The sequence below is a fragment of the Pistacia vera genome, unplaced genomic scaffold (assembly GCF_008641045.1).
Source record: "Pistacia vera cultivar Batoury unplaced genomic scaffold, PisVer_v2 Contig168, whole genome shotgun sequence".
Classification (NCBI taxonomy): domain Eukaryota; kingdom Viridiplantae; phylum Streptophyta; class Magnoliopsida; order Sapindales; family Anacardiaceae; genus Pistacia; species Pistacia vera.
Genome location: NW_022195769.1, coordinates 339 through 144,000, shown reverse-complemented (window position 1 = coordinate 144,000; position 143,662 = coordinate 339). Strand labels below are relative to the sequence as shown.

General features: G+C 35.0%; 14 protein-coding genes and 2 pseudogenes across 16 annotated transcripts; 9 read left to right on the top strand and 7 right to left on the bottom strand.

Moving 5' to 3' along the window:
* Window positions 1–24,795: 24,795 nt before the first annotated feature.
* Window positions 24,796–26,639, top strand: LOC116125557 (heavy metal-associated isoprenylated plant protein 22-like). Its single transcript, XM_031411258.1, has 3 exons — window positions 24,796–24,969; window positions 25,053–25,128; window positions 26,075–26,639. The coding sequence occupies exons 1-3, from the start codon at window positions 24,898–24,900 to the stop codon at window positions 26,365–26,367; spliced, it is 441 nt and encodes a 146-aa protein (XP_031267118.1). The 5' UTR covers window positions 24,796–24,897; the 3' UTR covers window positions 26,368–26,639.
* A 13,818-nt stretch (window positions 26,640–40,457) lies between these two features.
* On the top strand, window positions 40,458–42,898 carry LOC116125545 (heavy metal-associated isoprenylated plant protein 37). Of its 2 annotated transcripts, XM_031411247.1 has the most exons (4): window positions 40,458–40,744; window positions 40,858–40,923; window positions 41,086–41,161; window positions 41,628–42,898. In XM_031411247.1, exons 2-4 carry the CDS (start codon window positions 40,885–40,887, stop codon window positions 42,767–42,769), a joined length of 1,257 nt encoding a protein of 418 aa, XP_031267107.1. In that variant the 5' UTR covers window positions 40,458–40,744; window positions 40,858–40,884; the 3' UTR covers window positions 42,770–42,898. The 2 variants fall into 2 exon arrangements, with proteins under 2 accessions (XP_031267107.1, XP_031267108.1); XM_031411248.1 differs by lacking the exons at window positions 40,458–40,744; window positions 41,086–41,161 and having other exon boundaries at window positions 40,783–40,923.
* A 2,234-nt stretch (window positions 42,899–45,132) lies between these two features.
* Window positions 45,133–49,142, bottom strand: LOC116125543 (actin-interacting protein 1-1-like). Its single transcript, XM_031411246.1, has 8 exons — window positions 48,751–49,142; window positions 48,446–48,607; window positions 48,123–48,309; window positions 47,607–48,029; window positions 46,989–47,396; window positions 45,912–46,201; window positions 45,523–45,587; window positions 45,133–45,368 (listed from the first exon to the last, which is right to left on the bottom strand). The coding sequence occupies exons 1-6, from the start codon at window positions 49,140–49,142 to the stop codon at window positions 45,944–45,946; spliced, it is 1,830 nt and encodes a 609-aa protein (XP_031267106.1). The 3' UTR covers window positions 45,133–45,368; window positions 45,523–45,587; window positions 45,912–45,943.
* Window positions 49,143–50,112: 970 nt separating this feature from the next.
* LOC116125562 (multicopper oxidase LPR1-like) lies at window positions 50,113–52,638 on the top strand. Its single transcript, XM_031411264.1, has 4 exons — window positions 50,113–50,366; window positions 50,592–51,686; window positions 52,055–52,417; window positions 52,538–52,638. The coding sequence occupies exons 1-4, from the start codon at window positions 50,151–50,153 to the stop codon at window positions 52,619–52,621; spliced, it is 1,758 nt and encodes a 585-aa protein (XP_031267124.1). The 5' UTR covers window positions 50,113–50,150; the 3' UTR covers window positions 52,622–52,638.
* Window positions 52,639–53,088: 450 nt separating this feature from the next.
* LOC116125559 (transducin beta-like protein 3) lies at window positions 53,089–62,082 on the bottom strand. The gene is given in 13 exon segments (XM_031411261.1): window positions 53,089–53,598; window positions 54,121–54,426; window positions 55,384–55,503; window positions 56,463–56,539; window positions 56,620–56,866; window positions 57,112–57,268; window positions 58,700–58,818; window positions 59,034–59,168; window positions 59,562–59,847; window positions 60,012–60,229; window positions 60,383–60,532; window positions 60,964–61,146; window positions 61,414–62,082. Coding segments are annotated over 13 exon segments (2,649 nt in total). The 5' UTR covers window positions 61,711–62,082; the 3' UTR covers window positions 53,089–53,244.
* A 10,469-nt stretch (window positions 62,083–72,551) lies between these two features.
* On the top strand, window positions 72,552–75,688 carry LOC116125561 (multicopper oxidase LPR1-like). Its single transcript, XM_031411263.1, has 3 exons — window positions 72,552–72,872; window positions 73,838–75,295; window positions 75,471–75,688. The coding sequence occupies exons 1-3, from the start codon at window positions 72,651–72,653 to the stop codon at window positions 75,522–75,524; spliced, it is 1,734 nt and encodes a 577-aa protein (XP_031267123.1). The 5' UTR covers window positions 72,552–72,650; the 3' UTR covers window positions 75,525–75,688.
* A 2,224-nt stretch (window positions 75,689–77,912) lies between these two features.
* On the top strand, window positions 77,913–79,749 carry LOC116125564 (uncharacterized lipoprotein syc1174_c-like). Its single transcript, XM_031411266.1, has 5 exons — window positions 77,913–77,989; window positions 78,078–78,212; window positions 78,921–79,037; window positions 79,119–79,247; window positions 79,652–79,749. Exons 2-5 carry the CDS (start codon window positions 78,102–78,104, stop codon window positions 79,736–79,738), a joined length of 444 nt encoding a protein of 147 aa, XP_031267126.1. The 5' UTR covers window positions 77,913–77,989; window positions 78,078–78,101; the 3' UTR covers window positions 79,739–79,749.
* A 9,070-nt stretch (window positions 79,750–88,819) lies between these two features.
* Window positions 88,820–93,184, top strand: LOC116125548. Its single transcript, XM_031411251.1, has 5 exons — window positions 88,820–89,100; window positions 89,259–89,326; window positions 89,419–91,336; window positions 91,914–92,078; window positions 92,304–93,184. The coding sequence occupies exons 1-5, from the start codon at window positions 88,944–88,946 to the stop codon at window positions 93,026–93,028; spliced, it is 3,033 nt and encodes a 1,010-aa protein (XP_031267111.1). The 5' UTR covers window positions 88,820–88,943; the 3' UTR covers window positions 93,029–93,184.
* Window positions 93,185–93,576: 392 nt separating this feature from the next.
* Window positions 93,577–94,294, bottom strand: LOC116125566. The gene has a single exon (XM_031411269.1). The coding sequence runs from the start codon at window positions 94,277–94,279 to the stop codon at window positions 93,632–93,634; it is 648 nt and encodes a 215-aa protein (XP_031267129.1). The 5' UTR covers window positions 94,280–94,294; the 3' UTR covers window positions 93,577–93,631.
* Window positions 94,295–96,730: 2,436 nt separating this feature from the next.
* LOC116125547 lies at window positions 96,731–97,826 on the bottom strand (annotated as a pseudogene).
* Window positions 97,827–98,067: 241 nt separating this feature from the next.
* On the bottom strand, window positions 98,068–101,302 carry LOC116125558 (chloroplastic group IIB intron splicing facilitator CRS2-B, chloroplastic-like). Of its 2 annotated transcripts, XR_004127359.1 has the most exons (10): window positions 101,104–101,302; window positions 100,304–100,511; window positions 100,140–100,224; window positions 99,941–100,008; window positions 99,342–99,392; window positions 99,167–99,240; window positions 98,904–98,962; window positions 98,694–98,770; window positions 98,366–98,443; window positions 98,130–98,245 (listed from the first exon to the last, which is right to left on the bottom strand). XR_004127359.1 is itself a non-coding variant. In XM_031411259.1 (9 exons), the coding sequence occupies exons 2-9, from the start codon at window positions 100,505–100,507 to the stop codon at window positions 98,129–98,131; spliced, it is 735 nt and encodes a 244-aa protein (XP_031267119.1). In that variant the 5' UTR covers window positions 100,508–100,511; window positions 101,104–101,300; the 3' UTR covers window positions 98,068–98,128. The 2 variants fall into 2 exon arrangements, 1 of the variants encoding a protein (XP_031267119.1); XM_031411259.1 differs by lacking the exon at window positions 98,366–98,443 and having other exon boundaries at window positions 98,068–98,245; window positions 101,104–101,300.
* Window positions 101,303–102,513: 1,211 nt separating this feature from the next.
* LOC116125563 (zinc finger protein GIS3-like) lies at window positions 102,514–103,486 on the bottom strand. Its single transcript, XM_031411265.1, has one exon. It carries the CDS (start codon window positions 103,282–103,284, stop codon window positions 102,616–102,618), a length of 669 nt encoding a protein of 222 aa, XP_031267125.1. The 5' UTR covers window positions 103,285–103,486; the 3' UTR covers window positions 102,514–102,615.
* Window positions 103,487–106,791: 3,305 nt separating this feature from the next.
* Window positions 106,792–106,918, top strand: LOC116125567 (annotated as a pseudogene).
* Window positions 106,919–108,465: 1,547 nt separating this feature from the next.
* On the top strand, window positions 108,466–115,580 carry LOC116125560 (plastidic glucose transporter 4-like). The gene is made up of 14 exons (XM_031411262.1): window positions 108,466–108,482; window positions 108,602–108,887; window positions 109,665–109,779; window positions 110,030–110,097; window positions 110,360–110,492; window positions 110,587–110,686; window positions 110,774–110,886; window positions 112,093–112,186; window positions 112,291–112,444; window positions 113,050–113,196; window positions 113,295–113,368; window positions 114,333–114,421; window positions 114,580–114,694; window positions 115,104–115,580. Exons 2-14 carry the CDS (start codon window positions 108,608–108,610, stop codon window positions 115,284–115,286), a joined length of 1,665 nt encoding a protein of 554 aa, XP_031267122.1. The 5' UTR covers window positions 108,466–108,482; window positions 108,602–108,607; the 3' UTR covers window positions 115,287–115,580.
* Window positions 115,581–115,856: 276 nt separating this feature from the next.
* On the bottom strand, window positions 115,857–120,450 carry LOC116125542. Its single transcript, XM_031411245.1, has 4 exons — window positions 120,122–120,450; window positions 118,954–119,020; window positions 118,677–118,872; window positions 115,857–116,092 (listed from the first exon to the last, which is right to left on the bottom strand). The coding sequence occupies exons 1-4, from the start codon at window positions 120,260–120,262 to the stop codon at window positions 116,050–116,052; spliced, it is 447 nt and encodes a 148-aa protein (XP_031267105.1). The 5' UTR covers window positions 120,263–120,450; the 3' UTR covers window positions 115,857–116,049.
* A 2,115-nt stretch (window positions 120,451–122,565) lies between these two features.
* On the top strand, window positions 122,566–123,839 carry LOC116125565 (glycosyltransferase BC10-like). The gene is made up of 2 exons (XM_031411267.1): window positions 122,566–123,101; window positions 123,195–123,839. The coding sequence occupies exons 1-2, from the start codon at window positions 122,586–122,588 to the stop codon at window positions 123,837–123,839; spliced, it is 1,161 nt and encodes a 386-aa protein (XP_031267127.1). The 5' UTR covers window positions 122,566–122,585.
* The last annotated feature ends 19,823 nt before the right edge of the window (window positions 123,840–143,662 follow it).

Here is a 143,662-nt window from a genome sequence, read left to right as displayed (position 1 = left end):
CGGGGGGCCCCGGGGGGGGGGGGGGGTGTAATGGCTAGTTTAGATAAATTTCAGGAAGAATCTAGTATTGGCCAAGAAAAGTCTAAGTTGGATTCTTACTTAGAGGAGAAAATTATTTCTAGAACTCCAGACTTTGATTTATTGACTTGGTGGAGGACATTTGGATCTAAATATCCTATCCTACAAAGGATTGCTCGAGATATCATAGTTGTTTCGGTGTCCACCGTTGCTTCTGAGTCTGCATTTAGCATTGCTAGCAACATGGTGAGTCCACATCGTAATAGGCTTCATTCTGATACAATAGAGGCATTGATGTGTCTAAGGAATTGGAAATGGCTGACATCAAAGGTAAATAAAAAGAAATTTTTGTTTCTTCTATATTAAAAATTAAAAAAACCCTATTAACATATGCTAGTTGTTAATGTTTATTTTTACTGTTATGTTAGGCCCAGGGCTAGGATATGGTTCATCAATTTATGATGACAGTGATACAGACGATCAAGTATTATAGATTTGTATTTTGTAATATATTCTTTTTCTTTCCCCTTCTTTAATCATTTGTATGATAGTTAAAATTTGTGTACATGTTACTTAAATATCATCTAATTTATATTTTTCACTTGTTTAGGAGGAAATTGACGTGGAATAATTTTGATGATATGGATACTTTTGGTGAAAGTTTTGGATTTCATATGTGACAAGATTATTTCTCCATATTTTAATTGTATGCAATTTAATATGGTTTAGATTTTTTTTAGGTTTGTAATAATCTAAAATTTGTCTACAGGTTGTTTGTGGGCTGCACATGGAAATGGAATGTTAGGTGTTGTTTGTTGGTTGTTGAATCTTGATAGTTGATATTGTAATGTATTGAATCTACTGAAGTACTGATGTGGATTATGGGGTGGGTCTTTTTGGCAGCTCATGTTTTGAATCTTGATACTGTCATGTTTTGAATCTTTTGATTATAGATCTATCACATATTGTAATATATTATCAATTTAGTATGATAGTTTTTATATTTAATATGTACATTATAGATTTAATTTCTTTTTTGATGATATGGTCTTTATATTTAATATGTATATTATATATTAAAAATTTTTTTTTTTTGTTGGTATATATAATTTGGAGAAAAGGATAATAAAACTAATAAGGATACAAAAAGACAAAAAACCTCCAAACGGGGAATTTGGGGACCCGAATTCGCTGTTTGGGGAACAGGCTTTTTTCGGGGATTCCCCGAGTGGGCTTCGGGCTGGGATCGGGGAATCCCCTTGGGCTTTCGGGTCAGGGCCGGAGACAGGGGTCCCCGACCCGTGCCTATCCCTAGACTTGAACTAGCAGCAAAAAATGTAATAAATAATTTTTATATACATAAAAAGATATATATATATAAAAAAAAAATTATTGGTATATAAGCAGATAATTTTTCCGACATTTTAAATGGAAGCAAGAAGTAGAAAGAAATTACCTGTAGAAAAAAATTGATGACCATTTGCCAAGGAATCATTGTGATTAGTGGAAACTTATAATTCAGTTTGTTTAATTAATTAAGAGAATGGAAAGAAATGGAGAGTGTTGAGAATTGAATGTTGAGGAAAGGAAGGGAAGAGCCCAAAAAGGGGTTATATATGAAAAGAGGTCCATCATATAAACTAAGAAATAAATTAAGGCAGCTATTTATTTTTGGGAAAAGGTAGAGGTCAATAGGTCATTATGCATGTCAACTAACCCTTGTTTATCTTTCCACTTAGCGACCGTCTTACCCAATGTACGTGTAGAGTTAAAAATACATTTTAGCCCTTTCCATTTAAAAAAGTAAATTGTCCCCTCAGTTTTTAAAAAGTAACATTTCGATTCCAAGTTCTTGGAATAGTAATATTTTTCGTAAAAAATAAACTGACATTAAAACAGAGGTATTGAGTATTGACCTCTACTTTAATGGGCGAAAGGCAAAATGACAAATCACTTTCACTTGTTAAAATTGATGCATGATGTACCAAAACATCAGTTTCAAAATCTATTAAAATAAATAAATTCAAGAACCAGCATTTTCTTTCATTTTCTCATGAACCAAAGACAACCTTTCAAGATGAAACAACTTTCCTCAATCAAAATTTTGTCCATTAGGAACCAAAACACCTACCCATTAAACCACCAAAGCATAAGATTGGTAAGGAAGGATGTTGGAAAACATTTTCTGATCCTTTTACGTTGTTGGCTCATGGGTTTATTGATGACTTTTCTTTTTTGGGTATTTGCTTTGAGTTGGATTCATGTTAACTGAAATTGATGATGAGTGTCATGACCCGATTGTTTCCCTTCGGACTCGTGCGGCCTTAGGTGTCAATCTCCCAACAATTGCCCTAAGTCAATCTTGCTTGCTCACGCTTCTAACCCTACAAGTAAGAGAACACTCACACAAACTCACTTACAAGAGATGCTAGAAGAGAACTTTTTACTAATGAGAGAAACTTTACAATTCTTGGATGGTTTGGCCAAATGAAGGTGTCCCCCTTTTATAGTAGATGGAGCTTACAATAGACGGTCAGGATCTTCCACAATCAATAGTGGAGATTAGCTAACTCTAAACTACCACTTACCAACTACCATCTACCAACTACAGTATTAATTACAAGATTCTAGCATATACAAGAGTGTTCCAGAAGGTTCTAGAATGTCGGGTTGATGCACACCAAGTGTTTGATGAAATGCTTGAGAGGCGTCACATTCTCCCCCACCTAATATGGAGACATCCTCGTCGACTCTTCGTGGAATTCTTGGATCTTGTCTTTGAATTGCCACAATACATCTTCGGGTTCCCAACTAGCTTCACTCTTCGGTAGCCCCTTCCATTTGACAAAGTATTCCCGACTTGGAGGATGGCCCTTTCATCGAATGACACGATCGGCTAACACACATTCCACCTCTTTGTCATAGAACTTGGTGTTGCCAAATGGTGCCCGTTTTGATTCTCCTCTTCCCGGATTTTTTGCATCTTCATGGTACAGCTTCAAACAACTCACATGGAAGACCGGATGAAGTCTTAACCAAAAGGGCAATTCAAGCTTGTAGGACACATTACCGACCCTCTTGATTATGGGAAATGGCCCCTCATATCTTCGGACAAGGGCTTTGTGTAGTGGCCGGGTAGACTTGTGTTGTGATGGGAGGATTTGTACAAATACTAGATCTCCCACGTTGTACTCCACATGCCTCCGCTTCTTGTTCGCCCACTTCTTCATTTTCTTGGTTGCTTTGTCAAGATACGCCTATGTGATGTCCGCATGCTCATGCCATGACTTAGCAATGTTGAATATCACGGGGCTGCTCCCCTTATAACTTATACCGAAGGTGTGCGGTGTGAGTGTCTGTTAGCCCATCACCATCTGGAATTGGCTCTTGTTGGTGTCTTCACTCCTCTGCAAATTGTATGAGAATTAGGCTACATCAATCAACTTTGCCCAATCAAGTTGGTTGGCACTCACAAAGTGCCGTAAATATATCTCTAGCAAAGCATTCAATGTCTTGGTCTACCCATCAGTTTAAGGGTGAAAACTTGTAGAAAAGTGCAACGCCGACCCCATAAGTTTGAACAACTCGGTCCAAAATCTCCTTGTGAACTGACTATCCCGATCACTGATGATAGACTATGAAAGACCCCAATACTTCACCACATGCTTGAAGAAAAGCTTGGTCGTGTCTTTCGTTGTACACTCATTTGGTGCGGGGATGAAGGTAGCATACTTCAACAACCTATCCACCACAACAATAATAGTACTAAACCCCTCGGATTTTGGTAAGCACACTATGAAATCCATTGAGATGCTCTCCCATGGTCTACTTAGTATGTGGGCCTTTGGTGTTCCACCTTATCTTGTTGGCACACAAGATAAGTTCTTACAAATTGCTCCACATTGTCCCGCATTTGTGGCCAATAATAAGCTGCCTCTAATAGTGCTCAGGTGTGCCTTTGTCCAGGATGTCCGGCCCATTTGGTGTCATGACACTCCTTAATCAAGTTCCTCCGCAAATTTTCCCACTTCGGAACACACACCTTTCTCCCTTTGGTGTACAGGAGGTCATCTTCTACCCAAAAGCATTTGGTCTTGCCATCTTGAGCTAAGGAGATGAGTTGCTTGGCCAATTTGTCATGTTCAGGGCCCTCTTTTATGAGCTTGAGGAGGTCCCCCTGTATCTTGCTTATGGTTGCAAACTCGGTCTTCTAACTCAATGCATCCACCACTAAGTTGGCTTTCCCGGGCTTGTACTCCAACACATAGTCAAACTCGGCCAAGAAATCTTGCCATCTAGCTTGTTTGGGGCTGAGTTTCTTCTGATTTTGGAAGTTACTTGTTGCCACATTATCCGTCTTCACCAAGAACTTGGACCCTAGTAAAAAGTGTCGTCAAGTGCGTAGACAATGCACCATAGCTGTCATCTCTTTCTCTTACACCGTGTATCGCCGCTCCATATCATTGAGCTTTCAGCTTTCAAATGTTATGGGATGTTCATCCTACATTAACACACCTCCAATTGCAAAGTCAGATGCATCAGTATGTACCTCAAATAGTTGGGCATGGTTGGGCAATACTAACACTGGTTCGTCCATGATGGCCCTCTGGTGTGCTGTCGTAGGCAACCAAGATTAAAACCTAAAAACACATGTAGTAGTGTGAGTAAGGATCATTCCCACAGAGAGTGTCTAGCCGAGTTTTATGTTACGTGAACAAGGCTGCGGGGAGGGGGGGGGGGGGGGGGGGTGGTTGAGTAAAACAGAAACAATTTGAGGAAAAAACAATTCAAATTAAATTATCAATCAAAATAACAAACCTTGGTCTAAGTCAACATCCACCATCAGAATTTTACAACTGATCATCGATGCAAAAATAAATCAATTCATACTTTGAATATTCACCGTTGGAACTATTTCCCTATCTCTCCTTAGTTGTAGTTAATTAGGAAACAAGCGATCTAATTAATCTTACTACTAAACAACCCAAGACAAGCGCTAAAGGTTTAATCTAGTGGCAGCCTCAAGAACTAGAGAGATCGATGAAGCTGAACAACACAAACACAAGCGGTTGTATTTAATTCAATCGAATGTTCTCCTTAAGGTTTAACAATTCCTGATGCAGCAAATTCTTAACTCTTATTTACTCACAAATTAAAGGGATCAAACAATTACAGATTTGATATCTAATTAAGCAATAGATTGCAACAAATAATAAACTAGTAGGCCTCCTAGTAATTAAATGAAACAATCATGAAAACAGGCACAGAAAAACATCCAATACTCAAAACATATATTATTGAACACTAAAAACAGATTAGATCTCACAGTTTTATTGATTCCGAGGCCTCCGTTTCCTTCGACCAAGTTATAAAAGTTTTAGCCGCTCATGACCATAATCAAAACTCAAAAGAGAAATTGCAGAAGAGAAGAAGGAAAGGCGTGTGTAATCTCTCCTAATCTGATCTCTCTCCCCCTTTTAAGAATATCAAATTCAAGTCTTTGAATTCTACTCAATCTCCTAAAAATATTATAATATCCTAAAATAACATTTATCCTAATCTGATTAATTGAAAATAAAATAAAGTCCTAATATAAAATAAGAAAGTGCTATTTCCAGCTGGAACTTGCGTGCACCAGGTCTTCAAAACTTCCAATAATAAACTGCCTAATTGATTTACATGACAAGGCGGAATGTTCCAGAACGTTAGCAGTGCAGGTGTGTCAAATTCAAGCCCGATTACAACCTTGATGCAGTGAGTATCTCTCCAAACTCAAAACATGAAAGTTGTAGATCTCTTTCTTAGGGTTCCACATCATTTTGAATCATCTCAATCGGAGCTCAGATTAGAGAGTTATGCTCAGATTACAAACAATGTTGAAACTGTCCGAAATCACCTAATTAGTTCCGTTTTGCATTTAACGCCTCCATTTGCATCCTAAATCAAAATAGAATAATAATGAGTACATTTAGGCACCAAATATGTATAAAAGACTAGATATTAAGAGGGATAAATATGACATTTTGCATTCTCATCACCCTCTTCAAAGAGTCAAAAGCATGTTGGCGATCAACCATCCACTCCTACTTTGTGGCCTTCTTAAGCAAATCTGTGAGTGGTGCAGAAATGGTGGAATACCCTTTGATGAATCTTCGGTAATAATTGACGAGACCCAAGAAAGAGCGCAACTCTGTAACCTTTTTGGGGCTTCCCACTCCGCAATAGCCTTCACCTTGGCTTTATCCATGATGAGCTTCCTGTTTGTGATCTTGTGGCCAAGAAACTCTACCTCTGGCTTGGCAAATGAGCACTTCTCCCGCTTGACATACAGCTCGTTTTCTTGCAACACTCAAAAAACTGTCCACAAGTGTTTGGCATGCTCCTTAAGAGTATTGTTGTACACCACTATGTCATCGAGATAAACCACCACGAACCGACCAAGGTAAGGATGGAAGATGTGGTTCATGAGGGTGCAAAATGTGGCAGGGGCATTGGTGAGGCCAAACGGCATGACTTTGAACTCAAAGGCTCCATAACGTGTGCGATTTTTGGCTCGTCCCCTTCCGCAATCCGCACTTGCTAATACCCCAATCTCAAATCAAGCTTGGAGAAATACTTGGCCTATCCAAGTTGATCAAATAAATTGGCAATTAGTGGAATGAGATACTTGTTTTTTATGGTTACTTTGTTGAGTGTTCGATAGTTGATGCAAAGGCGAAACGACCCACTATGCTTCTTTTTAAAGAGAACCAGAACTCTGTATGGTGCTTTCGAAGGCTTGATAAATCTGACTTCTAAGAGTTCCTGAGTTGTTTTCGTAACTCGTTTAATTCCGGTGGCGACATCTGGTATGGAGCTTTGGCAGGTGGTTTAGCTCCCAACTCTAGCTCAATCTCGTGGTCCACCTCTCTCCTAGGTGGTAGGCATTTCGACAGCTTGGGTGGCATGACATCCTTGTACTCTTCAAGGACTTTGGATATTTCCTTCGGTACTGGCTCCATGGTATCCACACCTCCCTCATCTTCCAACTCATGCACCATGGCGAGAAATGTCTCTTTTTTCCGCTTAAGTCCCTTCTCAATTTGCATTGCAGAGAGTTGGTCGCTTGGTGCGGGCTTGCTTACTGTCAGAACCATGCATGGAACTCCCTCCAGGATGCACATAGAGTTGTATCGTGGTAGGGGCACCACATTGAATTGCATGAGAAACTTCATGCCAAGAACAAGGTTAAAATCATCTAAAGGTGCAACTGAGAATGTTACCTTGCCGCTCCATGTGCCAAAATGTAACTCAACATTCCGAGCCACGCCCCCAAGTGGTTTAGCTTCAGCATTCACCATCTTGAGCATCTGATTTCTCCACCTTGAGGCCTAACCGTCTTGCCTCGCTATCTTTGATGAAGTTATGGGAAGCACCCGTGTCTAACAAGGCTTGAACTTTCTTCCCATTGATGGTGGCTTCAACATGTATGAGGGACTTGTCCTGAACTTTGGGTTGTGCGGGTGTTACCTTCAAGGCATTGAGAAGTTGGAGGCACCCCATGTTGGCGGTCTCAGATGCAGATGTCTCAGGTTTCTTCTCTTCAAACATGGCATTGAAGGCCTTGTGCTTAGGGAAATCCCGGATCCAATGATCCACATCACAAAGATAACAATTCTCCTAGCACTTGTATTCCTTCTTGCCATCATTCTGCCATTCCTTCTTATGAGGCGGCTTGTCTCACTCTCCTTGGTGGCATGGTTTGTCTCCTTTTCCTCCCCCACCTTTGTCGTAATCGGGCTTGCCATCTTTCTTCGGCTTGGATGATTTTCCCTTGCGGAACTCAACAAAGGTATCGGCTTCGGTGAAAGCCGTGGAAATGTTGGCAACTTGACACCTTTGGAGCTCCCTTTGTGCCCAGGGTTGGAGCCCCTCCATAAAATTAAACAGCAAATCTTTCGAGTTCATATTATCAACTTGAAGCATCAGTTTAAAGAACTCATCCACATACCTAGAAATAGGACCTATATGCTTAAGCTCTCATATCTTCTTTCGTGCTTCATATGTCACGTTGCCCGGATAGAATTGTTTTTTGATCTCACACTTGAGTAAGTCCCAACTGTTAATGATGCACATACCTTGTACAATTTTGGCATGCTTCCGTTGCCACCACGCGATTGCATGATTCTCAAGATACCCGGCTGCAATGTTCACCCTCTCTTGCTCACTTTGGACACTAGTAGCTTCGAAGTACCTCTTTATGGACCATAGAAAGTTCTCCAGCTCTTGGGCATCCCGTTTTCCCCCATACTTCCGCAGTCTTGGAACTTCGACCCTTACGGGAGGTGCGACATTGGTGACGACCCCATTTGCCACCGCTTTCTTTCAAAACGTCCAATCGCCCTTGCTTTCCTCTAGACCCGATCGGAGCTCTTCCACTTGAGCTTGTAATACCCTGAGAGAGTCCAACACCACCGATTGGAACTCTGCAAAAGCTTGGTGCTTCTCGGTAACATCTTGGTGAAACTCTCCCATAGTTTCAACCATGCCTTCCACATTGTCCATCTTTTGATCAAGGACATTGAAGTGTTCCCTCACTTTGGCAACATTCACCCCGTTACGCATCACCCGTGCTTCCATCGAGGCCATCACATCCATGGATTTGTCCTTCCCTCCTCGAGAGTTCTTCTTGGAAGGATTGGGGTTAGGATTGGCCTCCCTCTCCCTTTGCTCTTCATGGCAAACTTCAAACGACATCTCGAACCAAGAATCTTCCTGCTCTGATACCAAATGTCACGACTCGATTGTTTCCCTTCGGACTCGTGCTGCCTTAGGTGCAAATCTCCCAACGATTGTCCTAAGTCAGCCTTGCTTGCTCACGCTTCTAGCCTTGCAAGTAAGAGAACACTCACACAAACTCACTCACAAGAGATGCTAGAAGAGAACTCTTTACTAATGAGAGAAACTTTACAATTCTTGGATGGTTTGGCCAAATGAAGGCCTCTCCCTTTTATAGTAGATGGAGCTTACAATGGACGGTTGGGATCATCCACAATCAACGGTGGAGATTAGCTAACTCCTAACTACCACCTACCAACTATCATCTACCAACTACCGTATTAATTACAAGATTCTAGCATATACAACAATATTCCAAAAGGTTCTAGAATGTTGGGGTGACGCACACCAAGTGTTTGATGAAATGCTTGAGAGGCGTCACATGAGGTATGATATAAAAGAATAGTTAAGGGAAGACAATGTCAGGTATTTATTTGAGATATGTTTTTTCCTAGTGTAACGATAAGAAGATTAAAAAAAAAAATTAGAGGCTATTTTATTCCTCTGACCTCATTTTGACAATTAACGATATTAGTGGTAAGATGTAACTGTCTCTATCTGAAAAATTTGGATCAAAATGTCACTTTTTAGAATCAGAGGATTAAATATTACCAAATTTTGAGGACTAAAATGTTATTGACTACAAGTCCACCCCGCGCAATGAAAGCGATATGACATTAACATGCAGTGTTCTGAAAACCGAACTGGACCGTCCTATGGGACCGATTAGACCGGGAGCCAACGGCATCTCTGGTTCGGTATCCTCTGAAAACCAGTATTTTCAATCAAACAGGATTGAGCTGCGGTTGGACTGCCGGAATAATGCCAAATCGTAGTCCAATCACAACTCAATCCCGTCGGATTCTGGCATCGTTCGAGGGAGAAAACACCACCATTAGACTTGATGGTATCTCCACGACAAAACTCAGCCATTTCAGTGGCCGTCGTCCAGCCTTCGTCGCTCATCGCCCACCTATAGTTCACATGACCATCGGACTTCCTTCTTGATTTCAGCAAGTTCCGGTGCCGATGGAACTCCCTAACACCACCATCAGATTCGCCGGCACCTATACATCAAAAGCCCCATATTCCAAACTTTGATTGGCCGTCGATCGTCGCTGCCGCCACCACTCACCAGTCACCAGTCTCTTCGCGTGATAGGGGTGTTTTAGACAGATTTCAAACCTTAAGGGAGTATTATAGGGGTGTTTTTGATGAATTTTAAACATTTAGTGACTAAAAATAATTTTACAGAATACGGTCCAACCGACCGATCCAACCGGTCAAACCGGAAACCAGACCCTTGAACAGGTCATAATCCGGTCTGGTTTTCAGAACATTGTTAACATGTAACACAAATTCTTCTTTAAAGATATTATTATATTAGAAAAAAGTATTTATTATCTTTTTAGAAAGTCTTGACCAAACAAACCAATTTCTTAATTGAACGATCAACAATTTTTAATCTTTAGCCCGTGTCAGACACAAATAATATTACCCGTAATTACTAAGAAATGGGTGAATCTGAAATAGTCGTAAATAGAATAAGTGAAACAGATAATAAACAATGTTTTAATTGAGGTTTCCCAATTCTATCATGGAAAATGTTTGATACTTGCCTTTTCCATTCAACTCTTACTCCATTTCATTGGCAGATTCACCATTGAAGGATAAACTTGAAAGTGAAAGCTACCTTGTCTTCAGCTGCCTTTCCTTTATACCATCCAAGGTATTTTTCCTCTTGGGGTATTTACGCTTTTGTCCTTGACATTTGATATATGTTTACCTTGCCCTGCTATTTTGGGATTCGAACTTACAGTCTTGTTAGATGACTAACGTCAGTGTTATTGGTCCATTTTCTTAACACCATAATCTCTTAAGATGTTAATAAAGTTAGCCAACAACACTAACATCAAGCATCTAACAAGACTAAAGTGTTTGTATCCCATAATGGCAGGGGCAAAGTGCAACAAACCAAACCTTAGGGATGAAAGGGTAAATATCCCTTTTCAACATACTAAACACTGATGCCTGAAAGTGGAGATCTAGATACTGCAATTGTTTGTACTCATAAACAATAGCAGCACGCACAATCAGACCAAACTGAGTTATTGATTGTGATTAGTGGAAACTTATTTTAATATGTTTAAAAAACTTATTCTAATATGTCTTAAATACATTAGAAGTTACTGAATATCACTTTTTTCCTATTGAAGGTACTGAACTATTTTTTTTTCTGTCAAAGGTACCAAACTATCAATTATTCTATTGAAGGTACCGAACTTAAGTTTTTCCTATTGAAGGTACTAAACTTTCATATTTTTTCCCTTGGCATTAAATATTGATAACATGGCCATTTTTCTATCAAAAATCGTTGACGTGGCAATTTTGGTGTGCTGATTGGACATTTTGACATGACAATTAAGGCTGACTTAGACATTTATAATCTTAAAAACCTCAAATTAACCCTTTTTTTTTTAATTATTACAATAAAAACCACGAAAACTACCAAGAATAAATAAAATCTACCCAGAATGAAAACTTATCCTAAATAAAACACATCTAAATTGCATAAACAAACAATCATCAATTAAAGATATTAGTGGTAAGAGGTAAATGCCACTAGTTTCATTCACTGAGGATCCAACATTTTTTTTTTAATTTTGTATTGTATTATATATTATATATGCATATAAATTTTTTTATAGACTTCTAGTTCAGTCTATAGGAAAATATAAATGTTAATATCATATAAATATTTAACAAACCATTTAGAGAAAAAAAAACTTAAATTTGATATGGGTAACTTATCTCAATATCATTTAGAAAATGCTATAATAATCTTTTTAATTTAAAAAGAATTAATTATTTTCCATTAAAAAAAATTGTATATCTTCTTTTGGACAAGTTCGATCCCTGTACTCTTTGAGTTTTGGGCTTTGGGCCTCAGGACTCTATAGCTTATATTGTCGACAACACTTAACACACAATTGGTCACACAAAAACCCAATAATTTAGATTGGCCCGGTAACATTATTGGGCCTGTACCTATGATGGGTCATTCTTAACATAATCCAATCGTTTAAATATTTGGACCAAACTCTCTGTCCCTATAATCAGAACAAAATGACTAGTCAATTGATTTGAAAGTTAGCATAATGATCAAAATCCTCTACAAATTTTAATTTTCTGGTTAATTAAGAAGCCATTGTTTTTTGACAGGTTTCCAGAGAAATGAGGATGATAAGCTTCGTAGTGTTTATATGTCCTCTTTTGCTTTCTTGCTGGCCAAGTATAAATAAATAATTTATATTAATCTTCAAAGGTTTTTCAATAATTCATGTTCATCCACATCGATTGCAATTTGGCCCATAATTACATAATCTTTTAAAGCTTTATGGTAGTTAATTAATTTAAAAAGTTAATTTACGAACCTAAAGCTCTTCTAGAGATGGCAATGGGCCCGATATTTCCGAGTACCCGGCCTGGCCCAGCCCGAAAAGGTCGAGCTTTATCCAATGTTCGCGGGCTTAGGCTTGGGCTTGATTTTAAGGCCCGACCTTGGGTATGGGCCGAGCCTGGGTATGTCAATATATTTAATTACAAGATTGTCCTACATATATGTACTCATTTTTCCCAAACCCTACATGGATGGATGGATGCACTTTGTGGAAAGTTATTTATATATTTGGTGAATATTCAAAAATAAATTAATATTTAAAAATTGTTTATAGAATTAAAAATATAAAAAAAATTGAAATTTATTAATATTTAAAAATTCACATTACAAAAATGGGCGAGCTTGGGCCGAGCCTGAGGTTACAAAAAGCCCGTCGGGCCGGGCTTAGGCTTTACTTGTGATACCCGTGACAGGCTCGGGCTAGGTTTGAGCCTTTGTTATGGGTCAGGCTTGGGCTTGGGCCAAGGGATACCTGGTCCCGGCCCGGCCCATTGCCATCACTAAGCTCTTCTGCAATTGACCATCTTGATGTCTAACTGCAGTTTTCGTGGTGTATAATCTTGTAATGGCCACATGGACAAGACACCTGGCCTTTCTTATAGTCATTTGCTTAATTTCTCTTGTGATTAATATGAACAATGAGAAAGAGGAGATTCGCTATGTCACAAAATACATATCTCTTCCTTCATTTGACTCCAATGGTAACATAACTTTTATGCATAGAGTAATTTGTTTCTATTGCAAAAGTTCGTATTTATTTAAAACACATATCTTATTAGATGATGTTATAAACATTTAACAGACTGAATACTATAAAATTTTGTTTTAAATGTTTATTACCATCATCTAACAAAATGATTGAGTTTCGATAAACCAATCAATTAAGTAACATTACAGATTTTAGAAGTGATTTGACTCCATCGGAGGAGAGATAATGTTCGACGTCATCAACAACATCAAGTAGCTTGAGGGCTCGAGTTGAGCTAAAGGAAAAAGTGGAGAATTTTATAGAAGGGATGCATATGGACTGGAAACGCGAGAGAATGGATGACAAACCTTGGGAATCACCTGTAACTACGGGCAGATCCAGCCCTTGTTGAGGGTGGGCCACCTCAATTTTTTTTTAAAATACTCATATGTACAATTTCTGGATTTTGGCCCACCCTAACAAAAATTTCTGGATCCGCTACATCCATCTATAAGGTCTCATATTCTTACCCTAGCTCATCAAAATTGTATTTAGTAATTAAGTTGTTGAGACTGAACAATAATGTGATTACGAAATGATGCAGGTTTCTAGACAATTTTAAGTGCTAAAATGACGAACTTTCTATTGTTGTATTTTTTCTGGTTATAATGTCTTTATCTCAATGAATAGATAAACATTAAATTAGCGTTTATTATAATGTATAAATACTATCTGTGAATGAAAATTTTCAAACCTTTATCATTGATACTTTATGAGAAAGTTGATTAATCAAGATTTTTTAGCAAAATTTTTTCTTGAAGGCAATTGAGATGTTTCAGAGCCCCGGATGGCGAGAGGGTTTTGTGGCTATAACGGTTGATCAACGATTGCGATGGCTAAATTATTTATAATGTGCTTAGGTTTTTATTTACCCATGTGCAATGTTGGATCATGAACACATGCAAGTTAAGAGATTATCATAAATAAATATTTATAATCAATCAAATTATGTATTTTAATGTTGCTTTAATTAGTCTATTTAATTATGTTGTAAAACTTAGACATGTTTCTGCAAATATGGAATATATTTTTATCAAAGAAGACCAAAAAAAGATGGAAGAAAAATATGATATATAAGGGTCCGTTTGGTTTGTTATTTTGGATAGGATTTTTGAAATAATATTGGGTAGTTGAATATGGTGATTATTACGAGGTAAAATTTAAAAATTAACAAAAAAAACCCCCTAGGTTTGCTAATTTAACTTAACACCCCAATATATAAAAATTTTATAAAATGACAAAAATACCCCCACCCACCCATAGTGCCAGATTCCAGCCACCACCGTCAGAATCTGGTCGAAATCTAGCGTTACGACGCAGACCGGTTGGATCTGGCCGGTCGTGCGTTGATCTGGCCTTTTCCGGCTAGATCCGTCAGATCAGCAACTTACAGGCCAGTTTTGGTCGTTTGTAGGCCGTTGTGATAGATTTCGGCTACCACCGACGGTGGTTGCCAGAATCTGGCAACTATGGGTGGGTAGGGGTATTTTTGTTAATTTTTAAACCTTTTTTTTCTGGGGGTGTTTAATTAAATTAATAAACTTAAAGGGTCTAAAAATATATAATAGTATTTCCTAAATAATTAAAAAATACAATTATTTTGATAATATGATTGAGAATAGGGTATGAAATAATAAACCAAACGGACCCTAAGAAGTCAGGAAACTTCTTATCCATTTTTATTAACCTCATGAAGTGTCTTAGCAATGCCCACACAGTGAAGTGTTTACATAGGTAAAAGCAATAGAAAGATTAGTTTAAGTTTAAGGTCTATGATATTTTAATTTAATCCATTGTTCAAAACATATTATCTCATTTAATTACAATAATTAAGTTAAATTATTTTCTCATTTTTACCATGTTAACCTGCGGAGGCTCAGAGTCGAACCTAACGTTAATTAATTACCATTACCAGCAACCTAGCTAGATCGGGACCATCATTTCTACTTTGTACTTTCGATCCTTTTTTACCTGGGTCCCAGCATTAGCGACTGTCTCGTGCCGTATATTTCTTGTCCATGTGGCATTTTCTAAAATCCTGAGCTGTCACGTAACCAGAGATGGTGACAACAAGCCTGTGGTCTCCACACAATCCCCTCTTCTCAACTCTTTTCTTTTCTTAAATTTTTCTTTAAAAAAAATATTTTCTCCATTAAAAAGACATGGGCAAAGCCCAGTCCCAGTCTGGCCTGGGACTGGGCCTAAAAGGACTGGTCCCACCAATCCCAAAATGGGACCGGTCCTTCAAGGACCATTTCTCATGGGTCATGGACCGGTCCCAAGCCCATGAGAAATATCAGGGCTCGGACTGATCCCTAGTACCGGTCGTAGGATTAGTTCAGTCCTAGGCCCATAGAACTAATCCTAGGACCAGTCCTATGGGTCTAGAAAATTACCGATACCCCTTTAATTTTTTATATATTTCGAGTAAATCGAAAATTATGTAAGGGGTTTATGTAATTTTTAGGGGATGATTTGTAAATTTTTTTAATTAATTAGTAAATAAATATAAATGAATGGTTATTGGTTATAAATTTAGGGTGTTTTTAATTTAAACTTTAAAGAGATAATTTAATTTTAACATAAATATAATATTCACACAATCACACTTCACAAATAAGCAATTAAATAAATTTCTTTTTTTTTAAATTAATTTACATCGTCCAAATCTGTGTTCCTAAAGAGGTCGAGTAGTTCGGGATCTTTAAGGTGCTGCTGTAATCTTCTGTCTGCATGAATCCAATCCCATAAATATGTTATGACTTCAACCATCTTGTTGGTTAAAGAGCATCTTCTGTCTTCAACAATGCGGCCACAAATTGAGAATATTGACTCGGATGCAATTGTCGAAACTGGTACAAATAAAATGTTACATGCCATTTGGGCTACAATGGGGAATCGACTTGCATTTTGGCTCCACCATTGAAGCAGATTCATCTCATGTTTCTCCTTCTTCGTCATGTAAGACATGTCCATTTGTAGGTACCGATGTAGCTCATTTGGTCAATGTATGTACGAGATGGAGCTGCTACTTCCACCATGTTCCATATATGTCCACATGCTCGATCCTTGTTGATATATGTCTTCATTAGGGTCTTGGTCGTCTCTATTGGCGTTGGGCATTCCATTGTACGTAGCTCATACAAAGAAAAAAGGTTTTTCAATTTTTCGTTAAAGTCTATCAAATAAGAACTATAGTCATAATCTAAATGTTGGCCTATCTCAATAACCATACATTTAAATATGTGTAATTTAAACTTAGGATCTACAATAAGACCTAATCCATATAAGAATGGAAAATCTAACCAATATTTCCGGTATTTTGTTTCCATTTTTAAAAACAATGTCGCTTAAATTTACATCATATCTATGTTTAGCAACAGTTTTAGAAATTTGAAGTAAAATATCTAATAGTACATTAGTAGTAGGATAATAAATACCACTAAATGTATTAGTGGATTCGTAAAAAAACTTTAAGAAATGAATGAAAAACATTGCAAACTGTCCAATCTGAATCGTTGATGACTTCGTCTGGATAGTTCTTCCTATTGACGAAATCTATAATTTGTCTTGCGGTTGACATGGCTCTTTGCAACATCAAGTATGTGGAGTTCCAATGGACAGACATGTCCGTACATAACTTCTTTGGTCGAATCGGTGACTCCTCTTGGCAACAATATTTTACGTACTCAATCCATCTTGTATAGCTACTGACGATGAACCCGATAGTCGCGCACACTCTTTCAATCCTCAAATATATTGCTTCTAAACCTGCTTTAACAATCAAATTGATGATGTGACAAGCACATCTTTAGTGAAAAAATTTGTCTTCACCATGCGGATCCAATCTCTTTTCAAATAAAGAAATTGTTGTGGTGTTGATAGCTGCATTATCAAACGTTAGCGCCACAACTCTTTTAGTTAATTTGTGCAATATTTAAATGCAACTAAAAATTAAAACAAATAATTATTCAATCAAATAAACCCTAGCCACCCTTTCTCTCTCTCTCTCTCCCCCCCAAACCGTGAGCCCTCATTGTTGTAGAAGAGAATTTTTCAAAGAGAAAAATTATGCATTCTTGTTCTTGAACTGATTGGTTTAGCTACCACATTAAACCTATTGGTGATCGTTCTCTTGTCTTCGCATGGATACCGCTCGTGCATTCCTTCCTTGGAGTGAAAGCGAACACAATCGAAATAAATTGAAGGAGCCTCCAAACGCTGGTATGAAATTATATTTGTATTTAATATAATTATATGCATGAACAATGTAAATCGGTATAAGGATCATTGGGTTCAAAGGTTTATGGATCAAATATTTTTTTATATTTCGTTATGTAAATCTAATCTGTAAACCTACAATAATAAGTTGGAATATGCTATGTTTACTGTAAGTTAACGGATCTATAAAACGCAACGGAAATTAAAAATTTTTAATTAGATCTGCAACCCTAACCAAGATCCTTATGCCAATTACGTTAATTTTATATATAAAATCAAATCAAAGGTAAAGTATCATACCAGCGTTGGAGGCTCCTTCGATTTGATTGGAATCACAAATCACTTCAACGTAGAAGTGCACTCCCGGTATCCACATGAAGACAGGACAATTGTCGTTGAGGGCTTTCTAGACTAGGAAGATCACTCAACTTTAAGATTAAGTTTCAGCAGAATTTTTCTTTGAGAAAAAAAATTCTTTTCTCACAAATGGAGGCCCACGGTTTTGAGAGAGAGAGAGAGAGAGAGGTGGCTAGGCTTTTCAATTTTTGCAACTAATGAATTCTATTATTCATTTAATTTTTAGTTGCACTTAAATAGTGCACACTAAAATCCTATTCCAACTTGGAATAGCCATCATTCCAATTTGGAATAGCTAACAACCTATTCCTAATTGGAATAGATTCCTATTATTACCAAACAAGGCATTTCAATTCAAATTTAAAATCTAATTTGAATTTCACATTATCAATATTAATATTAAATAATATGCACTATATATATTTTTTAATTGCACCATGAGATTACCAAAATGTCATTTTATTTTAAAAGATGAAAATAACCTTTCATCATAAAAGACGAAAATGCCCATCTCATGAATCTTATTCTTAATTTGTCTTCTATGTGTGCGATCCGAATGCTCCTCATCATATTGGTAGTGAATAGCATCACGATTTACAATCAATCAATCGTCCCACTAGACACAAACTAAGATTGGCCTCTAGCTAGGCATCATGGCAACCCAATAATTCGGATTCAGTGAAATCGCTACCCATCAACGATATGGTTACCGTGCAATTCAATCCTTTCATCATCTATTATCTCATCAAGGCCGATGCACATAAGTAGTGTCAACCTCGAATATCCTTGATATCTCAGTATTCGATTATTAGACCAACGACCGGAATAGATTGGATTAAGCTATAACTCAATCCCACTGTGGCCATAGATGTAATGTCTTGCCATCTACCAAATTACTTAGCGAGATTATTTCTGCCGTACCCGAGAGTGATGAATCCTTTGTCGATCCACCATAGTCTCGATAAACTTCTCGATGTAGTCAATCACTACCATTCTGATAGTTTTAAGTATAACTATGTTGGGTTGGTGTCAAACCACGCTAATTAGTGCACAAGGTGCTCCGATGATCTCAAGTCTAAGGATCACATGCACCACCATCCATTTGAGGATTTATTCCACAGACACTAGGGTTAGCATCTATGTGGAATCATCTAGTGGGTCCGTTCGGTGAACTCGCCCATGGTAAGCACCCACATGTTGCACTAGGTTGTCGGCAAACAACCTTGATAAATGAGATCAGTCACTGCCTTATGATAGGGTCATTTAACACTATGATAGTCTTACTGTATTATTTGTATCATTGGTCAGAATAATACTCGGGCTATGGACATTTCTAGAATAGCCACCATATGTGATCATAGGGTTCTCACTATCAAGATTTGAAACACTTGATACCCTCGTCACAGTTCTACCATCCTAGGGACATGTATCAATACATACAATTATGAATTACTCGATATAGAAGAACAAGCCTTTTATTGATAAACATTCTTACAAAGAGTCAATACTACAATAATTGATTGGCTCTAGGGCACCTATTCTAACATTTACTATCAAAATATTATGTGTTCTAATTTTAAATATAAATAAAAATAAAAGAAAAGTAAATTGATTTGAATATGTTAATTTTTATACCTTTAAGGTGTGTTTGGTTGGGGATAATCCCTTATTAGTAAGGTAATGTCATCTTATATTACTTTATTTCCACATTTGGTTGTCAAGTAAGATGAGATTCTGGTAATCTTCTAAAACTAATAATAATTACTGTTGGTTATATAGAAGGTAATCTGATTATCTCCATTTTCTTAGGCATTTTAAGATTACTTGGTAATTTTATATTTGTTATAATTTTACCATTACCTATTAAATTTTTGGACAATAATGCCCTTATTTTGAAAATATATTCATGGATTATTTCATCCTTATATACAAAATTTTTAGGACATAAATACCCCTTGACTTAAAAAAAAATTACCCAAGGGTCGTGGCCGGATTTGGCCACCATCGCCAGCCGCAGACTACCATCGTTGCCAGCACCGAAATGGCGCATGACTAGTTAGATCTGGTCGATCATGCTAATCTAACTGTTTCCGGCCAAATCTATGACTTTTGGCTATCATCAACGAACAACGGCCAAATCTATGACTTTTGGTTGTCATCAACGAACAAGGCCAAATAGATCTTGCCAAACAAAGGCTTTTTAATATAGATGAATTTAGAATATCGTAAGTAAGAAGGCAAAAGAAGACAATATTGTAAAAGGTTAGGTGCAAATTATATTCTTTGAAGCTTCAATCTTATATCACATATAGGGATATTAACATATTAATTGACTAGAACTTTTAATTTATATAAATAAAGTTGAATGTTTCATTTGTGGATAAACCCCATCAATTATTGAGGGACATCCCTCTCGATTTTACTCCTTTCTTAATGTTTTATAAATAAATTAATTTACTAGAAATTATACATATTTGTAGAGGAATAATGGTTATCTAATTGAGGATAATGTTACATCCAATTATTATTTTAAATAATCTTTGGTTAGAAAAACCTTAATCAGTTATCTTAGACCAAAATATAAAATTGAACATTGAAAGGTACGATTACCCATATTGCAGTGATTTAAATTAATCTTCCTATTTAATTACATAAAATTCACAAATTGTCTTTTGTTTTTTTTTTTGGGGGGGGGGGGGGGGGGGGGGGGGGGGGGGCCATGCGGGGCGCTGGTAGTAGTTGAAAGCATGATTATATCTTAATTAAGTGGGAAATTAACGTAAGAATCTTTATACTTTGATTACATTATCCAACTATGACAACAAATTAAAAATTTTAATTGATGCTATTATAAATTTGGACTACCATTATATCATTGAACGACCTTAGAACTGCACTTTTGTACTTTCAATTATACATTTTACATTACGAATCAAAGTTCACACATTGGAGTTCTCATCGGACCGTCAAACACGCCAATATTTGAGAAACAAAATATATAAACCTTTTAAAGTCTTTGATCAAATAGATTATGAGGGAACTCAAACCCTAAATTTTACGGCTAAAAAACCTCGTAGAAATAAACTATATATCTAATTGTTCAGCTACGAGCTAACCCTCCATGAAAATACTCCCTAAGTGATCTACTTAATTATAATAACATTACTACTGTTATATCAATTACAATATAAAAATTGGTGAGGAAACAAAGTTGACTCTTTCGAAATTTCGAGGAAATTAATCAAAATTAATTATGCATGTTTTTTGACCTTGTTGAAGCTTCTATTAATTTCAAGGAAAGTGTATTTATTTGTATCTTAAGAAATATCTATAAGTTTATAAATTAATATAAACATCAAATTTATTTTATGATAATATATATAATCATCTAGCTTATGGGACTATATGGGTTAAGAACATGTTTGTGTAGATCATTCAGTAGATATTATTGAAAAATGTAATATCACTTTGGATGGAAGGAATAAAAATGTGTTGTTAGAAAATTGGGTGGTGTATTTAGAAGCTTTACAAATTACGCCCAAATATAATTCAGTAGCCCAAGTATAGGCCCAATAGAATATTATTGGGCTAAATCTGAATAGCTGGGCTACTTTCCACTTCACTCAATCGGGCTCATTATTTCTCATGATTTTTTTCATCTTCTTTTTCTACCTTCAATTTTAGTTATTAAATTCATGCATGCAAAATGAAATTCTGTATTTACTTAAATAAAATCATTTTTGCATTATTATATAGATCTTTTTTTTCAAAAAAGGACTTTTATAGTACAAATTTTCACTTAGAAGTTTATATATTAAACTAAAGAATGATAATATTATGTTTTAATTTTTTTAATGCAATTTTTAACAATTCACTGATGATAAATAATTTTTTTATTAGATTTAGAAATATTTTTGTTAATTAATTAATTAAATCGATCTATTTGGGTATTGTTTGACTAAATCATGAACAATTGATACTTAATTAAACTTGTCGTGCACTTAATACAATGTTTGAATTACATAGTATCTTGTCATGCTAGTTATACTAATCATTAATTAATTAATTAATTTAATTATATCTTACGTGCTATGCACATTCTATAGTTAGACATGCAATTAAAAAGTAAAAAGAATTAAATAATTTTTAATTTAATCAATTTCTTGAAAGAATTAATGTTCGTGTTTCTTCTTAATTTTAATGCACGATATCGAGACTTAAACTATACATTTTATTGTAACGTTTTAAATATGCCTATGTATAAAAGTAGACACGTGTATGCAATTTAGATTAAATTAAAATCAATCATTGATAATTGAAAACTACTCAACATATATAGCATGATTAAAAGTTAAAACAACCAACAAGGTTTTATCTATTCAATCATATAGAACTTCAATATTGATACTCATCTCGAGATATATATCGAGGAATTTATTAAAATTAATAGATTGTTTTTTTAATACCTTGGAAAAAAGAAATTTATCCAATTGATAAACTTTTGGCATCGTCAAAAAAATTTTTTTATTTTTGAGAATTTGTGAGAAATGTATAAATATCGATAAGAGAATTAATGTTATTTATGACAATCAACCGTTGTTTTATATTTGAAATTTGTTTAACTATAAAAAAAAAAACAAAAAAAGGGCAAATAAAACCTCAAATTGTTTCAATTTTTTTGGCTCTTCAATTATGCCATATTGCCATGTTTATGGGTCCGTTTGATCACTTGAAATAATTTGGTCATGGGGTTGCCACGTTTATGAACAATATACACATTAGAATTTAGAAAAGAATATGATTGGCAATAGATCTATGTTTACATCTTGTGGCAATCATTAATTTGAAAATTTGACTTGTCACACCCCTAGATATTTAGCCCACAAGTATTAATTATAATATATAGTGTTATATTGACTTGACTTTAAATTAATACTATTTCATTAAATTTGGTAGCTAGAGATATTTTTTGAATAATTGTACATTACAAGATTAATTAGGTTATGAATTATTTGAGTGGTAGTGTGTACAGGGGCGTTTACCAGCGATTTCGGCGGTTTTGTTCTTTAAATTTCAAGCTGGAATCCTCTTGTCTTCAATCATTAACTCACGTCTGCTTAATCTGTATGCCCACTTAATTAATACATATTTTCCAATGGGGTTTGTGGCTGTAAAACACTTTCACACGTTAACTGGGTCAAATACAGGCCACCTACAGCAAGAAATTGTAAGTTTTCGAGCTTTATTTTCAGAGCTGTTTGATTGAGTTTTCAATCAGCGATTACGGCGGTTTTATTCAATAGTTTATTCGGTGTTTTTGTTTTACGAAAATATATGATTTTCTAAAAATATTATTTAAAAGGGAAACAGTAAAATTCCCTGCATTTATTATCATTTTTTTAATAAATAATTCGAAGGAATATAATAAAATAGCTAAAGAATGAAAACATGGAGTTTATTTTTCCATTTTTATGCATTTTTAATTATATATGTGATTAAAACATAGAGTTTATTTTTTTTCTTCATTTTTAGTTCAATTTGTTGCCAGAAATTTACAGCTAGAGTTAATAAATTATTAACTTGAAGAATTAATATTTTTAATTACTGTGTAATTTGTGGGTGGCAATAACCATGAATATGAATTCAAATATGGATGCATTGCATTATTATTATTCGAAAATGACATTCAAATTATTATGGAGGTGAGGCGATCGTAAAGAGGTTTGCTCATTACCATGAATTTTTTTCCCATACTTTCTTGTGGACACTGTTTGGAGAGCGAGAAAATTTAATTAAAAAGGGGCTTGACATTCCGTAGATTAATCATTTACGGAAACGTTGCGCATCTTCTAGGACTTGTGTTCACCTAAAATTCTTGAATTTTAGACCCCATCTTATTCATTATACAAGTTTTAGATATATATATATTTTTTTTTTCATTCTATAATTTAAGCCAATAATAATCACACCTTGAGGATATTTGATTGATGTGTATGTAATTAATTTAATTAGTTATCAGCCAAAAGAACTAAAGACATTGATATTTCTCTTCTTCATAGGAAACAGTAATTAATGAGAACGAAATATCATATTGTATGGTGTTAAACTTGCAACTTTGATTATAACTCCACGTTAATTAATGAATTAAGTTGATGTATTATACATTTAATTTCACTGTTGATAAATAAATATTTATAAAGAGCAAGCATCACTTTCAAATTTGCAATAATTCAGGTCAGATGGGCTCCAGATTATTTAATTTGAACTCTTTTTTCACATCTGTAAACTAACCATCTCCATCACTACAGCAAATGCAATAATATTTTTTTCAAAGAAACATCACCACAAGCTAAGAAAACAAGACCAAAACTTATGGATTGTGATTCAAATTTTTTTTATTATTTTTAAAATTTTCAACATTTCTAAATAAGGACTCTTGGATATATTATTACTTAAGAGATCCTGAGTTCGAGTCTCTCCTTAATTGTTAATAGGGATAGTCACTGAAACTTTTATCCGACCAGTAGTTTCAAGATCCCGGAGGATTAGTTGGGGTGTACGTAAACTAGCTCAGACACTTTCGAATTCCGATCATTAAAAAAAAAAAAAAATTAATTAAAACATATCCCAAGACAAACCCATATATTATTGTAGAAGTAAATAATTATAGACTATATATATATAGTATATAAAATCAAAAAGAAAATTAAAAAAAAAAAAATTGATTATTTGAAACCGCGGGCAGAGAAATAAATTTGTAAAGGAAACCGTGTAGGGCAAAGTACAGAAGATAATGGGGTAAAGCAAAGCCCTTTACACCAATTTCTGCTTTTTAATTTTCATTGGAACAAACTAAACAGCAAGACAACAGCTCTTTGTTAACCTGTCTTACAAGTTACAAGCAAACAACTAACAATCAACTTAAACTTGTCTTATTTTATAATTAAATTAATTATTTATATGTATAAATTATAAGGGAAAGAACAGAACCTATTTGCCAAGTTGTCAGTCATGAAATTTCTGCGAATGGTATGCATGATTTAGGAGCACGACACAAGTCATTTTCTTATAAGTTTATTTATTTTATATTAATTTTAATTAAGCTTAACTTGTTCCTTAATCCCTCCTATAAACTCACCGTTTTGACCTCTTATAAATACAACCAAACCTCTCTTCTTATATTTCCATCCTCCTCCACAACAACTCTCCTCTCATCTCTCTCTTTCTCTTTCTCTTTCTATCTTTCTAATTTCTCTCAAGCTTTTGTGTTTCCAAAATGGGGGCACTTGACCATCTTTTAGACATGTTTGAAATCACTCCTAAAAGGAAGAAGCGAAAGCCGATGCAGGTATATATATATATATATTTCTCATAATCAATCAAGTATATAACTCTCCAAGTTTATTGAGTTCATGTTTTCTCGTTTTGCAGACAGTTGAAATCAAGGTGAAAATGGACTGTGATGGCTGCGAAAGGAGAGTTAAAAATGCTGTTTCATCCATTAAAGGTGATAAATTTTAGTATTAATGGAATATTCAACCTCAGGCTCTCTCATTTCTTTACTTAACAAACGAAAAGGTTTAATAATTTTCTTTGATTTCACTCAAAGTTTTCCTCGTCAATCTCTTCCAATTATCATGCCTATTTTCGAAGTAATGAAGCCTGTTACATAGTTTGAAGGCTATTAGAGCCGATAGAGCTAAAAAAAAATCATGCAAAAAGCAAAATTGAAGCAACTTTAAACACTTAATTTGTAAAAGGTTTTTGCATGGCTTTCCTTTTTATTCAACTTTTTACAGTACCTTATTTTTTGAGCCTTCATTCATTTTGCTACATGGAAATATCTGTCACTGTCAGTAGAGAGAGTCAAAGAAAGAAAGAACATAATTTTTGAGCATTCACCGTATTGGAAACTGGCAGGATCAGAAAATTTGTATTATCTCTTGACCTCCATACTCCTTTTAAATTCCAATTCAAACCATAAATTCATCTCTGCCAGGAGCCAGAAGCCAGAAGCCCTCTTTCTACTTCAATTTAAACCACCTTCTCTTTGTCGCTATGTGATAAAATTAATACAACATTTATCACACAACACCAAACACACCCTTAACACAAGAAAAAAGAAAAAAAAAGGCTAATAACAATTTATCCCTCAGTCTGTCGCAAAAGAAATTTTACCCCCTTGATTTCAAAACACCCAAATTACCCCCATTTTTTGAATGTGAAAAGACAATTTTGTCAATTCATCATGTTAGATTAGGTTTTTGTCTCTATAATGAATTAAGGGGTACCATGGGTGCTTCCAGAACCAAAAAGTGAAAAAGGAAAGAAGTCTTTTGGCGATATATTGGGGGCCAAAATGTCATTCAGCCCAAAAAAAAAAATTCATGTCCCTGTCAAAATTTTAACTCAGATTTAAATGGTATAATTAAATTTTATTATATTTTATGCAGGAGCGAAAAGCATAGATGTGAACAGGAAGCAAAGTCGGGTAACAGTGACGGGTTATGTGGAGCCAAACAAGGTGTTAAAGAAAGTGAAGAGCACCGGCAAGAGAGCCGAGTTTTGGCCCTACGTGCCTTACAATTTGGTGGCGTATCCTTATGTGGCTCAGGCGTACGACAAGAAGGCGCCGTCAGGCTATGTTAAAAATGTTGTTCAAGCTCTTCCGAGCCCGAATGCAACCGACGAGCGGCTGACCAATCTCTTCAGCGATGAGAATCCACATGCATGTGCGATTATGTAAGGAGGAGGAAGAAGAAGAAATGAAGAAATGTGAATCATGATCAATTTTCTCTTAGAGTAGTTTAGAATTTAGATCGATCTTAGTTGCTTGATGTTTATTAGGACGTGTTTGGCTTTAATTTAGTTATGCTTTGTATCAATTAATGTAGGTTTTGTCTTTTGTTTGTGAAATATTTAGCTTTTTATAGTTATGTTATTATTCGAAAATTATGTATATTATAAAGAGTCTTCAACGCTTTAAACTATGTATTATAGTTGAATTAATGATATGCATGCAAGTTTATATAGATTATAAAAAGATTAGAAAATCTTTAATTATAATTAAAAGAATTTGGCGACATTTTTTATGTAGAATCAGGTTTTTTCTGATTGAATATGTCGCCATATCTTACATGGTATCCCGGTAAAATAGGGATCTCTTTGAAACAAACAGATAAAAGGCTCTTTATTTCGTTATAATTGGACATAGATTTCGGCCATGGCTATATAAATAAACAAAAAGACATTGGTTTAGTTCTTTTCCCAGTAATCACAGCCACAAAGATGGAAAACAAGCAGCTAAAAATATGTATTTTTGTCACTTTCGTGCCCAGAAAAAATAACTTAATAAATGGAGACCAAAATAAAGTAATATATAAAATCTATTAATGCATTTTATGTCTCATAAAAGTGGAGAATAATTGTAGGCAAGATAAAGGCTCTTGGTAGAGAAGCTTCTTCAAAAGGAGACACTTTTTTCCCGTGGATTATAACACTTTTTAGTGATTTATTATTTGATTGATAACATAAAAATTAGGAAGTCGGACTCACAATTCACATTTTATTAGAAAAATCTTAATTTAAAAGTAAAATCATCTTATTAACAAGCCAAATTTATCCCTTTATTTACATTACTTAATTCATGTTATATTTCAGTCAAATTGTCATGTTTAAATTGTTGATTTTTTTTTTTTTTTTTTTTTGCGACCCGGGTGTCCGGGCCAACTTGTGTATACCTCGATTAATTTCTCAAGACCCTGAAATTAACAACTAGGTTTCCCCTCTAGTGGTCACTCTTATTAACAATCGAGGGGAATCAAACTCAAGAACTCTTAAGTAATACACCCAAGAGTCTTTATCATCCTACCCGACCACCCAGAAGTGGTGAAATCATTAATTTCTCACCTTAGGCTATCTTAAAAAAAATAAATAAATAAATAATTGTTTAAAAAAAATTTATACCACCCATTATAAAATAAATCTTATATTTTTCATAATTAATTTTTGGTTTTAATAAAAATATAGGAGTCTCTATAATTGTAGAAGACATCATCATTATCATAATACTCAGACATTATTGAGACTTTTTTAATTTTATTTTTTACTAATATTGTCTTCCACTTTCATTAAAGAAACTTATCTATTAATCTTGTTGTTTAATTTTGCTTAGCTGAAACCAAATTTCAGAAAATGACTACCACTTCCATTGATTAATCCACACCCAGCTGTCTATAATTCCTACGTTTTATTTATAAAAAATTAATTAATTAATTAATTAATCACCAATCTCAAGTTTGAATTCTGATAAGGTGAAAACTTAGATTAAGAGAAGATCATTATTAGTTAAAATTGTTACACATGTCTCTCAACTATTTAATAATCACTATTTCAATGGCTACATAAGCTTTGCTTATAACTACAAGCTTCATCCTCTCCAGCCTTCTGGGTGTTTGCCACGTGTCCCCACCCTTAAAAACTCTCCTATACTTTTACTCCAAATAATCAAGATTAACATATATTAATCTTCGAAGATGAGGATAGGCTTCAAGTAATTATCACCTCTTTCTCTTTCACTCTCTAAATAAATATTTTTTCTGTGCAAATTTCACTGCTGTACGCCATGAGACAGTAATGTCACTACCCGGAAATAATATTATGATTCATAATTCATTGAATTTTTTGAGATTCAGCTATAAGAAGAATGAATAATATAAAGTTGTATTCAAAAGTAGGTTATGCAGATTTACAAGTAAACAATAATGTATGTTGTGAGTTCATGTCAATCTGGTTAGGTGTGATTTTATTTGTACTTTAGTGTTGAGTGGTCGTTAGAATGAGGCTTAATGTGGGCAGCAGGACCCGCCATTAAAGGAAAATACTTTGTTAAGGATTACTAATCGTAAATTTTTTTCATTGCTTTATTGAAGATGAAACCCAGCTGCACTATCAATGTCTTTGGTTTATTAATTATTGTAGAATTTAAAGTTGATTGGTGTTCAAAGGGTTTCTTTTCTTAACTTTAGGAGATCATGAGATCTGGTATTATTCTTTTTTGGTGACGAATTTTGGGATTGCATTTTTATATTCTAGATACTTGCTCATAGCTGAAGAATATGACGCTCCGTTGTTATTTGATTATCATGAATTTGATCGGTGTTGGAAAAAGGGTATTTCCTTCTAATTTTGGAGAATTTAACACCGAGATTCCTCAAAATATATATTTTATTAATTAAATATAACAATGGATAAACTCTTTCACATAAATTAATGTATCATCAAGTGAATGAATAAATATATATAAAAAATCAATTTCATAAATATAAATTATACGTAAATAAAATAACGACATTACATCAGTTTATATATGTTAGTTTGTATATTAATTTATACACGTAGCATCATTGTAATATACACGTGTAAGATCAACAAAAAGTGCTTAACTAAGCCGAACTTTTCTTGAAATTATTGAGTCTAGAAATATTCAGGGTTTTACACGTGAACATGAGGATAAAACCAATATCAAAGATCTAACACATAATCATGCAACCAATGACTTTGATTCATGTATAAAAGTATATATAGAAATCTAGAGCCGACCACCTGGTTTCTAATATGGGCGACAGCCATTGATAAGTCTAGCTAGCACTTGCAGCCCTAGAAATTGAAGTTGGTAAATGTCTGATTAACTTCAAGTCAAGTCTTTTTATCATAATCATAAGACGGTGGACGGTGGTTATCTTCATCTTTAATGTACTCTTGATAATGGCTAGCCGATTAGAGAGGTCAGGCGGTGTTATAAATCTCCACGTAAACTAGTGATCTGTAAAGGCAAAATCCAGATGAAAACATTGTAAACATGGATACTACTGTTCAAGGAATCGATAACTCAGCTTTATTTCTTGAATCTAATAACATGAGGTTAACTTTGATGCGATTTAGATAGGATTCCAAGAAGTGGGGACTCAATAATTGCAGGGTCCAAAACAGAAAAGATTTAAGATTCAGAAGGCGAGCTGGCTACCTATTCATATACTTGCAAAGATCTTCACGGCTTCTTTGATAAAAGATAAAAAGAATACAATTAAAATGAATCTAAATATTTTCGAAAATATTTGAATACAAATCTAAAAATTAATGTAAAATTAAATGGTTTTAATATGAAAACCTTTTTTAATATTATATTACAAATATTAAAATATAACTCAAAATTTTGAATCTTATTTTAATTTTTTAATATTATTTTTGGATCATAATTAAATTAGATTGACCCTTATTATTGTCCAATTAATTCTTGAGTTTACATTTGAGATAGCTGGGAAATTGTATTATGATTAATAGTAACAATTTTCATTAGTCTTAAGTTAAAAATTAATCTAGATTTCTTTGTAATATATATATATATATATATATATATAGCAACTCAATTTTATTTTTTTTATGATCGAGAGTGTCTGGGTCAGCTTACGCGTATCTCAATTAATTCTTCGAAATCCTAGAACTATCGACCAGATAAGAAATCCAGTGGTTACCTCTATTAGCAACCGAACAGAGACTCAAACTTAAGATTTCTTGAGTAATAACTCAAAAGCCCCTATCGGACCACTTGATCACCCCGATGTAATTTGTGAACTCAAATTAAGCATATTAGTTTAATTTTATTTATAATTTTCTATTAAAATATTCCAATATATCAATTACTTATTAATTAATTAATTAATTACTCCCTCGTCCCAAAGATGCTAAACTTCCATTATAAGCTAACTAAATGTAATAGCAACGCCAAAAAGAATCCACAAATTCCTAATTTCATCTATATATATATATATATTAAACAGGATTTTAATTTTCTTATGGGTTATATTGTTTAATGCCATATTATTGCATCTTTTGAACATCAAATTTGTGACCAAATAATATTATTAACAAAACTAATTTAATTTAACGTTTCAGGGTATTTTTTTAATTAGTCTCTAAATATTATCAATTTGTTTCATAAATATGTTCTCATAAAGTGATAAAGGTTTTATATTTAATTAGATATGCGGTGAGTGGACATTTTTAGAGAACTACTTTTTTATCAAAAAAGAAGACATATCAGAATATATAAAGCCTAGATTTGCAGAGAGACTTCAAAACTTGTCATTAATCGGTAAGTTCTTTGCAAGTTTAAATAAATAAATAAAATAAAATTCAATGTTCTCCAATATTTTATATTATATTTATATATATCCAGAAAGTTTAAAGCTTAGCATCAACCAATGAATTTCCTTACATTTTCTTTTAGTTAACGGCCTAAATTTATTGATTGGTCAATAGAATTGAATTGATTCTTGTCATTAACTGTAATTTGAAGTTGAAAAAGTGAACCGAAAGGTAAATGGGTGTGTCAAGATGAGGTTAAATGTTCCGTTTTGATATGGTATAGCACAATTTAACCGACCATGTAGAGTAATTTTATTGAATGAACATAGCATAATCAAACCAAATTTATAACATTTTGTCAATTAATTAATTTAGAAGTGCCGAATTTCGAATAAGAAACATAAAGTTAAGTTTTTAACAAGGAGAGAATCTCTTAAAATGATATTTGCGCACACCTTAATTAATCTCCAAAATCTATTAGATACCCTATAAACAAAATAAATCAAGTAAATCATAAATGTGGTAAGTGGTCATTTGTTGAAGCTCGAACACAAAACCTCTAGATAATCTAAGATCCTGTCATCCAGAAACAAGTCAAATAGTTCACTTGAAATGATATTCCTTATAATATTATATTAAAACTATAAATTAATCTCACTTTTTAATTTATAAGTTGAATACTTGAATGTGAGTGAAGAATCTCTCTTGATAGTTGATAAGCTATAATGCCTTTGAAGAATCTGCAAAAACTTTAATTATTCGACTCTTTAAGCATATAATAACCAACAACTCCAATAAATGGGCTCAAACTTAGCCCAACCCATTTCTTTGTTTGATCACATTTAGGCTTTGATTTTGGGCCCAAGTCATGGAAAATCAAAGTGAAGCTCAAAATTAGCCTCTAAAATCCAAATGGGTACACATTGAAGAATTATAAACTAAAATAAATAGACCCCATTAAGATTTCATTAAATAATAAAAATCCATGAGGTTTCAGAAATAACATAAATTCATCAGTTATCAGTGAGTTGTTAGACTTATTCCTTTACTGAGTTAATGGATATTAACAAAATGGCTTTCTTGCCAATTACTTTAACACTTGAATATTAATGACTCACTAACCGTAGAAGAATTCTTGCTATTTCTGAAACTTCAAGAAAATTCTTGTTCTTCAAAAAGATTTATTTTATTTGTTGATGCAACGATTTGCACAAACGAAAAGTATGTAAGATTCGGATTGTATAACCATCCAAATCGAGCATTTACCCCTTTTCATTGCTTCATTAGCAATCTGTAATGGGCTAAAAGTATCTCATACATATCATCTTTTTAGTCTAAAACTTTTGAGCATTAAATTGGCTGGGCCAAATTTTTACATTCTTTTTGTTTAGTTGTCAAATTCAAATCCAAAATAAGAATAAAATTGACCATAAATTGCTTACAAAATGTACAGAACTCCAAGTTCAAACATCATTTCTAGTAGGGCTGAGCTAAAGCTTGGCTCAAATAATTGAAATTCCAAAAGGAAAGTGGTCCAGGGCTTTAAACAATGAATAAAAATAGGCATACCTTCAAACTACAAAGTTGGCATGCAATAATAAGTTGTACTTTAGGGAACATCAATGCTAATATGAACTTACCTGAACTATAAAAGATCTCGTGATATATATATATATATACATTTTAGTTTATATATAGCCGGGATCGGTTTCTTGATAACAATTAGAACTTGTATGAATCTAAAATTCAAATACTGTGATGATATGAACTAACATTCACAGCCTTTAAAAGGTCTCATGACATGTATACGTATATTTTAGCTTGTATACAGTCAAGATCGGTTTCTTTAGGATAAAAATTAGGATACGGAGATAATTTTTATACGTAAAATTAAGAAAAAAAAAACACATAAATGACTAGCGGAACTATGGTTGAAGAGTAAAGAATAACAGAAAGGCCCATAAATTTTGAGGCATTGAAATGAAAACCCCAAACTATCACTATCCTATCCTAGCCCAAGAAGCAATCGCTATCAGAATTGGTTAAGAAACTAGGTAAAACCGTAAAAGATCATGACTCAACCAGCATGGGATCCCAAAAAATGTGGACCCTGAACTCATCTCGGTCATTGAAAAAAATTCACCTGATTTCTCAATCACAATCACAATGTACCATCGATCCCTACTCCCTTTAAATTTTCACAGAGAAATTTTACCTCTTTTGGGGAATTGAAACTTCATTAAAAAAACCCAAAAATAAAAAAATAAAAAAAAGTCGGTAGCAGTTAAAGTAATTGCTTATTTGCTTGAAACATAAGTAAAGATAGTAGAGTAAAATAGGTTTGCTTTAAGACACAGCCAGCCCACACAGGCGGCAGAAATTTGCAGGTTTTTTGGTAGCAACAAGCAAAAGCAATGATGAAATATTGAAATTTTAGCAGAGAAAGCAACTGCAGAGGCTCTAATTTAAAACCCCTCTAGAAAAACGTAAACAAAAACAAACCCATATTTTTTTTTTCTTTTTGTTTTTGTTTTCGTTTTGTGTGATTGCGTGCTGAGTTGCTGGCTTGCTGCTGGTGCTGGCTCTTGTGATGACATAGCCTGTGAGCTGAACAATTTATATATAAACAAAGGGCAAAGGCAAACCCTAAAAATGCGAGGACCAAAAGGTCATATATTCCAGCATAACAATACAAAGTTAAATTATAAATTATATGAAATTTTTTGGGAAGTTGTGAACCAAAAATGGGTCCAAAAGTGGAGCTTTTCTTCTTTGCGTTTGTTTTCTAGTTCATACTACTTGAAAGTTTGAAACTACCCACATTCAGACTCAAAAACTACCCACATTCAGACTCAAAAGATGTCCCAGGTTTATGTATCTCTAGCTCTCTTCTTTTGCATAGATGACATTGACATTCAAATTCATTCTTGTGTTGGAAAATGAGAAGTTGTTTTTTAGGATCTGTTTAAATTTCCAACTGTAAAGATTTAAGTGGTAGAGGAACAGTTTTCTATGAAAGTTAGGCTATAGGGAAGAATCTGCAGACAGAGAATCAAAGACAATTTAGCCTTCTGCTTTGGCAGAGAAGTTTAATTTATGCACTAGCATTTATTGGAACGTCAGCTTCTTAGGGACGTTCTTGATTGTAGAGATGTTAATGTAGGGATAATTTTATTATAATTAAAATCCCACGAACTCGTTTTATGAACCCAAAATTCGAAATTTAAATATAATTTCAGATCGGTTGGTTTGACGGTCGAAAAATTTTGTTTCTTTTATTAATTTTTTGGGTTCAAACCTCGAGGCTCGACCACCTATAATATTTATGACTTATTTTGAAACATTGAGTTTAAAAGGTATTCAATGGGTCTCGAGATAACTATCTATAGGTAGTTTGATAGTTTACTTAGGACTCTTATGTGTATTATTTGGTAAGCCTTATATATATTTTCATTCAAATCACAGCATCTTTATTAATCTTCATTCAAATCACAGCATCTTTATCTATCTTCATTTAAATCTCAGCAACTGCTTATCTCTATCTTCTTTGGGTTTCTTATCTTGTTATCTCATTACTCAAGATGTTATGATTTAAATAAAGATATAGATAAGGCTTAACATTACTTAAGAGGTTTTGAGTTCAAATCCTCACGACCACTAATAAAGGATAGCCACTAAAGACTTATCTAACCGTTAACTTCAGGGCCCTAGATGATTAGTTGAGGTAGGGGTGTTCAAAAAAATGCAAAAACCGAATCGAACCGGAAAACCGGTTAACCGAAAAAACAGTTCGATTACGGTTTAAAAAATTAAAAAATCCGAACTTTTGATTCGGAAAAAAATAAAAAACGGTTAACCGAAACCGGTTTTACAAATATATATATATATATATATTAAATAAAAATAATATTATTATATATTATATATTAAATAAAAAAATAATACTTTTAATGTATTGTTAGTAGTGGTCAATGGATATGTATGAATGTTTAATTTTTATTTGGATATGTATTATTTATATTTACAGTTTAATTTAGGAAAAAAATAAAAAAATAAGTTCTATAAAAAAAAAAGGGAAAACCAGTTAACCGAAAAACTAGTTTTCCCTCCAAACCGGTTCGGTTTCGGTTCAGAAATTTTTCCAAACCGAAAAATTGGTTCTGTTCAAAAAAGCGGTTAACCGACTTTTGAACACCCCTAAGTTGAGGTGCAGGCAAGCTAGCTCGAATACCCTTGGATACAAAAAAAAATGGTCCTGAGGGATTAGTCACTGTGCACATAAGCTAGTTCGAACACACTTTTAACTGATATAATTTAAAATATGTCAAAGTTATATTTATATTAAATTAAAATTAATATTATTAAGAGGAAGTTACAAATAGAAAATCTTAGTTTAATTAAGTAAACTATATCAAATATTTACTTTTAACTTTCCTAATTATATTAGAAAAATCAACTTCAAATTTAGAAAATGAGTAATACTATACTTACAAAGAAATTTTACAAAGATCTCTATACAAAGTGACGTGACAAAAAATAAATATAAGAATGAATTTAATAAGTTTGACTTTTTATTTTACTCTTTTATTTATTTTTTACCATCTCACTAGAAAATATATGCAAGTATAATATTATTGTTAGAAAATTAACTAATTTTGGCCGGTAGGGGAGCAAATAGAATAATATAAAAATGAGGGGTGTAAGTGTAAAAAAATTAAAAACTTGTCCTAGTAGTGAATCTACTAGTGATCAAGAATTGTCAGCGGATGAGACAGGCCCCACCAGTCACGGGGATACGTGAAATTATCAGGTTTTACCGTTTTAGTGATGATGACAATATTATCAATTTATCATTGCCTTAAATTTATCGCGGTATGCTCTAATTTCTCGTTGTAAAACTGAGTCTTAAATGGGTCAGGCCCACATGATTACCCGGGTAATTAGCTCAACTACCTTATCAATGCAAGGTTATGGTTGGGTTTTTTTTGGTAATTTCCTCCCAATTTAAAATTAGTTTATATGAATTAGGATAAATTAAGTTTTGAATTATTTAAATAAAATTTCAAGAAATCTTAATCTTGGTTTTATTTAAATTCATTGTAATCTAAATTCTCCTTTTTTCCCAAATTTAAGAAGTTATATTGTGAAAACTTTTGTGACCTAAATGTTAGTACACTTCAACTAATCTTTGGTGGAGATTAGTATAGTAATCTATCACCATGACTCTATACTTAAATGGCAAATGTTTAAATAGGGAATTGAACCTGACACTATATATCTATTCATATTATCCCTAATTTATCTTAATTATCTGGGTTATTCACGAATGGGTATAAAACTTGGAAGATCAAAATACATTTTCATTTAATATTAATACACATAATTTGAAAAACGGAAAAAAAAAAAAAAATGTGGCCCCTAACAAGAAACAAAGAATGAGACATGACTAAAATTTGAATCACTTTTTTCCAACATGGAATAAGGAAGAATATTATTGAACCACAAAGTGTACTTTGGAAAGACAATATTTCCCTTTCATTTCCTTATTAAACTAGCATCTACCAAATTAACTAAAAGATTACTTCAAAATTTGGTATTATACATGTAACCATAATGTCAATACATGATAGAGTACGCTGACAATCAATAAGTAGAATGACAACAGATAAAAATAGGTAGAGGATTATGATTCTGACTCTCATCCATGTTCATAAATAGTAAAACCAAACTTATCATCAAACCAAACCCTAAGATTGTGTTCCATTGGGGCGCGGAGTAATAATTACTGTTAGTTATATAGGTGGTAATATAAATGTTACAATTTTTTTAAGTATTTTAAGAGTAATAATTACTGTTAGTTATATATGTGGTAATATAAATGCTATAATTTTCTTAGATATTCTAAAATTACTTGGTAATTTTAATTTTGTTACAATTTACCCAAATTATTAAAATTTTTAGACAATAATGTCATTGTTTTGAAAACAATTTACAAGAATGTTCATAGACTATTTTATCATTATATACAATATTTTTAAGACATTATTATCCTTGTACTTCCACCTAATAACATTATAAATAACAATTTACAGATGTGGCCATTAAAGGCCATGAATTTGGCTGAAAACGGCCATATTGGTACACGGTTGGCCAGATCCGTATAGAGGTGGATCCAGCCCTTTTGAGAGTAGGCCTCACATTTAAAAAAAAAAAATTACTATTAACATAAACCTAGACATACCCTCAAATTTTAAAAAAATGAGAACTATTATACATATATCCATACCCACAAAAAACTTGTTATATATATACATATATATTATGATTTTATCCCTAAAATTATTTACTTTCTCATTCTCTCATTCTCTTTCTCATGTTATTCGCTCTTAAAACTTTTTAAGACTAGCTAAAATTATTAAAGCTTTTATTACTCAATACACCACAATTAATTCCATTTTTTGTTTTATCAGTTTTAGATATGTGTATTGCTCATTTCAATTCAATTTATTTTATGGTTGAATTATGTTTATTTTATGAAGGTTTTTTATTCTAATTTAATGGAAAAAAACATGAATCTTGTGAGTTTATTTTGTGTTATGTGTCTAAAAAGGTTCCTGCTTTCTCGAATTAAAACCTTAGTTATTCTTCACCCTTTACCCATCACTTTCCTACATTTCAAACGTCATCGTTCAGCTATTCAAAATTATTAAAAAAAATTGAGTTACTATCTATTTTTATACCAAGAAAATTCCCATTTTTTTTATTAATTCATATTAAAAGTTAACACAACATTGACTTGATTTAAATTTGGGTTAACTTTAGCTTATGTTAGGTTAAAGTCAAGAAAATTTATATTATAATCTTTGGAAGCCAAAAATAAAAAATAAAAAATTAAACAAAGGTTTTTCAACATATTTACTCAAAAAATTTCTTATTCGCTTAAGGTTTGATGATTTTTTAAAGTTTTCACTAATTGTTTAACAAACAATGACAGAGCCACAGAGACCCTCCTGGACAAAAATCCTGGGTCTGCCATTGGATCCGTGTTAAGTTATTTATAATTTACACATTTTAAGTTATTTATAATGTTTTGAGTTTTCATTTTGGTTGAAGAATGTTATAACTTAAAACGAAAACGTTTTGAGTTTATATGTGAATTATTACAAAGAATTTTTTCTATTTGTTGAAGAATAAATAATTGTACCCAAAATAGTAGGATTAAATTGAGACAAACAATAATTGAATTAAACATACACATAATTATCAATTATTATGGCAAGGTTCTCATGGAGTTAACAATACAAAATTGTTTCACCCAAGAATAAATAGTGCATTGATAATGTAATCCCCTGAGTCCCATATGTATAACTAGGTGATTATTATGGTAAGATTTTGTGTTAATCCGTGTAAAGTTTAATGGAAGTGCATGCAAGTTGGTTCATACTTCCGATTAAACAAAATGTATTGATAATGTATTTTGTAGACGTAAAAATCTACATATACGGAAGGGGGGTATGATCCTATGAGGTTAAGGCCACTAGCAATCCGCTGCACCTGCACACGTAGAAAAACAAGTGCGTGAAACGAACGGAAAACATTGGGGTGGTGTTTGCTGTAGGCACTCCGACGCTCAAGTCAGTAAGGCTGAAAGAGACTAATTCAGTGAGAGCTAGGGAGTAGAGAGGTTACCGGAAGTCTAGTCGGGGACTGTGACTATGGCAGTGATGTATAACTCTCAAGTAGGAGCTTCGGGTGAGAATGTGTAATGTAATATGTCTTCTGAGAGGGCTGGCCCCTGCTTATATAGTGACTGTCTGGTCTCCCAATCCTGGTGGGAGTAGGAGTCCTAGTGTGACTCTAATACGAACCCTAGAGGAGTTAGGGCGGTGGTGACCTGTCTCACCAGTGTTCGAATAGGAAGGTGATCCCGAATATGAAAGTACCTTCGAGCAGGAAATTGATCTGAACAGGAAAATGATCTCGAATAGGAGATTGATTAGGAATAGAAAAGTGATATGTGGGGGTCGTGGGCTCTGAACTCGCTCATAGGTCCAGGAAGTGAGCTAGGAATGGGAGGCTTGTGCCCAAATGGTTTGGGTCGGCTGTATCTTGAACAGGGATTGGGCCTGGTCTCTTCCACACAATCAGGCACGTTTTCCTATTTGAGCCAAGGACGATTTTTGGCCTTAACATATTTGAATTTTTAAGAAAAAAACCTGGGATATATATATATATATATATTTTTATATTATTGTTAAAGTTTATGAAAAAAATATTTATAATATATTTATTCAAAATCAAAACAGCTTTGAAAATGATACTTTAAAAAAATATTCACTTGTTTAATTAAGAAAAATAATTAGGAAAAAAGGGATTTTTGTAAAGAAACACATGATCCATGGCTCTCTTAAAAGCATTTACAAATATCCCTAAATATTATAATTAGAGAAATAAGTACAAAATAAATAATTTCCTACATTTGTTTTTTTAAATTTTTTAGAAAATTAAAACTATATTCTTGTGGGTTTTAGAATACTTTAACAAAAAACCTTACATCCATAATAAAAAAAATGATTAAAGAAATAATATATAAGAGCATGCTCTTAAGAAATTGCAAATCCCAATTGAAACCCAAATTAGGATTAGGATTAAACCGATTCCCAACATAGCTAAAAGAGGCCCGTTGGGCTCAATTATCAATGACCTGACTACATCAAAAAAAAAAAATATATTTTCGTAAATTACAGGTATCCCCTCTTAGGTTTGAAAAATTCATTACAACACTTAAAATAAAAGATTAGCTTTATCTATCGTCTAACATTTATACATATCAACCATCTATCTCCAGAAACTCTTTACTTTAATAAGGGCGAAGTATGATTCATGACACTTTATTAATATAGAAAAAAAAGGTGCATTTTAATTCACTATTTATTTAAATAGTTTTTATTAATTAAAGGTAAAAAAAATTTATTTTATTTTCTAAGTTTCTTTTTTTTAATTAAGTATACTGTCTTTTATGTTATTTTTTTAACCATCTTATTTTACATTTAATAATTATATAAAAATAAAGGAAGAGAATATAATCAACTTGTCATTCCCAACTAATTAATGGGTATAGCCACGAAGGAGTGTCGGCCTTTCATCGTGAGTGCGACAATTGTTTGACTCTTTTCTTGACATTTGTCATATTATACGAAATTCAATATATTAAATTGAAATGGAACACGTGTCAAGAGGAGGGATAACGATTATCATACTTTCGACCAACGCTAACATTTCTCTAACTCATTTGGTGTATAGATTTGTTACAATACTATATAATAGCCAAGAGCCAAAAAAACTGGTTGTAGTAGAATAGTCTACCATTCCAAATTTGATGAAGGATAAAATTGCAAATTTGAAGAACCTAGAGGGAGGTAAATGTAATAAAGCAACAAAGAGGTTGATGGTTACCTTACCTCTCAGTCTCTCTCATTTTCACGAGAAATAAAAAGTGACAAAAGAAGGGACAAGCGATAGAAGTCTGGGGCTGTCAAGTCGCTGTTCTTCTTTTATTGATCATCTTTTCCTTCAGTATTTAACGTTAAATCACATCATTTCACAACCCCCCATCTCTCTCTCTTTCTCTCTCCAACCTTTTACTCTTTCCAGTTTCCTCTGACTTCCATTTCTCTTCCTTCCATCATCTCTGCTTTGTCTTCTCCCTTCCCCTTTCCTTTTTGTAGTTTCATCTTCATTTGCATATGTATTTGTGTTGTGTGTTTGCTTTATAACTTTGAAGCTCCAACGCCTATGTGCTTTTCTTTTGTTTGTTTATGAAAACACAACTACAAGAAGCAAAGAAGAGCAGAAGTAGAATCTGAAACCACCCTTAAGTTTTTAGTTTATAACTAGAAACCAAAAGCTAAAACAACTCACTCTACCACATGCAACTCAACCCTTTTTAGTTTTTACTACTTCCTTCCCACTACTGGGTGTGTGTTTGTTTACTTTTTCATTTCTTTTTTTTTTAAATTTATTTTGCTTTTCTTTTTTTTTCCTCTCTTGAGAGAAGACAGTCTCACTCTCACTTTCATTAACAAAACAGCTAGCTAGCTACCACTGAAGAAAATAAATGACTAAAGAAGAAGACTTTAAGCTCCTCAAGATCCAGGTCTTTCTCTCTTAACCACATTCTCTTTGATCCTTTCAAGTGTTTTTTTTTTAAATATTATTGTTGTGTTCTTTTCGTCAAGAATCTTTCTTCTTGTTTTTGTTCTTTGCTTTGTTTGTTTCTTTTTATCATCCATTTATCTGTCTCTCTATTCTGCTGCAGACTTGTGTTCTCAAAGTGAACATTCACTGTGATGGCTGTAAGCAGAAAGTTAAGAAACTCCTTCAGAGGATTGAAGGTGCTGGTCTCTTCTTTTTTCCTTTCTTTCTCTCTTTTAAGTTGGTGTTTGGTTACTAAGAAAATGTAGGAAAGAAAAGATACGCACTTCAGTGAGTTTCTCATTTTTCTTTGGAAACCATTACAATGTGGTAAAGTAAAAGACAGAAGTTCGAAACTTTTCAAGTCATTTTCCTAGTATTTCTCAACAACTAGAGACCTTTTTTACTCCAATTTCCGAACTAAGTATTGTATTTTAGTTGGTAGTGTAATCTAAGTTAATCACTTTGGCTTAGCATAGGATGCAATTATTCATCTGTTCTGATTCTGACCAATTTTTTTGCCCATTCAGAAATTATTGAAGTACTTTCACTGTTGTAGAGTTTGTATAAGGGATCTCTAACCGAGGGGGTCTTCATAACTGATGTTTTGTGTTTGGCTAATTTATTTGTGTTTTTTCTGTTTTGTTTTTGTCTTTCTTGTAGCAGGTGTTTATCAAGTAAATATGGATGCAGAGCAACAGAAAGTCACAGTTTCAGGGACTGTGGATTCTGCAACATTGATCAAGAAATTGGTCAGAAATGGGAAGCATGCAGAGCTTTGGTCCCAAAAGTCTAATCAAAACCATAACCATAACCAAAACCAAAACCAAAACCAAAACCAGAAGCAAAAGATCAACTGCATCAAGGATGACAAGAAGAACAACAATCAAGGTCAGAGGCAAGGGTTGATGAAGGGGCTTGAGGCCTTCAAAAACCAGCAGAAGTTTCCTGCATTCATGTCTGAGGAAGATGATGAGTATTTTGATGATGATGATGAAGATGATGAGGAGGATGAGTTGCAATTTCTCAAGGCAAACCACCAACTGGGTCAACTTGATTTGCTCAGGCAACAAGCCATGGATGCAAATAATGCGAAGAAAGGTGTCGGAGGTCTGCCTGCTGGCGCCAACATTAACAAAATGAACAACAATGTTGGAAATGTAAATGCTGGAAAGAAAGGGAACCCAAATCAGGGTATGGGAGGAATGAAAAACTTTAACCCAAGTGGGATTGATCCTAAAACTATTGCAGCTTTGAAAATGAACAGTGTTTTGGGTGGTGGTGGAAACATCAATGCTGGTGGAGATGGCAAAAGGGCAAATGACATTAATGCCATGATGGGTGGTCGTGGTGGTTACCATGGAAATGGTGGTAATGTTGCCTCAACTGCTGCTGTTTTGGGAGGGAATCCCAATGGTCTAGGAGGGTTTCAACCCGTTCAACCCAACAATGGGTACCAGAATTCAGTAGCAGGAGGAGGGTTGACAAATGGAGGCTATGCTACCGGTCAGCAATATCCATCATCCATGCTCATGAACATGAATGGTGGATACAACCATCCATCATCACAAATGATGATGAATATGAACATGCAAAACAGGCATGCCATGCAACAACAACCCCAAATGATGTATCATAGGTCCCCATTCATACCTCCTAACACAGGATACTTATATAATTATAACCCTGCTCCATATCCATACCCTGAACAACCACCACCCCCAAATTATGGTGGTGACCACTCAGCTGCTGCTCCATCATCCCATATGTTTAGCGATGAAAACACAAGCAGCTGCACAATAATGTAATGAAAAGTATGTAGAAGAGAGAGAATAATGTTTGACTTAAAATTCTCTCCTTATTGAAACCAGTGACTTTTGAAGACAGTATTCTGTAATAGTAGGGTTAGCAGTAGTAGTGTGGTGTGAAGGGATAGGTTGAAGGGTGTGAAGGGATAGGTTGAAGATTGGATGATGTTGTACTCGTAGTAAATCTTATCCGTGTGTGTTGTGTAGTTGTTAAGATGGTGTTTCTCTTTTTTATTCAATCCAGCTCTACCGGCGTTGTTTTTTCTTTCTTTGTGTACTGACTAGAACCGTGGAATGTGAACTAGAATAATAACACACACTTGCAGCATACTAACTAAACAAATCTGAAAGGGAGATTAAATATTATATATAAAAATGTTGGTGTGTGGTTTTGAGGACCATGCTCAAGTTTGGAGCTCCAATAATTTATTCCAGTACTAGACAAGGTGACATTGGTTACTGTAAAATGCACAGATACATGATGACGTGCAGAGAATAGGAACAGCTGGGTTGACAATTTTTCGCGTAAGTGCTCAAAAGTATGTGCAAATTAGGTGTGGATGTGCACGTGTTATGTGATAGTATGGTTTGTCCGACCGACACGCCAGGGCCATTTTAAAAAAACAATCTGCAATTTTCGTAAGGGGCCACATGATGGTATGCAAAAAGCCAACAAATGAACAGCAGCAGTCAATAACATTTTGGAAACCTTTTTGACCCACCTGTGACAAAACTTAATAAGACCCATTAGCCGTGTTATTGAATCCATAATGCAAAGTAATAAGACTAAAACTTCAAACAAATGGTGAAGGTGAAGTTGAAAGTGATGGCTGAGTCAATCTAGAAACCTTAAAAGGAATTGAGGCATGACAAGTTTAGTTATTTAAAAGGGTATATTGACTGAGACATTCTAAGAAATGGAGTTGAATATGGATTAAGAATATACTTCATGGTCCAGGAAATGGTAGCCAGGCTGTGTAATAATAAAAAGGAAGCATGCAGGGAATCTATTCCCAACAGTTATTCTACTGTTTTGGTTTAATTATTGTTTATTTTTCTGCCATGAAGGTAGTTTTGTGGCAGTGATTGTTTATTATCAGGGTTTGAATAGTAGTTCTTCCGCACATTAAAGATAACTCCATCCATTGCTGGCTGATAATGTCCTTATCCATTCGAAAAAAATTAATTAAAGAGCACAAGTCAATCAACTGAACATCCAATAGAATATAAATGTATAAATTATAATTTAATACATGTACATATACATATGTTATTCTCATTTTTAATTTAAATTAGAGAAATTCTTATGAGACAGACATACATCCGTATAATCATCTTATATATGTAAACTATATGTATTTTACATGGTCTACACTTAATACACCAATTCTACTGAAGATTTTAAACTGAGAACATCATGAATCATAGCATGAAACTTCAACGAGGAACACTGAACAGAACAAGGGTAACATGTAAAATTAGAATGACAAGATAATTAACTGGTAACCTAAAATATCTATGTTCTTCAAGCCTGATATCATTAGAAAATTTTTCTCATGGAATTCAAATTGATGCCCCAACATGTTACACGAGCATCAGCAGTAGCAAAACATTTCCCAACTTTTTCGCCTTTTGTCGCAGGTTAATGATTAATGGATTGAAGATGGTAGCTGTCTGTTACTGTTGATGGGACATGACTCAAAATTCAAACGTCTATGTACTCAGACCATTACAAAAAATTATAAAAACACCATTCTGTGCTTAGAAATTATGCTTAAAAACTTGAACGCAATCCAATTTTTCCCAGTTCAAATCACCCAACATGGCTTAAATGCACACATTTTTTAGGCTTCACGACTTGTTCATATTGAAAGCAAGAATGGAGAAGAGACCATGGATGTTCTCAGAAACGAATGAAGTTGGCACTATTATTAAAGAAAGCATGTAAAATGATTAAAAGAAAAGACTGATCGTGTGCAGAGCACAGAAAAAGTGGTGAAAAGATAAGGTGGTGGAACCCAAGTGGCCACTAATAAATCACCCATTTAGTAAATGCGGTCAGAATTCAGAAATTGATTCTGTTCACCAACAGTTGTTAAACACAAAGAATCAAAGTGGTAAATAGAAATGATCTGAAGGGTAAAATTTGATTGCTTGCATGGCCTTTATCAGAAAAGGGGTGTTTATTCATTCATCAACGACGATCATGAGAAAAAAGTCCAAAGTTAATAAATCAATAACAAACTCATCTAAGAGCCCATCAACTCTAGAAGCAACATTGTACAAGAGATTTGTGGAAGTGTAACTATCATTAATAATGAGCAAATTTTCTTACCAAAGTAAACAAAGAGGAAACACAGAATCACCTTTATCTACTAAAGGGTCCTTTTATTCTGTTAGTCTGCCATCAATTCACTAGCAGAGAATCGGGTCCACAGTAGTGTCTCTGGGGAAATCCTCTGTGCTCTGGGCAAGCAGTTTTTGCATTCTTAGAATTGGTTAATTTCGGAGAAATGTACACTCAATATCAGCAAACATCAGTAAGATCTATCCAAAAGACCTATGGACTGCATAGCCTTTTAGACAATCAAGTCCAAAGCTGCAGAAAAAGCAAAATTATGGTTTTAATACAATTATGAATCTGACTTCAAACAGTCAATAGAAACCAACCTCAATTTGAAGGATATCTCATATTCCATAATGAAACAAAGCATAAAAAAATGTTAATGTGGCATATTTAAGTAATGCAATACCAATGCAGCACTGTTCTCTGCTTTCACTCTTAAACTTGGCACCATTTTTGCATGGAATTTGCATCCTGCAACATGGAAATTTAAATATAGTTTAATATAGGAAAATCTAAAGTAAACCAAAGATTCTCTTCTTGCAAAACATATGTGGATTTAAACATCATTCTTATTTATTACATGTATCCTCCGTACCACCTAATGGTTTGTGCAAGGTAATTAAATTGTTAATATGAAACTTCATGATAAGCTAATTCACCAAGCATCTTAACTAATAACTCAAACTTATATGTGAATAAATTTCTCAAATGCCCTTCACGTATTTGGTCTCTAATTTTTATGACAAGTTTTATTTATTAATATCAATGTTCATTTACAAACTTCTAGCCACAAACCTGCATTAAGCATATGGGAGGCAGTACTCTTCTTATTCTGATGCTACCTTCCATACACGTATAAAGGCATCCTCTCCTGAACTCACCACATTGGAATCATCAGTAAAAGCCAAGCCATACACTCCACCCAAATGAGCATTCTTTATGGTTATGCGGCTTGATGCAGGCTTCCCAATTTCATAGATGATGACACAAGTGTCAAGAGATCCAGTGGCGACCATTGCGCTATTGGGAGACCAAGCCACACAGTTAATGCGAGCAGTGTGAAACAACATCTTATTAAGCTTCACCTGCAAGAAAAAAATCTCATAAACGTGAGGTAGATAACAATAAAACTACACTTAAAACTTTTCATAGAACTTTTTTATACAACCCTAAAGTGGCAGCTCGTGATTAGTCAGTTTGTTTTTGGACAGCCAGGACCCATTACGAGCTGGCTAATTGCGAGTTGTCACATCATAGTTGTATGAAAAAGTTGTAAGTGTAGTGCTGCTCGATAGATAAAGAATGGAAAATATGACATTGAAAAGAGAGAGCACCACTACACTTACAACTTTTACTTTTTCATATAATCCTGATGTGACAGCTCACGATTGGTCAGTTCACAGTGGGTCCTGTCTATCCAAATGCGAGCTGATCAATCACGAGCTACCACGTCAAGGTTGTATAAGGAAGTTGTATGAAAAAGTTGTAAGTGTAATTTTATTGGAAAAGAAAAGGCAAAACAATTGAAATGTAAATGTCATTTATTTAACACTGCTCTTACTGGTGAATGTACATGCATATGATTACAGAAAAAGCATTTTCATAGTTAACATGAAAGTTTTGTCATTTGAAATGTATTGGTGGACCAAACGGTTTTGAACATAGACGGCCAAGAGTTACGTTTCATACTGTTGTAGCTTTTTTTATAACTCATATTATAGTATTATACTACAATGTCTAGATAAAGAAATGCAGTGGTTTGGATTCTAGGAGAAAATTTTAAATGCTAAACTATTATCAGTGTGTTAACAAGGATCCCGAGATTAAAGGGCTTAAAATAAACAATAAATATCATTCATGAACTTAAATTACCTCTTTGGAGGCACGGTTCCAAACTACGGCTTCCCGATTGCCATCAGCTGAAGCAAACATGGAGACATCTGGTGAATATCTTATTGCAGTAATTGCACCTCTATGTTTTTCAAGAACTGCTTCTTCTTTAAGAACGTTCTCTGACACAGAATAGATGTGCAATTTGCCATCCTGACCACCCACAATGGCTTCGGTTCCATCAGGGGCAATCGCACTTGCTGTCACAGTAAACCCAAGTTTGATGTTTAACAACACTTCCAAACCTTTAAGCAAAACAACGCCGGTGTCAGTCGAAACCAAAGCCAGTTCAGGGGAGCCAAGGGCAAGGCTAAAGTCTTTCGGTTGACTGCCAATATCAACATGCTCCGCAGCTCCACATTCCTCTCCGCACAGAGGAACTCTCCAAACCTTAAATGAGTAGTAGCATTTGAGTATATGAAGAAATTCTTATAGACAAAATAAAGTGTGCAGTTGAGTTAGTCCAAGTTCATATGTGAGACACAAGCATCAATCTACAAGAGATGAACCTGTAAACCTGAAACTATGCCCCTTTTGAAACATGTAAAAACTAAAACTGTAAAAGCATGCTTTTGCATTCATCCGCTTGAAACTTGTTACCTTGTTATCAAATCCAGATGTTACAATCTGCTCTTCAACAGCTGCTAAACATTTGATTTGAGCACTATATTTCCTCTCCAATTTACCACTGTACCCAACGCCTTGTATCCATCTAATCATAAGTCCATCATAGCTGCTGGACAAGATCATCTTTTGGCTGCTTTTGAGCATAGTCAATGCATTGACATTCTTCACGTGTCCAGAAAATGAAATAGGGTCTTTATCAAGATCACGAGCCGAAAAAATGTTGATTCTGCCACCAAGGGAAACGGTAACAAGATGATCATTCTGCCAAAGGCATCCAACAAGCATGTGCTCCACTGCACCGGATTCAGAAGAAGCCAATGTTTTAATCACCTTTCCATTACCATCTTCGGAAATCTCCCACACCTTGGCAGACTTGTCAGCAGAAACTGTAAGAACCTGAATTCCATCAAATATGCAGATTAGGAATTTAGAATGTATCAAAACAGAATGCATTCAAGCTGCTGATTCAAAACTCAACAAATTGCTAACCTGTTTGCTATCAGGACTCCAGCTAACTGCATAAATGCTGCCCTGATGACCATTTTCCGAGGACAATTCTCCAATCTTTTCCCCAGTTTTCCCGTCGTATATTAAACCCTTCTTGTCAGAGCTTACACTGATTAATTTGTTCCCATCTGGAGAGAATCTAATACAGTTGACAAAGTTTGAATGATCCCTGAAGACCCCAGAGAAGAACCATTGATAATCACTTAAAGTACATGAAAGCAGTTGTTGAAATATAAAATTTAAACTTAAGTTTTTCTATAAAAGCAATAATAAATATGATCAGCCATTGCTAAAAATTTAGCAACCTGTGAGATAGCTTGAACTTAAAAGGTGGACCTTCATAAAAGTTGACCAAGAAATCCTCCCCACAAGTGGCAATTCGAAATGGCCTTGTTGGCTTAAATGCACAGCTCAAAACCCTCTTTGAATGGCCATCAAAATCTCCTACAGTGCTCCCTGAATCCCACCTAAACATTTGCAATTACAGAAATTTATATAATCAACTATCAAACAATTAGGATGCGTTTGGTACTGTTGCTAAAAAACACTTTAAAAAATTAAAATTAAAATTAAAAGCAATTTTTTTCAAAAGCACTTCTTATGAACTCACATGAAAGCGCGAACAAACGACTTTCCCTTTCCATCACCGCAAGCAACAATGCGCATACTGTCGGGCGACCATTGCAGATCATCGATCCGACCCGCAATAACTTTGAATTCGTTTTTAAGCACGAACCCATTGTGAGTCCCCCAGATCCTGACCGTCCCGGACACGTCAGCAGAGGCGATCCACTCTCCGTTGGGGGAATACCGGGCGACGGTGACGGGGTACCCGTGCTCCCCGTAGACCTCCACGTGGAGCGGCCTGTCCAAGTACCGGATCAAAACGGAGCGGCCGTTGCAGTAGAGAATTGAGTCGGATTTCGAGTCGCCCGAGATGAGGATGCCGCGTCCACGCTCGGTGGATGGCGAGCAGGCGTAAGTCTCTGTGAGTTGCGCCATTGGTTTGGAGATTGGTTTGAGGGGCGGTTTGGTTAGTTATGTTGAAGAAGAATAAGAGAACTTTGCCGCGAATATTGGGAGGATTTTTGAACGAGTTGGTGGGTGAGACAAATGGGCTCGGGCCCTGGCTCGGGTTTGTGTTTGTGTTTGGGCTTGGGTCTGGTTTGGTATTTAGGCCTTGCTTAATTCGGTCCATTAATCAAGAATTTACACGACTAATCTATTAAATGATATTGTTCGTTCACTTCTGATTAAAGTCCGCTAAGTTTCTTATTAAACCTTAGTAATTTCCAAATTTACCCTTTTATTGACATTTTAACTGTTAATCTCCTATTTTATTAAATCATTATTTTTATATAGATTTTGCTTGATGTAGAAGGTTCATTTTGGCATTAAAATTATATGGACAAGAAACAGTTTATCTAAAATAAAAAGTGCTTTTGCGAAAAGTTATAAAAATGCTTATCTAGAGACTATGGTTTGGAGTGGAATTTAATTTCTTCGTCGATGCTATACTTTGGAAAAGAAAAATATGATGGGAAAAAAGCAGTTTGATCTAAAAGAAGCAACTTATATAGAACAAATTTACAAGTGCTTTTGCAAAAAGTTACAGAAGCACTTAAGCCAGAGGCCATTTTTGTTTTGGAAAAATTCAGGCCTTTTTATTTATTTTATATATAAAGTACCAAATAAGTTTAAATAAAGCTATTTCTGCCACGAAATGCAAAATTGAATAAAGGGTAAGTGGTGAACTGGTGGTTATGCTCATGCGTGCCCTGGAAATTGACAGTCTTTTTACCTTTTCTTTTTTCTAGAAATATGGCTGCCCATAAGATTAAGAGAACTCATTTACATTAAAATAAATAAATATTTTGTCTTTGCCCTATCAATTTATGTTTAGAGAACTCTTTTAAATTATATTAAAAGCACAAAATATTGTAACAGGAATCCTGTCTCTCTCTTCTCTCTTTCTTTCTTCCTGCATGAAGCCACCAGAAGGAGGCAACAATGGAGAAAACTCTGGTCCTTTACTTCACATTTTCAGCTTTATTTGGTGCTGTAGTCACCTCAGGTTTGACTGAAGAAGAAGGGCTAATAAATCCAACCCAGTTGGAGAAGTTTGTTGATGAGCTTCCAGATATGCCTCAAATCCTAGGTTTTGATATCGTCAATGCCGTTCCAAAGCCAAAGTTTCTCAACATTGGCATGTTCATGAAGAAATGGGTAAGTGTAATTAATTTTTCTTCCATTTTCTGGCTAGATTTGGTTCTATTTTGTAGTGGTTTTAGATGATTTCTAGGAGACAAGTTTTAGCTCTTAGGAACTTTTTAAATTGTTCTCTGAATTTTGCAAACATGAGGGGGGTTTTTGGTAGTCAATCAAATATCCGAGGTCTAAATATTCTTTGATAATTAATATTTTCTTTTTAAAATCTATGTCCAAATGCAGAAATTCCACAGAGACCTTCGGCCAACACCAGTGTTTGCATACGGTACATCAAAGCACACAGCGTCTGTCCCTGGTCCAACGATCGAGGCCCTCCATGGCATTGACACATACGTGACGTGGCAAAATCATCTCCCTTCAAAACACATACTTCCGTGGGACCCGACAATCCTCACTGCCGTTCCTTCAACCAAGAAGGGCATCCCTACTGTGGTACACCTCCATGGTGCCATCGATGAACCCGCGAGTGATGGAAACCCAAACTCATGGTTCACCGTCAGATTTGAAGAAAAGGGACCCACCTGGTCCAGAAAAACTTATCACTACCGCAACTTGCAACAGCCAGGTAATTTATGGTACCATGATCACGCAATGGGTTTGACTAGAGTCAACCTCTTGGCTGGCTTGAATGGGGCCTACATTATCCGTGATCATGACCTGGAGGCCCCACTTGAACTCCCAAGCGGTGATGAGTTCGATCGACCGCTGATTGTGTTTGATCGTAGCTTCCGTACGGATGGTACGATATATATGAATTCCACTGGAAATAACCCTTCCATACATCCACAGTGGCGACCTGAGTATTTCGGCGATACAATCATAGTGAATGGGAAAGTGTGGCCACGTATGACAGTACGACGTCGTAAATACAGGTTCCGTATACTCAATGCCTGCAATGCTAGATACTTGAGGTTATTCTTCACCAACGATCTGGGATTCACCCACGTGGCATCTGACTCAGCATATCTCGAAGAACCGGTTATGACAAATGACACCCTCCTGGCGCCATCTGAGATTGCTGACGTGGTCATTGACTTTTCAAAGTCAAAGACAGATTTTGTCATTCTGGCAAATGATGCGCGGTATCCTTACCCATCAGGTCATCCGGTCAGCGAAGCCAACGGTAAGATCATGAAATTCATTATACAGAAAAATCAAGAGAGTGAAACGTGGCGTGTACCCAGCAAATTGATAAAATACCCATCACCTGATTTATCCAGTGGATTGGACACACGATACATTGCTATGTACCAGTACGTCAGTGACATTAACAAGTCCACTCATTTTTACGTCAATGGAAAATCGTACGAAGAGGCCGTGACTGAATCACCTGTAGTCGGGTCTACCGAAGTTTGGAATGTGATCAATCTAACGCCAGATAATCACCCATTCCACATTCATCTGGGATTATTTGCGGTGTTGGATCAGACGGAGCTGGTTGAAAGAGTGGAGTTCAAAACGTGTATGATAAAACTAAACGATGCGATTGAGTGCCACATCAATAAATATGCACGTGGCAAGAAGATAGAGGTGCCGGCACATGAGAAGGGGTGGAAGAACGTGTACAAGATATTGCCAGGATATGTGACGAAAATACTAGTGAGATTTGCTTATATACATTCGAATGTATCGTATCCGTTTGATGCAACCGAAGAGCCTGGATACGTGTACCATTGTCACGTAAGNTGACTGAATCACCTGTAGTCGGGTCTACCGAAGTTTGGAATGTGATCAATCTAACGCCAGATAATCACCCATTCCACATTCATCTGGGATTATTTGCGGTGTTGGATCAGACGGAGCTGGTTGAAAGAGTGGAGTTCAAAACGTGTATGATAAAACTAAACGATGCGATTGAGTGCCACATCAATAAATATGCACGTGGAAAGAAGATAGAGGTGCCGGCACATGAGAAGGGGTGGAAGAACGTGTACAAGATATTGCCAGGATATGTGACGAAAATACTAGTGAGATTTGCTTATATACATTCGAATGTATCGTATCCGTTTGATGCAACCGAAGAGCCTGGATACGTGTACCATTGTCACGTAAGTATCACTTTCATCTTTTAAGGTTTTATTCTTTCAAATTTTAGCTGAATTTGTATAATATTTCTCAAATTCTATCACTTAGTTCTCTAATGTTAGATTATTAATACAAAAATGCAGATCCTGGGTCATGAAGACAATGAAATGATGAGGCCCTTGAAGCTCATCAACAAGATTGAAAGAAATAATATCGATGTAATTTAAAGTTATAGATATGATTATTTGGGTTGTATAATAATTGTTTAATTTATAGTTATATTTTGTTAGAGCTGGAATTAAGTTAGTTATTTATCAATTACGAAAAAACATGGCGATTATGAACGAAAGCACTATTAAAAATGGGTAACAATACACTTACCGATTTTGCATACTGAATAGACATTCCGACTGACGTGGAATACGAAATGGTCAGGTGAAGACTACCCACATCGCACTCCACATCAATCAGAGATGTGCATTCGCCGTTCGGTATACAAAATCGGTAAGTTTAGTATTTCCCATTAAAATTTGAGAAAACAACTCTTTTTGTTTTCTAATTTTAAGATTGTATTTGTAAAGCATTTTAATTCAGTAAAACCAAACATGTACTCATAAAATTTTTAGTATCTCTTGTTTTTGAAAACGAAAAGACGTAATTAAATTTCATCTAGATGGGTAATCAAAAGCTTTTTAAATCACCGAAATAATAATAATAAATGAAGTATCGAGAGACAAAATTGATTGCAAAGGCAATTGTGAGTTGTGACGACTCATTTTTTATGAACTGACTAATAAAATACAAGGCAACAACACTAATTTTAATTAAGAATGAACTACCAAAATACCTGCTATGCTTGCAATGAAATAGCGCCAGATTTTGTGTTGTATGAACCCTTTACCTTCTTACTTGAACTCTCTCGAGGTTTGTTCGATTTCCGTTTCTTTGAAGCAGACTTCGATTTAGACTCTGTTTGCTCCTCGTCAATGTTTCCTTCTAGAACCACATGATCGGTGTCCTTGACATCAGAGTGTGCCAAGGATTTGGGTTTTAATTCTCTTGCGTCGATATCTGGTTCGATAACTGACATTCCAGTTAAGATATAGTCCAATAAAAATGTGCTTCTCACAAGTCTATCTATCCTGCTGAAATGCCTCTGAGTGTATGGGATGAGACCTTCCAGAAGTTCAGAAATGCCTTTAATCTGCACATTAATTGCATCAAAGAGGTAATAAGGAAATGCTCAAGAGACCACCAGAAATACTTTGTTCAACACTCCGATAACGCAGGCAACAAATCATTGATCCTTGAGCATTAGGGTGTTTACCGGGATCAAAGGTGTAATAGTATACTAAATGCAAAATCCATGATCTTATTCATTTTCATTTTCCTTTATTAGAACAATCTTTTCAAAATTGAGCCTTTTCTACAAAAAATTATCATTTTCATTCCAGCAAACAGTCTATAAACTCAAGTAATTTGTCATCAATACTTGAACTGGTGTTTGCCGTAAGCAACTCAGAAATAAGTCAGGACAGGACAATGACACCCTCAATTATCCCAAGCCAAGATCTATGATTATTAAATTTGGATCCTCCAAAACATAACTAGTAACTCACAGCAACGTGATGAAGTCTGAGAGACCAGCTATGCGACATATCCTACCATATGCTGTCACTCAACTGTTCAAGAAAAACCAGAACAAGAATGCATAAAACACCATTACCTCAATAATCTCTGTCGGAGAAAGGATGTTGAAAAGTCGGAAAAGTATGAATTGCGCAACATGACACAACTTTGGCTTTGCATTCCATTCTCGAACATATTCCAGAAGTAGACAAAACTCTTCTTTGCCAAGTGCTTGAAGGGCTTTCTCTACCTGATGTTCTGCCTCCCTCTTCCTGCAAAGACTGGAAAATAACTAAAAGAGTTTATGAGGTCTGCGAAGTTCAAATGCTATTTGAACTGCTTTACTGTAGTCGGCATCCAACACTGCATTTTCTAGTTCTTGACCTCTTAAAACACCTTCTTCCTGTATTGATAACAAAATAGATCATGTCCAAATGTTATTACGTGATTATAGAAAAACACCCTGTAACAACAAGAAATGTTGTAACAGAAACGTTAAGGGCCATTACAGCTAGAAACTTTAACAGAAATTCAAAAGGGAAAGTACACTCTTTAGTAATCAGATTTAGGTCAGAAACCCATAGTCTGATACACTACTGATTATTGCCAAGATGATGAAAAATCAAATACATCCAACATGAAAAACCAAATTCTAGTAAAAATGTACAAGCAGAACTTTTACTGATTCAGTATGGACCCACAGATTGAATAAAGAAATTATCTACTAAATTGTGAACAATGCAAGGGCCAACCATACAAAATAAAGCACCTTTTGAATGCTTTAGATGTCATCGCATTAGAATAAGCAACATTTTACCCAAGTTGGTATAGACTATACTTGAGTAAGGAAGAGCAAGTGGAGGTGACAAAACTATTATGACAACTGAAATTTTTACTAGGTGAGAAGTGCAATTATCTTGATTGAGATTATGGATCATTCTTATTAGACTTATGTGACATTTCCATTTCTTATAACAATCTTCCCCATGAAAGGAGGTTGAATAGCAATGCACTTCTCCTAGCGCAATGCCTAGGTTCATGTTACATCAAGCATTCATATTACAATGGGACAGCCTTAAAACTATGGAGCCAGCTAAACTAAGGCTCTGCCCGCCAATCCTTTTTGCTCCATAATTATTTTCCTTGTTAAGAAATAGAGAGAGAAGACTATCTCACAATAATTCAAGTATCAATGCTAGAAGCATATACAACATACATCACAACTTCTAAATATCTCAAGTATAATCATAATAATGAACAACACATAAGATGACACAAGCAGCATTTTTTTCTAATATGTCTAAAGAAAATGCTAAGAGTGTAAGAAAAAGGCACTCAAAAAATGGATGTCATGACTGACCTCTTTACGGAAAGCTTCCTCTTTATCCAAGGCGGTTGAATCATGCCACAGATTGACAAGTGCATCACTGCCACCAGTTGCAAACACTTCTGTCTTCTTCCCAACAGCCAAGGCCCAAACCTGCAAAGTCAAATCCTTATAAGCAAAAGAAAAGGGAGAGACATAAAAATAAATAAATAAATAAAGAAGCATAAAGAAGCCTTCAACTGAATCAAATAGGTTATACCGGAAATCAACATAAATATATTAAAGATAGGGAAAAAAAAAAAAAAAATTTCACTTCCAATATCTCTTTGGAGGAAAAGAGCACAAAGTATTTACCGCAAATACAAAATTCCGAGAGCATTTCCAATGGCATTTAGAATATAAACTTGGGGATATAATTTATGATCATGAATATAAGAAAAATAAGATGTATATTAGTGGAGAATTACAAAGAGATATACACTGTATGGTGATATGAAAAAGTTATTCAATTTAAGAACTAAGAGTAACATTCAGGTGTGATATGTGTGAGCTAGTGCATTTTTATAGATAACCATCTAAAGATAAAAACACTTCTGGACTGGATTCATTCTGCCTGAGGTTTTAGGAGAACTCATGATGAAATTTCCAGTTCTAAACTAGGATCTGGGTAGGGTTATTACCTATTCTAATCTAACCTGCAGTCCCTAGAGTTCTACTGGCATTACCCTTGATTTCAGCCACTAATGATGGTGGTCATATACTACATTTAAACTGAGATAGCATCCCGATCCCAATGTCACTGGAAACCCTACGAAGCCATCAAGATATATGTAACCCATGCCAATTGATTAGAAAAACCCAAGTAGGACCATCTACAACCCAACATAGGACATTTAACTCATACCCAAAGATAATAAAGAAGCACATGGATTCAATGGCCTCTTCAATTTTACGCAAACAATCAACCAGAAATGCATATAGTTTATTAACATTTTATCAATAAGATCCAAAATAGCAAAATCTACCTCTACAGAATGAAATAACCAAAGATAATAATTCTTCCAAAAAAAAAAAAAAAAATTAGAAAAAAAGAGAGGGAGAGCACTCTGAACCTTGTCCTCATGCTTATCATATGTAGCAATACATTCACTAGTTCTGACCATCCACAGCTTTACCAAACCATCAGCACCTAAAAGTAATTATTCAGTTCATTGAATATGTCATCAAAATACACAGACAAGTAAAGCAAGCAACAGCTAGCCTCATTACCACAAGAAACGATTTGGGCACCACGAGTGAGGAAAGATGCTCTTAGTACACTTGATGTGTGCCCTTCAAATGTTTTCAGGCATGAACCATCTAATATAGACCACATCTTTATTGTTTTGTCAGCAGAAGCTGTTATGACAGCTTGATCAACTGGTGAAAACTCTACAGACCAAATCCCTCTTTTATGCCCTCGAAGTGTAACAACAGATACCAGATCAGGAAGCCTCCAAACACAAGCAGTGCGATCCTGATCAACAAAAGAATCCACATGGGAGTAAATTAACTAATATGAATAACTTTCATAGTTTTTTCCCACTTTATCTTTAGGAACAAATATTCTACAAAACCCTTTTCCTTGAAGTAGCTAAAATTTTATATTTGGCCAAAAATTAATAAGATAAACAGTTTCTTATTAAATATAAGACAAATTGTAACTGAAGGAAAACTAAAATAGATTCAACGTTAAAGAAGCAGTTCCAGTAAAGTACTGACCTGAGAACCACTACAAACTAAACTATCATTTGGTGCTACAGCCAGAGAATTTATATCTTTACTATGGGCAGCTACAACTGCTTTAGCTTTCAAGTTAACAGGCTGTTCAGCATCATCCGAGAGACCATCCAAACTCCAGACCTTGATAGTATGATCACTAAACAAAAGTCAATATAGCTTAGAAACATAATCAAATTTCACAGAAACTATCAGTTAAAGAGAAAAAATTCTGTAATGTCACATTTCAACACCATAGCACAACATTAAGATTTTATACTGAAAATAAAATTCAAACTGAAGAAAGGAAAATTGGGGGTAAATATCTACAGGAGTGTAAGCAAATAGAGAGGAGAATACACAAAGCAAAACAAGGATGAGGACTAGAAAAATGATTGAAAAAATAAAATAAAATAAAAAAGCCAACAGCTTTACAAAATTGAATGTAATTTTATTCTCTTTTCACTTAGAAGTATCAGTTACCCTTTCCCTTTAATAAGCAGAAGTATTAGTTAGCTACAATTCCTAAAATCCAAGACTTGGCCACCAGCTTTTCACCCCTCTTCATAGAGCTCCCATGACAGATACCACCAAGGCTTGTGAATTCATCTATTTTACTTTGTGCTATTGCAGATGAAGTTCATGTAGATGCATGCGATGCCAATGCACAATGTAGAGTCAAAATGCCACTTGACTTCATCTCACAAGAGGGTAGAATTTGTTGATCAGATACATCTATTGTTCTACATATTTGAACTCCCCCCATGGCCAGATCCTCAAGAACATCAAACAGTTCAAAACTGTAGAACAACTTATTCACTCAATGACTAAGCCAGGTCTACTTAGACAGCATGGCAGTAATCTTTTTTTACCCTAAAAAAAAAAAAAAAAGAGAACAAAATATGGTTCTTAACACTATCCTATTTTGTATTGCTTGAAGTCAATAAAATTAGGAGAACCAAGCAGCCTATATATGTGGATGTAATTCTTCACAACTTTGATGATTAAATAAGAAAATATATTTATTGAGTAGATGCTCTATATAATTTCTAATCCTTCTTCTTAATGATAGTTTATCTGTATAATCAAGTTTAACCATCTGCTTTAGTCATCAATTTTCCCACTGAAAAATTAAGTTTAAATTTTATTAAGAACCCCATTTTATCCGACTCAATTTGGATGTAATAATGCAAATCATAGGGGTGGCAATTTCTCATACATCCAGCCGACATGACAAGAAGACATGTATGTGTCATATTCATGTCAACTTGTTTAAACTACTAAGTGTGTCGTTATTGAATATTAGAATTGAACTCCTTAACCTGCAGAACTCTTTGATGACAAGGATAATTAAGTCTGTTCTATCAACCCATTCAATGAGCTACTCTTTTCCAACCCACTCAATAACACATATATTAATACAACATTTTCTAACAAACTGTAAATAAATTAAATGATTTGAATTGTATAAATAAGTAGCTCAAATCTCTGTAAACAAATGAAATGGTCCTAAGTCCATGTGTTGAATTGTATAAACCAGTTAAGTGGCCCAAATTGTAAACAAACAGAATGTTCAAATGTAAATGCTCACCTACTGCCACTGACAAAGAAATTGCACAATTTTTTTGAAAACGCAACTGCTCCAACAGCTCCCATATGACCTGAGCCAACTCCAATACAGCGCCTGCTTTCTGATTCCCACAGCCTTACCTACAGGGGAAATGAGTACAGGGAAAATTAGAGTGCCAGAAGAGCACACATTATATTCTATTACACTAACCCACAAAAGCATATTGTCAGTAAAGTAATTACTGAATCAAAGCCATTTTTCTAACATTTTATTTTCAGAATTCATGGCTGGATGCAACCAGAGTGCTGATGGAAATCCCAACCACCTTATAAAGAAAAGAGGGCAAAGAACTTACACTGTTGTCCTTACTTCCTGTTACAATAAGGGTTTTTCCAGAACTTGATATACAAGTGTCGAGGCATAAAACAATTTCACTATGGCCTGCCAGTACATAGGAGCATGACATGGTCGCAAGATCATACACTTGAACCTGCAGGTGTACAAATTCATACATATTAGGAACCACAAACTTTGAAATTCACATCACATTTCTCCATGCACACAACTCAAGTTCTCTGCAGCTATCAGGAAACTAGTGCAATATAGCATGCATATAAGAACTTCCCTGCTACACACATAAATCAAGTAATCAACTACCAAAAGAGATTTATCACCATCATTCATGTTCAGAGAATTACAAACAATAGCAATCAAAGAGCTCTACGAAATTCAAAAAAAAGGGTCACAAAAGAAACCGTTAATCAAAATATAAACAGTTACAAGATGCTAGTCATTAGGTTTCAGATCCTCTGCTACAAAGATATCAACTCAAAGGAATTTCAACTTTGATATACCTTTTTTAAAGATGTATTAAGAAAATTACCTGTTCAAGATTTGTAGCAACAGCAACATATTTTTCCTCGTCGCCCAAAAACTTAATATCCAAAATCTCCTCATTGTACCCTACCAGCCTTTTGCTTAGTACCAACTCTGACTTACTTTCAGGAAGTTCCACTGGGGTATAAAACAGAAACTGCTGATCAGCAGTCACACAAAGCAGTCCTTGATCTAAAGGCAGCAGAATAGCAGTGGTGAAGCCCCTTGTGGTTTCATCCGTGTCAGAGCTAACAGTAACATCTGAGGACTTTTGCTCATATAGACATACTGCACTGTCAATACCAATAATACCCAAATTAAGTGATTCTTCAAGTACATTTTGATGTAAAATGAAAAAAAATAACAAATTTGGTGTGGAGGACACAGTCCTGATAACTAAACTGATCCTTTGTTTATATTTAGATTCAAACTACTTAAATGCACCATAATTCTTTACCCGTCAGAATTCCATACGCGTACAACCCCTCTTTCACCAACAGTTATGAAATAAATTTCTAATGACCCACTTCTTTTCTTTTTGGTCATCTTATTGTATGAATCCAGAAATGAAGAAAAAAGAGTCCCAGAATGAATTATGCACGCGGCTTCGACAACCTCAAATGTTGGTACAGTCATCTTGCAGCTGTAATCATGAAGGTCCCACAAGTTTACAACCTGAGATTATAAGTAAATTAATCTCTGGTTAAAAACTTAATTATGCAAATAAAAGATAGATTCTATGATCTACTATCATTAAATATAGATTAAACCAACAACTGTCCAAACAAAATAGCAAGATAAATCACATCAACAAAGTTTGAGCCTTGCCTTATCTCTTCCAGCACTGAGCAAGGTCCATCCATCTTCAGATATAGCAATAGAAGTAACTGTTGAAAAATGTTTTTCTAAAGTAGCAACACACTTCTTTCCTAAAAGATCCCAAACTCGAACGGTTGTGTCGTCACTTGCAGAGAAAAGCTACAAGTAGAATTCAGAATGATGAGCAAAAAAATACATCATAAATAAAATTTGACCACAATAACCAAAAAGACGAGTAAGAACTCTGCTCTGAAAATACAAAATAAACTAGCATTCATTACATTTAGGTCTACCTATAAAGGTATTTTTAGTTTGGGATTTTCTAAAACATATGAAGAAAAGACTCAACAATAGTAAGCAAGTATTTAAGATTTTCTAACAAGCAAAATTTTCACTAGAATTGCAAAATATAATTTCAATAGATTAAAAACATATAAATCAGTTTATACACTCAATGCTAGTATAGGTTCGTCCTTGCCAAACAGATGTTTACCCTAATGTGCCAGCAGAATTCTCTTCTTAGCAAAAGGAGTTCACAGGTTCCAACTCCTAGCTGAATTATTAAAAGAAGCTTCGAATAGAGAACTTACAAGAGATTTACTTGTTTCAGGATGGAACATGACAGAATTGACAACTCCTTTATGACCTTTGAAGTAGTGAGTACAGAAGCCACCATCAACATCCCAGACAAGAACTTTCCTGTCAGCTCCTGCAGTTGCAAGCAATCCACCAGACGCATGGCATGCCATCCCAATCACCGGACCATCGTGGCCCTGTTCAATGCCAAAACAAACACCAGCCACACTCAATGAACTATTTTTCACACAAGAAAATAAAGAAATACTATTTTAGCAGTCTTTCTCACACCACAAACACCCCATAAAACAAAAGGCCCCGATAAAATATAATTAACGGAGGAAAAAAATTTCTATACGTTGCACACAAAACGCCATTCATGCGCCAATATGATTGATAGACTTTAAAATGATATCTATGAACTTGAGAAACTAAATTTCAAATCCATATTACTACTAAATTACCTTCCAAGTGCGGAGGCATTTGAGTGTGGACAAATCCCAGACCTTTATTTGTCGACTGTGACCAGACGAAAATAGAAGCTTATCATTAGGGCTAAGAGCCAAAGCCGTAATAGTATCAGAATCAGCTTCAATTGTCGATTTAATGGAAGCGTTGGACGAGTCGACGATGTTGATTGAATCGCCACACGAGCACACCATGAATGAGCCGTCTGACGACACCACCACCGGCCCGCCGCCGTAGAATTGCCGCAATATCGGCTCGCACCTGTAGTTTTTCTTCAGAGCAAGGGATGCCATTGAGAGAGACGGAGAGACCCCTAGCTATGGTGCTGTTACTTTCTATTTCTAGCGTAAAGAGAAGCTAATTTCAGTATCTAAGTACCGGTCAATGAAATGGCTAATGAAGACTGCCAAGAAAAGTGATGGTCACTCGAGCGAAGTTAAAGCTCAGTCGAAGCAGCAAACAAAATTATTATTAACACAGCCGACAACCCTGGAACGAAGAGTTGATTCAAAAAGTAAGATGAAATTCGATTCCGCTTTCAACAAGATTGGAGGCGAGTTCTTTGGTATGAGGAAAATTAGGGATGCTGCTTTTTTGGCTGCAGAAAGAGAAGTAGCGAGGGGAAAAGCAGAAGCGGCGAAGGAGGAAGTTAAGTTTTATTTTGTTTGGCGTTTTCAAAAGGGCTACAATCCCACATCTCCTCTAAGGTTTCAGTTTTAATACCTTACACCCGAAAGGTATGATAAATAACCCTTACCTCCCTCTATATTTGGAGATTTATCTAATACATCCCCTCTAGGCTCTAGCTCTATGGCTCTATCATTTACCTACTTAAAATATATTTTTTAATTCCTCCTACCTTCTTGTTTCTGTAAAACATTACACTGGCAGAATAGCTTCTACGTAATTTATTATTTATTTATGATTTTTATAATTATTATTTTTAAGAAAAATACTTAATTTTACCAAAATTCTTTTTTTTTTTAATTTGATTTTTTTCCCTTAAATGTTTATTTAAATGTGTAACATTCCCAAGGAAAATATAATTGTAAGTTCAAGGTTGATCTTGTGGATTTGGATATTTATCAAGGAAAGGATTTAAGAAATTTGTTGAGTAAGTGATGGAAGGGTAAAATAGACTTTTAATTTAGAAGTTGGTTACCACAACATATCACTAACAACAAAAGCGTCTTTAATACTTTTAAAACAAAGTGGATGAGTGTGATATTAATTGATCTTATAGGGGGTAGATGGACCGTGGACGGGAGGTCTGGGATAATTTTCATACTTTTGGGGTGTGATATAAAAACTGAAACCTTAGGGGAGGTGTGTAATAGTCCTTTTCGTTATTTGATGAAGCCAAGGTCTAGTCGCACATTTATTATTAAAACAAATATATATTTATCGAGTAAATAATAATTTGAGCTAAATCAAAGATTTATATTTATATGATAAGTAAGGATTGTGAATCTATGATGTATACAATCTCGGTTTATACTCAACAAAGACCTCTAAAATTATAAATTCATGTACTTAAAATCATAATTATTCTTTAGCTATTTCGTTTAAAGTTAATTTTTACTTGTAAAATAAAACATAGGGAAGTTAGCGCCCCGCCGCTTATTTTAATTTATATTTTTGTTTAGAATAAACAACTTTTCCTACCCAAAAAGTTTCAAAATACAACTTTTCGTCCAATGTTTATATTTCATTAATACCCAAAATAATACACTTCAGTTTCTCAGCTAGGATTCGGCGAGTTACCAAGAGCTAAGGTAAGAGAGATTTTGTAGAGTAAAAGTTGATTTAATATTCGTCGTCGAAATCAATCAGAAATCAGCTAAGAACAGGAAACCCTAACTTTACGATGGCCAGCAATCGATGAAAAATCAAATGTCAGAGTGAGAGGGGTTTTTTAGGAAAGAGACCAAATGTTCAAATGGTGGTAATGGAAAGAATTTTCGCTATCAAAATCGGTTTTGGGTAGTAACGGAATATTAACTTTGAGTGAGAAAGTGATATTTTGAGACTTTTTGGGTGGGAAAGTGTTATTAAGCAAACCTTAGGTGGGAAAAATTGTTTACTCTTTTGTTTATGACAGATTTACAAGATGAATTGAGAAAGACTAATGCTACACCTACAACCTCTTCTCATAAATTTTCTCTCACAATCCCAACGTGCCAATTCAAAATTAGTCAATCATAATTTATTAAGTGGGACCCAAATGAGACCCATTGTAAACTATTACATCGAGGTTGTGAGAAGATGTTGTGGGTGTAACATTTTCTATTAAGAAATGACTGAAAAGAGTCTCAATCGGGACTCGGGATTTAAGACTGTAAATTAAAAGTCCATCAACATATACAGGGCCGTCTCAAGAACATTTGTAACCCTAGATAAGAGTTGCTTTAGGGGCCTTCTAATAACATAAGTATATATTAAAAAATTATTTCAAATTTATTTTTCTTGCCTTTTGAGATGCAAAATCACTAATTAAATTTTTATATTCAAGTTTAGAAACCAAATCTTTTTCAATTGATAATATAACTAAATTACCTAATCTTTCTTGTGACATAGTTAAATGCAAATAAAATTTTATTAATTTTAATTTTGAAAAACTTCTTTCTGCTGAAGCTACAATAATAGGAATAGTTAACAGTACTCTATAAGTTATCCATGCATTTGGAAAAGAATTCACCTTTTTTATAAAATCTAGTATTTCAAGTGTTGTTTTAATTTCTACGTTTATAATTTCTTTTAAAATTTTTAATTCTAAATATAAATCTAAACCATCAATATTAGAGAGCATGTCATGTTTTAAAAAGTTTTCAAGATTTAAACACTATTTCCGCAAACTATCATCATCAAGCAATTTTCACTTTTCTATATTATAAATGAAACCAAAATTATTACTATATATTTCAAATTATTCAAACCTACTTTGAAGTGAGGAAATTGCATGATCAACTAAATATGTGAAATAATTTATTATATAAGATTATTCAGCAGACAATTTCATCTCTTCGTTTTCATTCTCATCAAATTGTTTTTTTCTCTTGATTATACGTTTTTCGTGAAATTTTGGTTCTATATTCATTTGCTCTGCAATCTCTTTAGTATAAACCATAGAAGATGTAAACCCATTTTCTCAATATTTTTTAAAAAATGAAACAAGCCATTTCAACTAATCTGTTGTAACAACAATGTCCATATTTTTAGATTGTAAATATTTACTAACCATATTAACAGCAAATAACTTTTCATACTAAATATTCATGCCTAATAGAAATTCGCAACGTGTTTGTGATAATGACTTAAGTGTCAAATTATAAACATGATCTTGCAAAATTTTCCATCATTTTGTGGAAGAAGAAAATATTGAGTATATACGTTGTGTCACTCCAAAAAATGTAATAGCACTAGCACATGAATTAGCCATATCACAACGAACTAAATTAAGACTATGACAACCACATGGTGTATAAACTGCTCTAGAATATCTAATAATCTTTTTTACACACCTTGATGTTTACCTTTCATATTAGACCCATTATCATATCTTTGTCCTCTCACATTATTTACATCAAGTTCAAGATTTTTTAATATACTTGTGAGAACATTAAAAAAGCATTGACCAGAAGTATCATCCACTTTTATAAAATCTATAAAGTACTCTTCTATTTTTATTGGACTTATTGAAATATCTACACATCTTAATATAAGTGACATTTGTTCTTGATGACTTGTATCTGGGGTATAATCAAGTATAACTGAACATTATTTTGATTCTATGGTTTTTTTAATAATAGTATTTCTTATTTCTAATGCTAAAATATTTATCAACTCATTTTGTATTTTATGACCAAGATAATGAATATGAATTTCTCCATTTTGAATATGTCTAAGGTGTTCTTGCATTATTGGATCAAACTCAACAATCATTTCAATTAAACTAAAAAAATTTACATTATTTTCTTGATAAATCTTCTCATTTGTACCACAAAATGCCAAATTATTTTTTGAAAGATTTTTTATGACCGCTATAATTTTTAATAGTACATTCTTCCAATGCTCTTTCTCTTTATTTATTTTCTCTTGTAAATATTTATCAATTGTTTTGTTTTTAAGCAATCTCATCTCAACATCAACCCAAATGTTCATATTTATAGCATGTTCATTGCTTGTTTCGTGACTTTTAAGCTTGGCACTAAGATTTTTACAATCTCCACACCTTTCATTTGCTAATTGAATTGTATTTGCTTTTAAACTAAATAATTTACAACAAAAAAAAAATACTTTATTTAATTCTTTTGAATATACTAGCCATTTTCTATCATGTTTTTCTTCATTTGGTAATTTTCGAATTTAATGAATTGTAGAAAAGCGTCTAGAATTTTCATCTCTTAGAAAATCTAAAACTTGTCTAATTGGATATTTTTCAACTAATAAATCACATAAATTTGTGTTTAAATTATTCCAGTGTACCGGGTCATAAATATTTTTAATAATTGTTTCATCTTTATCATTAATATTTTCATTTTTGTCAAATAGAATTTCTTCTTTTAAATTTTCATGAGACTCTTCACTAGTATTTGATGAATTTGAATTATTATCTTTAAAAATTTCTTCACAATTTTCAATTGATTTTTCATTTAAATCTTCATTTGATTTTTCTAGCATTTGGTGTTTTGTATCAATAACAAATTTATCAAGTGTACCTTTTTGGGATTGAATTAGTTCTTCTATTTTTATTTTTTTCTTACGTTTTTCAAATCCAAATTCACACTTCCTAGTAGACATCTATATTCAAAGAATAAATAATTTAGAGCTCTTAATATTATTTTGCTAAAATAAAAATAATTATAAAAATTAAGAAGGAATTTTAGCACCTGATTTTGCTTTTTGCTGTGCTAATACTAAAAAACCTTATATTATTACCTTGCATAAAAATAATAATGTAAATCACTTGATCAAATATAAAGTAAAATCAGTTAACAATGCTAAAAGTAAAATGATTTAAAACTCTTAATATTACCTTGCATAAAAATAATAATATAAATCACATTTATTTGATAAATTTATGTAATAAAGATGAGAAATGAGAGACAATAGATGAGAAAGGAGAGACAAGAGAGTAAACTGAGGTAGAATAATAAGAGTAAAAGATGAGAAAATTTTAAATAAAATGAGGTTTATATAAGAGATGGTGGTTCCGATTTGGGGGAGAGAGATGTGATTTGACATTTGAGAGTGGGAGAGTTGCGCGAGAGTGTTTCAATTTGCAATAGAAAAGTGAGCCACCATTTGTGTTTTAAGTTTTAGAGATAGGCATGGCTGTTTGGACATATGGGTGAATTGATGGGAATTGAGAAATTATAAATACATTAAAAAAACTCATAAAAAAATCATTTTGGGTTGAGGTTGGCATAGGCAAGTATATGGTGGGATGGATGAAAATTGAAAAAATTATAAATATATTAAAAATACTTTAAAAAATAATTTTATGGTGGGAAATCTTTTTTGGGGGTCCTAGGCAGGTGCGTTAAGCCGGGCCTGAACATATATAATCTCTGCTCTCTAAAGTTTGTAACTTTGTATATGCGAGTTCGAAATTATTAGTAAGATCAAAGAATAGCTCCATAGAAAGAAAAGTAATAAATCTCAAAGATTTCCATTTTGTTTGGACGTTTTTGTTCGGCCATTCTGCTCCACCACCACACCTTCGCTTTTACGTGCCTGATCATCATAAAAACAAAAGTATACCATGTTGACTTGACTTATATGTAATTTGGATGTTTTCGTTTGCTTTTTTTTTTTTTTTTCAATTGTCAAAATTATTTGGTTTTGAGTTTGAGGTTTCAGTTTAGAAGAAAAGTGTTAGTTAATTGGGGCAAAAGAGCAAGAGGCGGATGAATTAGTGATAGGCAAGTATAATATATTTTGAGATTTAATTGTTTTATAGGTTTTTTTGGTAAGGTTAAATTTGTCATAAATTAAAATAAATCATAAAATGAGGGATAAAGAACATAGAGGTTGGGGGAAAAAACCACGAGTAATGCTACAGTCTCCGAAAGTAATGTACCAAATGACGTGACATAATCCTGACTGTCGATTAATATTAATTCATAATTAATCAACGGTCAGGATTGTATCATGTTATTCGGTGCATGAATTCGGTACACTACCTTTGGTGACTGTATTATTTTTCAAAAAACATTTCCCTAAAACATAAAAAAATAAAAATAAAATAATAATAATAATAATTTGTGGGCTCCGAACATCAAGTTATGCAGCTTTAAGCCCAATAAGCTCAATCTTAAGTGAACCCAAATGAGAGGTTCTTGCAAATGGGCTCCGAATACTTATTTGTTTACGTGTTGGAATTGAGTCAAGAATGGGAATCCTATAGATAATCAATTCCATAAAAGCATGGGTAAAGGATTCCTTCAAAATAAATCTAAAAACATGAGTTGTTTCTCAAGTAAAAGTAGTAGAAAATAGATAAAAACAACTCTTTTTTCAGTTGTTTCTAGTAGATATAATAGCTTTTTGATGCTCTTACTAGATTCTTCTAAGTCATTAATATATTATTCAATTTTAAATCAATTAAATAGATAAATCAATTAAATAGATAATGCTTCAGCCAACATATGCACTATAATTTCATAATAGCTAGTGCTTTACACTTCGGAAACCCACAAAACGCAAATATTTTTCCATTCTAAAGCACTAAAATTAGAAAAGTTGAACTGAAAATTTGAATAATCATAGCTTATGTTGGACTAAATATCAAGGGAGCGTTTGGTTACGACAATATTTATTACTAAAAAGATATGATTATCAGTAAGATAGATAATCATGAAGATTAATGGGTATAAATTATTATTGTTTGTGTGGACTGTATAAATAACTAATGTGTTTGGTTGGCTGTAATTACAAAATACTTGGATGTTATTTTATTGAAATTTCATTTACAAGAATATATGTGTGTGTGTGTGTGTGTGTGTGTGTGAGGGTAAAGAAGTCATTCAACAAATTGGGTCAATTATTATTTGACATCAAAAGGAGGACATTTGTGTCCAGAATTTTTATTAAGTAAGGGTAAAATTGAAAAAAAAATTGGATTACCACATAATAACCGGATTAAAAGATTGATTACCAGAGTAATCTTCTTAAGACCCTAACCATACGCAACGTAAATGTTAAGTCCATACTTGTAGCTTAAATTTTTAGGTCGAGTACTAACTTAACATTGTGTCATAATCAAAAGCTGAAAGAAATTTGAGGTTCTCAACCTTAGTGTTTTAATTCTAATATCATACAAACAAAAGTTCAATATTAATTATTAAATTAACATATTTGAAAGTATTTCAATGTGTGGATTAAATGTGAAAGACCAGTTATTACCTTCACAATATATAAAATCAAAAGTCAAAGACCAGTCGCACAGTTTTGGTTTGTACAAAAACTTCAAGACGTTCACACTTGAGAATTTATGCAGAGAATAGTTCTCTAGTTAGAGCTGTCCTAACATAATTATTCAGCACTATAGTTAATCACTGTTGGATCCTTATATACAAAATATTATTTTGGTCTAATGAGTGAACGCAACGATATTCAAGCATAGTCATGATATAATTATACTATTTTCAATAAAATAATTAAATATATTTTTAATAAACTATTTATTAAAAAAGTAATACAATTTTTTTTTTTTCTTTTAATGATAATGATATGCACCGAAGGTTGAAATTATCTTTTCAATAATCATCATCAATGTCACTCACATCAAATTACATAAAACCTTTTTTTCAAAATTTTCAAATCTCTATAAACTTTCAATCATTACAATAAGGACCCCCTCTTCAAAGTGGGGAAACCCATTTCATCATAATCAGCCCACCAAATTGATTTAAGTTATATATATATAATTTATTAACTTATTTATAAATTCATGTTATCTCATTTTATGAATCCGAATTCACAATTGGAACCTCGGTCAAACCCTTAATCTTTGAGGACCGGAAAATAGTAACTTTCACTCATATAGAATTTGAGGAGCAAACAATTTATTTCAAAAAAACCGCGTCAAAAATAAATATTTATCAATATTATTATATGATAAAGTAAGTTTTTTATTCAAGGAAATAACTAAAACTTTTCACATTTAAAAAAAATATATATTTCGAAAGAAGAAAAGAAATAAAGAAATCTGCCAATTACTTAAAAGCATTTTTAAAATTATTTTATTAATTTGTTTAGTTATAAGTACGAAAACAAATTTGTTATACCTAAAAAATCATGTTGGTGTCAGTTCAACAAGTGTCTAAAAGATAAAGTATACTAGCTGTCAAGCCCATACCAGCTAAAAAATATTTATACCAATCATGTCTCATTTTAAGAGATGGACGGATGAGAACTCTCCATGTGTCAAAGCAACTTGCAAAAACATTCATTACATTGACCTCAAAGGTGTATAAATTAACACATCTCTTCACGAAAATGAGAGACTGGACATATGAGAGCTAGACATAGATTTGAGCTTTATTATTTTTCTCTGTAAACAAAGTTTTTTTTCATCTTTGTATGTCTTATAGCAATATCATAGAAATAGTTAGAGAATAGCAAAATAACAGTGGATGTATGATTCATTTTAAGCATCCGAACCACTTTAAAAACTTCTTTTGTCAATCTTTTATTTATGTTTCTGTAATATATATAATCTCAGCACCATATTCAAATTTCATGAATCCATCACATATAATTTTTAAGACTCTTTTAACACTTTACATGTACAAATTCTTGATGTTAAAATCAAACAGCAACAAAATTAATCAAGTGGAATAAGTATCCACAACTATGGATTTGACCCCACTGCCTAACAAAGGTTTGGTTGTGAATTAAAATTCTAAAATAAGGAAGCATACAGAACAAAAACGAAAGTGCTTTTTTGAAAAAGTCGATTACAGAAACACTTCTTATGGTCAATAAGTATGGTCCCCATATGTGGAATTTTTATTATTAAAACTTGTGGCTTATCTTCATTGATGTGATGCTTCGAAACTCGAAAGTAAAGAGAATATTAGAAATATTTGCATGTTCACATACAAATTAGTAAATTTCCCATTAGAAATTTTTAATGACTACTCTTTGTTTGGTAAAATGGTTTTTTAGCTTCTATTATGGAGAATGGAAACTATTTTTTTTTTTTTTTTTTTTAGCATTTATGCATTTTTAATATAAATTTTCATAAAGATTTTATTTTTTAATATATAATTTACATTTTCTTAGACGACAACCATTCATTAACCACCTCTAAGTGGTCGAGTGGTTGGACAAAGATTCTTAAGTGTATTACTCAAAATATCCTTAATTGGAGTTACCTTAGTTGTTAATAGAGATAACCACTGAAGGGTATACCTTGTCGTTAACTTCAGTCTCTCAAAGAATGAGTCAAGATACATGTAAGTTAGTCTGGACACTACCAATCACATAAAAAAAAATAAAAAAAAAAAAAAAAAAAAAAAAAAAAAAAAAAAAAAAAAAAAAAAAAAAAAAAAAAGGGAAAAAAAAAAGGACAACCATGGCATGGACCATTTTGTGGCACATTAATGCATTATCTTCCATAAATTTTCTAAGCATGCGGTGAATATTGGCATCCTTGTCATCGCTATCATTGGCACTATTCATTTGTTCCTGTCTCTAAACAAGAATAATCAAAACAAATGGTAGATAATAAGTAAACCCAAATTAATTTAATTGTTAAATAATGTAAGAATTAACAATAATTTTTAGAAATTTGGGGTTATAAGAAATCCCCGCGTAAGAGCATTAAAAACCCAATTAATATGAGGTGTTTAATAGTTTTTTTAATTTTTTTTTTTAAATTAGTAAACGTTTAAGACTCAACGATATTTTAGGTACGAATGAAACCGGTCATTTGTTTATTTATATGCTTGTTTTTACATACTTTTATCAGCTTCTTTCTACTAATCGACCTATAATCTCACTAACTAAGAGATCGTGGCCTAAAATCTGAAATGGGTATAATTTTTTATTTACCTAAAATGAGTGCAAACTTTAATTAGGTTTAGCATAAACATGTTATGCTTGTCAGTTGTCGGTAGGTATACATTATATTTAACAAAAGAATCTTACTGATGTTAACTTCTTGCATTAATTAATTGAAAGAATAAATTAAAGTGTTATGCCTATAGTTTTCAGGTTTAACACTATTCCTCAGTTTGTTGAACTTCTCAAACCCTATTATATTATACTATCCTATCTTACAAAGTGAAAAACGTATTTGTTTTAATATTGGCTATTCAATTTAAAATTCAATCATATTTTATTCAACTCAAAACATTTTATAATTACTTTTCTTAATAAAAAGTTTATAAATTAATAAAAACACCCCCATCCACCCAAGCAACAGTTGCCCGATAGCAACCACCGCCAACCGTCGCTCCCATCGTTGGTCGTCGGCGTCGAAACGACACACGATTGGTCAGATTTGGTCATTCGTGCATCGATCTGTCCGTTTTCAATCAAATCCACTAACAGCCAGATCCAACAAGTCGTGCCCCATTTCGACAACTTCCGACGACTGTCAGCACAGTGGTGGCTGGCTGCCAATAATCAGTTGGGTGGTGGGGGTATTTTTATTAATTTATAAACTTTTATTGTGTTGGGAAGGTGTTTAGCTAAATTAACAAATATAGGGGGTTAAAAATAATATAAATATTTTCAGAAAATGTTTAAAAAAAATGTACTAAACATATTCTCATAATCTAATTCTATTTGATTAATATATATCATAATATAATATTATTAAAAAAAGTGTACCAAACCGGCCCTATGATACTCAGAAGATTATTATTATTAATTAATATAATCATATATCATTAATTACAATAATTTGTAATGCTTTTGTTATCATTTATTATTATTATTATTATTTATGCATGCCACCCACAAATTAACTGGAGAAGGGGACAAAAGATGTTTACAAACAAGTTCTAATTTAATTGAACTATCCTTTTACCATCTTTCTTTTAGGAAACATCGAAAGCCCACCATAGAAAAATAAATTAATCCCTTACAATAATAATCCATATACAGTATAAAACACACAGACACACTCTCGCCATCCAACCTCTGCTCTCACTTCTCACTTCTCTCTTCTCCTCTTTCTCTGTTTCTCTTCATCTTCCTGCTTGCATGCAACCAATAAATGGCTTCTCAGCAGAGAATTTTGCTGCTTTTCTGGGTGCTCATAGCTTCGTCTTCAAGAGCTATCACCTCAACGTGGACACAAGATGAGATTATAGCTCCATCCAAGTTGGAGATGTTCGTGGATGAGCTTCCAAATCTGACTCGAGTCCAAGGTTTCAATCTTGTCAATGGCACCCTCAAACCAAAGTTTCTCAATATTGGCATGTTCAAGAAGAAATGGGTAAATTTTTCTTTCTCAGATTTGTTCCATATTTTATTTGTTTCTTTTTACTTGCTTTGTTGGTTTAGATACTTTCTAAGACTAAGACCACAAATTTCGACACATTCTATGCTGCTAAAGATTAAATTAAACCATTAATTCTTTCGTTTTGACTTAATTAATTTCCTAGAATTTAGTTTAATTTTTGTGGGTATTTCTTCTAGGAAACAAAATTATCAATTTAATTAATCTATTTTATATATTTATTAACAGTAAATAATTGGGTAAATTGACTTTTTATTTGACCAATTAATTATTAAGAAAGTGGCACCTTTAAATAGTGTTCTGACTAGAAGAAGTGACCAATTTAGAATACGTATAAAGATTAAAGCACATGTAGATTATATAAGATTTTATTCATGTTGACAGCATATAAATATTAGGTGAGATTATATTCAAGTTATAGTATTTTTTCTTTTTCCCTTTTTCCTACTCTTTTATTCACACTATATATTACGTAATTTTGTTTATGGAAGAAAAGTATACTATGTATTAAGTCGTCCGTGTATAATGTATTATTTTGTTTCATAAATTTTAACCATAAGTACGTTTACGTGACATAATTTTATTGACACATGAACGGTATGTTATGTAATTCTAACTAATAATATATTACATGAGAAAATTTTATATGAAACAATCTTGCTACATCCTTGTACTGATGTTATGATAGCGTCTAATTAAAATTAGTCACGATTTATAGCATATATAAGGAGACGGATAATAAAAAACAATTAATATTATTACACTATTATCGTATTATTTATATTTAATTTGTTTAAGCCTTCCCTAGATCTTAATTAACTTATAGAGTGTGAACCTTCCCTCTGTCTAGACAAAATTTCGTACAAAGTTTTGAATAATCTTTTTAAGTGGGTCCTTTTAGACAGTCTATTATTGATAATAAGTCGTTTCTTTTTATGCAGAAATTCCACAGAGATCTTCCTCCAACCCCAGTGTTCGCATTCGGTACATCAAAGTTCACAGCAAGTATCCCTGGTCCAACAATCGAAGCCCTCCATGGCATTGACACCTACGTGACGTGGCACAATCACCTCCCTTCAAAACACATTCTTCCATGGGACCCGACTATCCCCACTGCCATTCCCTCCACTAAGAAGGGCATCCCTACTGTGGTGCACGTCCATGGCGCTATTGATGAACCCGCAAGTGATGGCAATGCAAACTCCTGGTTCACCGCTAGATTTGAAGAAAAGGGTCCCACCTGGTCAAAAAGGACTTATCATTATCGCAACATGCAACATCCAGGGAATTTATGGTATCATGATCATGCCATGGGGCTGACACGTGTAAACTTATTGGCTGGCTTGATTGGCGCCTACATCATCCGTGATCATGAGGTGGAGGCCCCACTTAGACTCCCAAGTGGAGATGAATTTGATATACCGTTGATTGTTTTTGATCGTAGCTTTCGTAAGGACGGTACAATATACATGAATTCCACAGGAAATAATCCTTCCATACATCCACAGTGGCAACCTGAATATTTTGGCGATGTAATTGTAGTAAACGGGAAGGCTTGGCCACGTATGACAGTACGACGTCGTAAATATAGATTCCGTATAATCAATGCCAGCAATGCTAGATTCTTTAGATTCTTCTTCAGCAATGGTCTGCAATTTATCCACGTGGCATCTGATTCAGTATATCTCGGAGAACCTGTTGTGACCAATGAGACCCTGTTGGGCCCATCTGAGATTGCTGATGTGGTTGTTGACTTTTCAGAGTCAAAGTCCGATACTGTCATTCTTGCAAACGATGCACCGTATCCATACCCGTCAGGTGACCCAGTTGATGATATTAATGGTAAGGTGATGAAGTTTATTATAAAGAAAAATCATGAGGTTGACACGTGGCGTGTACCCAAGACCTTGATAAAATACCCATCACCTGATTTATCTAGTGCATCGCAAACACGGTACATTGCTATGTACGAGTACACAAGTGACATTGATGAGCCTACTCATCTTTACATCAATGGAAAATCATACGAACAGCCGGCAACTGAGACACCTAAAGCGGGGACCAGCGAGGTGTGGAATGTGATTAATCTAACGGAGGATAATCATCCACTGCACATTCATCTGGGATTGTTTGTGGTGTTGGATCAGACAGAGCTGGTTAACTTGGAGGAGTTCAAGACGTGCATGACAAAATTGAACGATGCGATCATGTGCCACATAAGCAAGTATGCAAGTGGCAAGAAGATAGAGGTGCCGGCACACGAGAAGGGCTGGAAGAACGTGTACAAGATCGCACCCGGAAACGTGACGAAGATACTAGTGAGATTTTCTTACATACATTCGAATGCATCGTATCCGTTCGATGCAACTGCAGAGCCAGGTTATGTGTATCATTGCCACGTAAGCACTCTCTCATCTTGGTACTTTAGTCACGAGTTGCCCAAATGATTTTCTCAAATCTTTTTTCGTCCCTGACTAGAATTTATTTTTAGAAAATTGGATTTATTTTCATAATTTTCTATTTTTTTGTATAATTGATTTTTTCTGAGTTTATATTAACCGTTGAGATGTGCAGATATTGGATCATGAAGACAATGCGATGATGAGGCCCCTCAAGTTCATCAAATAATTAGCGTAATGTTGTAATTTGATGAAAGAGTGATAGGTTTTTGTATTGCAAAATTGTAATAAGTAATAATAGGGTTTTGTATTACAAGTTTCTAGTGATTAATATATGATAGATTTTTGTATTACAAATTTCTAGTCATTGATATAGATTAAATTTCAAATCAATTAAATAGATAATGCTTCAGCCATCATAAGCACTTAAATTTCACAATAGCTAAATTCAAAGACCGGCTTAGTGGTTAAGGAGATTTGTTTTATTTATTAATTTATTGAGTTTTAAGTTTAAATCATTATAGGGTTACCTATAACATTTGTAGCTTACCTTGGAATATTGGACTTATAAGGTGTTCAATGGACCCCGATTATTAGTTAAGGTACATGCAAACTGGTCTGAACACTCCGATCATAAAAAAAAAAAAAAGTTCACAATAGCTAGTGCTTTACACTTTGGAAGCGCACAAAAGGCAGATATTTTTCCATTTTAGAGCACTAAATTTTATAAGTTTAATTAAAAAAATAGAAGCAATATAGTTTGTGGCCTCCTCAGCTAGAAAATATTAAATTATTTAATTGAAGTACAGTATTAGTTATTAGATTGATATATTTGAACGTATTTATAATGTATATGCTAACGTCTAAAGATGTTTTCAAATTTTGAACCAAATTTAAATAATAGTTAATATTTTATGTATCTTAAGAGTTACCATTTTCAAATAAATAATTAAATATATTTTTAATAAACAATAATTAATTAGTATAATATTACACATACAATATTTCTCATACAATTTAATATGACAAAATATGATTGGTTGATTTTAAATTAAAAATAAATTTTTATCCAATCATCTTTTATTACATCAGGTTGTATGAAAAATATTATATATGTAGTATTACTCAATTAATTAAGCTAGTAAAAATGTTGTATATGTAATGTTCCTTCAAGATGATTTGCACAAAAAGGTTTATATTATTTATTCAATAATCATTATCAGTATCACACTATCACTCACAAAAAATTGCCAAACCAATTTTCGTGTACATAATCTATGTAAATTTCTATACAACTTTCAATTATTGCAATAAGGACCCTCACCATGAATTTCATTAAGTTAAATGAAATATATAAATTTAATATTTAAAAAATGCCATCTCTTCGAACGAACTTCAACTCAAAGTGAGAAACTTCGTCAAATTCTATGTAATATTTGAGAAGTGGGAAGCTAAGCAGCAAGGCTTTTGGTCTACACCCACATATTTCTGAAAAACCCCTTTAGGGTCTCTTTGGTTTAATATTTTTTCCTATCCTATTAATACTATTTTCAAAATACATGTTTATTTCTTTATTCTGAAAATACTATTATATTTTATTCAACTAATTTTATACCCTCTAAGCTTATTAATTTAACTAAACACCCTCATAAAAAAGTTTAAAAATTAACAAAAATACCTTCATCCACTCACATTTGTCAGATTTTAGCCATCACCATCGGCAGGTAACCAAAATCTGGTATAATGACGTACTATTGGCTGGATTTGGTTGGTAATGTGTCGATCTATCATTTATCGGCCAGATCTACAACCAAAGATTTGGCCGTAGATCTAACCATTTTAGGCCAGATTTACCGTGAATCTAGCTGAAAAAGCCCATCTTGGCGTACGATCAGTCAGATCCAACCGGTCGTGCCTCGATACGGCGACTCTGACCACCCTCCGACGGAGTGGGTCGATATTTAATGAGTGAGTGGAGGTGTTTTTGTAATTTTTAATATTTTTATTATAGGAGTATTTAGTAAATTACCAAACATGGGAGGATGTTTTTATTAGTTTTTAAACTCTAAAAATATCAAAAATAATATTTCAAATACTACAACAAAGGCACCCTGTTAGTGGCTAGTAGGCTTCCCTACAAGGTTTGGCCCATTATAGAACCCAAAAGGCCCAAAAACATTCTAAGGGCAAAACCGTCAAAGTGCGGACAAAATTAAAGTGCTCCAAAATTTGGAGTTGGGTCTTGGGTGGGGGAACTGGGAACTACTTAATCCTCACCTCAGTCAAGCATTAAACAGCGTCACAAAATTGCGCCAAAACAATGGCGCTCCATCTCAGCCGTCCATTTCCAGCTTTTATGAATTTGAATCCGTTCTCAACCAAATCACCACCTTCCACCAAGCTGAAGATTTCCTGTTTCGCTCCTCGCCACTCGAACAAGGTCAGCGACTCGGTTAATTTCTTAACTCTTTAAACTTAATTTAATTTTAGCTTTAATTTTTAGTTTGTTCTGACGAGCGAGGATTCAGTGTAAGCGGGAGTACACGAACGTGATGATAGTCCCGACGGGAGTGGGAGCCGCCATTGGTGGATACGCCGGTGATGCTTTGCNTGAATTTGAATCCGTTCTCAACCAAATCACCACCTTCCACCAAGCTGAAGATTTCCTGTTTCGCTCCTCACCACTCGAACAAGGTCAGCGACTCGGTTAATTTCTTAACTCTTTAAACTTAATTTAATTTTAGCTTTAATTTTTAGTTTGTTCTGACGAGCGAGGATTCAGTGTAAGCGGGAGTACACGAACGTGATGATAGTCCCGACGGGAGTGGGAGCCGCCATTGGTGGATACGCCGGAGATGCTTTGCCTGTAGCTCGCGCTTTATCCTCCGTCGTTGATTGCCTCATCACTCATCCTAACGTAAGATAAAACCTATTTATATCTTTCATCTTTTAAAGCTGTGCTAAGGTCGTTTTAGTCATTTCAGCCACTGTGCTGTTGTGTACACTTTTAGAACTTCGCTTGTATTTGCTTTTTAAAATTGTGTTTAACGGTAATAACTAATGGCTTAAGATACTGTAAATTAATTTTGACTTAAAATTTAAATTTTATTTGATAACAAATTTAATGGTGAAAAAAGTTTAAAGAAATTAAGTTATTTAACCCAACACCCCCATTATGTTCCTTATTTTAATGGTTTAAGACTGTGATAAGAATTGTAACAGTATCAAAAACTTTCCGCCATTTAACAAAAAATGTCAGTGGTATATTAAAAATGGGTTTTCTACCCTTTATACCATTATATTTAACTGACTGAAAAGACGTTAAAGAGGTCTAACACGTTTTCGTGTCAAACCTTAGAGGTCGTACTTAATAAACTCTTAACTAATAGTAACTAATCCCCTTTACCTGCCTTTAAACAACGGTATAAAGTTGATTTAAATGCTGCTGAATTGCATATTGGTGGTGTTTGTTGTCAATATGATTGCTATATCATAATAATCAATTTGATGGTTTGGATAATTTGATGATTGATCACCACATGGCAACATTAAAGGGTAGCGGCGTTACTTGTAGCAAACCTATGCTTAAGCATGCAGTATGTCTTCCCTCTGTAAACTGGCACAGGTGCTTAATGCTGCAATGCTCTACTGGCCCATGTCTAATGTGTTATATGTTGAAGGTTATGCTTTAGATCGGTTTGCTGAAGGATTATGGGCCCTAATGCCTGTTCACCAAAACAAGGTATGTTTTAGTCATCTACCGTGTGCTAAATTCCTGCTTGTTGCTTAGCATACTTATGTTGTGGATTTTTTATTGAGTCAGGTGGGATTGGTTCTTGATGCGGGAATAGAGCCAGAGCTCCGTTTCCGTCATTTACAAGTGGCTGATGCAGCTCGGGCTTCCCTTGGATTGCCCATTATGGAATATATTATCACTGATACACCATTGAAGGTGCATACATTTAACTGTAATATTAATTTTTGGAGTTGAAATGGCATATGAGTGCAATAGGAGATTGGGCAATTTGGCTACTAGATTTTCATTGTCTATGATTGATTTTTAAAGTTCAAAATTGGAGTCAGCATAGTGATTGATGGATGGTCGGTAACATATAATTGTGAATATGTTTGAACTTATTTCAAGTGTTGCTTGTGCTTTAGTTATTTCTTACCCACAATTTTGAAAGAGATGCTTTTGTTGATTGTTTAATCAACTCTTTACAGATTAGAAGTCATGTTTTTACCTGTTGGAGTTGATAGAATTTTAGTGTACCTGCAAATTTATAAAAACGATAATGAAAATGAGAAGAAGATTGATTTATTTTTGCTGAAGTTTGAAATTGAACAACTTTACAGGTAGAAAAATGGGTTGATCCAAAAACTGGGCAATCAACGGGGGGATCAAAAACCCCAATTCGCTACTGCAAGCTGTGCAGACTTTAATTAACAGCACAGTGAATGCAATTGCAGTTGTGGGACGCTTCCCATGATGATGTTGGCGATGTCGATGATTATCGCAAGGAATGGTGAGTTATGTTAAATAAACAAATTGAAGATGTAGGGGTATTTTAGATTATTTGCAAAACTTTGGATTTAAGTGTCATGAGAATAAAAAGATGCTGATGCAGTTTATTTCTGTTTTTTCCTTTGTCTCTTCATGTTACCTTTTCAGCTTGTCAATTAATTAAGGTCCTGGTACCTGAAGTTATCTTAAAATTCCTAGACACACCATTGGCTTTTCCTAATCATGCTAAGCTCTTAGTTACTTTCTAACTTTGTCTCAATGGTAAAGGGTTTTTGCAACTGTTTGAAACTTTTAAGGGCAATGATTTAGCCTATCTTACACTTCCAAACTGTATAAGCTGTATAATGTGATGCTTCTATGTGAACGATATTGTTGACACTTAAAACACCATTTTTATCTGTGTTGCTACTGCAGAGAGATGTGTTTTTTGGTTGTATGAAGTTTATAGTATTTCATCTTATATTCATGTTTTGCAGGGAATAATGTATTGGCTGGATTGGAGCTGTTATACATCAGTGTGTGAAGGAATTCCAGATCCCTTGTGCACATGCTCCTGCTTATCACCTCTTCCATTGACTCAATTCCTTAGCCCTAAATCAGCTGCTGAGGAGGTTTGTAAACTCATTACAGAGCTTACTGCTTCTGAGATTTAGAGTGAATGACTCCTTCCTCTCGCTTGTTGTGCATGTGTCCTAGTTTAATGTATTGAATCTATTCATGGGGATTTTTATTTCACCACCAATGTGATTATAAAAAGTGCATGAACAAATATGACTGTACTTCATAATAGTGCTCATTAACCTGTTAAACATGCTTTGTATTTCATCCAGGTGGCTTTTATTATGAGAATATATGTGTTGTTCGTTGATACATTGTGCCTTTTTTTGTTTTGATGGCACTTTCCAGGTAGTTATAGACTGCTGTTCACATCAAATACCTTATTAATAGCATGACAGCATAAGCATCATAATGATAGTAATTTGTCAAATATCATGTCTTTGTTTCTGTTTTCTGGCAACAAAAAAGGAGTCAAAGCTGGAAAAACAGGACATGGAGAAAGAAATTTATGATACTCCCAAAAAAGATAAATGATAATAAAAAGAAAGAAATTATCTACTAAAATATAATAACATGAGTGAAAGTTACCTACTGTGTAATTGTCCACCGTAGTATACAACATGGCAAGCATAATCTTGGTTCTCTCTGTTGCATTGGATCATGCATGCGTTAGCATGGCTAGTCTCTTAAATGATATATATTTACGTCTGAATTCTCTTATACAGATAGGGTATACTTTTTTTCCATGTGTACTAGCTGGGCTGAGTAATGCACCACAGTACTTGACCAAGAGCTCTGAATCTTTGGAGAAGAGTTGCATCTTTGGAAGTGATGTTGTAGTGTTGTTCTTCCCCTTGATGCTTGTGGGGGAGATGGTGCTCTTGCTTTTGCAACCAGCAAAAGAAAAAAGGTGCACATTCAAAGACATTAACATATCCATGCCCTTTTCTCTCAAATAGAATTTATATTTGGCAACAGTTCCAGTAATCACAGATATTGATGTTCTTATTTCATGATTTTTTTTTTTTTTTTTTTTTTTTGGTTCCCAGCCCTTATAAAGCTGTAGAGGAAAATGAAACAGTTCTCAAGATACGCCGATAAATTTGGGATTGAAGTGTTGTTTGTTGATTATCAGGACAACTTATTTCATGATTTCTGTAATGTCCATGCTTTGTTCTTTTAGAAGCATTTAATTTAAAAAAAAAAAAAAAAAGAAGAAAAGAAAAAAAAAAAAAAAACAAGTTTTTGGCACCACTAAAATTATTTTTGAAACTCCTCTTTTGGTGTCTTTGCCAAAATGTAAAACGTAAGACAGAAGTAAAATATGTTCAGTTTTTTACTTTTGCAACTTTTTAATTACGGATCTCTAATAAAATCTTAAGAAGCTAAGAACCTGCTGTTAGAAGTTTCTTTTGCGATGGGTTAGCTTGAATCATTAAAGTAATATTTCCTTAATTATCTCTCCTTCTTGAAGAAAACAAAAAACCTATGTTATCATTCTCAACAAACGGAACTATAATTTACAATATTTTGGTAAAGAACTAGTGCCATGATATGTAGAAATCTCAAAAAACTGTCAGAGTAATTTGTATTGCAGTGGGCAATTATAAATTTACTTTCTCAGAAATTGAAAAAATAAAATAAAAGAAGAGAGCCAAGAAAAATTATTAGTGCTCTATCATCTTTGTAACTATATGCTTCATTGGAAATGGTGTTGCTTCAATATCAGCTGCAACCATTTGGTTATTGAAGAAAATGGAATCTCGTGCAGGTCAAGGTTTCAAACTATTGGGAAGCTATAGGTGTTATTGCAGCTCACAAGGCAGGAATAGACCCACATTCTCTCCGAAGAAATAGAATCAGCAACATTCGTTGCAGTTCTGTTATGCCGACAAATGGTACTGCAGTTTCAAGTGCCACACCAATTATTCAATAGAAGTATGAGTTCTGATTTCTTTTTACTAAAGTTACATAATCAATATTCGAAAATCATTTTTTTTTAATTCATTTGACAGCAGGTCTTAGCACTTCTATGTTTCTTTCTTTTAGTTTTTCTTAATTTGTTCATACTTTTCCTGGTTGTTAGAAATGAGGTCATGGAAAGTGTCATTTGTTAGTTGAAATAAAGCTCAATGTTTCAACATATTATCGTCATGTCATACCTGCTGGTAAAAAAAAATGATTGTTGGGTTGGTGAAACAGATGAAAGAAAGTAGCAACAACTTTTAAATTTTTAATACCAAATGCTTACCTTTAATTTATCAAAATTCATAGTTGGTATCTTGCCGAACTGATTAGCCATTTGAAACTAGCATCACTGATTTAGATAGGCAGTATCTATTTCAAGTCATCACTATAAGGTAGTTGAAAACTTTTATTTAAAATTAATACTCTACTCTAAAACTTTGATGTGACACAAAACAGAAAATCAATGCTTTGACTTTTTCCTAATCAGGATAATCGAATGGGTTTGTTTAGGCGATAATTGCATCATTTGACTGGAAAATAGACATGATTATGCATTTTTTATGCTCATATTTAAGTGAGTGAAGGTCGTCTGTTTCATACGCTCTAATCATTTTATCCTTTGCCCGTGCACCTCCGAAAAAATCTATTCTTGCTGTCATACATGAATCATAGATGTCATGACGATTTGATGATNGAAACTAGTACAACAACCTGTCGCCACTACCCCCCACCTAAATCGTGGATGTTTAGATGGAAAATCGAACCTGAGATTGTACACCTATCCACACTATCTTAAATTCGCCCTAACCATCTAAATTACCCACGAATGGGTTCAAGGTTGAACTTCCTCCTAATTATTTATATTTTAGGGAATCGATTCCTCTTTTAATTGTACAAGAATATGTGGTGTCCAGCGTATCTGGAGGTATATGAGAATGCTCTTTTACTAATATTATTACTAGTATTTGATATTGGTTATTCTTATTCATCAGCACGAGTTTAACTTACAATGTTTTTGAGAGCTTTCATTCAAACGAGTATTTTACATAGAGCCAATAAAGAATTTCATTAATAACCAACCAGTTTGGTTCTTTGGAGCAACTCAATGAATTTAGTAGTTTTTTTTAAGAACCTATTGACTGTAGATCTAACTTATCCAATGTTTACTCCATCCTTGGTTATTACCCGTAAGATACTAATTCAGGTATTGGGCAGCATTGTTAGAGCATCTTCAATTGCGTTCTTTATTTTAAAGAATATATTTCACATAAATAAATAGCATCTTCATTCATTTTTAAATATAAAGAACAAAATTTGTATTTAAATCTAATGGACTCTTTAAATTAAACTTTATAAATAGGAGAGATACTTAATATGAGAGAAAATTAACAATAAAATGCATAAAAACTTGTAATTTATTAAATAAAATTGGGATAGAGAATAAAATTTGACTCTCTAGATGTAGAGAGTCAAACTCACTTTTTAATATATATTTAAAGAATAAAAAACCTATTAAACTTTTGTTTTTATGGACAAACTCTTTATAATAAAGAGTTTAGGTCATATGAAAAGTCTTTTAGAGATATTTTAGTGAGGCTTTTTTCATCCAATATGGACAAAGTCTATCAAGCAATGGGTTTGGAGATGAAATAACCATACATAAAATTTAAAAATTCACATGGATATATGATATTGTAATCAACATAAAAAATTTCAAATTTCAAAAATCACATGGATAGACGGTACCAGGCAAAGCAAAGACTGGTCCTTCCTTACCAAAGAGTCAAACACATACACATTCCTCTAAAGTTGCTATAAATGGCGTAGACATTTTGATTGTTGTTAGGTTCAGGCCCATTTAAGGGATTTCTGGGCCCATCTCATTGTACAAAACAAAAAATGATAGAGATAGAAATGTTTGGGCGCGTTTGTTACACTTTTTAAAAAATATTATTCTGCAAAAGTGTTTCAGAGTTAAGTTAAATCAAATCAAATTGTACTTGAATATGAAAATGCGTTCAATAAAATATCTAAAATTATATTAAAGTTGGATAAAATGCTGAATAGTTATTTGGTACAATTTTTAAAAAAGGTTTTAAGACAGAATAATCGTTTGATATATTTTCTAAAAATATTTATTATTAAAATCTGGCCGTTGTTAACGGTCAGATCTCGGTGGTTGCTGGTAGGCGATAGTGGACTTAGGTGGATTAATTTTCAGATTAGAATGTGAGAAAAAAGAAAAGAAGAGAAAGAAAAATGTTTTAAGTTTAATAGAGTTGGACAATCTGAAAACAAGTCTAGAGGTGGGAATTTGGGCCCAAACCCGAAAAACAGGACCCAAGATCGGTCATTGGGAGGACCGGTCCTATAGGGTCTAGGCCTAGACTCGGACTGGCCCAAAGGAGGAGGGACCGTTCCTTGGGTTGGTCCCTCCTCCAAGGCCCAAGCCCAAGCCCAAACCCTCCACCCTTATTTCAAAAAACACCCCTGGTAATAAAATGGACAATAAATATAAGAGTTAAACCGATATTTTACATTTTATATACTAATTAATTAAAAAAATTACAAAAAAAATCCCCTAAAAAGTTACATAAATCCCCCTACATAATTTTGATTTAAACCCAAAATATGTAAAAAAATTAGGGGATATTGGTAATTTTTAGGACTGGTCCTAGGGACCTGATATATCTCAAAGGTCCCAGGCCCATGACATATGGTCCTTGAAGGACTGGTCCCATTTTGGGACCAGTCCTTCAAGGACTAGTCCGGGGCCCAGATCCGATCTGGGCCCTGATATATCTCAGAGGTCTCAGGCCCATGATATATGGTCCTTGAAGGATTAGTCCCATTTCAAGGCCTAGTCTGGGGCCCAGGTCTGGGCCCCGGACTAGGCCTTGCCCAAGTCTAAACAAGTCACACTCTCTTCTCATTTTTAGACAAAAAAAATTATTTGAGTTGAATTAATTTTCAGATTGGATTAACCAAATAAGTAAACAAACACATATCCTATTTTTTTAATAGAATAACAGAATAATAATAGATAATAATAGCATAAGAAACAGAGGCAATATCACCTAACCGTGCAGTTTTAGTCCATTACATTTATAGTCTTGGTCTTGGTGAAATACTAAGAATAATAGATAAATTGCATAATTAAAGAATTAAAGAATTAAAAATAATTTATTTGTAAAATTTCACATGATTTTAATATATTTATATACATATTTTAACATCATCATTTGGGATTATTTTTGTCATATCAGTTATGGTAATATTTTTTTATTTTTTTTACACAGGTTTTGTTGACTAGTGAGACCCAAATGGCAGAGTGCCAAATTACGACTTTGGAGTAAGAAATGAGACAAATTAGTGGTCAACATAATTAAATATTATATGCCCAAATGTAATTAAAATTATTTGTCTCTTTTAAGACAACCGAAACAACTGGGAATTAAAATGACTTCACTTTACTCTATGTCTATACTTCTTCCCCAAATTATTTAAATAAAAATAAAATAAGGTTGAAATTCCATGATATTGACAACATTTATCTCGGGTTCCTGGCTTTTCTGCCGGATCCTGGAAACTCACGTGTCCTTTTAATTAACTAACTCTACTACCTTTATATTTAAGTAATTAAATCCCGGATTAATAATTTCAAAACCTTTTCTGCATTCAAGTTATCTATTTTTCACTCATTATATTGCTTTTTACTAAAAATAAATATTTTGATTTTCTTGTAATATTTTTTAGCTTTTTCTTTTTTTCCTTTTTAGGAGTACTTGTTGGTTTTGGAAGTTTAATCCTAACCTTTGTGTATTGATCTTTTATGTATGAGTACTTAAAGATTTCAGAAATGTCATCGATTCAACTTTCAAATATATAAATATATAACTCTCTTAGCGTTATTGATAAATTTTGGATATCAAATTGATTGAATTAGGATTAATAGTAAAAATGTCATTTTTTTTCAAATTTAAACAAAATAATTTAACGGTTTGTTTATTCTGAAATCAATTATTACTTACTATAAAAAAGACCAAACACATGAGAGTTAGGATTATATTTATGAAATTAACGAATGCTCACTACAAAAAGACGGAACACATGGAGTTTACATGAAAAAAAACCCTATTGTTTATGGAAATAATTGGCAATAATATTAGAGCAAACAACATATTCCCACAAGAGATTTAGCGAAACTCAAGTTAATACTCATTGTTGCATTTATTCTAGATTCATATCCTTAAAGTAACATCGTTTCCTTTATTTTAACAGATTCCTAAATTTTCACTATAGCGCGATATGCGTTAGCATGTCAAAGTGTGCCAACACTTTTTTTGGTAGAAGACAAGCTCATGTTAGCAAAAAAGACCCACATTAGTAGCATCCAAGTTGACGGTTTTTAGCTTTTTTCTGACCGATTCTGAAGTCCAAAATCATTTTCGAGACCACTATTTGACTCCTTACAGTCTCTTATTCTCCTCTACAAAACCCATATCTTCACTTGTCAACTTCACTTACCGTTTTTTATCATTTTCAACAGTCACTGACAGTATTAGTTTAAGGGTAAAATCTAGAATAAATGTAACTAAGAGTATCAACTAAAATTTTGCTAAACCTCGGGTGAGAATATGTCATTTACTCGTAATATTATGATAAAGGTTTTAATACCCGACCCGGGGGGTGATTCGTTCAGGCGACCGGGTCATGGGTTAACCAGTTTAACCAATGGTTTGATAGGTTTGAAATTTAGTAAACACACCCCAGGTAAATACATTAGATCCTATAGGTTTGAAATATAGCAAACACCTAGCCAAATGCAAATCGACGATCGACTGGGAGAGCGGCGACAACACACCAGGGAGGGTAGATTAGGTGATGGACAGGACGAATCGACAATTGGCAAACTGAGGCATTGCTAGAAAATGGCAGATCGGTGGTGGAAGTCAAATGGTTGCGGTGGCTTTTTTTAGTGAGATGACTGTAGATCTTCGTGAACGACGACAAGGGAGCTTGGGAGAAGGTAGATCAGTGGTTGAGGAGGCCTATCGATGACAGAGAAGGTCGATCGACGCGAGGAAATTGAAAAAAAATTGCTGGACGATGAAACATCACGCGACAACGGGAGATGAAGCTTCACGGCCTTGGATAAAGTTAAAGGTGGTTTCCGATAGCAAGGGAAGGTGGAAGGTCACCAGAAAGGGGAGGTCATTACCGATTTGCATTTGGCCAGAGGGTATGTTTGTTAGATTTGAAACCTTTAGAAATTGATAGTATTAATCAGGGGTAGATTTGCTATATTTCAAACTTGAAACAGTTTAAAGGGTAACCTTACCAACCATGATTATGATTCAAATTAAAAAAGTTCTAAAATTTGAGTGATGCGTGAGTACTGAGTAAGAAGGGGGGACTGCCAGTCTGGAGAGTAGATAATTATTGGTAAGTGTTTAGGTGAAGGTGAAAAGGGTAAATTAAAAAAAATACGGCAACTACGCTTCTGCTGCCTACGTATAGTGACAGCGCAACATAGCTGACCAATGTAGACTTAACCTTTTTCTGTTTTTGTCCCTAATCTCTTCCTCTTCTTTAAACTCCCGTCTCAATTACCCTATATCCTTTAAGAGCATTTCTTAAGGTTTATCAAAAAATATTAAATATCTCTATTAAATGGGTTTTTGTAAAAAAAAAAAATTGAATTTTTAAATATTTTTTGGGTTTTTTTATTATTACAAATGATTTATTTTTGTATTTAATTTGTTATTAATAAATTTATTTAAAAAAGTGCTTTAAAGAAATAGAAGAAGTAAAGATTGTCTCCCAACGAGGAATGCTTAACCCGATATTAATTAATTAACAATAATAAACTTGATTATAACATTATTAAGGAAATACTTTTTTTTATTAATTATAAATAATTTGTTTGTCTCTCGTGCCTGCTGACAGTTTGACTAGCTTCAGTACGCGTGGGCGCTGTCTTTGTCTGCTACTCTTATCCTACCGACGCCAGTCTCGAGCCGACGTCGAGCACCTTTCTTTCACAGCTGAGAACAACAGCTCTTTCCTCTTTTCACTGAAAATGCCAGTTCAATCATCTTCTTTTGAGAACAAAACCATCCTTTCTCTTAATCTAAAACATTCACTTTTGATTTGATTATTATTCTCATGATCAAAATCATCGTTCTTTCCAACAGGAGAATCACTTTCTCTTTGCTTCAAGACATGTAGATACTTACATTACACGCTCTGCATTCTGTTCCTGCTCCTTCTGTTACATTCTTGTCGTTTTGCTCTCTCTGTGCTGTCGTTTCTTCCCTGACCTACACTGTTTTGTTGTTGTTTCTTTCGGGAAAAATTTTCACTCATTGCGTTTTTGTACGGCCTTTTTTATTCATTTTTATTATTTCTCTTACTTTCATCGCGTATTCTAAGCTCTTCTGAGCTTGATTTTTAGCAGGATAGATGGGGATTTTGTAATGTGGAGAGCTTGGTTTGGGGTTTTGTAATGTGGTGGGATTTGTTTGAGTAGAGTTTGTGGAGGTTTTTTGGGCTAGGTTTCGTTTACATTTTGTTGTTAGTTTATCAGTGAGAGAGATGAATGAAAACACAGGGAAAACGGCGCCTTGTTTGGCGATAACAGAGAAGCGGGCGCATAGACCTGGAGGTTGTGTAGGTATTTTCTTTCAACTCTTTGATTGGAACCGTAGATTTGCTAAGAAGAAGCTCTTCTCTAGAAAATTACTCCCTCCAGGTTAGTGTTTGTATTTATGTATGTTTGTTTTTAAAGTTCTCACTTTTTGAAGAAAGTTTGAATTTTGATAATTCTTACTGCATTGTTGTTTATTAAAGTTCTCATTTTGTGAGGAAAGTTTGGTTTTTGATGATTGTTGCTGCATTGTTTTTAAACAGCTCGAGCAAAACAAGTTTCAAATAAGTTTGGAGGGGATGAGAAGATGCCCAAAACCAAGCTTCACTTGGTGATATATTTGTTTACTTTTCCTGAATTGTGTTTCTTGTTTTTGCTTTGGAAATAATTGGTGGATGTTTTTGTTATCTTTGTGAATGATAGATTGCTGATGAGAACAGTGGGGGCTTCCCTAATGTGAAGAAAAGTGGTAACCGTAGTAGTAGTGTTGATTTAGAGACCAAGCATGAGATGAAAGCTCCGAGTTTGGTTGCTAGGCTGATGGGTCTTGAATCTATGCCTACTCTACAAAAGGATAAGCCCAAGAAACCTTCCTTTTCGGGTTCTTGTGATGTTAGAGAAGAGAAGTTTGTGAATGAACATAGTGGATCTAACAGGGAAGATTCAAGTTCGGAGAAAGGTGGTGCAAGGATTGAATCTAGGCCTCAGAAGATACAAAAGACTGGGCAGTCTGAGAGACGGGCAGTGACTAGGTTTGGAGCTGAGGCATTGCAAATTAAGAGTGTTTTGTCTCGATCAAGAAAGCACCAGTCCAAATTTGCTTCTCCTGTGAAGAGTCCCAGGGTTTCCTCTGCAAGGAATGTGTCAAGGACCTCTAGATTGATTGATGCTGCTACTAAAATTTTGGAGCCTGGTCTGCAAGCTACTAATAGAGCAAAATCTGCACTTACTTATTCAAGTTCGACTCATTATGCTGTCACGAATGAGGTTTTTACAGAGGCAAGAATGGGGGGTATGTCTCCGGAATTTTCAAAACAATCTGGTTATAATGTAAGCGCAGGTAAATCTTTGATGGCACATACTTCTTGTAGAAATTGTGGTAATTTCCTTGATGTTGTGGACTGCCAACCAAATGTGGAAGAACAACCTTTTGTTTATTCATCCCCTGATTCAAATTTAGTCAATATCTCTTCTCCGGGATCTGGAAAGAGTAAATCAAAGCTACCCATGTCATCCATTGACAGAGAAAGAGTTGCCAATTTTCAGCAATGTGACCAACCTATGTCTCTGGGTGCTGTAGAAAAGGATAAGTGCAATATGCGATCAGTTAGGACACGCAGTCCAGATAGGAAGCCTCCATTGCAGGAAGGCCAAGTTCAGTGGCATTTGACTAGTCAGCAGCGCAAGCCTCAGAAAGAGGAACCATCTTCATTTAATTTAAAGCAAAAGACTCAAAACCAAAATCGGATGTCCTTGGATGGAGATAGGATCCCGTCAAGGGCCAAACTGAGTAATCTGCAAAGCAAGAGAGTCTCTTCACCTGTAAATACTGTTTCGGGGGCCAAAGATTTTGTTGCTTTAAACCGAAGTTTAAGTGGTCGCACCCGGGCTAGGGTTCCTGCCAAACTAGAGAATTCTACTTCTGAAGCAGAGAGAAAATCTTTTAACCAGCAAGATAACTCTTTATCACAGTTAAGGACCCCGGTACGGAAGAGGAGGACTGTTGGTGTAAATGGACAGGTTGAAAGTACTGCCTCTGTCAATTCCATGCTAGGAAAACAAAGAAATGTTAGGTGCGATGTGGGGAATGGAAAAGAGATAGGTCAAAACGCATGTTCCGTGGATCAGAGTTCTGCCAAAAATAGAGCAGCCAGGCACAGGGATGGTAGTAGACCCAATGGAAATAAGGAAAGTGATGTTATTTCTTTTACATTTAATTCTCCAATTAGACACAAGAAAGGAATTTCCGCTGAGGTGAAAGAGCAAATCAAGGATGAAAATGACTTTGGCAGTAGGAATGCATGCTGGCGAAAGAAAGTGGATGAAAATGATGGCTTGTCTCTGCAAAAGCAATGGCCATTGAGAGGAGATGCTTTAGGTGCCCTGCTAGAGGAAAAATTGAAGGAATTGACTTCACAAGAGGATGAATTGATAACAGCAGGTTCCTCACCTAAGAGGTCCACTGCTATGATTCTTCAAGAGCTTATATCGGCTTTGACTGCAGACCAGCCTATCCCTCGGGAAGGTCATGTATCTGATACAGATGTAGCTTTCCAGGTTGGTTCTCTCATCACTGGCATACTCGTTTTTGCGACTTGGTGCAACATTAACTCAAATCATTGTTGGTGGCTGAATTGCCTATGAGACTCTGATAATTATTATTTTTGAATTTGATATGTTTTTTCTGATGCCTTTGTTGTTTTCTGTCTTCATTTTCTGAATAATTTTGACAATCATTGATTAAATAATGGATGATTGAAAGTTTCAGAGGCATAATAACCTTGCCAGGGTAGTTTTAGTGCTATATTGATAAGAGTGGGGTATTTCCAAGATAAATCATGTCAACTCAATAGTGATCATACTTTCATCATTGGCTTGCAGCATTAAAGCTTTTTCTTCATTTAATAGATTTCATCATGATATGGGAGTGATGTGAGAGGTCTAAAATGTTTATAACTTACATACTAGCCAATTCACACTTTATGAAAATCTATAATAAGTTTATGGTCATAAGATGTGTTCTTGCCCAATAACTTGATAAAATTACTGAAGTGAATCTGTTCTACGCATTTCCAGCTGCATAAACTCATACTCCCGAATTATTTGATGACCTTGTTAGAATACATGGATATTAATTTGTTTACTTTGGTTGATTTTATAATATTTTAATAATTTGTATTATGGCCGAGTGTTGCCAGTGAAAACAGTTGTTCCTGACAAGTATTGTTTCTTCTGTACTTCTCAGACAAAGGATACGTTGTTTGGATTTGCATGTGATGGTGATCATCTTAGTCCTGGTTCTGTTCTTGAAGCTTCATTTTCGAATGACAGCTGCTTCTCCAGTAGCCTAGATGATAGCTCAGGTAAATAACTTGAATTTACTTGTCAGAAAAAAAAAAAAAATTGTATCATATTTTACTTAAAAAATGTTGAATGAAGGAACTTAGTCATACCTTTCTGTGGATTGCCTTAGTTCTTGACTCTCATTTTTTGCAAACTGCCATGAACTTATTCTTCTTTTTTCATTTTTTCTTCTCTTTCTCTCTTTTATTATAAATTATATCTAAAACTTTTGGTTGTGATTCCAGGACATAGGCTGCATGTTGATTCCATGGATTACTCCCAAGATCAGTTGCGTCCAACAGAACCTGATACAGACCTTCTGGATTCTGCAACCTCATTAAGCAAAGGAAGGGCTGGTAATCAAATGGTGATTGAACTCATGAACCAAATTTCTAGATTGCTGCATAGTATCAATTATGCTGGTCTAGGATTAACAGGAAGCAAGCTAACTTATGCAAAGGATGTTATCTTGAATGCTGAGCTGTTGTTTGGAAACACGAGTCTTCTAAATTCTGGTGGAGTGAGAGACTTTCTTGTATCTCCATTTGTATTTGATGAACTTGAAGTTCTTGCTACTGCTATGTGGCCAAATTTTAATTGCCTTCTTGGGTTTGAAGAGACAAAAGAGGGTGCTCAGCTTAGAGGATTTCTTTTTGACTGTGTGATAGAATGTTTTGACGTAAAATATAGTCGGCACTGTAACTCCGGTTTCAAAGCTTGGATGAGATTGCCTTTACGTATGAAAGCAGAGATGCTGATTCGAGAGGTTGGGGAGGAGGTTATAAGGTGGACTCATTTGGCTGGTATGACTCCTGACGAGATAATAGAATGCGAGATGAGTCATTCCTTGGGGAAATGGACAGACTCTAATATAGAAGCATTTGAAACCGGTGCTGAAATTGGCTTGGACATACTCCAAATTTTGGTTGAGGAGATTGTGATAGACATCTGGGAGTGCAAACACTTCTGAATTTCATGAAGCCCCTCTGTTTTGTGAGTTACTTTTGTTAGGAAGATGGTATTTTTTGTACAAATGGATGGGATGGTGTTCATTAACAAGGGCTAATTGGATTTGTAGAGAGCATTTTATGTATGCATATGCTTTTCTTTTGATCATTTGATGTAACTTCAAAGTAGCCAAAGAGCTCTGAATAGTCTTTCCATTGGTGGTGAATGACTGAATGGTGATGAAAATCTTTTCAATTTGACTAACAAAACAATCGTTTGGGCTGTCAAGCATGATTATGTCTTTCACTTCTACCTTCTGATTTTTTATTAAAGCATTAATCATTTCGTCTTCATGTTTATAATATCAAACAATATCAGGAAAAATACAAGTAAATTGCAAATTGAAAATAGGTCTTCATTATATTATAATCACATGTAAACATGATTATATCATATCATAATCAGAACTTTACAATCTATCAAAAAAATATTTAAAAAAAAAAAAAAAAATTTGACCCGGTGATCAAGCCCACCATTACAAATCAAATCAACACCATTAGAACTTCAAAAAAAAAAAAAAAAAAGAAGAAGAAAACTGTAGAAGATGATGAGCAAACAGAGCAACTTAGCCAAACATTGAAAACTGTCTACTAGCACCCAGAACAGTCCTGGCTCTACCATTTCTCCCTCTATTTTCACCACAAATATCCTTCGAAACCCCCATTGACAACCCCTTCAGTTCTTCCATACTCGCATAACTCTTCCTCGCCATCACTCCTTTCTTCTCCCCTGCATTTGCCGACTTACTCCCTCGTGAATTCGACAAATTCCCATTCATTCTTGACCAATTCTTTGACGGAGGAGTAAACTCAAGTGTCCCCGTCACCGGCTTCCGATTCTCCTTCCGTAAAGTCGCAGAAAAATCAGGCACTGACTGAGCCAAAACATTCGAAACAGAGGACCCTTTTCTTGAACCAGTCAAATTCGTTTGAAACCTCACTTGTTTCTTTAAAGGCGATGGCTTTGGCTCACAAACTTCATAACTTTCTTCTTGTTGTCTCTTTCTTCTCAACTTCAACTCTCTCAGTTCCGCGTATTCTTCGTATCTGGGTCCTCTCTCCATGAAATAACTCTCGGTAATAAGTTTCAGAGAAACCGGTGGGATTTGAGGATCAGAGTTTTGAGAGAGAAGAAGCGACATGGGGTCAAGTGAATGAACAAGAGAATGAAGAGTGGGGTTGTTTTGTTGCAGAGAGCCGTTAGTCTCTGCCATTTTTGTCGATCAAGATTAGCTCTGTTTCTTGAAATTGAGAAGAAATTAATTTCTTTTGTAGATTCTCTCTTGGGCCTTTGTGTACTTTTATTAAAATATTAATTTTTTTAGGTTTCCAACGGTCAAATAAAAAGAGGGATTTGTTTTTTACTTTCTGTTTACTTTTATTTGGCGACATAACGTTCTTATTGAGGTGGGTCCGTTTTGAAAATCATGAAAGGGATTTAGATTCGTTTGAATCACATAGGATTCTATACCGACCGTCGATTTTGTTGGACTTTAATGATGGGTTTGGTGGGAAAGTGGAGGATGGTTCCTTAATATAGGAGCGCATGCAGGGGATTTATGTCGTTTTGTAAAGGACCTTTTTTCTGTATTGGCTTTGAGAAACAGACGGTCAAGTTTAGTTTCTCCAAATGGCTTGAAATTAGGCTCGCCCATTTCATGTTAATCATTTTGTTTAGTCTTTAATTTGAGATCTAATTACACTTAATATTGATTGATCTGATCAATGATTTGTTCATCATTACATGGGTTTAAAAAACAGTATTTTCATGTATTTATTAGTTTGAGATTGATAAGAGCATTAAGTACTTCGAAGTTAATGAATTTTAAGTAAAATTAAATAAAACCCATTTTCTTGATTGATTTAATATATAATTAAATAAAACTCAGTTCAATCTAGAGTAAACGGCTTTTTCCCGTCTAAGGTTTTCCTTAATGACACTTTTCTACCTTTAAAGTTTCAATATACAACTTTCCCACAAAAAGTTTATATTCCGTTAATACTTAAAATACACTTCACTTTCTCTGTCGACGTTCAATGGGTTACCAGGAGCCCGGGTGAAAAGGGTTTTGTAGAGTAGAGACCGATGGTTTGAATGGTGGTGACTGATTGAATATTCGCTGTCGAAATCAGTCAAAAATCAACTAAGAACAAGAAATCCTAATTTTGCGATGATTGACAATCGATGAAAAATCAAGTGTTAAAATGAGAAGAGTTTTATAAAGACGAGCTGAAGGTTCAAATGATGGTGATAGAGAAAATTTTGACCACCACAATCAGCTTTAGATAGTAACGGAATATAAACTTTGGGTGAAAAAATAGCATTTTGAAATTTTTTGGGTGGAAAATGTCATTAAGGAAAACCTTGGGTGGGAAAAAGTCGTTTACTCTTTAATTTATGTTTGTACCATTGTTTTAAAACCCAGACCGGAGGGCAACCCGTTATGCTCCCTGGGTCACGGGTCAACTGGTCCAACTGGTTGGACCATCGATTGGACTGGTGACATCATCACATCAGCATGATGATGTCAGCACATAAAAAACTTGTTTTTTTTATTTTTAAGATTTTCATTTTTTAATAAGACAATAACAACTTAATTACTGCCCAATATGATTCAAAGTTCAAATTCAATAACAATCCCAACATAATTTAAGTATTTAACAACAATCCAAAATCCAAATCCAAATTCCAAACATGATGTTGTGTTCATCACTTCATCCATTACATATTAAATTACAAAATACATAATAATTAATAACAAAACATTTGGTGCAAGTGTTTTTTCTTTGATCCGTGTCCATGTTGATTGAACTTCACACACTAGCATCAAAATTCATCATCATCATCATAACCATCACCATCATCTACGTAAATTTCAGTAAAAAATAGAAATCATAAATTAAAATTTGTAATTTAATTTAAAATAGATAATAAGTTGCTTAAATATTTAAAACCAACATTTTGAACCATCAGTTGAATCATAAAAAGAAGGGTGATCAGAACTCCGACAGGAATATATCATTCTCCATATAACATTTGTTCAAAGTTCTCATAATTAAGTTCACTGACCTCCTCTTCATCGTCAACAATTTAGTATGCCTTTCTTAAGTCTGTTAATATATATATAATATTATTACACTTGGTTCTAGAACATTTCACCTTAAAATCTAGTTTATGATAAAATATAAATCACCCTAAATGAAGATGTACGATAAATCATCTACACAAAAACTTTCACTAATCAAACCGTTGGATTATGAACTCTTTAATCCAAAAACAATCATTTTTCTCTCCTTTCTCTCTTTCTGCCTCTTTTTCTTCTAACTCTCAAAGAAAGTGACAAGCAGAAATGCCACAAAACATCAGTAAGGTGAATCAATGCTTATAGCCTCCAGAATAAATCCAATTAATAACCACTATGATGAGGTAGGGAGGAACCATGAAACCAAGATGGTACATGACAGTGACAATACTAAACAACAGAAGTTATCAATTTACAATAACTGCGAATAGTCATAGATGATAGGTAACTTTTAGTTTTTTAGATGCCATTGTCTTATCAAAAGTAGATACTATTTCAAATCTCCTTAAAAAAACAAACAGCACACATTGGCAATAACTAGTATGACTGCCACAATAAATATAATCAACAACTCTGAAGAGTTCAATCAAGTAAATTAGCAGCCCATCTAACCTGCTGACGAGCTGCGGCAAGTTTCAAAAGCTCATCTGCCTCAGAGAAATTCAAGTACCACTGGCTAAGAGGATGATTCTTGGTTTCACCTTTCCCCTACTCATTCATAATATAAAGTGGTGTTGCAGAAATTTAAACACCAAAGATAACCTCATAGATATCATAATGGGCAAAAATCTGAGGGAAAAAAAAAAAAGTAAGGAACTTTACTGATAGTAGGCATGTGAAAACCAGCTGGCAGTCGAGGCACGATTACAGCAGGATGATCAAACACACGAGCAAAGAAGCCCTCAAAAGGTTCAGGGAAAACAATCTCATTATAAGTTTCCACAACAACAGGTTTTTTGGTTGTCTGGGGACCAGATTCAGATTCAGATTCAGGATACAACTTCAGATGGTGAAACCTGTGAAAATTGAACCCACCAGTGATTAGGCTGCCTTGTCGAGTAAACCAAGCAGTAACAAACAAACAACTCCTCACAAATCCAACTGCTTATCACAAACATCACTGTGGAAGAAAAGGGTGATGCCAATTTCAAATTCACCCCAACCGCATTCTGTTAATTCAAATGGAGGTGATTCAACCACTCTTGTAGGGTTATTGAAACTTGGATGCAACTGGAAAACTACTCAATTAATCACAACTCCAGGAATGGACCTTTCGTCATCGTCGATTTCTAACAAAGAATGGAGCTATCGTCCTCAATTTCCGACGAGGGAGGAAGGCATCTTCGCAATTTCAGAGAGTTGAGTTGTGATTGATTTCAACAAGGAATGGTTGTGATTTCAGCAAAGAATGGTTGCGATTTCATTGAGATTGAGTTTTGATTTGTGTGGGATTTCATATTTTCGCGATTTTATTAATTTTTTTTCAAAACATTTTGCGCGTAGAGAAAGGAGAAACCGAGAAAGTGAGAAATTAGGGCTTTTTGCCACTTTTTAGCATTGGACCGATTTTTCTAGCGGCTCGATTGGACCGGAGGTTTACACTGTTCATGCGGTCCATTGACGAGTTAAAGCGAGTTATTGCGCAATACTGGGCTTATGGTTGACTCGAACCAGACATGTGACCGGGTCTTGATCCAACCGGTTGGACCGGCCGATCCGGTCTGGTTTTTAAAACAATGGTTTGTACTTGAACAGGAGCAGGGCAGTTGGCAAGGTGAAACCCCCCCAAAAATAATAATAATAATAATCTCCAAAAGCCTCAACACTATATGTTAATAATACATAGGAAATGAATTAAAAAATTTATCAAAGAAAAAATATTTGATGCGCCACTAGAGCAATTAAATAGTTACACATCATCTACATCGCACAAGTAACATGGGAAACTACAAGAAAATTGATCTTTTGGCATCCCATTGGTCATACTTTGTGATACTTGTACTTCTGCCCCATATTAAATCTTGTGATGTTGCTGCTGAATCCGTTGAGCACCAACGACCTCACTGCCTCAACTCCTTGTTCTAACGCCGCATCGATCTGTCCAAAATAAAAATCCATAAATACAATCAAGTTAGCAATGAGTGTTGTGTTTTTGGGGTTGAGCATTTGTGTGGCATTCGCAATCAAATCTGTGAATAGTTTGGCAATTATGTCAACCTGCCATCTTTGCATCTAGACAAACCCTCTAATTGAGTAGATCGAATTTCTAGTAGATTATTCTCACAGGATCTGAAACTAGTAAAACAAACACAGGGACACAATCAACATAATTCTAAACATGTGACTGTGTTGTCAACTTTATGGCTTATACAGGGAGGCTGCAGTGGATGGACCAGAAAGCAACTAGACATGGTTGTCTGAGTAGACTTGGAACAAGGATTCAAGTGTCAGCTTAAATCAACCAGCCATCACTGACTATGTCACACTATCTAATAGGTAAGACATCAGCAAATATATCTTCAAGGTCGCATTGGCAATTGTATACCTGTTTCTGCTCCACGGAGCTGAATTTCTGTAGAAGAAAAGCTTTCATGTCCATATTACCAGGTGGATTTCCAATTCCTGTGACATGGAAAATTTTGAATTTAAACCATGGAGTACAATCTTCAATATCACCAGATAAAAAGGAAATAACAAAGGAGCAGTTTTTTTAAAAAGAGAGGCCTGTAAAAGTGATGGTAACCAATGAACCAACCTATACACAATCGGGGAAAGTCACGACAACCATCCAAATGTCCCATAACACTTTTCATCCTGTAAGACAAGAGAGTAGTAATTACCAATATTTACAAAATTTATCATTGTAGAAAAGTATCATCTTGAGCAGGGGCTTCTTAGACACATGAACAATACAGCAATCTTTATGACAGTATCATTCATGCAGGAAATTAAAGCTGGACCAGGCACAGCATAAACATTAGTAAAACATGTGTAACAATTGATATTCAGATAATATACCCAGTGTGATGGCCATGGCCTCCCTTTGGCTGGAGTCGCAGAACACCATTCATCAGACTCATCTCATCGTAAATCTACTAGGGCAAGTCCCAGAAAAAATTAAGTCAAAACACCGTACTAACTGCACAAAGCCATTTAATTTCTTTTACAGAACTTGGAGGTTGATAATGCATACCACTAAAATATGACGCAAGGGTACTTGATAATGAGCAGCAAGTGGCCCAACCTAACAATAGTCAAAAGAAAGAAAAAGTTACAAATAGAACTGGCTATCATAAGGCAGCAAGAGCTAAATCATGACAAAAAAATTCACTTATAAGCCCTATAAAAAGCAGACAAGGAAAAGCACAGGAAAATTTGAGTAAAAAATATGAATCACTTAACATCCACAATGAAAACTTAATAGATGATAATCATTATGCCAAATCAACATCAAGACATACTTCAATAACTTAGTACCTACCACTTAAGAGGTGTAAATTCTCAAAAAAGTAATAATTTCTTATTACTTTCTGGGGAATTAGCAGTGTGTGGTATATAGGCAGAGATAACCTATAATCAGATCGAACCCGCTCATAAAGATGCCTCAGTACCAACCACAAATGAAATATGGATGCCCTAAAAATATTCTTAAAGCATAGAATAACCTAGCATGCAGAGTCAAATCAAATGTCCAAGTCCTAAGCCCTTCTGCAAATTGCTATTTACACAAGTAAAACAATCTAGTCACCATGGAATTCATTGGAGAGCTGGAATTCAAAGATGAGAACTCACCGATTCCCCACTGAAATTCATGTATGCCTGAGGTTTTGCCAATAAAATTGGTACTTCGCCAATGGAACCTGTACTGATCATACAAAGAATCTGAATAAACAACTGAACAGCAAGTGAATCTTAACAGCCAAAAAAGTATAGTCAAAAGAAAATATGGAGGAGGAACTGAGAAACTAAAAAAATACAACTGAATGAGAACCTATTCCAATTAAAGCCTTTGATTGAACTGTATTCATCAGTACTCCTTGGGCTTGAGCAATGTGATCAATCATTTCAAAACCAACCTGATACAGACTACCTCAGATAATCACTAACAGAAATGGGAAATAAGAGCTAAAATATTAAATGATTTTGGTCAATTACATTGTGCCTGGTTCCGTGGTACTTATTCCCAGGGTTACCCAAACCGACAATCAACCAAGGTGTGTACTCCACCTTAAATCTACCATTTTCATCTGGCAACGAAGCACGCACACAAAGTTTTGTTGAAACTAGACGCTTTTGAGGAAATTGAGGAATTCTTGGACAGAAAATACAAGTGTTAGGGGCAGAGACTGCATTCAACATTGACCTGTTTACAGAAAGAACACACTATTAACAAGAAAGTTACATAACAATATATAAACAACCATATATAAGTTTCATTAAACTTCTCTAAGATTTGTGCTAACTACTGGTAGACACCCTTGGTTTAATGAATGGAAATTTCCCTTCTTAAAATGGAAAAAAAGAAATTATTTAACTTAGCAAAGTAGTTTTGTTAGGCATGGTTCAATTGTTTGTGAAACGTACTGAGAAAATGAAACTCAATAATTTTTTTTCATTCCAAAAACTTCTACGAAATTGAATATGGCCAGGAGGAAACTCGCGAACTACTCCAAACAATGATAATAACAAGCTTATATTACTTGGTTGAAGCTACAAGGCCTAACTAACAAACCATAAAACATTGGGGAACTAGCCTGGAGAACATAACATATATTTAAAAAAAAAACACTTTTATGCCATTAAATGCTTAAAAAAGAAATCATGTCACATTGAACCCAGTAATGATAACACACAAAGCTGAAGTGCAAAAATTCAAATTAGAGTAGAAAATGAGAAATAAGAAAGAAACCCACATCATGAACTCAATAACTCAATGAATGAAAAAAAGAACTGACCTCTTTCGTTTTAAAAGACGTCCACTTTGATTCGAAGACGAAGTATTGCAGAGCTCAGTTTGAGTTTCTGGGTTGTTCGTGCAATCGTGTCATGGATATTTGGATCCTTTGGAGGATAAAATTTCTATCTTTTTACTGGGCTTAAATTGGGCCTTCATTTCTTCGACTCATATGGCCGATTTGAGCTTTAACTTTTCTTTCATCCGATACCCACCCAAAAAAAAATAAAATAAAATTTGGTTAAATATTATTGATAATGTTAATCTTCGTGTTATATTGATGTGATAGTAAATTAGTATAACAAGAAAAATATGCATATTTGAGGGTCTAATACTTTATAGAAACCAAATTTTGTCATATGTTATATGTAAACCTTAATAAATAATATAAGGTTTATTATCATAATAAAAAAATAAAAGAATTAGTAAAGGTAATTGATATTGTGAGTTAACGACTTTTTCCTACCTAAATAATGATTAAATAACACTTTTCTACCCATAAACTTTTTAAATACAATTTTATTACCTAAATTTATATTTCTAGTGCGAACATAGAGTAAACTCGATCCAAGCTGTTGAAACTTTTGAAGATGAGAGGTCGATAAGTCTTTTGATTGTGAAATGTTGGATTTTGATGGTTGAGATTGATTGAAATTTGACTTGGGAGGAACGGTTATACAAATCTTAATCGCTCAATTACCGGTGATTGGTTGGTAGGTGGGAATACGATTTGAGGGGTCTCGAGGGAAGAAAATGGTGGTGGTATGGGGTCTCAACTAGATCAAAATAAAAAATATAATATAAATTTGGATAATAAAATAGTATTTTAAAAATATATAAATGAAAAAACATCGTTTACTTGCATTATTTTTCTCATGGATGCTAGCGCTCTCATGCCACATAACTCAGCTGAATGTTATAGATGTGAATTGATTATAATATTAACTAATTAAATTATATATATAATATTATGTCACTATTAATTAAAATTAACGTGTAGTTTGAACTTACTCTTGTGATGATGCAATGCAAGTATATTTGTTAATTGCCAGTCACGGTATACTTGCAATATTTTATTATTATTATTATTATTATTATTTTTATAGTAGAGATGTCCAGACTAATTTATATGCACTTTAACTAATCTCTTAGGATTCTGAAACTACTAGTTAGGAAAGAGCTTTAATAGTTACCTTTATTAGCAACTGAGGAGGGATTCGAACTCAGAACCTCTTGAGTAATAATCTAAAAGTTCCTATCAAATCACTTGACCATCCAAAAGTAGTTCAATAATTTAGTTAGAAGTAGAGGAGTACAAAAGCATTAAATCATCTATTTCACCATTCTAAATTTGTAATAGAGTCGGATTATAACTAATTAATCAACATGTAAAATTAATTTGCTCTCCAGAAAATTGAAAAGAGGTTAACCATTTAATTAACAAAAAGTTAGAAATCGGAAAGATTTTACATGCACCAACACTCTCCATTAATTTGACTTTGTGATTAAAAATTTAAGGCACAGCCGGCCCAAGACCCAGATGCAAATCCAACGCTAAACCCCTAGACCTATCATTGACCGCCGGCACCGGAGGAGTCGGCGTCACCACTTTCACATCCTCCCCGACGCGCCGCCTTCCCAAGCCAGAGTTTTTCCTATTACAAGGATTATTATAAGCACTACCATATTGACGAGGCACCAGCAATGGCGACACTACAGTGCTGTTCCCATGCAACACATAAAACGACGAGGAATGATACTGAGGCGGCGGCGGAGGAGGAGTTGCCACCGGTGCCGGAGCAAGCAGGCGGGGGAGTGACGTGTAGGGCCGTAACATGGGGTCCTGGAAATGCACCGAAGACACCACAAGATTCCGAGTGGCTTGCATTTGTGCACGCTTTAAGAGCTGCCTCTCTTTCTTGTGCGCGTTTTGATGGCCACCCAACGCTTGAGAATTTGCAAATTCGCGACAACAATATTGACACTCGTATTTACGAGTCATTAAATTATTGTTATCGTTGGATGGAAAAGAAAAGTCGTTGAATTCAAGAGATTGATCATGATCAATCTGACGAGTTTTGTTACTAATGTCATGATCTTCTTCTGATGAAAGGTTGAAACCGAAGAGCTTTAAGCTAGTTGGGTTATTTGGTTTCGTTTGGTAATGATCTATGTCGGCCATTTTTAGCAGTTGAGAAAGGAAAATTATAGAAGTCTTAGGGAAAATCAGTGAGAATATCTGTGATTACTTATGTTCTGAGTTGTATATATATAGAGAGAGAGTGAAGAAGGGTTTTGATTGATTTACAGGAAAGAAGAGTTGGTTGAGAAAATTCCGAAAGAGAAAAGAAAGCAAAGAAGAATCACGAATAATCCAAAGCAAGCAAACTAAGCAAGGCCTTTTCTAATACTCCGTATCAGTTTATATATACACTCGTACATAGAGATCTAGGCACAAACAGACAAGAAAATTAAGATAATACCCATTGGAAACGCTAAAATATTTATAATTAAATTGATAAAAAAAGTTTTCTATCACATAATATTTGATTAACTGTGTTATGTGCCCTTCACGGGGATTTGCATTACTAAAAAAGTCATATTTAATTGTTTTTCAATGATAGTACGGTTTTGTGGGGTTCCAGATTTGAACTCGGATGGAGATTTCTAGATTAAAAAAAAAAAAAAAAAAATTGATAAATTATGTATTTAATCTGTTTTAGGAGAAGGAGATTATGATAATTCTGACAATTTAAATATACCTAATGGATCTATGGATAATAAAAGGAAACATATGAGATACGTGTCAGACAACATATAATTGGATGGAGTGTTGATGCTTGAACTCAAAGAGAATAGGACAAAGGGGTTAGTTCAGAAAAATGAAACCTAACATGAAGCAGTTGTTTCAAGTGAAAGATGGATGGATGTTTTAAATTTGAAATTAATAAGATTGTAATTAAAAAGGGTCCACCATGACGATTATGTGGATATATATTAATGGTAACATGTTTGCGTGATTGACGTTGAGTTGTAGGTTTTGTTTATAAAGAGAAAATCTTCACGAATCTTACTAACTACCATTAATCAACTATACTTAATTTCAAGTAATTAAGCCGCATCTTATCAGCACCCCACCTTCTGACTTGAGTCCTTTCATTTCCCTATCTACTATTGTCTTATGTTGTCCAATCTAGTTCATTCAATTTCAAAGTATTTTATCGAAGGGTTTGAACTTTGAATCAAACAAACAAGTGTAAATATGTAATGAATCTTGCCGTCTTCATTGGATTCTGTTGTATTTGCATGTTTTTCAAACAAAGAGAACTCTTAGTTTGACAACAATGAAGGCATATTAATTACAGTGAAAAGGATCATTATAAGTGCACATGTGATGTGAATGGAATAATAATTGATCGATCTGCAACTATTACTTGACAAAGTCTTTTTCCTTCCTACCAATATAATAATAAAACTATGAATTTTTCTGGAGAGTCTCTGTTCATGCTTTTAAATCTTGTGATTGATTCAAATAATGCAGGTGTGTTCATATTGAAAATATTACCTGAATCACCAAACATGGGCCACTCATAACTTTTGCTTCGAAAAGGAATATTTTTACTATATATGCTGCAATAATTCATATATTATAATTGAAACTTGATCTCGTCACTGTAAAACAATAACCTGAAACGCTCAAGATTGTGATCTTTTAAAAAATATAAATGTATGCTTTCAAACCGATAGTTGATTTATACTTTTATTGATAATCAATTCGTTTAAATGAAATCCTTAGTTGCTTACTGAGTTTTATATATATTTATACAATAAATGGGGTCATGATCAGAAAACTCTATTTTTTTCCCGAGTGTTTCTGTCCTACTTCAGTTAATTGGTAGAGTTCTGGTGATGTTATCTCTTAATGATATTATAATTTATAAATATCTCCCTTCTAGATAAGTAATAAACAAAAATTACCCAGAAAGAGGAAATTAGCAGTAATGGCACTATTATATTTATAACCATAAAGATCATATCATAAAACAAATAAAAAATTGACTTCTTAGGCACTGTTCTAACGTGAGAATCTTTCAAAATAGCCGAGTAGGTATAAGATTTCAAAACATGAAAGACTTACCTAAACATGAGACAAAGTCATAGCTACATGAATAAATTACAAGTGTATAGCTCGAAACTGCGGGACAGAAGTCTGCATTCTTTATACTATTTGCAGGAAGGTTAGATTTGTATGGAGTGTGTCAACATCTAGAAGCGCAGAAAGATGTGTTTATTAAGTAAGTAGTTTGGAGACTTTAGACAAAGAGATGGATTAATTAATTAAACAATCATGGATGTAGAATTGATTGGGATTGCTAAACAAAGTGATCAAGATCAAACAGTTGGACGGCTGAAACGAAAGAATAAGAATGAAGACAAAGAGGGGCAAAGACATTATAATAAAATTATGATTGGTCAAGATCAAAGACAAGGTAATAAGGTTGATCGATTACTTGAGAAGGGAAGCTTAGATAAACTAATATGACTGAAAACTTGGAGGTCCTTGTCTTTCAAGCATTAATTAGATGCAGTTTGTCTTGAAAATGGTATGCACAAGCTCTTTTTAGTTTAGACTAAGCAACTGAAGTTTTCTAAGTATAGAAGAGATCTACTACAAGAAGCTTCTAAATTCTAATGGAGTTCAACATTGGATTCGCCTTTACCTTTTAATAATCTATCATTTAATGAATTAAATAGCTACTATGTTTATATTACTTTCTCTAATAATTTAAGTACTTTCTTGAAAAGTAAACAACTTTTTCCCACCCTTGCAAGGTTTGCCTTATAAGGACACTTTCCCACCCCTAAAAAGTTTCAAAGTATCACTTTCTCACCTAAAGTTTATATTTCGTTAATATCTAAAATGCATTTCACTTTCTCAACCAACGTTCGACGAGTTACCAAGAGTCAGCGTGAGAGGAGTTTTGTAGAGTGGGAGATTGGTGGATCGAATATTGATGACTGAATGAATATTCGTTGCCGAAAATCAGTTAAGAATATGAAACTCTATCTTTACGGTGGCCAGCAATCGACAAGAAATTAGGAGCCAAACTGAAAGGAGTTTTATAGAGAGGAGACTAGATGTTCAAATGGTAGTGACCGAGAGAATTTTTGCCGTCGAAATCAGCTTTGAATAGTAACAGAATATTAACTTTGGATGGAAAAGAGGTATTTTGAAACTTTTTGGTGATGTCAATAAGGCAAACCTTGGGTGGGAAAAAGTCATTTATTCTTTCTTGAACTAAGAAAAAAACACTTACATAAAGTTTAAAAACAAATCTACACGAAAAAGCCTAAAATTCATACCATCTATTAGCTGCAAACTGTTGTATACATTATTGGAAAACCAGGGTAGACTGATTTTGCATCATTCCCATTTTCAATTTTATTTTCTATTAATTTTCATTTCATGCTTTTTCTTTTTGCCTTGTAAATTTATGCTCATATTTCATGATTTCTGGGCACATGTCCTAAAGCACTAAGAAAATATAAGTTTGGGCCTAAATGGCATATATAATGAAGGCCCAAGAAGTAATCGCCGAACAGGAAAACACTGCTGAAGGCCTATTCTGAAAGCACTAAGCCCAAGATCAGTAGGTGTGCCCATAAAATGCAACAATGTAAATCAATTTGGTGCGACCATACCAGCATTAATGTACCGGATCTCATCAAAACTCTGAAGGTAAGAGTGTATGGGCGGGACTGTGAGAACACTATTAGGATGGGTGATCTCTTGGAAAGTCCTCGTGTTGCACCCCTAAAACAATCACCATTAGGTGATGATCTGATGATAAAAGAACAAAAAGAGGTTTCATAAGCTTTTGAGTTAATTCTTCACAAATGCTAATATGGGTGACCATTAAAAAGCTTATCTGGCCGTTAATTTTAAGGTTTTGAGGGATTAACTGAGGTGTATATAAATTGATCTGGATACACTCCGGTCTCCTAAAAACAAAAAAATGTAAAGCAATTCGACCTCTTTGATTGCTTATTCTGTTGGAATCATATTACAAATCTAACTTGTAATATAAAACTTTACGTCAGATTTTAACATGCCCTTCAGGTTGCCTCTCCAACTAGCTCCAACAGAAACGACTGCCGACTGGGGTATACACAAACGTTGTCCACATATGGAGTTGTATTTTCACCTTCTTTTCTTCACAATAATGACCAAAATGCAATAATCATCTGTAAATCAATTGGAGTTGTTCGGATTTCAAATCAAAAAGAAAGAGGGCATTGTTCGCCCAAGTCACTTTCAAGTTTAAAATGTTTGTCCTCTTGGAAACTGGAGGCCCCATGTCTCACCACTTAGTCTTTTGCTCTCATGCTCGTTTCAGAATAGTCCTTTCCCTATCAAAGTTTCAAATAGAAGGTATAGCCTAAGGGCTTTGGCAGTTGAGCAAAGGTTATTAAAAAATTAGGAAAGTCCTAACTTGGGCTCTTATGTAATCAAGTGATTCGATAAAGATTTTTGGTTACATTATTCAAAAGGTCTTAAGTTTGAATCATTTCTTGATTGTTAATAAGGGTGATCATTAGACTCTTATCTGATCAGTAGTTTTAGGGTTCCAGGAGTTAAATTGAGGTACGTGTAAGCTGGTTAAAACTTCTTCGATAATAATAAAAAAAAATATTAGGACCGGACTCCTGAAGAATTAATTGAAGTACATATAAACTAGTTCAAACACCCATTCATTAAAAAAAATAAGGAAAGTCTAAATGACTTTCTATCAACATTAAACCCAAAATAAAGATCTAATTAAGATTATCTACATTAATATAATTTAATTAAATGTGTGATAAGAACAATATACAATAAAACGAATAAATGATCCAATGTTTATCGGTGGAAACAATGTGGCGAGACCAGAAGCCGAATTACTTTTTGATCTTTATCTACACTATAGGAATAAAATATCAGAAGGCGGGGAAAGTCTAAACTGAGCACCTAGAACCAACCACACACAATCAAAACCCCTCTGCCCCACATGCATCCAGGACATCACCAAATCTAATCCAAAATCCCACGTAATCGTCGGATAAATCATTTCGTTTTTCCCAATTTGGTTTTTACCATCCGAACTGAAACTTAGTAAGTAAAAAAATCTTTATAATAAAATAAAAATAAACTCATTTGATTCCAAAAACTAATAGAATAAGAGAATTGAATTCTCCACCAGCTTTGTTTTTGATACACTCTTCACTCTCCCAACGGAACTTCCCAAGCTCGTCTCTCAAATATACACAGCAATCTCATTTCTGTTCGTTTTGAAGCAAATCTTCTGATCGCAGGTTTCAATTTGAATCAGAGACTAAACGGTAGCTTATTTACTTTCTGTTTCTTTTTTTCTGTCAATACTATTATTTGTAATTAATTCTTTCCTTTTTTTGTACTTATTTTGACTTTTATGGTATGTTATTTGAATTTCTTGGATCAGACGACAATGCAAGCGTCCACGTACGCTGTCAAACCGAGTGTAGGTTTTGAGGCGCGAAACCGGAGGAGAGTTTCTGCTTGTTTTGGTGACTTTAAGGGCGGAAACTTAGCTTTGAATGGTCGTATTGATAAGAATAATAGTATTTGCATGAGAAGTGGGACCGCTTGCTGTGGATTGCGTCTCGACGCGGCTACTATGGGAGCTGAGCTCACGCGTGCGAGATTTGGTGTTGAAAGTCTGTTCAGGTCAACGGCTAAGTCACGATCAGTCAGAACGCAGGCTACTGGTTCGTTTGATTCTCAATCGTTTCGTTCAATTGATAGATTCTCTGTTCTGCGTATTTAATTGATGTCTTTGCGTTAGGAATTGGTTCACACGGTGTGTGGTTATCATTTGGAATCAGTGGTGGCTAATTCGGTGTTGTTTACTTATTTGCATTTTGTATGATAAGTTTTAGCTGATTGTTTAAGTTCTTGTCCATTGTCTATTGATGTCGGTGCAAGAAGTGTTTTTATGCCTTGTTTATTGGGGAGAGGGGTTTATTGAGCCAATGACCTACAGGCTACGAGCCATATGGTTTTTGAAAAAACTTATGAAATTTGAGTTAAAAGGCTGATGAAGGAAAGGTGATAATGCTCATAAACATTCAATCGTGCCTTTAATTTCCGTACAGTTTGAGAATATTTTTGTTATTTGTGGGAGTTAGACTTATGTTGTTGAGTTGTTTGTTTTGGTAACTTAAAAGATATTTGAGTTATTTCATATCACCTTTTAGGTTAGATGTTTAACGGTTGATAACTTTGTGTAGATTTCATTTACTGGTCCTAGTTATCAACATTCATACTTTAAGGCAATAGACATAATATGCTCACACTATTTTTATATTTGGATGTATCAACATTGTATGCATGTGATGCCAGATCTTTCAGAATGTAGTTCTTTAAATGATTGAATGTCATCCTTAATATGAAGAAGTCTTCAAATTTAATCGTGAACAATAGTACTTGTATTATATTTATTCAATTTCTATATTTGATGAGTAGCCTATGAAAATGGATTACAGATGGAGACATTGAAGAAGTTACTCCTATCAAGCATCAGGAGAAATCTTCTGGAGTAGTCTTGCCTTTTGTTGGGGTTGCTTGTCTGGGAGCTATTTTATTTGGTTACCATCTGGGGTATGGCTTTGTTTAACTCGGAAATGGCGTTCTTTTTTTCTTTTGTTATGGAGTTATAATTTAATAACTTCGAATCCTTACCATACTATTTATTCAGTGTGGCTGTATGATCCGTTTTGGTTACATTTTGAATTTTAGTTGTGGAGTTATGAGGCAAGTATTCATAGTTATAGTAGACTAGTAGTATATCATTGAACTTGTTCATGTGCCGTGTATTTTACTGGTTCACTGATATTTTTTATTACTTCAGGGTTGTAAATGGCGCCCTTGAATACCTTGCCAAGGATCTTGGTATTGCTGAGAACACTGTCTTACAAGGCAAGTGCCATAAATTGCTTAACTAAATGTCCCAATGGAAGTAGATTTGTATAATGAAAATGAAAATGGAAAAAAGAGTATTCAAAATGAATTCTGGTAGTTTCAAGCTATAATCAAATTGTTACTTTATACTTGCTACATATAATCTCTGTAAATCAACACCCCCCTTCTCTTTTTTTTTTGTTTTGTTTTTCCTTTCTTTCAAATTTTAAGATTGTTTTATACAAACTAATGATTAGCTGGCTTATATTATTTTGAGTAGGATGGATTGTCAGCACACTACTTGCTGGTGCCACTGTTGGTTCTTTCACTGGAGGAGCATTGGCTGACAAGTTTGGCAGAACAAAGACTTTTCAATTAGATGCAATCCCTCTTGCAATTGGAGCAATTTTATGGTGTGTCCTTTTTCGTTCATTCACTTGGTAGTATTGAGCCCCCAAAATAAATAATTTCTGGAGACTGATGCTTCAAATTGTCAAATGTTATCAGTGCTATGGCCCAGAGCGTACAGACTATGATAATTGGTCGCTTACTTGCTGGCATTGGAATTGGCATCTCGTCTGCCATCGTACCACTTTACATATCTGAGGTAATATATGTTTATGTGTATATTGTATATTGTATACTGTATAATTTTTGGGAAGAAGAACATCCTAACAGTATCTTTATTGCTTAGATCTCACCAACTGAAATTCGCGGTGCCCTTGGATCTGTAAACCAACTTTTTATCTGTATTGGGATTCTTGCAGCTTTGGTGGCTGGATTACCTCTAGCTGGAAACCCTATATGGTAATTCTCCTTCCATTCTTTGCCTTTGGTAAACATTATTGACCTCCTTGAAGTTAAAATCAGGCTGACTTTTTAGTGGTTCATGAAATCCATGGAATATTTATAATCATCCCCTGGAATTTGTTTGGAACCTTCCTTGATGGTTTTAAAGAAACCAACTGCGTCTGCTCGATTTTTTATCTAACTTCAGGGCAGGTCATTGTATTGCTATTTTGAATCAGGTGAATCAAATCACAATAGCATTTTAGTGAACATAATTATATTATACAGTGTCGGACCATCTTTTCATCTCCTGGATAAGTTCTAATGCCTATTTAGAATTTTGGGATGGGCATGTCATTCTGCTTCGGAGGTTTTAAAAATAGTGAATATGTCAAACAAATTTCAGTTTTAAATTGGTTCCATATCAAAATCTGATCTCTGAAAAACTTTCCTTGGTCAAATAAATTGATGTTCTACATGTTATTCATCATTTGAGCACCGGGAAAACAACAGTTTTAAAATTTGCTTCTTGGAAAATAAGAGTGATTGGATTTACAATTTAGTATTTGTAGTTAGAGATCCTATATGGTTTGACTTGTTAGAGATGTTCAGCATGATTTCTTTTCCTCAGAATAGGCCAATAAACCTGTTTCCTTTATAAGGATAATTGACTATTGTGCTGCAAAAATTCCTCTGACGAATTTGTGGATTAGATTGTGGGTACAGTGTAACAAGATACACTAAAAGTACCACCTCTTGGTGTGGCGATTTAGATGGAAATTTTTTGAACTTGTGCATAATATTTTTACCAGCCATTTCTAGATGTGTATTGTCATTTTTTAAATAAATACATCTGAGTTTGTATATAATTCTTATATGAATTTGCTCTTGTAAATATTGTTGAGGGAAAAAATTTCAGCCATCTTTAGTCAAAATTTTGTTTATAGAAAAAAATTTGAAATTTTGTGAAAAAAATCTGATTTAGCTGCGTGTTCTTTTTTTCTGCAAAGAATTGTAATGTGTTGCTAGATTGTTGAAGCTTTGCAGAAATTAAAAATTTTCAATGTTCGATTTAGGATTTGAATATCATATTGACCAAGAATATTTTGGTTTGGAGTTTATTCATTAGTCATTTAAATCAATTGTTTTCTTCTAAATTCTCCTCTGCTTCAATTTAATTCTTTACTATGTTTATCTTCTTATGTTCTCTTTATGTATTTATAGGTGGAGGACAATGTTTGGTATTGCAGCTGTACCATCTATTTTATTGGCACTAGGAATGGCATTTTCTCCAGAAAGCCCCCGGTGGCTTTTTCAGGTTTTCTTGCAGCCTGTCTCACAGAATAATATATTCTATTTACATTGCCAATGTATTTCTCTTCAGCTTTAAATATCTATCAACTTAGGGCATCTATTTTGCAGCAAGGAAAGATTTCGGAAGCTGAAAAAGCTATAAAGACACTATATGGGAAGGAAAGAGTTGGTGAAGTTATGCACGATCTAACAACAGCAGGTCAAGGATCTGCTGAGCCAGAGGCGGGATGGTTTGATTTATTTAGCAGTCGCTATTGGAAAGGTATACCTGAAACTCGTTGAACAGAGCTTGTTGTTTTGATTTTGGATGTCAAATATGGATCTTCTTAGGCATTGTGGTTAGGCTTTGCATTTGTACCCTGCTGCAAGCTCCACCACTTGATGTGCCATCAGTTTGTGTGGCTCGATTGTTTCACAGAATCTGGTCTTATTTGAATATTGATCTGTTTGAAGGAATAAAGTCTAACCTAATGTTTTGTTCTCATGGATGTACCTCATAATGGTAACAATTGCATGAATGACATCTATAAACACTGGATCTTTCACATCAGGTGGATGGACTTTTTGAACTGTGAGGTCAAGTCCCAACAGCCCCCTGACCTCATAAAGCATTAGCAATTAGGTGATTCACGGATGTTAACTGAAACAATAGAGCTCTTATTACTTAGTGGTACCAGTGAGTTAACCTTAACAGGAATAGTGCTTAAGTCAGATATGACTAAAACATATTTGAACCTATAATATTATAACTTTCTATGCCTTGATGCCTTTTCTGATTCCTATTTTTTCATGTTTGTGGTGACTGATACTTTCTGATATAACAAGGCAAAAGTTTTCTTCCATTTCCTAACATATGTCTTGCTGCAGTTGTGAGTGTTGGTGCATCACTTTTCTTGTTCCAACAATTGGCTGGGATTAATGCCGTGGTGTATTATTCTACTTCTGTGTTCCGTGCTGCTGGAATCGCATCTGATGTTGCAGCGAGTGCTCTTGTTGGTGCATCAAATGTCTTTGGTTAGTGATTTGTTACAGTTATTTCGGACAATTTGGGATTTTTTCTATTTTGAAAGTTTGCTTACACTATTAAGTATGGCTCACATGTGCTCTTGCAGGAACTGCTATTGCATCCTCTTTGATGGACAGACAGGGAAGGAAAAGTCTTCTGTTGATCAGCTTTGGTGGAATGGTAGAGTTGTTTACTACCTAGCTGTTTATTCCCCGTAGGCAAGAATATATATATATATATATATAATGTACTGATAATTTATACTATAATCAACAATATAGCACAAAATATTTTTAATATACTTTCCCCTGTGTCACTAGGGGAAATCTATTCATAAGGTCTAAGTTTTCTATCTTCATGTAGATTATGGCTTATTTTGAATGTGATAAAATATGGTTGAAGATCAAATCTGTATTTATATATACACTTTTGAAGTAGAAAATGCTTACCAATCTAGATCTGAGGTTTTTTAACAAGGTTTCAGTTTTTAGAACTTGCATATATCCACTCCCAAAATGTATATTAGCAATTAAATATGCACATTCCGCAATATGAATTCACTCCCAAGATTCAATATGGATTTCTTGTTAATTATGTGCTTGTCAGGCAAAATCAGGTTTCTCTCATTCTATCGGTTTCTTTCTTTGAAGTAGTGGTGTATGAATCTCTCAAATGTTAGTCCTCAGAAAGTTTTTTAGGATAACTTTTACTTGCATGGAAAACATGTTATGAAGTTTGACTTTATTCTTCCCCATATGCATACTAATACTTCATTTGTTTCACGGATTCTGGATAGGGGATCATATTTGCAAAATATTCTAACTCAGCTATGACTACTCTTCATGCTTGAATTGAAATTTAAGATTTAGTTAGTCGATGATGATAAAGTGAGAGTTGTCATAGTATTTATTTTGAATGGGCAGTATGGCTAACATTTAATAATACTGTAAATCTATGTTATTTTCTTTCTTTTAGTTAGCATGTCAGAAAATGTAATAACATTGAAGAGGATATGGTATACATCAGTTTTGGATGTTCTTTCATTACAATAATGCTATGCTCATTATTTATTTATTAAAAATATTTATTATCTATTAACTTACAAAATTTCTTTTTGTGCTCTCTCCCTTGGCTCTCACTTCAGGCTGCTTCAATGTTGCTGCTTTCCTTGTCCTTCACATGGAAAGTGCTGGCACCGTATTCTGGCACCCTTGCTGTCCTTGGGACTGTCCTGTAAGTTTACACTGTCCTTATTAGTAATTTTCCCTCTTCCTGCTCCAGGAGCTGTATTCCTTTGAGACCTTAGCCTTGTTCTTGATATGCTCACTTCCACTTCCTTTTGCTAATCTTGCCCATGAAATCTAATGATGACTTTCATTCCATTAATGCAGCTATGTCTTGTCCTTTTCACTTGGTGCTGGTCCTGTGCCTGCTCTTCTCCTGCCAGAGATCTTTGCCTCAAGAATCAGGGCAAAAGCAGTTGCTTTGTCATTAGGCATGCATTGGGTAAGTCTTAAATGAGGGACTAGAGTTTGTGGATTTCTAGCTATTGAAGATGATTAAATTCTCTTTTGAATGAATCTATTTTCCCTGTAACTAATGACTTTATTAACCATGCTAAAAAGATGCGAAAGATGATATTTGATAAGATAATCAATTGACTTGCAATTGGCAGATGCCAACTGCAAACTGCAACTTCTCACCCCTTTCATAATGGCTTTTCGTGGTCAGATTTACATCCATATATATATTTGATTCATGAAATCATAGTCTGCCGTGTGTGGAAGAAATTGAAAGAAGAAAGATTTGGTGTCTCTGTCATTTTGTTTAACCATCGATTAGGCTGTATTAAATTCTTATATAGTAGTCTTCCATGTATTTACTTTCTCTTACACCTGGTTTTCTTTGGTGACAGATCTCCAACTTTGTCATTGGCCTGTATTTCTTAAGTGTTGTGAACAAGTTCGGTATCAGCTCCGTCTATTTGGGATTTTCAACCTTCTGTCTTCTTGCTGTCATGTACATATCTGGTAATGTTGTAGAAACAAAGGGGCGGTCTTTGGAGGAGATAGAGCGTGCTCTTAATCCAGTAATTTGATTCTGGTAATCTTAGAAGTTGCACATGGTAATAATCTCACTCAGGCTCACAAGTACTGACCTTAAAATCAGTAGCCTTGTTTTCTTCTGTAGAGCTTCCCCTTATTCTGCTCAGACTTGGTAATGGATCGACTTGTTTGTTTGAGCATCGTTTTGCTCTGTTCTGCGTATATGTTTAAGATCAAATGTAACTAGATTCTCAGTGATGTGTATGTTTCTGTTTGAAATCCCAGACATGAAGCGCTGCTGAAGGGTCTTTGGAGTTGAGTGATGTATACAGCTGAGATTTTTGTTCCTTCGTGGTTTTCCAATAATGATAAAATAGCCGAAAATAATCCAGCTAAACGATTGAGGATAAAATATAACCAATAAAAAATTTAAATTTTCAGCTCGTTTCAGTTTGCGTCAGCGCATTTTCGTCCAATTTTATTTTCTATAAGCAAAACATGTTAATAGTAATTTTAATTTATCAGTTGTACTGAAATGCATCTATTACTAAACAGCAGAATGGTGCCGGAACTTGAATGTTTTGCGAAATGGTCATATGACAATTTGCTGCCGAGATGGAGGTATTATATTCATATGTTTCCTTGTCTTCTTCTATTTCAATTGTTTCATACAACACAGCTTCAATATATACACCAGGTATCAAGCATTCCCTCAAAACATTCAATCAACTATATTACTAGCTTCAAAATTGGAAAACCATAAGAGTGTCCAGAGCGCCAATAAGGGAAGCTGCATTTTCATTGATCTGGTAATACCTACATGTTGGCTTTCCTTTCCCACCTTTCCTTGGTGTCAAGCCTATCAACAATAACAAAAAAGAAAAGAGTTAAGGTCATATAAAAAAACTGAAAGAACAGTGATCCATGAAGCAACATAAACTGGAAGCTTCAATCGAACAATTTTGGGACAAATCTTAGAATAAGTGTTAAAATAGAAAAGATCATTTACACTACTAATAATTTGTGGATTATACTGTTTTTCTTGTTTATTTGGTAAGATTATCGGATATTTCCCTTTGAATGTAGACTTGAATTGCTACTTAATTCGTTCATTTCATGTTTCAGGTCTAAAACGCATTTCCGGATTGAAACGAAGCAAAAACGGGGTCAATTGATTCAAATTCGAGAGTTTTCAGAGTTTAGAGATGTTCGGAGGTTGATTGGAAGGACCCTTGAAGCTTAGCGTAACGAGAAGGAAAGAGAAAATCGAATATTCAAGCGTTGGAGCATGCAAGGGCAGTTCTATAAATTCAAAAAAACGAAGACAGAGTTTCACCCTGGCAAAAAGCATTTTTGCTGCGACAAAAAACTCTCGGGTTTAAATGTGTTTTCACAGTTCGCCGCGGTGAATTCTGGAAAATTTTGTTTTTAAAAAACGGTGCATTTTCTCGTTTTAGTCTTAAGTCACAGGGTTAGTGGGCACTATAAAAAGAAAACTTAGCCCATATGAGGAGGTCAACATTTAGGCAAAGGGAAGAGGAAAAAGGGATTTGAAGAGTTTAGGTCTCCAAATTAGGAAAGATTTTGTTTCTCTTTTAATTTCTAACATGTTGAACTCTATATTTACAGTTTATGTAATGTTTTTCTTTATTTTGAGCATGAACTCACTCACTTTTGGGTTAGGGTTTTGATGTAACTTGGATTACATGGTTTAGTCTATAAATTTGTGTTGATTTTGAGTTCTATTGCTTGAATTATGTGTTTATTCTTGTACTTAATGCAATTGGATGTTGGGTTTTTGATTCAATTGAATGTTGAGCATCATGAGACTGAGAAGTGATTCATGTGTTAGCTTTTTAGGGTGAACATCGTGGATTAAGCGAACGCTAGAGATAAATTTAGCGATTTATGAAATTTTTATAGGATTTCACTTAGCTTAATAGACTTTGAACTATTAATCTTCATTTTGTTGGGTGCGGAAACTTAATAAGGATAAGTAGGAGAATATAGCCTGAGAATATATATTCTACAATTTAGAGAATTTGATTTATAATCCTTGCATGTGAATTTAAAAGCAATAAAAATTGTAGATTAAATTAAAATATCCTAGTGAAGTCGAAACCCTAATCTCTCTTGCCTTGAATTGAATTTGTGTTCTTCAATTAGCAATAGAATTAGGAAACTCAATAATTATCATGCAATCCTCATGGGAACGATACTCTACTTCATCATTATATTACTTTTTGCGATCAAAATGACAAAAGAGAAAAACTATGAAATAACAAGAAGTTGCCTAGAATTAATTGACAATGCAAGTCTCAAAAATTGTTGAAATAGTATTACGGGAAAATACTTAACACTCCAAGAAGTCATAATTGAATTGACTATCTTTCTCTATCATCCCCCTGAGTGAGTAATCCCCACTTCAATCCATCTTCCGACTTCCCGGATTATTTTATGCATAAATGTAAAGTTTATCAAATCGTGGCAAACTCCATAAGCCTAAGTATCGAACTACTCTCCACTAATGTGGACTAGACATTACTAAGGATCAAAAAGTCTTTGTTGGCTTGTATCGTTAGACTCGGGCAATGGACTCCAAAGAAAAGGATAGGATAACAAAGTAAGAGAACTCGGTTTCCTTAAGCAAAATTCTTATTTTTGTAACGGGAATGCATAAGTTGAAACAAGCATAATGAACAAACTATAAACAGTTTTTTTTCTTTTCAAAAACAAATTCATAACATCATTAGGGTCCATTGCCCCTTCCTCTTGCCCTCTTTCAACCCCCAAACTTATCTTTTTTTGGTTCATCATTTATTCACACCTCTTTCAGCTCTTTTATGCATACCTCCAAATTGTTTCTGAACATGCATCAACTACTTAAATGGTTCAACTAATAACAAATGTTTATTGGGTGATAATGGTCAACAAAAGTAGGCGAAATGAAGATTAGAAAGACAACTAACTTCAGAAACCTTAACCCTCTCACACACTCAAAATCTCCAAATGATCCCTCTACATGCACTGAAACATGAGAAAACATGTAAAGTGCAGGTTGGTAGGGATAGGAAACACTGCCAGGAAGACTACTACATGTGTCACCCACTTAATGTGAGACATAAATTCAGATATGGAGGGGGAGAGAGATGTAGGTGTATGTCATGGTGAAAGATTTACACTCTACTCATTACATTTTACTCTCGCGTCTTACAGATTCAATGCATTTACAGCATTAAAAGGAAACAGTGAACTCAGGACAACCGAATTTCTCATCTGACTCTATATTTGCATATATGCATAGGAGTATTATAGACAAGCAAATCAGATCTAAGAATTCCAACTACCAACGAAGAAATTAACACGAATTATGTATTTCTAATTTGTATGCAAAAATAAAAAATAAAAAAAATAATGAGCAACTAGCTAAATAGAGATCATACCCCCAAAAGAGTTTTTGGCGCTTCTTTGTAGCAGAGTCTGCTGCTACATTGTCTTGATGTAAAGTGGAATTGTTGTTCCCATTGCTTTTCAAGTTTGGAACATTTGAATATTCAATTGTATTACTTGAAACTGTATCAACATGATCCTTGGAATCAAGGTCTTTCCCATGAGATTTGCTGGTCCCATATGCCGTTCCTACAATGATTTTAGATAGGTGACCCATATATCCCCCATATGAAAAATAAAAACCATGATTATAAAAAGACAAAAAGGTACCTTTTGATTTCTGATGAAACTTTGATTTTGATTTTGATTTTACTTGTAAGCGCCTCCTGTGCAGCTCCTGGCATTTATGGTAGTTCAAATATTTTAGAAGCAGTTACATAGATGCAAGAAAGAAAAATGAAAAGGATGTTCAAGAAAGCCCGAGAAGTGAACATTTAGCAATATCACAAATAACATAAGAAAATTTTATGAAAGTTTTCAGCATGGAAACATGTACAGCAGTGAACAATTACAAATCACTAACAAATAAAAAGAATCATTCAGTAACATTCTATTTTTCAAACCTCATTCACATCTCAAACTCCCATGCCACGACCTTACAACATCTAAAGTTCAACTGGTTTTAGTTTAACTAGTCGTTTTTCCGCAGCAAGTCTTATATTATAGCATCCAAGAATCCAGCTGGACTCCATTCTAATTGAAGTACAATCACTTGCAATTAATTGCAACAATCTAATACTTCAAAAGGAGCAATAGCCCAAAGCGAAGTTAACCTGTCACTCTAAATCCCAATTACACAAATGCCAAAAGAGAAGTCCCACCAACCTCTTTCAGGCTGGTTCATCATTAAAAATCTGAAAACCAAGTTGGAGAGAGTCCTGCATAAATGCAAAATCCACAATGCTAAGCAATAAGAATTAGGCTCTAGGTTGTTTCGGGCTCTTCCTATAATTTTACATTCCACACATAAAAGAGAATCTACAGCCATATCTTGTGACCCTATTCCTATCTCGCGCAATTTCATTGAAACAACTCCTAAGCCCTTTGTGCTTGTACCTTTAAACCTCACAAAATAATTTCCACCACGGAAAAAAAAAAAAGAAAAAAAAAAATCTCTCATATATATGACAGATTCAATATGCAATCATATAATAACAGACTTTATCAGTTCAAAAACATAAACTTGTAAGTGGAATGTACAAATACCAACCAGGAACTAGCTTCTAACAATTAAATTATAAAAATAAAATATCACTAAGCTATTGCATTGCTTATAGGGTCTCTCTCAAACACATTAACAAAATTCATCAATGATCATCAAGTGGGTTCCCGTAATTTGCAATAAACACTCAAGAATTTGAAGAAAAAGACAAAACTACATACACAAATACAAGTGGTATACAGAGCGATAGGAGAGGTAATAAATAGAAGAAATTACTTGGAACTTGGAGAGCTGTTCTTTGGTGAGACCTTTGGGCTTGAAATTGGGCTGTAAAGATTGGATTGATCGTATCGCCGCTTCTCTTCTTTCATCTTCTTCCTTGTCCATCACCTCCTCTTCATCTTCTCCCTTCTTCATCTTCTGGGAAAGGATCGTTACAGAGCGAAACCTAAACGCTGCGTTTCGTCCAGGATTTTCCCACTAAATTAAGGACGCAGACGGCAGTAAAACCCTGCGTTAGCGAAATGGTGCGTTTCGGATGAGATCATTATACGGAAAATTTAGGTAAATAATATATATAAACGGACCTCACAATTTAGGTAAATAATATATATATAATCTCCCATTATATATAAACGGACCTCAAAATTTCTAATATTTCTATTAAAATTTTTTGGAATTCTTATTAAATCAAACCTTAAAATATATGAAAAATGTTAATAAATTATCAATTTGGTGGGGGGGGTTTTGTATCCAAAAAATACTCTCGACTGTAACACCCATTTTCTAAATATACTTATTATTACATTTTTTAAGAATTATATTCACAAACACCTTTTCATAATTTCAAAACAAAATTTTCTTATTGATACTTTTGTCAACCTTCCATTCAACATGTAGAATAATCGAGAAATTAACAATGACTTGATGGTAAATAGAGTAAAAAGGATTTAACATGGTTTTCTAAGTTCGACTCTCTTTGATGATAAAAGAGCAAAAAAATGATCTAACATGATTTTTCGAGTTCGAGTCTGCATGACTAAAAAAGCAAGATGAGGATCTAATATGGTCTTTCAAGTTTGAGTCCCCATGACCCCTAATATGAGTGACCATTGGAGTTCTTACCCGACCGATAGTTTGAAGGTTTTAAAAAATTAGTTGAAATATGCACAAGTTGATCTTGACACCTCGGTCTTAAAAAAAAAAAAAAAAAATTAAGAAATTAGGATACAATTATGTAGGTTGTGTTTGTTTAGCTAGTCTAACATTATCCTATCCTAAAAAATGAAAAATATGTTTGTTTTAATATTCTTCAAAATCTAATCATATTCTATTCAATTCAAAACATTGACAATTACTTTTCTTAATAAAAGTTTTAAAATTAACAAAAACACATTTACCTACCCAAGCCACTATCACTTGTCAATAGTCACTGTCGGTGTCGGAACAACTCACGACCGATTGGATCTAACCGATCGTACACTAATCTTGCCTTTTTCAGTTATATTTATGGCTAGAGATATGACCGTTGATGACGGCCAAATCTTAGCTGTCAAATTAAAAGGTTATCTTCATTTATTTATTTATTTTTCTTTCATTAAAGAAATATATCTGAGTTATACAGCATAATTATGATTCTTTAATTATGATTAAATAGTCAAATTCTCACTTCAGTTCCTACCGAACCCAGTTAAGCACAGGTATAACTTATACCATACGCAAATGATTAATATGAACAGGAAATTCAATATCTTGAATTCTTAATCCTAAAGATTGAGTTTAATTTGACCAGCACATTCTCCAACTATAAGTTCCAACTCATAAGAACCAAATTAATGGCTAGAGTAGTGGCTACCTTACCTACAATTAATTTTTTCTTATTTACTTTAAAATGGTTGACTTAAAGCTTTTGACATTGTCAATGCCTAATCAATTAGTTTCACTCGTCAAGCACTAAGGTTTATATTAGGACAATTAATTAAATACAAATTGATTAGTTAACTTACCTTACTTTCGGCATAATTATCGTCCCAATTAGTACAGAACCAAAATGCGCTGTCTTTACTTAGCTTAAAACACGAACCAATTAATTAATTGATTGAGTCAATATTGCATTACTCCATGCATGCTCTGAGTTCCAACTTTTTCTTCAATTGGTTTTGACTAAATCAACTAGGGTTTCTTTAATTGATGGCAAAACAACAATTTAGAAGCCAAACCCACATGCAAAAATGAGTACAATTGTGGGAACTTGCCTAAATATTCTCTCACTAGTCCTTGTGTTTTTGTCTAATAATATTCTCTTCCTAATCCTTCTTTTTATATAAATATAATCACTAGAGATATATGGATCAGTTTGTACGTATTTCAACTAATTTTTCAAGATTTTGAAATTATCGACTGAATACAAATCCCAATGATCCCCCCCAATCATTACCCGGGGATTGTCTCTAATATTATTTGCTTAATGCTCATCTCTTTGAATTCTTAAAGTCTACAGTACTTAAGATTTAAACGTAATAAAATATACTTCAATACGTCCTTTTAAGTAGTTTTGTACCAAATTTAGTTAATAATATATTAAAATTTTATACTTTATAGTATACTTTTCAGTCTTTGCAATAAAACACACGGTACTAGCTCACGTATTCCAACTATTATCAACTAGCTATGGCTTATTCGTTGTCAATTTAAACTCATATAATTATCTATCTCCCCTTCTCCTTCATCTCACCCATTAATGTCAAAAATGGGCAATGAGCCAAATCTATTCGAACCCCTTTCAAAGTTTGTAATTTCCCATTTGCAGTTTACCCATTTCGTTCGTTTTATGTTCTTTGTTATCGGTTTATCTCTTGGACTCATCATCAGTTTATATCTCTTCAACTTCTCTTTCACCATTCAACCTAGATTTCTTTTTTCCCCTGCCGCTGCACCAATATTATCTAACCTTACTAGAGACTCCTCAATTTTGCACCAAGAACAAAGATTGACCATCACGCACAATATGAGTGATGACGAGTTGTTTAAGAGAGCTTTATCAATGGCGTCAATAAGTCAAAACGCTTCTTACAAGTTTGTCCCGAAAGTTGCCTTCATGTTCTTGACGAAAGGGCCTCTTCCATTGGCTCTATTGTGGGAGAAGTTCTTCGAAGGCCATGAAGCTTTTTACTCCATTTATGTTCACTCACATCCTTCTTTCGTTGAAGATTTGCCTGAAAGTTCTGTCTTTTACGGCAGAAGAATTCCCAGCCAGGTTTTTCTTTCTTTCGTTAATTTGATAAGATTATCATACTGATCCTGAGATATTTTATTTTTAGTTTTCTCATTATTTTTATTCTGATTTCAGCCCGTTTATTGGGGGACTGCAACAATGATTGATGCTGAAAGGCGTCTCTTAGCAAATGCTCTCCTTGACATCTCCAATCAAAGATTTGTCTTACTTTCTGAATCTTGCATTCCATTGTTTAACTTCAAAACAATTTATGATTATCTCATTAACTCAAACCTAAGTTTCTTGAGCTCATTTGATGACCCAAGAAAGCCGGGCCGAGGTCGATACAACCCCAAAATGTGGCCCAATATAAACACCACCAATTGGCGAAAAGGGTCTCAATGGTTTGAGGTGCGCCGTGACCTAGCCATGCACATTATTTCCGATACCAAATATTACCCTATCTTTCAAGAGTTATGTCGCCCGCCTTGTTACATGGATGAACATTACATTCCAACATTGGTGAATATACTTTACCCAGAATTGAATTCAAATCGAAGTATTACTTGGGTCGATTGGTCGAGGGGCGGTCCTCATCCGGGCAAATTTGGGTGGAGTGACATTACTGATGAATTTTTGAATCGAATTAGGTATAGATCAAAATGTAAGTATAATGGTAATTCGACTTTAGTGTGTGTTTTGTTTGGAAGAAAGTTCATGCCTAATGCTTTGGAGCCTTTGTTGAGGGTTGGTCCATTGTTACTTGGTTTTAATCCGTAATATACGATTTTGTTGCACATTATACTTATTCATTATTAAATTTTAATGTCTGACCTGTTAATTAATATTGTATAAATTCATAATTTAATTAAAATTTTATTTTTCTTCATGTTAACTAGAGATGTCATGACAATGAAGTATTGATTTATGCGTATTTGACAAGCACACTATAATCAAAAGTTAAAAGCACCCACTCACATGTCATATCACAACCTAATCTCATAAATTTTTTCTCACAATCTCGACGTGATAACTCGTAATTGATTAAACGGAATCTGAAAACAATTGCGAGCTACCACATCGAAGTTGTGAGAGAAAGTTTGTGAGATTGAGTTGTAAATGTAGTATTACCATTTATTTAAACAAAAAGTGTGTTATAGTTGGCTTGGAAATATACACTAACAGTTCAGAGGGGTTATGCGTTTAGTTTGGTTTAAGATAGTAGGACTTTTTGTTATTGTCGGAAGATGAAGGTCTTGGTCTTCTGCGACAAAGACTTGACCCCATAGTTAATGGCGTTCGTTTAGGGGCGTTAGAAAAAAAGAAGATTAAGTGGCTTGGAAATATACGCTAACAGTTACAACCGAGTTCCCACTTGCTTTGATTTCAAGAGATTCAAGACGGCCATTAAATTAACTCATTGCCCACCTGAACCGCTCGGATTTATTTCATGAATATATATACAGTCACTGTTATTCCACATTTAGCATTCAAAAGACTGGCCATGAAGGTATTTAGTCTCAAATTAAAATTCAAAATCTACAAACAAACAAAAACTCAACTTAATCAAAGCCTTTTTTTGAACATTAATTAATCAATCTCTGATAGGATAACAAAATATATATGAAAGTCTAAATATTTCACAGATTAAGCATCTTTTGCTTGCATGACTTGAATTCCAATTCACATAATGCGGATCAATGAAAAGGAATTGCTATATGTATGACTGACATGACTAGTTGGTGAATTGCCAGATCCTATGACCCAGGACAGATGCGAATTTCAGCTCGACAAGTAAAATCTGAAAGGTGAACAGAAAGGGGAGTTTAACAATTCAGTATATAAGTTGTGTGTACCATCATATCTCAAACTTAGTTGGAAAAAATATATATGCATTTGAACTTGTTCTATATAAAGAAGATTGGAGCACTGACCAAATTAACTTAGGCAAGCAATTCAATTACCAGTTTCTTTATCTTCTGTATCCATATTTTCTGTTTGGCCTCCTAGCTTTCTTGGGTTGGTCTCTTTCAACCATCCTTACAAACCACTGTGGTTTTCCTGTTGAGAATACAATATATCCCATAGACAAGCAGAGCTCCAATCCACATCCATATTCCATCAAACTGATTTTCCAGTCAAACCTGTTCCTGACATTGTGTTCTTTCGAGACCAAAATTGGTTTAGGCACTTCATTCATGACACATTTTTTTTGACAAGGGTAATCCACACAACCCCAAGTTTCCTAAATAAGAATCATTTTGAAATGTATCAAATTGCTTTCCTTTAGGTATAGATCCCACAAATTGGTTGTGCGAAAGATTTAACATTGAAAGAAATGTGAGATTTGTCAATTCTCCAGGAGTCTCTCCTACGAGCTTGTTGGAAGAGAGATCTAAAGCTTCAGGCTCCATCAAATTTCCAAATGATGATGAAATATGACCGGTTAAGGAATTGTGAGAAAAATTGAGATATTTGAGTGAATTAAGCTTTCCAACAATATCTGGTATTCGTCCCTGGAACTGACAAATCAATATTCGTTAAAATGGTTAGGATTCTCACCATTTCAACATCAATTCCTTTCACTGTCAAAACTGTAGAATAATATTGACCATGTGAACCCATATATTGCGCCGCCCCACTGCTATTATCCCTGCTCATCATAGCTTTAAAATTTTTAAGATATGATGTTGGCAAATTGCCAATGAATCTATTATGAGAAAGATAAAGTATTCGTAACATTGGGAATGGACATCTTGTATTCAAATTGCGAATGGGACCGTGAAAACTATTCGATCTCAACATAAGAACTTGCAGTTTTGGAAGAGTGGCTAATCAGTGAGGAAATGTATCATTAATCTTGTTATTTCTGACGTCTAGAACTTCCAAGCTGCTACACTTAGCCAAAGATTGTGGCAATGTTCCCTCCAACTGATTGGAATTTAAGTTGAGAGTTGCCAAAGCACTGTTTATCGTAAGCACTGTTCATGAAATCAACCGCACTGGATGCCAAATTACGGATAGAGGAATCATCTTGTCAGCCAGTCTTCACTGCGCTTGAGCCTAAGTTTTAATGTGCTAGCAAGAATTGTAACAACGTATAGCAAATACACTAGTCTCTTGTATCATCATGAACATGGATGATCAATGTTATGCTTGAAGAAGTAGGGCTGACGTCGGGCCTTCTTAGCATAGGTAGTCAGAACTTAAAAAGGTTTCACAACCATTCAGAAGCAGCCATGTCGCATGCTGACGTGAGCGGCATGCTCTTGCTAGTGCAGTAGGTGTGCGCCAGATTGGCGAAAGGCTGGAGACGGCCCACATGTCTAATCATTGCACAAGTTGAGGAAATCACTCGAGCAGGTGAGCAACAGGACACAAAGAAGGATTTGCACGACAATCTGACTCACTCACAGATTTAGTAATCATTACCTTAATTCATCACACTATAAATAGAGGGCTCCTCTCCTGTTTGTGGGATTAGCTAATTTCACTCTAGAATAGCATATTCTCTCTCTCTCTCACTTGTACTCCCTTGTATTCTCCAAACTATAAATCAGCTCACTGAACGCGACCTGATCTTATATATTAATACAATATCAATGGACATAGGATTCACTTGTTTAAGCATCCCAACCACTTTAAACATTGTTCTTCATCCTTTACTCAATTCGATACCCCCATATACACGTGTGTCTTCTGAGTTCGCTAAGCATTTCCCATGTGCGATTAGTTGGTGTCAAAATCCAAAATCAACAGTTTGGCGTTAGAATGAGGGGCCTGATTTAGTACTTGTTATTCATCAGGAGAATCTCTGACTAATCGGTGCCACTACAACAAATGGCTCGCCGATTTGAATTTGAGCGAACCAATCATGGTGATGAAGAGATCCCTCAGGTACAAGAGGACACTTCTCCCAAGGTGCCCTCAGTCCCACAAAATACCATGAGGGATATCCCTTCAAGCTCATGGCTTGACCTAGCCGTCATGAGCTATCCGGAGAGGTTCAACAATACTTTCCAAACGGTCAGCCAAAGGCTAGACCGGTTGGATCAGGTCATGCCACCCGAATCGAATGAGGCAGTGCCACCACAAAAAATGCCTGCAGGTCACATGAAAATGCAGAAAAGTGCAATAGCCCATGCTGCGCGCATTGCAGTCAAAGAAAGGGAAAACAAGTGGCGCACAGTGGGCCTAGAGGCTCCTTGGGGCCAGTGAACACCGACTGCACCCCGGGTACAATACCCATGGCCTTAAGGCTCGACATGTAGCGACCTGAGCTATCCCGTGCTACATCGCGCGAGCACTCCCATAAAAATGTAGGGCGAGGAGATTTCCATTATCGCTAAAATGATGACTCCAATCATCATGCGGGAAGTTCCCACCGTCCGTGGGTCGGTTCATACCACCGTGGAGGTCGGGAAGGTTCCTTGAACCATGCAGTGCCATCACACTACTCTAGCCAGCGTGTGTCGAGATTGCCCAGAACTGCCAGCCGAGGTGAGGAGGAATCCGACCTACGGTCTTTCCTCAACCACAATCGTGAGGGTGGAACCTATATTGCGGAAAGTGATCCCCAGGTAGCTCCGCTACCTCAGATTGAGGAGCTGCAACGAGCTCTGGATCAACTAAAGGCTCAACAAAATGAGTAAGGGCAAGTCGTAGAAGCGTCTCCATTTTCTCTAGCGGTGTTAGCCGCCCCTCTCCCATCAAGATTCAGAATGCCCGATATGCAAGCTTTCGATAGAAATTCTGATCCGCAGGATCATCTATACGAGTTCAATGACCTGATGAAACTCCACAAAGTTTTCGACTTGGCAAAATGTCGTTGCTTGGTAGTAACTCTTACCTCGCATGTCAAGCGATGGTTCAGGTCACTCCCAACAGGATTATTCAGCTCGTGGCCTCAGATGAGCTTGACATTCTTGAGACACTTCCAAGCGAATAGGAAGTTCTCAACGCCTCCGAGCTACCTCAGTAATATAAGGCAAGAGAGGGATGAATCCCTATAATCTTATATCGATAGGTTCCACATGGAACTTTATAAAGTAGCTCACACTCCTGAAGATTCTGTTCGGACTCTCATCATTGTGGGAGTTTGTCCACAGACAGATCTATGGAAAGAGCTGCAATCTGAGGGCGATGTTTCCTTCAGTCGCTTCTACAACCTTACGGAGAAATCCCTCCGCTTTCCACCACGACCCTAGTCATTTGGACAGTGCACCTGGTCGGGTGAAAAATAGGAGGGTCAATCGCAGGTGGGCTAATGAAGATCAACAGAAAGGGAAGAAGTATGATATGGGCCCAAGAAATCTTACGCTCCAGTTCCTCGTCGCGATCGCGACAAGAGTCAATACACCCCTCTAAATACATCGGTCTCGACTATTCTTGATAAGTAAGAAAAGGCCACCCTACTCGGGGAGCCTGAGCTCATGAAAAATCCTCCTCAGCTAGAAACAGTAAAAAGTACTGTCACGATCATCGGGATAACGGGCATCTGATGCGCGTTTACTACAACATGCAAAAATAGCAAGTATACTAGTCGCAAAAAGTAATAAAGTGATGGGTAGGATATCGTTCCCAAGAGGACTGTAGCAAATAACTAAGTTTCCTAATGTTATCAAGTTGAAGTAATCGAATTCTTTGGATTGGTGGGAGCAAATTTTAATGAAAAAGGAAACAAAGCTGAAATTAAACAAAGAATTAAATCTTAACTAAGAAAGCAAAATGAAACACAGAATATCAATTCAAGTAAAACGGGTAGGGTTTTGACTTCGTTTGGACTTTTATGGGTTAAACCTAAGAGTTACACTATTTTCACATTCATGCGCGATGGTTGTAAATCGGATTCACTAATATGTTAACATACCCTCTCGGGCTATGTTTTCCTATTCAGTCTTATTAACAATCCGCACCCAACAAATTGAAAGTTAATAATTCTAAATTCATTAAGCATAAGAATCCTAAAGTGATTTCATTAATTCTTGAATCTATCTCTAGCATCCAATACTATAATGGTGAAGACCCAAGAAGCCTAACATGAATTATTTCTCAATCTCATCATGTTCATCACATTCAGCATTTAAAAATCAGAGTAACACACAACCAAAACTTATTCATGTGGAAATAAAACCATCAAGTAATTAACCCATATAAAATCCAAACTACAATCAAAACCCTAACCCATAGAAGATTAGTTCATAGCTAAATTAATACTGCAAAAACGAAAAATAGAAATAAACAAGTTAAACATAATGAAACTGAGATAAAAGATAAGAGATCTTCCCAAAAGATGAATCTTCTAGCCAAAATCTGAATCTTCCCTTCAACAATCCGAAAAACTACAAGCTTTACTCTAAGAAAAGTGTAAAAACGGCTAAACCTAAAAAGCTGAAGACCCCTTACAAAAGAAAAAGTTTTTCCTTTTATACTTAGTCCAAAAACCCAGCCAAAAACACGCACACGCGAAACTGTGCGTTTACAAAACTGAATAATTTGACTGTCGCCGCGGCAAAGAATGAAAAATTCCCAATCGTCTCTGCCTAACTTCGCCTCGGCGAAGACAATTTCTTTGCCGGGGCGAAGCTCCTTCAAAAGTTCTGAAATTTACAGAACTGCCACTCTGCTTGCCTCTTCGTTCGATTCTTCGATTTTTGGCTCTCTACCTTGGAAACAAGCTTCATCGTGCGTTGTCCCGCTCCGGAACTCTCCTATCTTCTGAAATCCACTCAATTCTGAGTCAAAACTATCCAATTTTGTCTTTATTCGCTCAAAAAGTACATTTTAACTTGAAACACGAAAAGTAAAGAATTAAGCACCAATTCAGGTAAAAATGCACTAGAAAGTACCTGAAATCCGACAAAAAGATCAAATAAAACTGTATAATTTACGGATTATCAGCATCACACTGATGAGTGTCAAGCCCTCAAGCAAGCAATTGAAGACCTCATCAAGCAAGGGCACTTAAAGAGTATATTGATGACTCTACTCCCGTGCAGGAGAAGAATCAAGAGGAACCGGGCAAAAAGCGTCGTGGTCGTAAGGGTATCTACAACGTAGGGATTATCTTTTGGGGGACCGCATCCCGCAAGGAATTCGCGAGATGCCCAGGAAAGGTATTCTTACACAGCCCATCACGACCCCATCAGTGTAATGAACATGACGCCGTGACCATCAAAGGTTCATAGGGAGGAGGAAATCACCTTCTCCGAGAAAGACGCAGTACGATTGCATCATCCCCATTGCGATGCTCTCGTCATCATGCCCCAAATAGGGTATTGCGACGTCCACAGAATGTTTGTGGACAACGGAAGCACCGTGAACATCCTGTTCTAGCAAGCTTTCAAAAGAATGAAACTGGATGAGGCCGACTTGAAGCCTGCCTCCATCCCTCTATATGGTTTCATCGGGGATCACCTGATCCCTAAAGGAACAATCTTACTTTCGGTCACGTTGGGTGACACCAACGAGATGACCAAGATCACCGAGTTCTTAGTAGTGGATTACCCGTCCGCTTTCAATGGCATCCTAGGATGACCTCTACTGAGAAACTTCAAAGTAGTCACCTTGATCTACCATATCAAGATGAAGTTTCTCACCCCAACGGGGATATGGGAAGTGAGTGGATCTCAGCACGCGTCTTGCAACTACTATGTAAGGGCAGTGTAAATGGCGTGCAGGGGAAAAGGCATTCTACGTGGCATTCCCAAACAGGCAATGGCGATCAGTCGGATCGAACCATAGCCTAGTCCAGTCGAGGATAATATGGATCCTTGTATCCAAGAATGCCCTTCTAGTGAGTCAGTTGAGGATTTATCTGAAGTGTTAGTCGACCAGAGTGAGCCGAGCCGAGCCGAGTGTTGAGGATTAGAAGCAATCTGAACCCCCAGCTCGCCAATGACTTGACTAGTTTCCTTAGAGAAAATATCAACGTGTTCACATGGACGCATGCCGACATGGTCGGGAATAGCTCGAATGTCATTTGCCATGCTTGAACATCGATAGTCAGGCCGGGCTAGTCCGCCAGAAGACAAGAGCGATGGAACCAGAGTGATATACTGCCTTGAAAGTTGAGGTAGATAATCTCCTTCGTAATGGATCCATCCGAGAAACACTCTACCCGAGCTAGGTTGCCAACCTGGTTCTGGTAAAGAAGCCCAATGGTAAATGGCAGACTTGCGTTGACTTCATCGACCTCAATAAAACATGTCCAAAAGACAGTTTTCCCCTACCAAGGATTGATCAACTCTTTGATGCTACCTTCAAGCACGAGCTACTGAGTTTTATAGATGCGTACTCGGGATACAATCAGATTCCCATGTATGCATCGGACGAAGAGCATACCTCCTTTGTTACAGGTCAGGGGCTATATTGTTACAAGGTTATGCCCTTCGGCCTAAAAAATGCTGGGGCAACCTACTAGCGACTGGTTAACCAGATGTTTTCCGAGCAGATTGGAAAGTCGATGGAAATCTATGTTGATGACATGCTAGTCAAGACGCGTGTCGCTTCAGACCACATAGCACATCTCGCTAAGATGTTCGACATCCTCCAAAAGTACTAAATGAAGCTTAACACCCTTAAATGTTCATTCGGAGTTTCCTCGGGAAAATTTCTAGGGTACATGGTTAATCAGAGGGGAATAGAGATCAACCCCGAGAAAATCCAAGCTCTCCTCAATATGAAAAGCCTGACCAATCGAAAGCAGGTTTAGAGTCTCTATGGGCAAATAGCGGCACTCAGTCGCTTCATATCGAGGGCAACAGATCACTGCTTGCCATTCTTTAATATACTCAGGGCCAATAAGAAGTTTGAGTGGACTCTCGAGTGCAAACAGGCATTCTAGAGCACCTAGGAAAGCCACCTCTTTTGTCCAAGCCTCTTCCGCAAGAAATTCTCCTCCGATACCGATCCATCTCTCAGTATGCAGTCAGTGCAGCTTTAGTTCAAGAAGAGAACAGGGTTAAATGGCTAGTATATTACGCGAGCAAGTGTCTGCTGGACGCCGAGATGCAATATCTGGAAATGGAGCGATTGGCTTATGCCCTACTGATCATTTCCAGAAAGTTGCGACCTTATTTCTACGCCTACGCGATCCGTGTAATGACCAATTACTTGCTCAAACAAGTCCTCTAGAAGCCAAAGGCATCGGGTAAATTTCTCAAGTAGGCCATGGAACTAAGTCAATTCGATTTGCAATACAGACCAAAAGCAACCATCAAAGGGCAGGCTATTGCCGATTTCATCTCAGAATTCTCATATCATCTGATAAAGGAATCCGAGCAACAGACTAGTGAAGTCACCCAGGAAACTATCCAAAATCTATCGACCTGAAGTCTATACGTCGATGGATCATCAAACAGGAAAAAGGCCGGGGCAGGCTTTCTCCTCCTAAGTCCCGAAGAGGCTCATATTCATGACATTTTTCGTTTTGGGTTCAAAGCGACCAATAATAAGACTGAGTATAAAGCTCTGCTCGCTAGACTGCGGTTGGCCAGAGAGATGGGATTAACTGTGATCAGTGTCCACAGCGACTCGATGCTAGTTGTCAACCAACTTTTGGAGGAATATCAAGCCAAGGAATAAAATATGATCGACTATCTGAAGAGAGCTAAGGTTGCCCTCGAGCCATTCAAACACTTCACAATCACATAGATTCCTAGAGATAGTAATTCTGCGGCGGATGCCTTGGAAAAGATAGCCTCATCGTTGGACTAAAATGCGCCAAATAGTATTCCTGTTCGGTTCATAGAAGCCCCCAGTATCAGCTCGCCCGAACAGGCCATGATTGTGATCGAGTTAGTTTCTTGGATGACCTTTATCATTCAGTATCTCTGAGACGGGACCTTGCCCACCAACAAGATCGAGGCAAGAACCCTGCGAACTAGAGCTACTCGTTACACACTTATGGGAGACCAACTGTATAAGCGATGGTTTAACGCTCCTCTCCTCCAATGTGTAACCAATGAGGAAGCATACTATATCATGAGGGAGATACATGAAGGGATCTGTGGTAATCACATGGCCGCACAATCCCTCGTCAACAAAGTTGTTTGTCAAGGGTATTACTGACCTTTGATCCAAGAAGACACCTACAATTTTGTTAAAAAGTGTGACAAGTGCCAACGGTTCGCGAACATACCGCGAGCTCCTTCCCACCAGCTGATAACCATGACCAGCCCCTGGTCATTTTCCATGTAGGGAATCGATCTCATTGGACCCATACCAGTTGGTAAAGGAGGAGTCAAGTATGCGGTGGTCACGGTAGACTATTTCACTAAGTGGGTCGAAGTAGAACCATTGGCTGCAATCACCGCCAAAAAGCTCAAGGACTTCATCTTCAAGTACATTGTGTGCCGCTATGAGATTCTTCATACCCTCATCTCTGATAATGGGAAGCAGTTTGATAATAAAGAATTTAAACAGTTTTGCAATGAGCTGGGTATCCATAAAAAATTTGCCTTGGTCACAAGACCGCAAGCAAACGGTCAGGTTGAAGTTGTCAACAAGACCATCAAGCACACTCTGAAGGCCAAACTTGGCGCAGCCAAAGGAAATTAGCCCGACGATCTTCCTAAAGTTCTGTGGGCATACAAGACAACTCCGATAACCTCTACCTCAGAAACCCTTTTCTCGCTAGCGTATGGCTACGAAGTAATTATCCTTGTGGAGGTAGGAACCAGTTCACTTTGGAGAGACCTATTCAACGAAGCAGACAATGAAGCGCTTTTGCGCGCAAGTCTGGATTTAGTTGAAGAACATCGCAGCAAGGCTCAGCTAAGAATAGCAGCTTATCAGCAACGCGCAAAAAGGTTCTTTGACTCTAAAGTTAGAAGAAGGGACTTTAGGTCGGCGACCTTGTCCTGAAGGAAGTCTTTCTTAGTACAAAAGAACTGAGTGCAAGAGTTTTGGGTTGAATTGGGAAGGCTCATACCGCATTACCAAAGTGATAAGGCCAAGGATTTATCACCTCAAAAGGCAGAACGGTTCCAAAGTACCACGAGCTTGGAATGCTGAATATCTCTGCCCATATTATCAGTAATTCCGAACTCATTTTTCCCTTGTAAAGATTTTACTTTTCTCAATCCTTGTAAATAACACAAGTCCTTTTGTAATCACTTTTTCGCATGTATATGACTCTATTCGCATAGACATTACTTGTACAAATGTTATAATAAATAGTTAGAATGTGACCTCATATGTAACGTTTGTAGGGTACGAGAAATTATAAGTACTCACAAAAGATTAAGAAAGCGATGTCTTTATTTATTAATAATGAAAAAAGTACATGTAATGCAAGCATAGGAAAGGCAGTACAAAAGCATGAACAATCACTGATCCTCATACCCAGGTCCCGGAGGAGCGACCTCAACATCTTCAGGTTGGTCGCCAATTACCTGCTCAGGCGTGGGCTTCTCTAGGACATACTCCGAATGCTCCTCTTCTGGGTCAGGTCCCCGAGCCGCTTCCTCATCCTCGGCCTGCGCAATAGAGGTGAGGATACTCTGGTACTCTTCGAGGAGGTCGGTTAGATTGATGGTGGGGTTCTTCGGCCGAAAGGCGTAGATGGACTGGATTGTCCAATTGGTAGCCCTCCTCCCAATCTCTAATTCTTGCTGCTGCATCTCTACAGTTAGCAAAGTGACACAGCCTTAGATGAATTGGAGTTCAGCCTCAAGTGCCCACCTCTGCTTTTCTATGCTCTCCCACATTTGCTCCTGTTCTTGCTCTGCTTGCAAGGCCTACTTGGAGTTCATTCGTAGCTCCAACTCTTTCTCACCAGCCTCCCTGGTGAGTCTGGCCATTGTCCTTTGGAGCTTCTTTACTTCCTCTCCTTGCTTCTCCAACTCGACCTTCTAGAAGTCCACCGTGCGAAGAGCAGCATTCCTTTTAGACAAGTATTGGTTCGCCTGAATAGTGGATAAGTCTTTCTTAACTTGTGCGGCTTCTAAGTCTTGTTTAAGCCGTACATTCTTTTCTCTCAGCTTGACCAGCATCTCAATAGCCCCCAGCTAAACCTTCTATGGGGACAGGTGCATAAAGAGCAGGGCCTGCGTTACGAAGAGAATAAAGAGTTGATTTGCTTTCTATTGAAAAAAAGGGCAAATGTAAAGAAGTCCTCCCTAACGACAGCTCATTTTACATGGCTCAAGTGCTGGAAAGATGTGGACATCAAATCCATGGGGTTGGAGGCCACGAACTGCTCGAACGCCTCCATGAGCCCACACTCTAGTAAGGTGAAAACCACCGGCTGCAAATAATCCAGAAGTTGCTCCATTCGAGTCCAACATGAGCACGCCTGTGCCCGTAGCAGGTAGCGTTTTCTCCTTTGGTTCCTTGCCCGATTTCCTCCCAAGACCTGCAGCCTCCCTTTGCCTTGTCCGTGGACCCTTCGAGGTAATGGAAATACCAATCGCGCCCCTAGAAGGCCCTCCCAAGCTAAATGCTTGGTAAGGCTATGACCTCTCGGGCTAGATGCCCAAGCCCTCCAACTCGGTCTCTGACTCTTCGGCCCAAAGTTGCTTTCTCTTCTTGGACTTTTAGGCCGTACTCTTTTGCCTCAGGCGAACAGCCGAAGGCTAGGGAGCTCCTGCAGGTCAAACCAGAGCACTCGCTGGTGTCCCTCCAGCAGGAGGGCCGTTGGGAGCCACTTTAGCTAGTCTGGTGACACCCACTCGGAGGAAGGTGAACTGCCTTGGTCGCGGCTATCTAGACACTTTAGGAGGTATGGTCGATGCATGTGAACATCGTTAGCAAAACAGTTCGCTGCATGCAAATAACAAAACAGGCTAAGGTTATGGTACTTACTCGGTATGGTCTCTAAGGTCGCTTTGGGATTGAAGAAACCGTATTTTCGTAAGTTTACGGTTGTCACAAGCAGTCTTGCATCGTGACTTTTTTCGGGCAAAAGCCCAAAAGTAGTAATTCTATCAGGATCCCTGAGAGCCAATAACCTGGTCGTCTTGTTTACTGCAAAGAAACAAAAAAGCTCATTAGCAAAGATTAAAAGGAAATTCGCGAACTCAAAGAAAGGAGAACCTACTCGGCTCCCTAAATTGGCAAATGCCATCATATCGAAAGAAGAAAAACTTCGTCTCATATGCCCCAACATTGCTGGGGTAACTATGTATTCCCACCTCAATCGTAGATCGCTTCGAGAGGTAGAAGAAATCCTTGTCCTTACTTTTCTTCAAATAATACAAGCAACCGAGCTCTAGCACGGTTAGCTCGCCCAAACCGTTTTCGTCGCATGCGATATACATAGCCACGACTATCATATATGTATTCAACGTAAGCTATAGCGGTGTAACCCCGAAGTGATCGAGGACCGACCTAACGAAAAGGCGAAAAGGATCAATGCTCAACTCTTAAAAATGTTCTCGAAGATAGCAACCATTCCTTTTAGCGGATTCTGAGCTGTGTAAGTCCTATGTTGGTAGACCTCTACACTGAGAGTGTATTGGTCCACCACCTTTTGAATCTCCTCGGCAGTGACTATCGATAGAATCTCCTAAGAGGGACCCGCTGAAGCATCTTGCACCGGCAAGCTAGTTCCCTCATCTATTCTGGTCGTTGAAGGGTCCATTCTTCTGCTATCTGAAAAAAATGACATGTAGGAATCACTTAGTCATCGTACACCGTTTCGTACGATGACGTGGAGGAAAAAGTAAATGCTTCCTCCCTTAAACCCTAGAAAAAACCCTAAAAGAATCCCTAGAGCCACCCCCAATGTCTCAAACCCTAAGAGAAAGTTTATTCTTCGATCAACTACAGGCAAACACTTACTGTCACCACATGGCAACTATCAAAAATAGAAAAAATAATAAAGTGGCAGAGGAACCATCCTTTCCTCTTGAGTATGAAGATTGATCCTCCTACTTTGAGTGTCAAACATGCACCAGTCTGAAAGACGGAAAACAAGGCTCATGAAAGTTTCTTGCTCTCTCTGAAGAAGTGAGTATTGTGACATTACTTGAGGTGAGCCTGGGGTTTTATAGTGAAGGAAGTGGCGCTTGGTTTTCCCGATGTCAAACGACGTTTGAGCGAAAATCACATCTCACTGTTGATCATAACCATGTGTCACTAATCAGCGAGGAGGAGTGACCGTCACGCTTCGAGAAACCAAATTGTCTTTTTATTCCATTGAAACACTCAAGCGACGGCTTGTTTCCCTCCTCCACATTAAATGCGCCCACATTTGCATTTAATGTTCTGATAGGGAATGTCGTTTCAGCATGGCTCGCATTTAATTCGCATGGCTAGCACTTATTGAGCACATGACACGTCTGTCAGAGCAAAAGATGTTTCATTAATGTATCCGCTACAAAAGTGCAACAGATAACATTTGAAGAGGTCGTTACGTAAAACACTTTTCGTCGCCGGTTAGTTGCGAAGCGACTTGACCCTTTGCTTTCAACAAAAATTTTGCTAAGTGTAATCAGATCGTGAACCTCGGTTAAGACCAGAATCATTGTTATGGCACTGAATAAGGTCTAAAATAGGTCGCAGACCTTTAGGATGAAGATCATTTTAGGTCGCCTGAATGGAAATGTTTTCGCGACCTCTTTGCAACCAGGTCAGATCGACCAATGTCCCTTTGACGTACATCAAATCAAGGCATAATTATGTAGTTTTCAAGCTTTGATCCTCAAACCTTAAAAACTAGGGGACTTCTGTTATGCCTGAAGAAGTAGGGCTGACACTAGGCCTTGTCAGCATAGGCAATCAGAGCTTAAAAGGTTCCACAACCATTTAGAAGCAGCCACGTCGCATGCTAACATGAGCGACATGCTCCTACCAATGCAGTAGGTGTACGCCAGATTGGCGAAAGGCTGGAGACGATCCACGTGTCTAATCCCTGCACAAGTCGAGAAAATCACTCGAGCAGGTGAGCAACGGGACACAGAAAAGGATTTGCATGGCAATCTGACCCACTCACAGATTTAGTAATCATTACCTTAATTCATCTCACTATAAATAGAGGACTCCTCTCCCCATTTGTGGGATTAGCTAATTTCACTCTAGAATATCATATTCTCTCTCTCTCACTTGTACTCCATTGTATTCTCCAAACTATAATCAGCTTGCTAAACGCGACCTAATCTTATATATTAATACAATATCAGTGGACGTAGGATTTGCTTGTTTAAGCATCCGTACCACTTTAAACATTGTTCTTTATCCTTTACTCAATCTGATACCCCCATATACACGTGTGTCTTCTGAGTCCGCTGAGCATTTCCCACGTGTGATTAGTTGGTGTCAAAATCCAGCATCAACAATTAATAACTAGTTTTAGTGGGTAAGTGAGAATTTCAAGAAAGCATTGACCAAAAATAAGTCGTTGCTCAAGTCAAGAGATGATACGCTGAGTGGAACTAGCAATTGTTTTTCTCATATTAAGTTTTTCTATTGGCATAATGAATAATCCCTCTATTATCAAATCAATTAAAAATTATATGAAAAAGAATGATGATAAATATTGTATCATCTTTCATGGCCCATTTTCCCTAAAATTGATTATTAGATAATTAGTGCTTTCACTTTCTACAACTAGTAGTTTTCCCATGTTCATGGATTATAGTGCTAAGTGACACCGTGGATTACCAACAATTTAACACAAATGGAATAGCATAAATAACCACCACTGGGTGGTCTAATGGTAAAAGAGCAAATGAGGTTCCATGAGCTCTTGAATTCAAGTTCCCCCAAGCACTAATAGGGGTGACCACTGAGGCTCTTACCCAGTCAGCAATTCCAGGGTCTGGGGGATTAGTTGAGGTGCATGCAAGCTTGCTCAAACACACCTGGTGATTAAAAAATAATAATAATAATAATCGGAGATAGTCAAGGTCTAATATTGTTGTTTACGCTTTTAGTATAAGTACACCTTGAAAGAGCATCAAAATCCTGGAAGACTATTTTGTTTGGAAGGAATGTTTATAAATACACTTATTCACATTCATTTCTCCTCAACAAAGATATTCGAATTATCTTTTCTTTCGTTTCTCAGAAAGAAAAGTATGTGGGGTTTGTCGTGGAAATATCTAGTCCTTTGCCTCCTCTTCTTGTTTTTGCATCTACAAGCTATTTTCTCAGTTACTTCTCACAGTTCTTCTCTATCACCACAACTTTGCTCTTCTAACCAAAGTTTTGCGTTACTTTATTTCAAAAATGCCTTTTTAATTCACAATTCTGCCTTTATTCACTGCAATAATGTTGATTCTTTTCCTAAAATAGAGTCTTGAAAGCTGGGTAGTGATTGCTGCTCTTGGGATGAGGTCACTTGTGATTGATCAACAGGTCATGTGATCGGTCTCAACCTTAGTTCTAGTGAGCTGATTGGCAAAATCCATGTCAACAGTAGCATCTTCCTTCATCATCATCTCTGGAGCCTTAATCTTGCTTGTAATGATTTCATGTTTTCCGAAATCGCATCCAATTTCGCATAGTTCACAAAATTGATACATCTTAACCTTTCTTCATCTAATTTCTCTGGATTAGTTCCAAGTGAAATTTCTCACCTCTCCAAGTTGGGTTCACTTGATCTCTTTGACAATAATGTTGGTCACGGACTAGAAATTTGCCAACATTGTTTTAATAAGATGTTGCAAAACCTAACAGAAGTAAGATATCTTCTTCTTGACAATGTGAACATGTCTTTTGTTGTGCCCGGTTCCTTGGTGAATTTCTCTTCTTCTTTGATATCTATTAGTCTTAGTAATACCAAGCTGCGACACGAGCTCTCGAATAGTGTTTTCCGCCTTCCATTTCTTCAGTAGCTAAGTTGGTCTAGAAACGAAGGCCTCATAGGCAATTTCCCACAAAATTGATTAGAAATGAATTGCGACCTGTCACGTCGGGATTATGAGAGAAAGTTTGTGAGATTGAGTTATAAGTGTAGTATCACCCTTTATTTAAACTGAAAGTGTGTTATAATTGGAATAGAGCTCCTAGGCTCATTCCTATTTTGGGCACTTTGGGCCTAAAGCGGGCTAACCCAATATCTTGGCCCAATTTGATTTGATGACCCATTTGAATGTGGACTTCTATTTGGACACTAATGAATTTAGGCTTTTTTTATTTTGCTCTCAACACTCTCCTCCCTCAAATGCACTTGCATACAAATTCAATTATTTATTGAGTTGTGTTTATAGTAACAAAAGTAGCTTAGAAAAAAAAAATAACAAAAATATGTGCACTCAATTATCATTTGATACATTTATTAATAAAATTGTCTGCTTATTGATTAAAAAGTACAAAAATGTGTCTGTTTATTGATAAAAAAATGTCTATTGGTGTCCGTTTATTAATACAATTGAAATTTATATCATTTTTCATTTAATTTTAAAAAAAAGTGTTTTCCAATTGATAATAATCCTTACTTTTTCCTATTAATTTGGACAATCAAAAGCATTTAATTTTGTCTGCTATTTAGTTAAAATAAGAAAGTTTGAGTTTGTTTTTATTCAAAAAATTGAAGGGTTTGCAATTGTGGGGTTATTAGCCAAATGTTAAGAGCAATTTGGTGGTGGGGGATGGCTACAAATTGACTTAATTGAGTGATTAGAATCTAAATTATATTCCTATTGTCCCAATATCTAGATTTCCCTTAATCACTGGCATTGGCAATCATACACTTGGACAAAAACTTCTCTATTTCGGTCACAATCTAGGGGCTGTAAAGCAGTTTCTATCTTTTACTATTCTATGGGTATCCTTCTTTAATAATATAAGTTAAAAATAAAGGGTAAATTTCCCAAATAGTGGTTGTATTAAAATGATAAAATAATAATTCATTATTATAATAAAAATTGGCTCATAACCCAATATCACACACTCTCTCACAATCCTTACGTGACAACTTATTGATCAAACGGGAAAATTTATCTGAAACTAATTGTAAACTACCAATTAGGTATGGATCAAAATGTAAGTATAATGGTAATTTGACTTCAATGTGTGTTTTGTTTGGAAGAAAGTTCATGCCTAATGCTTTGGAGGCTTTGTAAAGGGTTGGTCCTTGTTACTTGGTTTTAATCCTTAATATACGATTTTGTTTCACATTGTACTTATTCATTATTAAATTTGATGTCTTACTTGTTAATTAATATTGTATAAATTCATAATTTAATTAAAATTTTATTTTTATTTATGTTAATTAGAGATGTCACTAGAATGAAGTATTGATTTATACATATTTGATAAGCATGCTATAATCAAAAGTCAAAAGCACCCACTCACACGTCATATCACAACTCAATCTCATAAAATTTCCCTCAAAATTCATTAGAAATCAATTACGAGCTATCACGTCGGGATTATAAGAGAAAATTTATGAGATTAAGTTGTAAATATAGTATCAAAGTATGGTATAATTTGAATAGGGCTCCTAGGTTCATTCCTTTTTTGGGCTCTTTGGGCCTAAAGCGGGCTAACCCAATATCTTGGCCCAATTTGATTTGATTGACCCATTTGGATGTGGACTTTAATGAATTTAGGCTTTGTTGATTTTGCTCTCAACACTCTTCTCCCTCAAATACACTTGCATACAAATTCATTTATTTATTGAGTGAGTTGTGTTTGTATAAGATTCATAAATTTATAGTAACAAAGGTACCTTAAAAAAAAAAAAAGAAAAAAATAGATGCACTCATAACATAATATAATTGTCAATGAAAATGTATAAAAAGGTAGAATAAAAAATGATATAAATTTCATTTGTATTAATAAACAGATACATTTATTAATCAAAATGGTATGCTTATTGATTAAAAAGTATAAACATGTGTTTGTTTATTGATAAAAAGTGTCTATTGGTGTCCGTTATTAATACAATTGAAATTTATGTCATTTTTTATTTAATTAAAAAAAAAAAAGTGTTTCCCAACTGATGATAACCCTTGCTTTTTCCTATTAATTTGGGCAATCAAAAGCATTTAATTTTGTCAGCTATTTACTTAAACTAAGAAAGTTTGAGTTTGTTTTGATTCAACAAATAGAAGGGTTTGCAATTGTGGGGTTATTAGCCAAATGTTAAGAGCAATTTAGGTGGGGGAAAACTACAAATTGACTTTATTGAATTATTAGAATCTAAATTATATTCCTATTGTCCCAATATCTAGATTTCCCTTAATCTATGGCATTGGCAATCGTACACGGACAAAAACTTTTCTATTTTGGTCAGAATCTGGGGGCTGTAAACCAGTTTCTACCTTTTACTATTCTATGGGTATCCTTCTTCAATATTATAAGTTAAAAATAAAGGGTAAACTTCCCAAATAGTGGTTGTATTAAAATAATTAAATAATAATTTATTATTATAATTAAAATTATCTCACAATTTAATATCACAAACTTTTTCTCATAATCGCGACGTGATAGTTCGTTATCAGATAAAAAAATTCATCAAAAACTAATTATAAACTGTAACGTAGGATTACGAACAATTTTTTATGTGAATAGGTTGTGAATGTATTATTACCTTTTATTATTACATTATAACTTTACATTGAATTGTCATTTTCTACTTAAATCTTGCTTGGAAGTCACATATTGTAATCGTATTATATTGCCTTTTATTATTACATTATAACTTAACATGGAATTGTCGTTTTCTACTTAAATCTTGCCAAGAAATTCACGCACATCTTGGTCAGTCAGAAAATTATTATATTACATTGAATTCGAGTGAATGAAATTTTGATCCCTGGTTCGGAGAAAGTATCACTTTGGTCCAGTAAAATCTGAAAAGGTCATTATAATCCCTGTGTGTCAGACTAACTAGTAAGAGAAAATTAAATGGTATAAAGGCATGTCATTTTACACGTTTCAATAAGACAAATGAGGGTATAATAGATATTTCAATTTAAAAGCACTTAGACTATAACGACTTTTCAGATTTTACATGACGTAAGTAATTTCTATAAAGTTGAGGGATGAAATGTAATTAATTCGGTTGAATCCACTATCAAGGGCACGTCACCAATGCCCCATAACTTTATATAGATTTCCATTTTGAGTAAACGACTTTTTCCCACCCAAGGTTTTCCTGAATGGCACTTTCCCACCTGAAAAGTTTTAAAATATCACTTTTTCACCTAAAGTTTATATTATATTAATATTTAAAATATGCTTCACTTTTCAGCTGACATTCGATAAGATACCAAGAGCCAAGATAAGAAAAGTTTTGTATAATAGAGACCGATGGACCGAATGATAGTGATCGATTGGATATTCGTCGTTGAAATTAGCCAAAAACTAACTAAGAACATGAAATTCTAGCTTTACAGTGATCAATAATTGACAAGAATTAGGTGCTAGAATAAGAGACGTTTTATAGAGAGGAGGCAGAAGATTTAAATGATAGTGACAAAGAGAATATTCGCTATAGGAATCGGCTTTGAGAAGTAACAAAAGTCAAAATATTAACTTTGGACAGAAAAATTATATTTTTAAACTTTTTGGGTGGAAAAGTGTCATTAGGGCAAACCTTAGTTGTTTACTATTTCATTTTTCTTAATCTCAAGCTTTAACCTTATTTTCAAAAGACCCCTTTAGATTGGAATATACATCTCCAAAATGAAATCCCAGATCATAAGCGG

Coding starts and splice junctions, on each gene's coding strand:
- LOC116125557 (XM_031411258.1), top strand. CDS start 24,898: ATGGGGGCACTTGACCATCTTTTAGACATGTTTGAAATCACTCCTAAA. Junction 24,970..25,052: donor AGAAGCGAAAGCCGATGCAG/GTATATATATAT, acceptor CTCGTTTTGCAG/ACAGTTGAAATCAAGGTGAA. Junction 25,129..26,074: donor TGCTGTTTCATCCATTAAAG/GTGATAAATTTT, acceptor TATTTTATGCAG/GAGCGAAAAGCATAGATGTG.
- LOC116125545 (XM_031411247.1), top strand. CDS start 40,885: ATGACTAAAGAAGAAGACTTTAAGCTCCTCAAGATCCAG. Junction 40,924..41,085: donor TTAAGCTCCTCAAGATCCAG/GTCTTTCTCTCT, acceptor ATTCTGCTGCAG/ACTTGTGTTCTCAAAGTGAA. Junction 41,162..41,627: donor ACTCCTTCAGAGGATTGAAG/GTGCTGGTCTCT, acceptor TTCTTGTAGCAG/GTGTTTATCAAGTAAATATG.
- LOC116125543 (XM_031411246.1), bottom strand. CDS start 49,142: ATGGCGCAACTCACAGAGACTTACGCCTGCTCGCCATCCACCGAGCGT. Junction 48,310..48,445: donor AAGTTCAAGCTATCTCACAG/GTTGCTAAATTT, acceptor TGGGGTCTTCAG/GGATCATTCAAACTTTGTCA. Junction 48,030..48,122: donor GGAGTCCTGATAGCAAACAG/GTTAGCAATTTG, acceptor GATGGAATTCAG/GTTCTTACAGTTTCTGCTGA.
- LOC116125561 (XM_031411263.1), top strand. CDS start 72,651: ATGGCTTCTCAGCAGAGAATTTTGCTGCTTTTCTGGGTGCTCATAGCT. Junction 72,873..73,837: donor GCATGTTCAAGAAGAAATGG/GTAAATTTTTCT, acceptor CTTTTTATGCAG/AAATTCCACAGAGATCTTCC. Junction 75,296..75,470: donor GTTATGTGTATCATTGCCAC/GTAAGCACTCTC, acceptor TGAGATGTGCAG/ATATTGGATCATGAAGACAA.
- LOC116125564 (XM_031411266.1), top strand. CDS start 78,102: ATGATAGTCCCGACGGGAGTGGGAGCCGCCATTGGTGGATACGCCGGA. Junction 78,213..78,920: donor GCCTCATCACTCATCCTAAC/GTAAGATAAAAC, acceptor AAACTGGCACAG/GTGCTTAATGCTGCAATGCT. Junction 79,248..79,651: donor TCACTGATACACCATTGAAG/GTGCATACATTT, acceptor ACAACTTTACAG/GTAGAAAAATGGGTTGATCC.
- LOC116125548 (XM_031411251.1), top strand. CDS start 88,944: ATGAATGAAAACACAGGGAAAACGGCGCCTTGTTTGGCGATAACAGAG. Junction 89,101..89,258: donor TAGAAAATTACTCCCTCCAG/GTTAGTGTTTGT, acceptor GTTTTTAAACAG/CTCGAGCAAAACAAGTTTCA. Junction 92,079..92,303: donor TAGCCTAGATGATAGCTCAG/GTAAATAACTTG, acceptor TTGTGATTCCAG/GACATAGGCTGCATGTTGAT.
- LOC116125566 (XM_031411269.1), bottom strand. CDS start 94,279: ATGGCAGAGACTAACGGCTCTCTGCAACAAAACAACCCCACTCTTCAT.
- LOC116125558 (XM_031411259.1), bottom strand. CDS start 100,507: ATGTTGAATGCAGTCTCTGCCCCTAACACTTGTATTTTCTGTCCAAGA. Junction 98,771..98,903: donor CTTTCCCCGATTGTGTATAG/GTTGGTTCATTG, acceptor TCCATGTCACAG/GAATTGGAAATCCACCTGGT. Junction 98,246..98,693: donor GCTCCGTGGAGCAGAAACAG/GTATACAATTGC, acceptor TATTTTGGACAG/ATCGATGCGGCGTTAGAACA.
- LOC116125563 (XM_031411265.1), bottom strand. CDS start 103,284: ATGGCCGACATAGATCATTACCAAACGAAACCAAATAACCCAACTAGC.
- LOC116125560 (XM_031411262.1), top strand. CDS start 108,608: ATGCAAGCGTCCACGTACGCTGTCAAACCGAGTGTAGGTTTTGAGGCG. Junction 112,187..112,290: donor GCCCCCGGTGGCTTTTTCAG/GTTTTCTTGCAG, acceptor TCTATTTTGCAG/CAAGGAAAGATTTCGGAAGC. Junction 113,197..113,294: donor TGGTGCATCAAATGTCTTTG/GTTAGTGATTTG, acceptor GTGCTCTTGCAG/GAACTGCTATTGCATCCTCT.
- LOC116125542 (XM_031411245.1), bottom strand. CDS start 120,262: ATGAAGAAGGGAGAAGATGAAGAGGAGGTGATGGACAAGGAAGAAGAT. Junction 118,873..118,953: donor GTTTCATCAGAAATCAAAAG/GTACCTTTTTGT, acceptor AAATCATTGTAG/GAACGGCATATGGGACCAGC. Junction 116,093..118,676: donor CGCCAAAAACTCTTTTGGGG/GTATGATCTCTA, acceptor TATTGTTGATAG/GCTTGACACCAAGGAAAGGT.
- LOC116125565 (XM_031411267.1), top strand. CDS start 122,586: ATGTCAAAAATGGGCAATGAGCCAAATCTATTCGAACCCCTTTCAAAG. Junction 123,102..123,194: donor GCAGAAGAATTCCCAGCCAG/GTTTTTCTTTCT, acceptor TTCTGATTTCAG/CCCGTTTATTGGGGGACTGC.